Raw genomic sequence first — 144,179 nt, forward strand, 5'->3', positions numbered from 1 at the left:
CAGATTGATTAAAATGACAAAAAAGGAAAATAATAAATGTTGGAGAAGCTGTGGAAAAATTGGAACACTAATGCATTGTTGGTGGAGCTGTGAACTGATCCAACCATTCTGCAGAGCAATTTGGAACTATGTCCAAGGGGCTATAAATCTGTGCATACCCTTTGACCCAGCAGTACCACTATTAGGTCTTTTTCCCCAAAGAGATCATAAAAAAGGGAAAAGGACCCACATGTACAAAAATATTTATAGCTGCTCTTTTTGTGGTGGCAAGGAATTGGAAGTTATGGGGATGCCCATCAATTGGGCAATGGCCAAACAAGTGGTGGTATATGAATGTAATGGAATACTATTTTGCTGTAAGAAACTATGAGCAGGCAGATTTCAGAGAAACCTGGAAGGACTTACATGAACTGATGATGAGTGAGATGAGCAGAATCAGAAGAACATTGTACACAATATAAACAACATTGCGTGTTGATCAGCTGTGATGGATTTGACTCTTCTCAGCAATACAATGTTCCAAGATAGTTCCAAAGTACCCATGATGGAAAATGCTTTCCAAATCCACAAAAAAAAGAACTATGCAATCTAGATGCAGATTGAACCATACTATTCCTGTTCTTTTTTTCTTTTTTGAGGTTTCTCCTTTTTCTCTGATTCTTCTTTCACAGCATGACTAATGCAGAAATATACCTTTATCAGATTGCTTGTTGTCTTGGGGAGGGGGGAGGGGGGAGGGAGGAGAGTGAGGGAGAAAAATTTGAAACTAGAAATCTTATAAAAACAATATTGACAACTATTTCTACATGTAACTGGAAAATAATAAAATACTTTTATTAAAAAAAAAGAAAGAAAATGAAGTGGAGGTCTGGTTCTAGACAGAAAAATGCAAAATTTCAATTTATTGCAAGAGCCCATTATGTTTCTGGAGGGTGGTTCCAAATTTCTGGTGAGGAAGATATGGAGATGATGGTTAGAAGAAATGTGGAAGCTTGAATGGGAACATGGTAGGGCAAAAGTTCACCTACCAGAATCCAGTATAGGTTTTTGTTATTCTGATCACATCCCAGCCCTAGGACAAGGGCTTTCATCAATCACACACTCTCCAAGTCTGATCTCAGACTTAACCTACACTAGTTGTATTACAAGAACAATTACTTTGCACCACCAAGTTCTCTATAACATCTACATGGTGTTTCCTGTCTTTTCTTTGCATGTAGCAAAGTTTTAAGTGCCCTAGAGTATAACTGTTTTGTTCTCTGTCTTCTCTTACAGCATGTAGCCTATTAGAATGCATCCATAGTGTTATAGAAATAATAAATCAGAAGAATATGCTAGGCTTCATGGCCCCCTTTCAGCTTGTATGCTACATTCCCTGGAGCACTTTCAGAATTTTTATTAGAATATCAAATGATACCTACCATACATATATAGGTGTCTATAAATATGTACATATTAAAGACAAGTCATTCAATCTATTACAAAATAAGTGTTCATAGCCTTTTTTCTCCTTGTTACAGCTGAATCATTTAAGCAAAGAAGTCACAGAAAAGAAAAAAAACATAAGAAAGAAAAACCCAGCCCACCTCCACTCATTTCCCGTTCTCTTCTCCATCAGGATTGTAAACCCACAATAGACCTCAGTACCTTTGGTTGAACTTGGCTGGGGACAAAGCATGCTGAGCCAAAATAAAATGAAACACGGGTATAAACCCAGGGTTCCCTCTAAGAGCAGGGGATTTTTTCTTTTCAGGATCACTGAGACAATTCCTAAAAGTCACACCCAATTTCAAAATAAAGAAAATAGGGTCTGAGTTGGACAAGACCTTCTGGTCACCCAGAATCAGAGTTATCTTTGACTCTTCCCTCTCCCTCACACTTCATATCCAATCAATTGATTCTACCACCACACTATAGCTTACATATATTTCTCATGTTTTCTATTCACAGGGTCAACAGCCCAGTTAAGATTTTCATTACCTCTTACCTGGTCTATTGCAATAGCCTCCCAATTGTTTTTGCTTCAAGTCTCTTTCTTCTCCTATACGTCCTTATGACAGCTGCCAAAGTGATTTTCCCAAAGTCCTTCATTCCCTGCTCAAGAAACCCCAGTGGCTCTCAATTGCCTCTGGGAAAATAAAACAAAACAGGACAAAACAAAACAGAAAACCAAATTCCTGTTTCATATTTGGATATTTTCAGAATCTAACTCCAACCAAACTTCTAAGGTTTGTTGAAAATTATTTTCCTTCAAACTAGCTCACTTGCTGATCCATATATAGAACACTCTATCTCCCATCTCAGTGACTTTGTACAGTCTGTTCCCCCATGCCTGGAATACACTACACTTCAACCTCTGTCTCATAGAATTCCTTACTACTATTAAAGCTTATCTCAAGTTCCACTTCCTGTAGGAAACCTATTATCTCTCTCTCCCTTTGCTTTGACTTTTCCCCTTCCTCTGATATGTACATATATATATATATATATATATATGCATCTATCTATCTATCAATCTATCTTATTTATCTATCTCTATCTATCCATCCATCCATTCATCTATCTACACACAAATGTGTGTAGATATTATATATACACATATAATATACACATATATGTATTTATGTGTGTATGTACATATTTATGTGTACATATATTTTTAATATTTATCTGTCTTCATGTTGTTTGCCCCAATTAAATGTAAGCTACTTGAGTACTGGAACAATTTCTGTTTTGTCTTTGTATCTTTGTCATTGTATCTGTGGTGCATCACAGTACCTGGTGCATAATAAGAATTTAACAAATGAGTTTTGAATTAAAACAAACTGAATTTCAGAGCCACTGAGGGTAGTTCAATGAGGTTATGGCTACAATGTTTCATTATCATCTTTATGCATATATCTCTATCTATCGATATTGAGATTGAAATCAAGATCAAGATCGATCTCGATCTCAATCTCAGTATAGATATAGATTTTGATATATCCTTTACTTCTCAGGTCTGTCTCTGCCTTTTCTAGTTGCTTCATATTTCTCTTCATGCAAGCTCTCCATATGTGGCAATCTATCACCTAACTCCATGACCTCACAATGGTGGTTAGGTGTTCCCCAGTAGCTGAAATGCCCACCATCCTCATCCCTGCTTCTTGAAATCGTTAATTTCATCAGAAGCACAGTTCTCATGCTACCTCCTATACATGGCCTTCCTGATTCTCACTTGGTAAAGCTCTTTCCCTTACAGCCATTATTTTAGATTTTATATCCTTTTATACACACATTGTATTGATTTTCTCTTTATTTGTCATACTCCCTCTCAGCAGAATGGAAGTTCCTTGAGGAGGGAAGAAAGATTGTTTTGTTTCTGTAATGTGTTGCATCTTGGTAGTGTGCTTAATAAATTTTTGTTAAATTGAATTGAATTAAACTGAATTTTATTAAAGTCTCTGGCATATGAACTAGTACAGGACCCAAGGCAATGTTCTACTAGTAGTCAGGTTCCAGTGATTGAAGGTGCTGACTAACCAGCTAGAATATCATATAAGGCCTCTGTCCCTTAGGGGATGACCATATTAACTTAGGTTCCAGAGTGGAATATGTTAAAGCCATTTTATTATTGCAGAGTTCCTAAGACCTCTGAAAGAGAAAGTTCAGCACCCCACAAATCTAGTTAATGTCTTGTTGACATAAAACTGTCCAAGTAGCCCCGATGCTTCAGGGGATTCATGTAAGGAAGTGTCCATCTTCCACTAGAGATATTAAAAAAAAATATTATTGTTGTGGAATTAACAGAAGTTGGCAACTTGGGCAGGAGCAAATTTGGTTTGGAGGTACAAGATTTAAACTTAAACTATTATAAGATTTTTCTCCCAAAGGATAACATCAGCCTTAAGAATAAAGTTATCAATGCCTGGCTCTGTATTCAAAGGGGAGTCCTTATATAATAACACAGAAGGTTCTCCCTCTTGTTATCATTAAGTGGCAAAACAGAAATCCTCAGGGAAAAGACTGTTTATGCAACCATGGGAACCCAATGAGAAAAGAGCAGTACCTTATAGAGATCTCCCAATATAACTAACAGTTTACAGACTTTCTGGTCCTGGTATCACAACCAGGCATTCACTTTCCTAGACATTATATCTCAATAGATGGAAACAATACTTCTAAATTTAACTGATTGGGAAACAGGAAGAAACTTGGCCAAGTACATTGTATAAAGGGGCTGTAATCTATGAAAAGCACAAAAGAGCATTTTCTTATTGAATTCCTACAATGAATTGTTTAAAAGTATACACACTTAAGAATCCCACCTCCCCTCTCCACCCCAATGTCCAGCCAATTCTCTGAAATGGCAGTTTATAATGTTTATAAGTCTAAGACATAGACAGACTAGAAAGCTAGCAAGAGACAGAAATAGACGAGAGGGTCTCTATGAACATTCAGTCTGTTCAATAGAAGGAGGCCTGAACATCAAAGCTAAAGGCAATCACATGAACCCATGGGTTAGTAGAAGTGTAGGGGCAGTGACTGGGAAATAGAGAAGTTCCTGCACCAAGCAAAAGCTGGAGCCCTTCTAGTCCAGCATGCACATGAAGAATTCTCTCTATATGGTGCTCAACAAAAGGTTATCCAGCCTTCACTTAAAGCCTCTAGGGAGGAAGAACACATTACCTGTTGAGGAGCTCATTCCATGCTTGGATAGCTTTAATTGTTAGGATTTTTTCTTTATATCAGGCTTAAACTTGCCGCTGAACTATTTCCAAACATTGATCCAAGTTTTGCTCCTTAGGACCAAGAAGGACAAGTCTAACATGATAATAGAAAATAGCCTTATGCTCCCCAAGTCTTCTCTTCTCTAGGCTAAACATGCCTGGTTCTTTTCATTGATCTTCATACCACGTGATCTGAAGTTCCTTTATCATCTGGGTATCCATCTTTTGCATAATCTCCAGAATATCAATGTCATTCTCAAAATATGTCAACCAGAACTGAACATAACACTCTGTTGTAGTATACCAAGGAAGAGAAGGGTGTTATTATCACCTCCCCAGTCCTAGATGCCATATCTCTCCAAGTAACTATGTAGTCTGAACCACCCCACTCATTGTTTTCCATAATTTAAGACTTTGCCTCCTCATAGGAAATTCAGGGAAGAATGAGCAGGTGTAGAAGGTTTTTGGTTTGGTTTGGCTTATTTGTTTTTTTAATTAAATGGACCTTCCCTTTGCCTCTTAAATAAGACTATTCTTCTGGATGAAGGTGAACCTCTTTTGTTCTATTAGGTTGCCCTGAGGGGGAGGGCATTGGGTATATTGTTCATTAAAAAAAGTGGGTTCTTGAGTCAGGTGTCTCCATTCATCTTCCTTACCTCCTCTTCTTCCATACCTCTATCTTTGATATTCCCAGAAACCATAGATCCATACCTCTTCTCCCTCACAACCCACCCCCACCATGTGCAATCACCCTCTAGACTGGGAATCCCCCACAGTCAGCATGGTAGTACTACTGCTTTTCATGGGAGCAGAAAATTATTTAATCTCTTTGAGCCTCTACTTTCCCATCTGTAATGGGAAATATTGGAATGCCCATAGTTCTTTACTTCACAAGATTGATATAAGGATTAAATGAGATAATGTATATAAAATATTTTTTTCAAAACAAATTGTGACATAAATTTCACTTGCTATTATCATTGTCATTGTCAACATCATCCATCATCATCATAATGCAGCATAATGTTATGTACAAAATTATTTTTAAATCATAAAAGTATTTTATTATTTTCTAGTTACATGTAGAGATAGTTTTCAATATTTGTTTTTATAAGATTTCTAGTTTCAAATTTTTCTCTCTCCCTCCCTTCCCTCCTCCCCTCCTCCCTCCCCAAGAAGGAAGCAATCTCATATAGGTTTTATAAATATACACACACAAAATCACATTAAACATATTTCTGCATTAGTCATGCTGTGAAAGAAGAATCAGAACAAAAAGTAAAAACCTCAAAAAAGTAAAACAAAAAAGTAGAAACAGTGTGGTTCAATCTGCATCTAGATTCTACAGTTCTTTTTTTCTGGATTTAGAAAGCAATTTCCATCATGAGTCCTTTGGAATTATCTTGGACCATTGTATTGCTGAGAAGAGTCAAGTCTATCATAGTTGATCATTCTACAATGTTGTTGATACTGTGTACAATGTTCTCCTGGTCATACAGAATTCTTGATTTGGAATCAGAGTATCTGTTTCAATACTAGCTCCATCTGGTACAAGACAGTCTTTAAATCTCAATTTTCTTATCTGTAAAATGGGTGAAAAACATTGGATTAGAAGTTCTGTAAGGCCCCTTCCAGCTCAAAATGTAAAAGACTAAAAGAACTATACTGAACCTGGAAAACTGTCAGCATTCTTCTTCTTCTCCTTCTCCTTCTCCTTCTCCTTCTCCTCCTTCTTCTCCTTCTCCTTCTCCTCCTCCTCCTCCTCTTCCTCCTCCTCCTCCTCCTCCTCCTCCTCTTCCTCCTCCTTCTTCCTCCTCCTCTCCTTCTTCCTCTTCTTCTTCCTTCTTCAAATTTCTAGCTGGAAATTACTTGGAGATTATTTAGCTCAAAGGCATCAAGCATATGTTCCACCAGTGGCATCAACAGTCTCAAGTGCTACTCAAACCACATTAAAATGTAATTGGAAAACAATTTTAACTAATGAAATTTATTTTTATAAACATAAAATAAACCATAGATAATATTAATGTTAGTTTTCTGAGTAAATATGTAGCCCACAAGGATCCTCATGTAGGCTTTAGTTGTCTTCATTTCTAGTTGAGTTTGACATGACTGACCCAACTCAACCCTTTTATTTTATGGATGAGAAAACTGAGGTTCAGAAAGAGTAATTAATTTGGTCAAAGGCATATAAATAGTAAGTAGCAGTTTTAGCATTCAGGCCTAGGTGTTCTTATTTTAGGTCTACTTCTCTTTATACCTCATGACATGTACCATCATCATCATTATCAATATTCATACAGTGCTTTATGTATTACAAAACCCTTTACGAATATTATCTCATTTGACCCTCACAACAACCTTGGTAGGTAGGTCACATTATTACCTTCATTTTTATAGATGAAGAAACTGAGGCAGACAGATTAAATGACTTGCCCAGAGTCATATAGCCAGTAGGTGTCTAAGACTGAATTTTAACTCAGGTCTTCCTGGTTCCAGGCATAACAGTTGAGCCACTACACCATCTAGCTATTTGTTCCACACAACAAAGGCAAACCTAGAAACTTGGCTTAGCTATGTGAAAGTGATACTAATAATTGTCCAATTAGGTGAATTATTGCTCAGTACTCAATAAATTTGCTATATTGACTTGAATTTTACTTAGTTACCTTGCTACACAGGAATTCTTGTATATTATATATATATATATATATATATATATATATATATATATATATAAAATCACTTTCTAAATTTTAATGGATTACAACAGGAATTTCTGTATGTGTTTAGGTATTAAAATTTTGTTGATGAAATGTAATCTGTTTTAATCATTTAAAAATGAAAGGAAACACACATCCTCCAGCACTCCTAGAAGGTCCTGAATTTTTCTGTGGTTCCCTTTGTCCATGCCTCTTCTCTTCATATAGGGTATTGCAGGGGTGTATTGCAGAGTCATCCTGGAGAGTTCCAAGCACCCAGAAGACATTGTTACATTTTCAAGGTGAGCATTTATACCCTGGAAATCAGTGAAATACAAATCAAAGCTTGACTTTGTTTTGTTTTGTTTTGCTGACTGTCTAGACTTAAGAAAGTGATGGGGGAAATGTTAAAAATGCAAATCAAACTTAAACATGAATAATATAGACATTTTGGGAAGCCTGTTATTAAACATTTACCAGCACACCCTTGACTGCAAGCAAGACTCTTTGTATCCAGTATAATTCTACATAAGTACCCTCTATGTAGCAGGTACTTAATAAATATTTATTAATCATCTAAGAAGTATTTATTATTATGTACATAGTATGTGTCAAGTATAGTGCTAATGACTAATAATAATGCCTCTAAACTACTCATTTTGTGAATATGAAACATTTTTTCATGAGTACTGGAAAAATGAAAAATTCATCATCATAATAATTTATATTTATTATACTTATTATTTATTATTACTTCTAGAGTTATAAAGTATTCTACCTTAGTTATCTGATTTGATCCTCACAACCATGCTGGCAGATAGTGGTGTATCCATCTCCTCATTTGTATTGATTTCTTTTTTTTTTTTCTTTTGAAGGGCAATGAGGGTTATGTGACTTGCCCAGGGTCACACAGCTAGTGTCAAGTGTCTGAGGCCAGATTTGAACTCAGGTCCTTCTGAATCCAGGGCTGGTGCTTTATCTACTGTACCACCTAGCTGCCCGCCATCTCCTCATTTGTAAAATGAGGAAACTAAGGCCCACAAGGTATTATGACCTCTTCTATAGCTAAGTGGCAGAGGCAGAATTAGAACCCAAGTCTTCTGTAAAAAGCACAGTACTAGGAATCATTAGGCCTGGAAGTTTCAGTGCTGTCACTAAATATCTGTCCTGAACTTTGGACTTGTTTCCTCAACTGTGACACGAAAGGGTTAGACTAAATGATGTATGAATTTGCTTTCTCTAAAATCTTCCTCGGTCTTGGAACCATGTGAGTAATGGGGAGAGGGATAAAGGGGAGGATGGAGTGAGAAAGGCCCAACTTTATGCCCACCACAAGGTCAAACCCCACTTTGAGCTCTTAGAGGTATCCATCTTGTCACTCAGCCTTAAAGACATTTGTGCCGTTATGACAATAATCTGAATTCTCCTAAAGCTGAATGAGCTGCTTCAGGAAGAAGTGAGTTCTCCATCATCAGAGATCTTTAAACAGAAGCTCTATGAACTTTGCTTTTTAGTAAAGCTATATATGAGAATTCTGTTCAAGTACATGTTAGACTAAATGACCTCTGAGATCTGTTGACTTTGACTACAGATTATGGATTCCCCTCCCCTCCTTTCTCTATCTACTCTTCTCCCCCATTCCCACATGGTGCCAAATTCCCTCCAAATTTTAATTAATTAGCTTGGCTTCAACTAAGTCTTAGCTGACCTCAAGAATAGGGCTGATATTTAACACCTTTGTATCTGTGATAAAATAATGAGGATTTAGCAGATACTCAAAGACCCACCTGAAGATTAATCTAAACTGATTGAATTAAGTGAGAATGATTGACTGCTGATTAGCCTACTTCAAGTTAACTAGATTGTAAGCACACCTGGCTAGCCCTTAAGAAGGTATTGTTCTCAGAAGCTAGACTTTGAACTTAACTCAAGACCACCTTCAAGTCCAGTTGCCAATGGCTTTAGATGACAGCTTGAAGTAGTGTGTAAGGACCACCCATGCTCTGGACCTATAAAAAAGCTTCCACAATCAGTTTGCTGGAGAGTTCATGATTGAGGCAGGCTTATGGTGGAGGACTTGAGGAAGAACCAGACCAGTCTGGAACTCTAGGCTAGATAGGCATTTTCTTTTCCTTTCTTTTCTTTTCTTTTCTTTTCTTTTCTTTTCTTTTCTTTTCTTTTCTTTTCTTTTCTTTTCTTTTCTTTTCTTTTCTTTTCTTTTCTTTTCTTTTCTTTTCTTTTCTTTTCTTTTTTCTTTTCTTTTCTTTTCTTTTCTTTTCTTTTCTTTTCTTTTTATTTTTAGTGAGGCAATTGGGGTTAAGTGACTTGCCCAGGGTCACACAGCTAGTAAGTGTTAAGTGTCTGAGGCTGGATTTGAACTCAGGTCCTCCTGACTCAAGGGCCGGTGCTCTATTCACTGCACCACCTAGCTCCCCCTAGATAAGCCTTTTCTTAACTTTCTGGATTCCATGTGAATATCTGTATGCTTTAATAAATGTTTAATGCCCAAAGACTGGTGCTAAAGCTTCCAATTTAAGGCGATCACACAATTTAGATTTTAAACCTCACATATCATATAAAAAAATGAACTACTAACTTGGTTGTGGTGATATTAAAGTTTTGAATTGTTTCAGAGGAAGAGAAATCACAGAATCAAACATTTAGAACTAGAAAGGACCTTAGAGGTTATAAAATGCAACTTTCATTTTAAAGGTGAGGAAACTGAGTCCCATAGAAGTTAAGTGATTTGCCCAGAGGCATCATCATCACCACCACCACCACAACAAGCATCTAGCATTTATCTAGCATCTACTTTGTGCCAGACTCTTGATAAGTGCTTTACAAATATGTCATTTAACCTTCATAACAACCCTGGAAGGTAGGTGTTACTATGATAAACATTTTACTGTGGAGGAAACTGAGGCAAACGTAAGTTTAGAGTTGTCAAAGGCCATACAACTAGTAAAATAATCTGCAGTCAGATGTGAACTCTGTTCTTGCTGACTCCAGAAATAGAACTCCATCCAATGTGTCATCTAACTCTTAGATCTGAGATGGATTTTAAACAAAGTTCTTCCAAAGATCTTCTTGACTCCAAGTTCAGATAGATAGATAGATGGACGGATGGATATATAAAGATAGATGGATAGATAGATGATAGATAGATGGATAGATAGATAGATAGATAGATAGATGTGCATATATACATATAGATATATAGAGAGATCAGATGATATGAGATTCCCATTTTAGAGATGGAAAGACTAGTACTCAAAGTCATTAAGTAATCTACATGAGGTCACACTGACAACTAGCAGCAAAGACAGGTCTCAAATTCAGATCTATCTGGACTTTCAGGGCCAAAATTTTACTATCCCATATTCTTTACTTTAAAATGGTTTTGACCTGGAGAGACTTAAGTGGACTGATGCTGAGTGAAGTGAGCAGAACCAGAAGAACATTGTTCACAGTAACAGCAACATTGTGTGATGATCAAGTGTGATAGATTTGGCTCTTCTCAGCAGTGTGATGATCCAAGACAATTCCTTTAAAATTTTTTTTAATGTATGAGGTATTTTATTTTTTCTGTTACATGTAAAGATAGTTCTCAACTTTTGTTTATACATGCTTTACAATTTCAGATTTTTCTCCCTCCCTCCCCTCACTCCCCCCTCCCCTAGACAGCAGGTAATCTGATATAGGTTATATCTATATATCTCTATACATATACATATAGATATATATACACACACACACATATATATATACACATAATAACATTAATCCTATTTCTGCATTAATCCTGTTACAAGAGAAAGAATCAGAGCAGTGATGCAAAACCTCAAAATAGAAAAAAAAAACAACAGCACCCAAAACAAAAGAAATAATATGGTTCAATCAGCATCTATACTCCACAGTTCTTTCTTTCTTTTTTTTTTCTTGGATTTGGAGATCCTCTTCTATCATGAGTTCCCTGGAACTCTTCTGTACCATTGCATTGGTGAGAATATAGTCCATCACAGTAGGTCAACACTCATTGTTGATGATACTGTGTACAATGTTCTTCTGGTTCTGCTCATCTCACTCATCATCAGCTCATGTACGACCCTCCAGGTTTCTCTGAACTCTTCCTGCTCATAATTTCTTACAGCACAATAGTATTCCATTGTATTCATATACCACAACTTGTCCAGCCATTCCCCAATTGATGGGCACCCCCTCAACTTCCAATTCCTTGCTACCACGTAAAGAGCAGCTATAAATATTTTTGTACATGTGGGTCCCTTTCCCCCTTCCATGATTTCTTTGGGCAAAAGACCTAAAAGTGGGATTGCTGGGTCAAAGGGTATGCACAGCTTTATCGCCCTTTGGGCATAATTCCAAATTGCTCTCCAGAATGGTTGGATCAGCTCACAGCTCCACCAACAATGCATTAGTGTTCCAATTTTCCCACAGCCTCTCCAACATTTATTATCTTCCTTTTTTGTCATTTTAGCCAATCTGATAGGTGTCAGGTGGTACCTCAGAGTTGTTTTAATTTGCATCTCTCTAATCATTAGAGATTTAGAGCATTTTTTCATATGGGAATAGATAGCTTTGGTTTCTTCATCAGAAAACTGCCTGTTCATATCCTTTGACCATTTCTCAATTGGGGAATGACTGATCCAAGACAGTTCCAAAGAACTCATGATGGAAAATGTTCTTCACTTCCAGAAAAAAGAACCGTGGATTTTGAATGCAGATTGAACCACACTGTTTATACTTTTTGGTTGTTGTTTTTTCTCTTTTGAGGTGTTTCCCTTGTGTTATGATTCTTCTTTCACAAGATGACTAATACAGAAATTAAAAAAAAAAGAAAATGATTTTGAACATCTTCTATGAATGTGTCTTCTTTGACTTCTATTGTGTATTTTTAGTGCTTCTTCAAAAATGGAGAGCCTTATAGATACCAGATTTTAGTCAAACCCTCTATAAAGTTGGAATTACTTACACAGCCAAGGTAATGATGAAAATCACAAAATTAGCTTTTTATTTAAATTTACATAAGCAATCAGTCTAGGCCTATATCAAAGTTAATCTGTTACATTGCCTTAGAATGACAACTTTTCTTTTTCATAGGATCATAAATTTTGAGGCCATGTGATAGTCCAGTCCCCACATTTTATAGATGAAGAGACTAACTTTCAGAAAGGTTAAGTGACTTCTCAGGATCATTATTCTGGAGGTAGAAAGGACATTAGAAGCCATCAAGACCAACTTCCTCATTTTGCAAAAGAAACTGATACTCAGGAAAATGTCTGGACCAAGGTTACACAAGTCATCAATAGCTGAGCCAGAAATTGAACCCAGGTCCTCTGACTTCAGATCCAGCCCTGTTTTCATTCTGCTGCCTCCTCATAGACAAGTTCCACAGCTTTTCAAGTCAAAACAAAGTATGCCTGTTGTACTTTGATGTGGACATATTTTTGCCTGTCTATTTGCATGTGTACATGTGTACATCCTGGGAAAATGGGTTAGAGAACATAGATTAAGTCTAAATTCTATGATGTGGAGCAGTTTGTTGAACTCTAGTCTGAAATTCTCCTGGGAAGGATAGTTGTTTTAGCTGGAGTTCATCTTGGGTATTTTCTTAGAAATAAAATACATATATAGAAAAATGTCCTGACTTTAGAATTGTTCAGCTCTTGGTGTCTAGAGGGGAGTGGATTGGGATCTGTTCTCCATCTTGGATGAAAATGTCATATCATTCAATACTGGTGTTGCCCTAGAGCCAAATCCATTAAACCATGATAGTGCCATTCACAAATTAAAATGAGATAACACTGCCAAAGAGATAGCATCCATTTAATAACATCAATTAAAATAATTGGAAAGAACTTGAGGCCTGACTACAAACCCTTCCTTCATGCTCCCAAATTTCCTGTTTCATAGGAGATTCAAACACATCTGTTTTAACACATCTGGACCCCTACTATCTACCCTAACACCATCAGTCACAAAAGCTATAGGAACAATCTACCAACTAATAGGAGGTTTTTTGGGTTGCATATGGTATGAAATCATAAATCCAACATTATTTCAGATGAGCAGTGAAAATGGAAACCTTTAAAGTTTGTACTTTCCACAGGAAATCTCAATCCTCCCCTGAACAGATGATTTTGATTTTGAAGTCCACAGTGGGCTTTTAACTTCTACAGCTTTTGGGGGACGGTGAATTCCAAAACTCCTTCACTATCCTAAAGAAACAGCAATAAAACATGTTTCAGGATTCAATTCCTTCAGCTTTAGAGACTGAAATGGATGAACTAGTTTGGGGGAAATGAGACATGACCCAACCCTTCACCTAAGCTAAAACTGACTCCAAATCGAACTTCTCTGGAAGTTCAATAATATGGAAAAAGCTAAGTTACATGCTTCCTCCCTATATATATCATTTCATGCAATGTATAGTCTTTTTTCCAGTTGTGACTAGAAGTGAAAAAGAAAATGAATTAAAAGGAAGATTGGACTTCTTACATTTCAGAGGGTAACCATGCTATACACACAAATACATAACATACATACACAATATACGTACATGCATGCATGTATGTATATATATATATATATATACATATATATGCATGTATATGTGTGTTTGGTAAACAATACCAGAAACCTTGAAAAGATGGTTGGTATTGATATAATTCATTGTTCCATAATTGAAAACCAGTGGTCTTAGATGTGTAACTTCTTTTAGGTTGAGTGTCTTGCCAACTTGTTCAGCCCCATTCATTTTAGTAAAAGATCAATCTTCTTTATAGGTTAGTAGGCTTTGTCTAAATGAACATCATTATGTTTGGCAGAAAGACCTTTGGCCTGAATGCCAAAGGTTCTGGTTTCTTATAGCTCCTTCTACTATCTACCTCTATAGATTTGGTCACCACTTAAACCTCTATGGATCTCAGATTCTTTTCATATGAAAAATGAGATGTGTGTATCTGTGCATGCACATGCGCACAAAGAAGAGGTGAGCTAAATATTCTCTAACTTTTTATGGCACTAAAGTCGTATGATCATTTCCAATTAAGCTACATATTGATTAACGTAGGAAACTCTTATTGAGACTATAAATTGTCTACAAACTCCTTCATGCCATAAAGGTACAGATGGAGCCAAATGCTGCTTACACATAGAGGAGATTGATGTTCTTCATCACTTAGCCATTCCTGTAATTTTTAAAAAAATAATTGATGTGTTCATTGAGTTACTCATACTCTTTACTTGCAACCAATAGCAACAAATAGGTGTCCATAAAGCAGCTGCCTATACTTCTAGGTTACAATGTAAGCTCCTTAAAAGTAGAGGGTGTTGCTGTGGTATGTCATTGTAATGGGATATTATTGTGCTATAAGAAATGACAAGCAGGATGGTTTCAGAAAAACTTGAACTGATATGAACTGATGCAGAGTGAAGTGAATCGAACCAGGAGAACATTGTACAAAGTAACAGCAATATTGTTCAATGAAGGACAGTGAATAACAACTATTCTTAGTAATACAATGATGCAAGACAATTCTAAAGGACTCATGATGAAACACACTGTCTACCTCTAGAGAAAGAACTGATGTTGATTAAATATAGACTGAAGCATGCTATCTTTCACTTTTTTCATTTTTCTTTTATTTCAGTCTTCTTATACAAAATGACTAATATAGACATATTTTACATGATTGCACATGTATAACCTATATCTGATTGCTTACTGCCTCAGGGATGGGGGAAGAAAAGGAGGTAGAGAGAGATAGAATTTGGAACTTAAAACTTTAGACAATTTTTTAAAGAGTAGGGATTGGGGCAGCTAGTTGGCGTGGTGGATAAAGCACCAGCCCTGGATTCAGGAGGACCTGAGTTCAAATTTGGCCTCAGACACTTGACACTTACTAGCTGTGTGACCCTGGGCAAGTCACTTAACCCCAATTGCCTCACCAAAAAAAAAAAAGAGTAGGGATTGTTTCATTCACTGTTTTCATATCCCTTTTGCTTAGCACAGTGATAGGGGTGTAGCAAGTACTTAATAAGCAACTGTTGATTAATTGATTGATACCTGTTTCTTACATGGAGGAAACCTATTACATCTTCTCAGTTCAAGTATACAGTGGCCAATCCCTCTTAATCAACTTTCAAATGTTCATACCTTTGGAGCCCAAGACATGGAGACTCTAGTACACACAATGAATTCATTAATTCACAAAACCATTCATTAAATACTTGCTATATGCAATCTACTATGCTAATTCTTTTTTTTTTTTTTTTTAGTGAGGCAATTGGGGTTAAGTGACTTGCCCAGGGTCACACAGCTAGTAAGTGTTAAGTGTCTGAGGCCGGATTTGAACCCAGGTACTCCTGACTCCAGGGCCGGTGCTCTATCCACTGCGCCACCTAGCTGCCCCTACTATGCTAATTCTTAGAGTGGTGGTGATGATGATGAAGATGATGATAGCTAACATTTATACAATGCTGCAAAGCATTTCATATGTGTTATCTCATTTGGTCCTCACAATAATATTATGATAGGTGTTATTGTTAACCCAATTTACAGATGAGAAAACTGAGTCTGAGAGAGATTAAGTGACTTGTCATTCAGCTAGTAAGTGCCAGAGGCACTCCCTTTTCTTGGGAGGAACTTATCAATGAAAGGAGGAGACTGGCATGGCAGATGGATATTCTAGGTTGAGGAGGCCCCAAGCCATGTGACTGAGGTTCTGGAGTAAAACTCTGGCAGAAGCTTTGTGTTGCTAAATACATAAGAAAAGTATAAAGACCCTAAGATGGAAAAGAATGGAAGATGGAAGTTGGTCCATGGGAACGCAATACATAATATAGAAAGCAGAGGGACAGTGGTATAGAGCCAGATAGGGAACTCAAAGAGTATTCAATTTGGAGTTGTGGATATGGGTTCAAATGCCACTTCTACTACTTCTTGCCTAGGGGAACTTCAGCTAGTTATTGAACATTGCTGAGGCTTTATTTCCTAATCTATGAAATAAGGGGGTGGGGGTTATTTATTTATTTATTTTTTAGTGAGGCAATTGGGGTTAAGTGACTTGCCCAGGGTCACACAGCTAGTAAGTGTTAAGTGTCTGAGGCCGGGTTTGAACTCAGGTACTCCTGACTCCAGGGCCGGTGCTCTATCCACTGCGCCACCTAGCTGCCCCAAGGGGGAGGGGTTGACAAAATAATCATTTATCTTCCAGTCTTATCCTACTAAGAATGTGGTATAAGGAGGATTGATTTTGAGTGATTTTTCAGTTGCATCCAACCCTTTGTGACCCCATTTGGGGTTTTCTTGGAAAGATTTTGAAGTGGTTGTCCATTTCCTTCTCCATTTGACAGATGAGAAAACTGAGGTAAACAGGAGTAAGTGATTTGCCCCAGGTCACACAGCTAGAAAGTTTCTGAGGCCTGATTTGAACTAGAGAATAAAAAAATAAGAAGAGGAGTCTATCTGACTGCAGGCCCTGCACTCTATCCATTGTGCCACCTAGCTGCCCTGATAAGAGAGGAAAAGTGTGAGATAAAGCCAGAGTGATATTGAGGGAAGTGTTGAATGCTAAGCTAAGGAGACTGAAACTTCTTACCTCAGAAGTGGGGCACAAAAGTTTTTGAGCAGTGGAATGATGAGATTAGATCTCAGAATTAGGACGATTAATTTAAAAGCTGTTTGAAGGGCAGCTAGGTGGTGCAGTGGATAGAGTACCAGGCCTGGAATCAGGAGGACCTGAGTTCAAATCTAGCCTCAGACACTTAACACTTACTAGCTGTGTGACCCTGGGCAAGTCACTTAACCCCAATTGCCTCACTAAAAAAAAAGAAAGAAAGAAAGCAAAATTCAACAAAGCTAAAAAAAAAATAGTTGTTCGAACCATTCTAACCAGACACAGATGCAAACAAGGAAAAAGTTCTTCAACCATGTAATATATATTAAAGAAATATGTGAGTTTAGGTAAAAAAGAAGTCTTAATTCCCCTACCCACCCCCAGTCATTGTAAGTCCTCTGTTCTGTCTGCTTTTTGGCAAATGGAGAATGTAAAATCTGTTAAGGAATCACAGAGATAACCATTAAGAGAGATAGATGGGGTAAGGGTTGAGAGAGGAAGATTTTAGAAATGGACAGGCTCACCTAACTAACCCATAATGATACCTTTAAAATAGGGTTGAGGTATAGGAGAAATAGACTGGGGGAGGGGGAAGGGGAGAGATGGTCTGGGGGGAGGTTGTTCACATGAAGGAAACAAGAAAAAAGCTTATGGAGAGGAGGGGAAGAGGGGGAAGGAATTGGGGAGTGAGTGAACCTTAATATCATCAGAATTGACTCAAAGAAGGACTAACATACATACTCAAGTGGGCATAGTAATATATTTTTGCCCTGAGGGAGGAGAGGGAGATAAGGGTGGGGGGAAGGGAAGGAGGGAAGGGCAGATTGGGGGAGAGAGCAGTAAAAAGCAAAATACTTTCAAGGAAGGTAAAGATGTTCTGCATAACTGCACAAGTATGACATATTGAATTTCTTGATTTCATAGAGAGGGTTGAGGAGAAAGGGAGGAAGAAAATCTAGAACACAGAATTAGCTCAAAGACCTTAAACTCATCAGAGTTGGCTCATGGAGGGAATAACATTCACACCCAGTGGGGAGGAGTAATATATTTAACCCTACAGGAAAGTATATGGCGAAGAGGATAAGGAAGGAGGGGTGAAAAAAAAGGGAGTGCAGAATAGGGGAGGGGACAGTCAGAAGTAAAACATTTTTGAGGAGGAATAGTTTAAAAGAAGATAGAAAATAGAGTAAATATCATGGGAAGGGGATAGGAGGGAGGGATATATTTATGATGATTGAATATAATGGCAAAACATATGGTACCTACTTTGCTGGGCTAATGTGAAGAAAATTCTTTGTCAAGTTTAAGGTACTTTATTTAGGTTATGATGAACAAGATACTATCAGAAAAACCTGGAAAGACCTACATGAACTGAAGCAGAGTAAATGTACTGTATACAAAATAACAGCAATAGTGTAAGATGATCTGCTGGGAAGCATGTGGTTATTTTCAGCAAGGCAATGATCCAATATAACCCTGAAGGACTTATGAAAATGGCAACCCATCTACAGAGAAAGAAGTGATAGTATCTGAAAATAGATGGAAACACTTTTTTTTTTTTTTTTTTTTTTGGTGAGGCAGTTGGGATTGAATGGCTTGCCCAGGGTCATGCAGCTGGTGGGTGTTGGGTGTCTGGGGCCAGATTTGAACTCGGGTGCTCCTGGTTCCAGGGCCAGTGCTCTGTTAACTGTGCCACCTAGCTGCCCCTGGAAACACATTTTTAAATTTTTTTTTCCTCTTTGACAATTCCTCAATCTGAAGTTGTGTTTTTTTTGTTTTTTTTGTTTTTTACTGTTTTCTCTCACAACCTAGCTAATGTGGGAATGTTTTCCATGACTACTCATGTATAACTTATTTTGAAATGCTTGAGTTCTAGTGGGTGGGGGTGGGAATGGAGGAGGAAGAGAAGTTGGAACACAAATTTTTTAAAAAATTGATGTTAAAATTTGTTTTTACATATATTTTGGAAAATAAAATTCTATTCAATAAAAGAAATTAAAAGAAATGGACAGGCTCACTGCAATTAAGAACATTTAAATATATGTATAATATTCAGGGGGAGAATTCTAGAGAGTATATTGAGAGAATGAAGGAAAGGAAAGCTTAAAAATATGAATAAGTTGATAGGAGATTTTTTTTATATCTTCCTTTTATTATTTAAATATTTTATTATCTAAGTTTCCCATTAGTGAATAAATCTACAAAAATGGAATCCCCTGTATAAGAAACTGAGAGTTGGTAGTGAAGTAGTAGTTGTCCCATGTTTTTCCAAATATGTATCCAAAAGAATATTTTATTCAAAAACACTCAGGGAAGATGGTACAAATATAGTTTTTAGCACCAGAGTTCAAAGGCCCACACTCATTACTCCAGTTGAACATCTTTTTTTCTTCATTAAATACTTCCAAAGAAGTTGAGTCAGAAAGATGAAAGGTAATGTATTTTCTTTTGAATTCTTGCTTTGTTTCTTCATTTGTTTTTGCTGTTTTGGGTGAGGCAATTGGGGTTAAGTGACTTGCCCAGAGTCACACAGCTAGTAAGTGTGAAGTGTCTGAGGACCGATTTGAACTCAGGTCCTCCTGAATCCAGAGCCGGTGTTCTCTCCACTGTGCCACCTAGCCGCCCCCTGCTTTGTTTTTAAATAGTAATTTACAATATCTTCCTCATCCAGGAAAGGTTAAAGTCCTGCTGTCACTGGTTTTCCTATGGTGTTTTGACACCAAGTATTTCTTCTAACTTTATGGTGACTTCATCATTCACCTTATAAGTATCCTCATGGGAAAACTTTTATATTCTTAGGGAGGAGTAAGGAAGAGCTCGGGATGTATTTCCAGCTTAGCACAATGTCTGGAATACAGTGGGCACTTAGTAAATGTTTATTTACTGATGGATTATTTAAGTTCTATCAGCAGTGTTGATGCTTTTATTGTAAAGAAGGAGAGTATGAGAAAGGAGTGATACCTTCCTGTCAGAAGAAAATAGTATTTGGTGTGGGTAGGATAAAAAAAAAATGGGGAGGAGGAGGAGAGAGGCAAAGGGAAGGAATGAGCATTTGTGTAGTACTATGTGTCAGGCACTGTGCTAAGCACTTTACAATTATTATCTCATTTGATCCTTGCAACAACCCTGTGAGCTAGGTGCTACTATTATCCTCATTTTCCAGTTGAGTAAAATAAAAAAAGGCAAACAGAGGTTAAGTGACTTTCTCAGGGTTACACAGATCATTAGTGTCTGAGACTGGACTTGAATTCAGGTATTCCTAACTCAAGGCTTTCTATTTGTTCATCCACCTTGCTAGAAACCTAAAAGACAAAGACATACCACTAAACATTTGATTGATTTTGAAAAGAAAATCCTCAACTGAATTTCCTTGTTTCTTTCTTGAAGACCATATGAAGCCCCTACAAGAATTATAGGGCGGAGGAAGAAAGGAATTACATAACCCAAACCTCTCTGCTTTTTTTTATACCAATGTACACAGTTGGCTTTCCTCCCTTTGGAACCAACTAGAATGTACAGTAGAATTCTAGAGCCAGAACTGGAAAGTGACTTTGGATATAAAAATAGTTCACCTCTATATAGTGCTTTAAGATTTGCAAAGTGCATTGCAGACATTACCTCAACTGTGAAGGAGGGAAGTACTATAATGATGATATCGTCCCTTTTTTTTCCATTTGAGGCAAACAGGGTTAAGTGACTTGCCCAAAGTCATACAGGTAATAAATGTCTGAGGCCAGATTCAAACTCAGGTCCTTCTGACTCCAGGGGTGGTGCTCTATTCACTGAACCACCTGGCTACCTCTATTATTTTTGTTATTATCCTTCAGGGGAGAGAACTTAGAGAGGTTAAAGGATTTACCCAGATTCACAGAGTTAGTATACGTCTGAGGTAACATTTGAATCAGGTGTTGTTTTTTTCTGAATCCAAGTCCAACACTCCATTATGCCATGCTTCTGTCTTTGCATAAAGATGGAAAGAATGAGGCCTAGAGAATTGTCACAGAAGAGCTAAGTAGTAAAGTCAGGATTTGAACCCAGATTTTCATAGCTAGAAGTTCTGTGGTCTTTTCGCTTAGTAAAATCTGGGGGATTTTGATTAATGTGGAATTTATAGCTATGATAGAGGTGTTTATGATTTGCTGATCTATCCCACAGTTATTACTGTGAAACATGCAATATATGAAATTCTCCATCTTATACTATTTTTTCTCCTTGTATTTGCTTTAAAGCTTGAAAAAATAAAGAATATAACTTGTATGTATTTTATTTGGGATAATCTCAGAGATGAGAGGGACCCCAGAAGACATTTTATTGCCATAGTGCTTAAGCAGAAATCATACTTACAAAATACCAGCCCAAGGTCAACTGTTCTATGCTTGAAGACATGCACTGACTATGAACTCATTATCTCTCAAGCTACTCCATTTCATGTTTGTGTGATTGAAGTGTTAAGAATTTGCTTTTTTTCTTGAGCCAAAATCTGGCACTTCACAAGTTTCACAGGATTTAAAGCTGGAAAAGAGCTTAGACATCTCTCTGTAACTTTGACTCATTGCTGCCAGTTCTGATCCCTAGGTTCAAACAAAACAAATGTAGTCACTCTTCCATTTGACAAACCTTCAAATATTTAAAGTCAATTATCCCCATCTCCCTCGAGGTACCATCCAAGACTCCTGAAGGCAGCTAGGTGGACAGAACTCCGGGCAGGAAGACCAGAGTCCAAATTTGGCCTTAAACATTCATCAGTTATGTGATCCTAGGTAACTCATTTAACTGCTGTCTGCCACAGTTTTTTCAAATGTGAAATGGAAATAATAATAGCTTCCACTTCCTAGGGTTGTTGTGAGAATCAAATGAGACTGAACTTGTAGTGCTTAAATTAACATAGTGGCTGGAACATAGTAGTGGGCCCTTAAAGTTTCCTTCCTTCTTTCCTTCCTTGCTTCTTTCCTTCCTTCCCTTTTTTGTTTCACCCAACATCTTTGTCATCCTCTTCTGCAAATGCCACTATCTTGTCACCATCTTTCCATGTCTAGAACTGAACATTATATTGCACTTGTGATCGGACCAGGGCAAAAGACACTGGAGTTATCAACTTCCTGTCTGTCTATTGCTGTAACCTAAAGGTACATTAACTTTTTTGACTATTGACTTATATTGAACTTACAGTCCACTATGCCACATTCTCCTTCAAAAAGAAAGATAATATGTCATTTAGTCATAGGTTTGTCTATTCTGTATTCCTGTTGTTGATTTAAAAACAAAGAAGCATATAGTAGGGTACCTTTAACTATATTAAATTTTATCTTCTTAGGTTCAGTCTCTTATTAATGATACATTTCCAATTAGTTAACTCAAGAAATTCCTAAATGTATTTCCATTTTTAGAAAAAAAATACCTACAGTGGAAATCAGTTTTGTGCATGGGGAAACAGAAGAAAAGGCGTGACCTTAGCAGTTATTTTTTGGATGAAAAGCTGATGGATGTCAATTCTTAATCCGTACAGCCTTCGACACAAATTCTTTTTCTTTTCTTTTTTGAGCAGAGATTTTAGTTTAATTTATCTTTCTAATCAAAAACATTTACAGGTAGTGTGTTGGGTGATGACTCTAGCAAATAAAACAAACTTTTCCCCTGCCCTCTTGGGGACTGTTTTATTTAAATAGTTTAATCTTTCATTTCCTTTTGCCTAAGTAGATCTATACATGTCTTGCAGTCTATGGGAATATTTGAACTGGTATTTTCCAGATTATAAATGATTGATTGGGATATTTTGTCCTGGTTTTGAATCCAGTGAATTTTGTTGTTGTTATTTTCTTGTTTCTATAGAGAAAGTAGCAGTGAGATTGCTATTTCTTCTTATAACACTTATTAGAGAATAGAGAAATGACATCCATCATAAAAAGCCCATAATTTCCCAGGGGGTCTGCACAGAGATGATAAAAAGTCATCTCTGTCTGAACCTGATGTTTTTCTTTACTCAAAAGTGATCTGGGGACTTAAAGGGAATGCAGATGGTCAATGAAATTTTTAAAAAATTATACCCAAGATGCTCATCTTCTACTTCACCTTATTGTTTTGAACATTATAAATAAATCTTCATGTTGCCAGTTCCAAGAAGCATCTGTTTCTTGTGGATACAGCAGCTCTACAAACATGGTTAGCACATTTCAGTTTTAATGGAGAAAGTGTCAGCAATCTGCTGTGTTGAACTTCACACATATCTATTTCAAAAGAATCTAGCAGAGTCCAGGAATGGGATTAGAATTATATCTAAGATTTCTTTCAACTCTAAGATTGCATGAATCCTACATTATGGGTTATGTTGGTAAAGTAGTAACATCACCACCTTATTTAATTTTCATCTTGTCCTCTGTGATGTATTGATTGACTAGTTTTATGTGTTTTCAAAATGAGTGAGTAGTGTATTTGTAGTAGGAATTTTTCATCCACTTGGATTTTCCTGTGTGAATAGTTAAAATAAACTCTACAATCATTATAAATCTTAATCAGAAACCTATGAAATGTTCCCAGGTTTATAATCTACGCAAAGGTATCCCACAATAGGAGCATCCAGAGGACCTCATTCTCTGAGGGAAGTTCCTGGATGTAAGTGGCAAATATCATTAGTAAGCTTATGGTTTGTTTAATGCTGCCCTTGATATTAATATTCTGAGAATCACCAACTTAAGAGGAAAAGGAATTCATAGTCATAGCTATTCAATTGTGCATTCATAGTCTTTCTGTTTGAAAGGCAATGCATGTCTTCTTCTTTTTTTTTCTTTTATATTTTTAGCAAGTGATTTTTTTGGTTCTCTCATTTTTGACCAGACAGGTGACGGGATGTATTTCCTACTGGTATTATCATCAAAGTCATTTTACACTTTGATGCTTGGACCATGATTAGATGTTTTCTGGGTCAGTTCAATTTCTCTACTTTTTATATCCCACTGAATGGGTGGGGAAGTAGTCTGATGTATTCTAGTGAGACTCTACCCCTTTCTTTAAAAAAAAAGCACTTTGACCTTTTCCCCAGTGCTTAAGGAATGTATTTTATGAGAGATTGATCCATATATGCCTATGCCAGACTGGGGAAACATGAAAATAGCCCTTTTATAGCCTCTTGCATAGTTTTAACCTGCTCTGTTTTCAACCTGAGATCCTTCAGCTCAAGTGATCAACATTAAACCTCAATGGATGGTGCACTGAACCTGACATCAGGAAGATCTGAGTTCAAATCTAATCTTAGACACTAGATGTGGCAACTAGGGGAAATTACTTAACTTTTGTGTGTCTGCCTCATTTTCCTCAACTGTAAAAAGGGGATAATAATGTCACCCACCTCCCAGGGTTATTGTGAGTATGAAATGAGATATTTATAAAATGTAGATGCTTAATGAATGTTTGTTACTTTCATCCTCCCCCAACCTTCTGCAGTAGTAGGGATTACAGTTTTTTTTCCCCACCATTTCAGACACAGTAACTATGAGCTTTGATTGATTCTTTTATTCTCTTTTCCTAATTCTCCTCTTCATGCCACTGTAGCTGTCCTTGTAAACCCATTTCCTAGTGTGCGATAAAACACACCTGTAATAAAGGCTTTTTTAAAAATTGCTTTTTAATGTTATTGATTGCTTTGCTTTTTCTGTGGAGAACTCTATGTCCCCAAAGAATAGAAAGTACTATCTTAGTCTTTGCTAAGAAAAGCACAAAATTTGGGATTAAAGAAATCATGGGCCCATTATACTGTGCTCTGGTCTGACCACATATGAAATAGTGGGTTTAGTTTAGGAAAAACAATGATAAATTGGAGTACATTAAAAAAATGTTGAGCAGATTGAAAAAATTTCTTTAGACTGCTCCATATAAGAACTGATTGGTCCCCAATTGAGAAATGGTCAAAGCATATGAACAGGCAGTTTTCAGATAAAGAAATCAAAGTTATCTATTGCTATATGAAAAAGTGCTTTAAAACATGATTGATTAGAGAAATGCAAATTAAAATAACTCCAAGGTACTGCCTCACACCTATCAGATTGGTTAATATGGCAAAAAAGGAAAATAATAAATGTTGGAGAAGCTGTGGAAAAATTGGAACACTAATGCATTGTTGGTGGAGCTATGAACTGATCCAACCATTCTGGAGAGCAATTTGGAACTATGCCCAAAGGGCTATGGGACTGTTCATACCCTTTGACCCAGTGGTATCACTATTAGGTCTGTATCCCAAAGAGATCATAGAAGAAGGAAAAGGACCCACATGTACAAAAATATTTATAGCAGCTCTCTTTGTAGTGGCAAAGAATTGGATATTAAGGGAATGTCCATCAATTGGGAAAAGGCTAAACAAGCTGTGGTATATGAATATGATGTAAAGCTATTGTGCTATAAGAAATGATGAGCAAGAGGATTTCAAAGAAACCTGCAAGGACTTAAATGAACTGATCCTGACTGAGAGGAGCAAAACCAGGAGAACATTATACACAGTAACAGCAATATTGTATGATGAACAACTGTGATAGACTTGGCTCTTCTCAGCAGTGCAATGACCCAAAACAATTTCAAAGAACTCATGATAGAAAATGTTCTCAACTTCCAGAAAAAAAGATCTGTGCATTATGAATGCGGATTGATCCATATTGTTTATACTTTGGGGTTTTTTTCCCTTCTTATTTTGAGGTTTTTCCCTTGTGCTCTGAATCTTCTTTCACAATAAGATTAATGTAGAAATATGTTTAATGTTATTGTACATATACAACCTATAGCAGATTGCCATTGGTCTTGGGGAGGATGGAGGGAAAGGAAGGTAAGAGAAATTTTGGAACTAAAAATCCTATGAAAACAAATGTTGGAAACTAGCCTTATATGTAACTTGAAAATAATAAAATACTTTTATTAAAAGAAGAAAAAGGAGTCAGCCAGGTGGCACAGTGGGTAAAGCACCAGCCCTGGATTCAGGAGGACCTGAGTGTAAAACTGGCCTCAGATACTTGACACTTACTAGCTGTGTGACCCTGGGCAAGTCACTTAACCCTCAATGCCCCGCAAAAAAACCCCAAACAAAACAAAACAAAAACTGATTGAAGGAACTTGCTATATTTAACCCAGAAAAGAGAAGAAATAGTTGAATGGACATGGTGGCTGTCTTCAAGTAGTGGAAGGCTATCATACAGAAGAGTAACTAGATTTTTTTAACTTGGAATCATAGTACAGAACTTGGAGCAATGAATATCAATTGGAAAGAGGTGATGTGAAAACAAATTCTTTAACAGAGTTATTCAAAAATACAATGTGATACTTGAGGATAAAATAGCTTCTTCCTCACTATCATAAATCAGACAAAGACTGGATGACCACTTATTGGTTATGCTGTAAAACAGAGGTGTCAAACTATATCTTATTGGCCACAGTTGAAAAACTCTCAATAACTGAGGAACCAGATGAAAATCTAATTGGAAAATGTTTAACAGAAACAATAAGAAATATGTTAAAACATAGCTAATATTAATTTATGGTTTTCTAAGTCAATATACGGCCGTACAGGTTTCTATTTGAATTTGACACTTAAACTGTTGTAGAAGATTCCTATTCAGGTCCAAGTTGGCCTGAATGGGCTTTGAGATTCAGTGATTCTGTGATTTTTTTCCCAATCCCAGGCAAGCAGAAGAATTATTTTCAAGCAGGAGATTATTGTAGTTCCCTGGTAAGAGTTCTACTGTACTTGACCCTGGTCAGACTACATATAGAGTACTCTGTTCAGTTCTGGATATGACTTATTAAGAAAGACATTGATAAACTAGAGAGAATATGGAGGAAAATAACCAAGATGGAAAAAGTCCTAAACATCATTCTTTCTAAAGATATATTGAAAAAACTGGAACTGTTTATCTAACTTGACCCTAGAAGCATCCCTAAAGTAGTAAGATGCCTCCCCCCACCCCCGCAATGAAGTCTCAATTTTAGGGACCCTCTAAAATAAAATGTGCTTCAGAATATGGATACTTTGTTTTTAAAAGGTGACATCTTCATTGTTGGCAGTGGCACACAGAGGGTTAACTTCCTGTTCATTTTGCCTGCTCTTCCCTAGTTCAAGTAAGTGGGAAGGTTTGAGCCCTTAGAATAAAAAACTCTCTGTAAAAGAGAGAAGCTTAGCAAGGAGATTAGCTGGGGAACCTAAAGTGAGGCATGGAGCCAAACCAGAGTGATAAGAGTTCTGATTTCAATGGGGACACTTAAAAAAAATCCCTGTAAAACTTCCAGACCTAATGTAGCTAAAGGATTTAGGGGTGGGAGGTCTTCTTGGGAGTTATACAAATAACCTCCCTCTTGTAACTCCCAATCTTAACCTAAGATTAAGAAGAGTTGCAATTACTGTGGCGGGGTGGGTTCAAGCAACCTGGAGCCCATTTTCTTCTGGTTTCTCTCTCCCCATGATTCAGTGGATATTCACATTGGCATTGTTCCCAACAGTAAAAAGCCATTGGGGAAAAAAAGAAATCTCCCTGCCTGCAAACCTTAATCTTTAGTCTGGTGCTCTCCTCACCCTGGTTTATAATTCAGCTGTTAGTTGGATTCAAGGGGGTGGCATCTTGCATTTGATTTTTTCCCCCTCTTTGTGCTTGGGCCCTGATAAGAAGTGAGGCTGAGAGACTACAGTTCCCTTCTGCAGATGTAAATTCTGCCCCAAAGAGGGCAACTTCTAGAGATTGGCCGAGCACTAATCTACCCAGAGAGCTTTGCTGATTCCATCAAGATAGAAAACACTAGCACTCTTTTTCTCCCTAAATAAATGGACTCTAATTAAGGTTGAGAAAATAAAAAAGGAAGCTGTCAAGATAGGAAATAAACAATGAAGAAGGTAAAAGAAACCAAATCTAGCTGTTTAGTTATACTGTTTGTTTATTATTCTCATTCTCCTCCTGTCCTCTCCTCTCCATATAAACATACAATTCTCATGAACAATTATCACTTAAGAACTCCCTGCCCCCTGAAAAAAGCTTGGAGATCCATAAAATAAAAATTGCCCACTCTCTCTCTCAAACTACCTTGTATTTAAATTACTTTATATTTATTCTCTCTTTTTCTCTGTGTCTCTCTCTATATATGTGTGAATGTGTGTAGATAGATAGATAGTAATTATATATGTATATACTCACTGTCTCCACCATTAGAATGTAATCCCCTTCTAAGTAGAGATTATATCATTCATTGGTATTTGTTTCATTAGTACCTGGCACTTAGTAGGTATCTAATAAATACTTGTTTATTGATTGACTCAAAGGTCTGTAAAATACTTTAGATACATATTTTCATTCAGCCCTCACAATGATCCTGTGGGATGTTGTCAAGTCTTTTTTTCAGTCATGTCTGACTCTTTGTGACCCCATTTCTCGGAAAGATACTGCAGTGGTTTGCCATTTCCTTCTCTAGCTCATTTTACAGATGAGGACATAGAGGCAAACAGGGTTAAGTGACTTGTCATGGGTCACACCATTAGTAAATGTCTAAAGCCAGATTTGAACTCACGAAGATGCATTTTCCTAACTCCAGGCCATTACTCCATCCACCGTACCACCTAGCTGCCCAGATCCATTAGGATAGGTGCAATTATTCCTCCCATTTTGGAAATGAAGATCCTGAAGGTAACAGGTTGACTTGTTCAAGATCATATAAATAGTATGTATCTGAGGTAGGATTCAGACCCATTGATCTATCAATGAAAGGGACCCCATAGGTTATCTAGCCCAACCCCTCATTAAAAATGATGCCCAGGAAAAAAAAAAGAAAATGATGCCCAGGGAGATTGAGAAACTTGTCTAAGATCATAGACATAATTAGTATTAGAGTAAGAATGAGAATCTATATCCTCTGATTTCAGAGGTTCCACTTAGAAACCTGCCTTCTTCCTCTTAATCGCAGGTCCAGAACCTTGTACCCTGTCTCACAAAGGGTGACGTGTCTCCAGAAATGCATGGTGAGGTTTGGAAATAGCAGACCAGAGGTAGGGAAGAGGAGGGACAGTCCTTACAAAACTTTCCTTGGGGTTCAGTTTTTAAACATATCCTGTAGTAACAAAGAGCAAAGCCTGAACTACTACTGTGGAGAATGACCAAGAGCAGGACCTTCCTGATGGCATAAGCACCAGGTATAATAATAAACAATGAGTCTTTATGAATTCTTAGTGCATAGGAAAATCATAGATTTATTTTCACTTATACAGGAGTAAGAAAGATGCTCAAAGAAGGAGTAGGATTGATGGTTGTTAAAGATGAGATGATAATATGGGATGGTGGAAAGAAGGAAGATTTACTCATCTTGTCATTTTTATTCTGTTTTCTTTGCCAAAGAGAGTGACCCTTAGACTGGACATGACAGAATACAAATGGCTGATAGGGATTTAGTAACTAATGGTTCAAGAAGAATTAATTGTTCTTGATGAGCTCAAGTGGTTAGCAACAGACAAACTTGATTCCAGGGCACTGAGAGAACTGGCAGGTATGACTGCTGAGGTACCATTGTGATTTTTGAAAGATTATGATTGAAAATATACCCATAAGACCATAGAAGAGCAAATGTGCCAATTTTTATAAGGGAGACAGTGTGGAGTCTGGATCTCACTGGTCAGTAAGATTGATTTCCATGCCTTAAAAAAGTCTAGGATGCCTCATTAAAGAAATATTGGTGATCATATATAAAAGGAACTGGTGATCACATAGAACAAGTTATGCCAGGTTAAATTAATTTCATTTTTTTCACAACGTTACTATACTGATAAATCGTGGAAATTCTGTAGTTGTAGTTTACGCAGATTTTTCAAAGTATTTGATAGACAATCTGTCATTTTATTATTGTAAACAAAAAAAAATGTCATGATGCTAGGCCATAGGACAAATTGATTAAATTTAGTTGAACCAGGAAAGTCATTATTAGCATTATTAGCATTATTTTGGGATAATGTCTCTATCATTTGAAATTGAGTGCCTTGGAAAAGTTTACTTGTTCTTAGGCTATGTAACATTCTTTCAAATGACATGAAAACCATTGTGCATGGCAGGCTGATTAAATTTGTAGATATCACAAGACTGAAGGTTAGCAAAAAAAGATTGAATGATAGAGTTAGGGTCTGAAAATATTTCAATAGGTTAGTTGATAGGACAAGTCCACTAAAGGAAATTTAATAGGTATAAACATTTTTAAAAATCAATTTCATAAGTAAAATATGGAGCAAAGGTAAACAAACAACAGCTTACTGAGAGGTATTTGGGAGGTTTAATAGACTAATATCAAGATTAATATATGTCAGCATTATGATGTGGCAGCCAAAAAAATTAATGCAAACTGATTATATTAAGGATAGCAAAGTGTCTAGGGCAAGGGATGTGATTTAGATTCCCATTATATTCTACCTTTGTCAGAGTATATCTAGAGATTGTGTTCAATACTGGGAACATTTTAGGAAGGACATTGATAAGGACACAAATGTTCTGTCTGATGCTATATGATTGTGAATCTTAGAAAGTCACAATCACTGAGACTTCCAAGTCGTAGATAATCCAGAGGGCAATGGTGAGTTATTTGATGAGCATAGCAAACTATAACACATTTAGAATGATGACTTTTGCTCAAGAAATGGTATGAGAAGTATTATTAAGGAAATAAATGACCGGAAAAGAAGGACAAGAAGTCATGGGGCAAGAAAGAATAGGAAATAGACAAAATATTCAACTAGTACTCACAAAATATACAATGATCTAGAAGAAGGCCTCCATAGTGTTAGATTTGTTCTCTGTGAAAGATCTATGGAAGAAGAGAGATAAGAATCATGGAGAGCAAAAAGGCAATGATGGGCTGTGATGTGGATCCACTGAAGTATTTTTAAAATATTGCTAAGCTAGATTGCTTAGGAGGAGGACAAACAGGAGGGTGAAGGATTTCAAAATCCTAATGTTTGAAGATAAAGTGGACAGGACACCAGCTCAGGAGTCAGAGGACCCAGGTTCAAATCCCACCTCCAACATTGTGTATTAGGCAAATCACTTAAGCTCCCTGGGCTTCAGTTTCCACAACTAAAAAATGAGGGCATTGGATGTATGGTCACTTAACTTTTTTCCAGCTCTAGGTTTATGTACCTATGGGCCTATGAATTGGGGTATTTAGAGATGATTTTTACCTATCAAGACAGTTCTTCATGGGGGACTAAACTGGATTCATAGGAATTGTGACTGAGCTGAATTATTTATTTTGATAAATTGTTTGGGCTGGAGTATCACCAAGATGGTAATGGTCTTGTTGGATCATGGCAATCCCTAGACATACACCAATAATATAGTTTTTTCCCAGGAATTTTGGCTTGGGCCTGGACTGATGTTGGATTTTCATCTATCCAGAGCTGTAGTTAGAAACTTGGCTGCTTCATATTGCCATCACCCAAAATAAATAAAGCAAGAGAATTTATATATTTTACAAATATTTAGTAGCTATTGAGAAAATAATAGTGATTTCCTTTCCTGGATTAAGACTTTTCAATGGCTTGAGTGCACAAGAAAACATGGAAACAAACAGGGTCAAATCGGGCCTCAGACACAGGCAGAAGCTCAACTATAAAGTGGTACCATTAGAAAAATGTTAAAGTTATTTTTCTAGAGCAGCTGGTAAGCAGGTTGGGGCCCATAGTTTGCCCTTCCTACCTAGATTCTGCTTCCATTACAGGATTCTGTTGAAGTTAAATGATTTGCATAAAAGAAGGAAAATTGAGACAGGCAAAAACCTCCAGTACACTGATATAGCAACTGGGATTAAAATGTAACCCGATCCACAGTGAGTTTGTGCAAATAAGATGAAAGCTGCCATTTAAGGTTTTTCAATGGCACCAACTGGATTAGATCTGCTTTCAAGACAGGCATCTTTTGACAATCCCTGGGAACTGTGGCTGCTTATTGGAAGGCAAAGTTGATGCATGCAAAGTCAATTAAAAGACTAAATGCATAGCATTTAGCTAAGCATTTCCCAAAGCCCCCTGGCTTCATTTATCAGTATTTTAAACAGAAAAGTGACATAATGAACAGTGATTTGAGAGTGAAATTCTAAGACTCATGAATAAAAATAAGAGGCATTGCTTGTAAAAAACAACTCAGAACAGAGAAAATTTACTTAAATTTACCGGTTCATATGTGCTATGGATTCCTTTTTGGCTGGTGATTAAGTCTTCTGCAAGGAAATACACTGCAACAAAACAAATGAAATCCCTTATTCATGTATTTTCAACTTAAATTTTAACCTAAAATTTCTTTTCTTTTGCTCGTTAATAGGTTGTTTTAATAACATGCACATCAAAAATACTTTGTAAGCATCTCCATTTATGTGTGTGTGTGTGTGTGTGTGTGTGTGTGTGTGTGAACCTAACCCTGAAAAACAGATAACGGTTTCTATACATGTTTATTATTACCCATTTTAGTGATGCACAATTCTTTTATGGTCATCTCACTCATGACTCCCTGTGAAGGCAGTGAGTGCTCAAAGTCCTTGCTGACATTACTTACTGTTCCACGTAGAGAGAAGTGTCATAGTTTTACTGTTGAGAAGTCTGTCTTAGCTGCTTGGCATGAGGACAATCCAGAAAGACTGCATTTTATATCCTATGACTTATTATTTTTGTTGCTATTAAAGCAGAACAAGAAATATTCTGATTGATTTAAACAAATACCTCAATTCTACCTTCCTACTTAAAAAATTTTAAATTAATCCTCTCCAAAGAACCCAGATAGATAGATAGATAGATAGATAGATAGATAGATAGATAGATAGATAGATTGCAAACAAGGAATCAAATCTCACATGTAGGAAATCATATTTAACTAGAACTAAGTAAAACTCATAACAGCCTCCATTCTCAATGATTACTTTTTCTTTTGCTAGAGTGAGGTGATCATTGGTCAATGTTGACTCCTTACCAAAAAGTCTGCACTTTTTTTTGGGGGGGGGGCACTGAGGGTTAAGTGACTTGCCCAGGGTCATACAGCTAGTAAGTGTCAAGTGAGGCTAGATTGGAACTCAGGTCCTCCTGAATCCAGGGCCAGTATTTTATCCACTGTGCCACCTACTTGCCCCCAGAACTATTATTTTGTTTTGTTTTGTTTTGTTTTTGTGGGGCAATGAGGGTTAAGTGATTTGCCCAGGGTCACACAGCTAGTAAGTGTCAAGTGTCTGAGGCCAGATTTGAACTCAGGTCCTCCTGAATCCAGGGCCAGTGTTTTATCCACTGTGCCACCCAGCTGCCCCCTGCACTATTACTTTTTAGTAAAATTATAGCAACCAAATTTATGTAGCCCTTGAAAGTTTTAAAGGTATTTTGTATACATTATCTCATTTGAACCTCATCATAACCCTGTGAAGTAGCTTTATCCCCATCCTACAGATAAAGAAACCAAGGCTCAGAAAATTTAAGTCAGATGTACATGGTCATTTAACTAGGAAATGTCCAAAGATCTGATTTTAGATATAACACAATTATCAGACTCCCTTGCCTCTCTTGGTACATAGAAATCTGAAACAATGCAAAGGTTTCCCCAAAATTAGTTATTTATAGATAATAATTGGGAATCAAATAGGCAAGCTACCATTAAAAATATCCCCAGATTGACTACAAGTTCTCATAAACTTTTAAATACTTAAGATATTTTCATTCATTTGTTTCATCCATACAAACCAATGTTCAGTGATTACAACCATTAAGAAAACATTCAGGGGCAGCTATGTGGCACAGTGGATAGAGCACTGGTCCTGGAGTCAGGAGGACCTGAGTTAAAATCTGGCCTCAGACACTTAATACTTACTAGCTGTGTGACCCTAGGCAAGTCACTTAACCCCAATTGCCTCACCAAAAAAAAATAATTAAAAAAAAAAAGAAAACATTCAAATCTTGTTCCTTCTAGGCTGAGTGAGTTCTTTCTTTTTCAACCCCTCAGAGCAGATAATCAACTGGAAGACACAATTTTTAACCTTCTGAAGGCCCAGTACCATTTTGAAACTTTATGTACATTTTGAAATGTGATTTCTGTCCTTAAGAAGCATTCTCTAAAATTCTTTGGGCAATAGATACTTTGCTTAATGGCTCCAAGAAATGGTATTATTTGACCTGGAGAAGAGGGTGAGAAGAATAATGAATTTGAATTCAAAAAGGAGGAGGGACCAGTATTTATTAAATTCCTGCTATGTATCCCACACTATGTTACCGGCTTTACAAATATTATCTTTTTATAAATAATACCAAATATTTGATTTTCACAACACTCTGGTAAAGGTATTATCATTATTACTCCTTCTTTACAGTTGAAGAAACTGAGGCAGGTGGGGTTTAAGTGCTTTGTTCAGAGTCACACAGCAAGTAAGTTCTGAGGCTGGATTTGAACTCAGCTCTTTCTGATTCCAGACACAGCACTTTTTTCCCTAAATTCCAGGCAGTAAAATGAAATCTCTGTCATTCATAAGTCTTTTGAGAACATTACTGCACTGCTTAAATACTTGAGTTTGCATGTATATGTATGTGTATACACATACACACCTGCACACACACATATACACACATCTATATACATACACATATACAAAAATATATGTGTGTATGCAAATATGTATGTGTGTATACATATATGCATGTATATATACATATATTTGTGTTTAAAATATGAAAAAAGGAGTTTACAATACAGCAAGAATAAGAAGGGAAACCATCTACCAGAAAACAACAAAAACACCAACAAGTGTGCTTCAAACTTCTCTGATAAGGATTTTATATCTAAAATACATGAGGAATTAACACAAATGGCTAAGACTGAGAGCCTTTTCCCAATGGAAAAGTGATCAGAGTATTTTCACTGTTCATAAAAGAAAAATTATGAATGAATAATTATTATGTGAAAGATTTCTTCAAATCACTAGGATAATAGATCTAGAGGTCAAAATTCATATAGTCCAACTCCTTCATAATGATGAAGAAAATGAGATCAAAGAAGTATATACCCAAGGTCATATCAGTAGAGGGATTTGGACCCTTACTTGTAAGATATATTCAAATCAAAACATCTCATAAGTTTCACCTCAGACCCAACATACTGACAAAAATGACAAAAGATTGAAAGCCCATATAGTTGATTCCTTAGTATAAATATCTTACATAGATTCCACAAATGGATGGTAAGGTAAGCTCAAAATTTAATAAGAAAAGGAGCAACAACTCAATTGTTTTGAAGAAATTATGCAGTTCTTTGACTCTAAGCTTATCCTTGACACAAAGGCTAATCCTTTTAATAGCAATACTCTTCTGCTATGTTGTATGGCTGTATGTCTTAGAATACTACAGTGTACAAAGAATTGAAATTAATGATTGCTCAAAGGCCAATTTTAAAGCAAATAGTGGGTATAATCAGACTATAATACATTACAAATAAGGAGTTATTCAGAAGAATCATAAAGGATGTCACTAGAAAAATTTATCACTGTGGGGTGGGGGGAGATGCTAGTAACAAGGTAAGTGTGAGGGCTAACCAATGCACAGCCCATGTGCTTTGCAATTTTTGCATAATGGCAAGAAAATGAGAAGAATGCCAAGTATATTATGGAGATCCTTTATGCATCTTTACAGGAAGATAGAAGGAACAGTTATGTGGGATAGGCACATATGAATGGATTGCTTTCTACACGCTTAGAGAGATTACCCATACCAATGAGATCACAAATCCTTTGGAGTATTGTAATATCAGTCCACTGAAACTCCCAGGTATATTTCAGATAAACTGTTTCATAGCAACATCTTCCCCATATTTCACTTATGATGATAATTTTTTTAAAAAGCTTCAAATGTGGGGCTTTATGCTTATCCCTAGTAAATTTCTCCTTATTGGCTTTGATCCAATATTCTAGCCTGCCAAGTTCACTTTATATTCTCACTCTGTCATCCAACATTTTAGCCATTCCTCCTAGCTTTCAACATCTAGAAATAGCATAAATATGCCAATTTAAGCTTTATCCCAGTCAATTACACACACACACACACACACACACACACACTCACAATTTCCTAGGACTAAGCACAGATGCCTGGCATATCCCACTAGAAGGATCTTTCCAAATCAACAAATCGATGACTAAATACTTTTCTTTAGGTGAATTGATTCAATCAGTTATAATTCAGTCTAATTGTATTATAATATCTCACATTTATCTAAAATACTTCATAGGACCATAATAGAATTAAAAGGGACCTTTGAGGCTATTGAGTTGACCTCCCTCATGTTACCTGATGAGGAAACTGATACCCAAAAAGGTTATATGACTTGCCCAAAATCACACAACTATGTACGTGTCAGAGGAAGAATTTGAAGTTGGGCCTTCCTAGCTCCAAGTCCAGAACTCTATCTACTAGAATACCATCTAACCTCAGCAGTGGTCCTATTGCTTCTGTGATCTTCCTTTTCCCTTGGAAAAATAGTAGTAGCAGCAGCAGCAGCAGCAGCAGCAGCAATAAAACCTATTTTTTTTTTTTTGCCCTCAACCTCAGCTCTTTCTAACACTCCAGAATTAAAAAAAAAAAATTACAATGTCACACTTTTATATTATGCCTCTGTTATTCATCATTACTTCCATTTTCTTCAGGTATTTTTAAAAATCTAAATTGGCCAGTGGTTTCCTGTGTATCCATAGTAGTATCTTTACATAATTCCACCTTTGCCATCTCTCCCACTAGAATTCCATTTCTTAGAGTTTCCTATTTTGCCTGGAATGACTTCCCTTTAGGATTTTCATTCTTTGGATCCTATCTACTCCTTTTCTGGATACTTTTAAATCTTTTCAACTCAAATTTTGGGTGGATTTTAGAATACTCTAAGCTTTCCTCTATTCTCACAGACTTTGAAGATACAGTGGCTGATTTCTATAAAACTCCCCCTAGTTCCTACTTGTTGGTGAGAAGTACAGGAGTTCCATTTGTTCCTTCATATTTTGAAAAGTGAAATTATCATTTAAAAAGTCAAGAAAAGGCTCCCTCATCTCATTTTGACAGAGTAAGAATTTCAACAGATGTCTAAATAATTAAAGTCCTCATTTATTTTATTTTTTATTTATTTATTTTATTTTTTGAGGGGCAATGAGGGTTAAGTGACTTGCCCAGGGTCACACAGCTAGGACATGTCAAATGTTTGAGGCCAGATTTGAACTCCGGTCCTCATGAATCCAAGGTCGGTACTTTATCCCAGCATTCACTTCTATATAATATTTCTATGCCAAGCTTCTGATCTTTCCACCAAATTAATTTTTCTCCTTCTGTCCAGGTAGTTTATAGTAAATTTAGATGATAGCATTAGTTTTTGTTTCTATAAACATTAATCTTTACTCAAAAGTTCTCCACAATGTCCCCACTTTGATTTCTAGATTTCCTCAATGATAATATATATGTACACAATATGATATTGACACATATTTATATAACCCTACCCAGATTCCCAATCCTTTAATCTAATCTGTTTCTCTTGAACACATTATATCCTTACAGAGTATCCATTCAGTCATGGATTCCCTATCCGGTCAAATTTGCCTATCTACATTAATACTTCCTGTTTACTTTCCCTTTTGTGCAAACTTTCTGCATCTTTGTATAGGTGCCTGAGGCCATGGATTTTTTTTGTGACTCCCTTATTGAATTTTGCCTTCTGTGAATTATGAAACATTTCAACTGTCATTCTAATTGTAGCTACTTTATATAATCTATGTTGGTAGATATGTGTGGGCAATTTCTTCCTTATTTTTCTTTTTCAAATTAAATTTCTTTTCATAAGGCTTACAGGACTCTAGACATTCTTATGGTATTTGTTTGTTGGTTTGTTTATTTCTTTTGCATACATTGCATCCCTGGGGAGGAAAACAATGTTCTTATATTTTAAGGTATGGTTTAGAAATTCAATACCTATTCTGCATTATGATATTCATTAGTTATTCACTCCCCACATCTGTCTTTCTCTTCTGAAGCACTCACCTTTAATCAAAGGCAAAGATGACCTGTACATTTAAGATCTACAATTTCTACCCCAAGTCTTTATATTGTTTAATAATGTCTTCTAGTTCTAGTTGCTTGTTGGTAGTATCATTTGTGCATGTGTGAACAGTAGAAGTGGCTAGTAGTCAGCAGGTTTTTTAAATGTTAGAAGTCACTTCTTAAATATATAGCCATTATATCTAGTAGTCCTGGCCAATATTCCACATCTATCTATCACTGAGAACTTACCTTCCTTCATTCCAGTTGCTACCCCTTTCTCTCTATTTAGAATAGTAAGTTTGGGCCACATATTTTTTGTACTTCTACCCTAAACCTGAGCTGTCTTGATTAGTGAGCACATAGAAACTCACTTAACATGCCAAATCTAGCTAGTCCCAGGTAATGCATAATACTGAACCACCCTGTATATCACTATAAGCCTCACTGCTGTACATATACTACCTTTTCACATTGTTCCAATGTCCCCTGGGAACAGTTATGTAATCAGCACTATAATTGGTTTCCCAGCTGGTGTCACAGTAGATAGAGTGCTAAGCCTGGAGTCAGGAAAACCTGAGTTCAAATCTAGCCTCAGATACTTTACTAGATGTGTAACCTTGGGCAAGTCACTTAATCAGTTTGCCTCAGTTTCCACAACTGTAAAATGGGGACAATAATAGCATTTATTATGTATAGTTGTCATGAGGATCAACTGAGGCACTATTTATTAAAATGTACTTAGCACAGTACCTGGCACATGATGAGCACCATATAAATACTTATACCTTTCTCTGTCTCCTTCCCAATTATAAATTGCTTCAGGGAACTGCATCAAACTCAAATGACCTATAGTTCTATCTACCATTATGATAATTCTCCAGGCCAAAATTCCCTTCCTTAGCCACCCATCTTCCACAGGTGTTGTCTCCCCCATTACAATGTAAACTACTTGAGGGCAAAAACTGTCTCACTTTTGTATTTGTATGCCCAGGACCTCAAATATTACCTAGACGTATAGTCAATACTTAATGCTTTTCCATTCATGCACATTCTTTCATCTATGCATTTACTGATTCATATATGACCCCATGAAGAAAACATGTTTCTACTATTAATTACCTTTCTAATATTAAATGTCCATCATCTGGGAACTATTTGGTGATGAGCAACTTCCCATATGGATAGGCTAGTCCTTGGAAGATATGAATACTATCTTGTTAGGACCTGTCCCTTTTTAGCAGGTTAGGCTGATGAGTATTTGAATATGAATAACAGTCTTTAGGAATTCAGGGTCAGCTTTATACCATGATGAAGCACTGACTTTGGAATTTAACCAAGAGTAATGGTGGCAGCAGTGCTTGTGGTGGTGAAAATATATTAAAAATATGTGTGAGTATTTTGATAACATAAAAGTGTTATATAAATAAAAGGCACTATGACCTTTTATTGGAAATTTGGTTTTCTTATTTCTACAAGGGTATGTAAAGATGCTGATGCACATGAAATTTTGCAGTTGTCCATGTAATTGCATGTGGCTTGGAAAAGTGGAGGCTTAATGAGAAAAAAATTTGAAAGGTTTCCCAAACATATCTAGCAAACTGATAGAGTGTGAGGCTTAAAGTGTAACCCTAACCCATGTGAGTTGGCGAAAAGATGATGAAATTTGGTATTTAAAGTTTTCCCATTGGCACCAACTGGATTAAAGTAACTTGTCAGACAGGAGAGAGTTGTTGCCAGGAGTGGAGTCAGCCTCTGTCAAACAGGATGTGCAAATATGGAAGGTTTCATATATCAAGGGGAAACCAAAATAGGAGTAAATCAGACTATTTGTATAATATTCTTGATTGGCAACCCTGGAAACTGTAGCTCTCTATCCATTCACAAAAACAGTACAGGAACTGGTAGGTAGTGCAAACATCCTCCCGGAGCTGCCTCACCCAACCCAGGTGTCCTTGGCTAATGACTTACTTCTGATCTTGGCAGACACCAAACCAGGGGAAATAATACTGTCAATACACGTTATTTGGAAATGACTTACTTTACCTGCCTTTCTCTCTGTATCCCCAAGCATCCCAACTGGTTGAATACTATCTGGGACTCATAATCATTGATGAAAAACTTTACACATTAAATTTATATAACAGATTAATCTATTTTGAGTTAATGATATTTATCCCAGTTTTGCTTTACTGCCAGAACAGATGTCTATGATAAGATGTTGAACTAGTTTAGTTTCTCTGTCTCTCTTTTTCTTTATGTATCTCTCTGTGTGTGTCTCTGTATAGGGGTTGGAAGGTTGAAGAGGGAGGGACTGTAATCCAGTCCAAAGAAGGAATTGTAATTGAAAAGGAGTAGCATATTATGCTTCATGACATGGGTCCATATCATTTAAGTCAGGAGGACCTGAGTTCAAATCCAGCCTCAGACGCTCAACACTTACTAGCTGTGTGACCCTGGGCAAGTCACTTAACCCCAACTGCCTCACTAAAAAAAAAAAAAATGTTGCTATGCTTTTATCTAATCTAATAAAAACCTGTGGTTCAGCTATGACTTTGAGGTGTGCCATTCCTGGGATGGGTTGAAATGACCCTCAGCTAAATCATTAACCACAGAAGAAATGCCCTCAAACATGGCACAACCTGGAACATAAACTCACTGAAGTATCTCTGTTTTCCTCCTACATTCTTCTCCCCTCCCCTCCCTACAGTGGCTTTTCCTTTATTATAAGATGCTAAGAAATCTCTCAAGACGTGAGAAATGGGATCTGTTAGTTACTGGAGGCAGCAGTTGCAAGTTTTAATTTGGGAAATTATTTTCAGAAATTTTGAATAATCCTTTAGAGAGCTTTCAATAAGATACATTGGGACAGTAGGACAAGACCTGATTCAAGAATGACCATTTCATTGGGGTCATGATATCCTTTTAGAAACAAACATAAAGGTTTCTTTTTAAATTATTATTTTGACTGTAGGGAAGGGAAATATGGGGAAGATAAAGTACCAAAGCATGAATGGTATGTTTAAGAGGAAGCCCTGGAGGTTCTTCTGCTGTGGCATTGCCCATCTGAGAAGCTCCTAGAAGTAACCTCTACAATCAGACTGTAGTGATAATGTAATTTAATCTGGACAGAGATATACTGAGACCCACTGGATTCTAATCATATAATTTGAAAAGACATCAAATATTCCATAGCCAAAACCCCTCGTTTTACAATTGAGGAAGTTCAGATCCAGAGAGGGGAAAGGACTTCTCCAAGGTCATATACAAAAAGGTAGTGGCAGATTTGGGACCAGAATTTAGGAATTTAGTTTCTTATCCTACTGCCCTCTTACTACATCATGGATTCTTGGTCAACATATGACATAGAAATCCAGTCCTAAAGGATGTTCTTATTTAATGGTCCCCTATGCCCTATTGGATCAAATACAAATTCTATTTGTTATTTAAAGCTCTTCCCAAACTGGATACAATCTACCTTTCCAAGTATATTATATACAATTACCCCTAGCCTGGGTTATGGTCCAGTAAAATTGTCCTTCTTGCTTCTTCTCACAAAAAATTTTCCAATTTATGTCTCTATATCTTAACAGAGGATGCCCCCCCGACCTTGGCATGGCCTTCTTCCTCATTATTATCTCTTAAAATCCCTAGTTTCTTTCAAAGCTCAGGTCAGGGAACATTTTTTCATGAGGAATTTTCCTAAGTTTCCTCCATCTGCTAATGCTTTCTCCCTCCTACCCCACCACCAAAAAACAACAACAACAACAAAAAACAAACAAAGAAAACAAAAAAACCCTGGATTTATTTTGTATAAGTATAGATGTGTATGTGCTTTTTCCCTTGTTAATCCATAAACCCTCTGAGGGCAGGAGCTATTTTATTTTTCTTTCATTAAATCACAAGTACCTAGGACAATATATTGGCCAAGAGTAGGGGCTTGAAATATGCATGGTAATTGACTGATTATGTTTTTGCTCTAATTATTATTTTCACACAAAATAGGGAAATCAAACTTTTGTTGCCAAAATTTGCAAATAACAGGGAAAAGCAATTGTATCCATGTTCTGCAAATTCACTTTTTTTTTTTTGCCTATGCAAGTTTTAGAAAGGCAGCATTGTAAAATACAGGTTTGGCATCTGATGTTACTGAGCTGATAGCCCCTTGAGAAATGCTGAGCAGCAACTCATCTCTTACTTGCCTCAGTGTCTGGGACACTGAGAAATTAAATGACTTTCCCATGATCACACAACTAGTAAGTAATAGGACTTGAATCTTGATCTTCCTGACTCTGGACAACTCACCCCTCTAACCACAATGTCACACTGTCACTGTGTCAGCAAGTACAATAATGTATCTTTACTTTGAATGACTGACTTCCATTATATTCAAGGCTAGAATGAAGGAAGCAATGCAGCTTCTTCTGTAGGCTGAAAAGCAAGGTTTAAAGTTTGGGAGAGAGAGAGAGAGAGAGAGAGAGAGAGAGAGAGAGAGAGAAACTATTGGAGGCTCGGTAGCTTTGTTGGTCCCAAAGATCATCGTTCTCAGCATGACCAGTGTGAGGAGGTTCAAGGCCCTAATTCTGCTGTTATTTTTGGAGATGGCTTGAGTTTCTGCAGTTTTGGCTTTCACTGGGATCAGAGTCATGCTTTTCAGGCCTTCCTGCCAAACTAAACTTCTCCCTGGGTGTGAAAGCACGTGTTTACCCACGTGCAAACCCCAGCTACAGCATCTTGCTGTAATTGCATTTGTAAAACCTCTTCCTCAAATATTAGTTCTTCGCCTCTGTGGAAAAACAGCAAGGACAGCAAAAAGGACAACTGGGCAGAGGTTTCCACCACACCACTGGAGGGGTAGCATTTTAAAATGGAAGTGGCTTGTCTAACCTGCTTTTCTTTGGTTTTAAAATAACACATGGTATATATTTGCATTTGTTTTGAATTCTTGGCCCTATGACCTCTGCTCCTGTTTGACTTGATAAAATTCCATATCCCCATGCCATGGAATCCAATGCCTTTGCAAACAATTTATATTAAACTGGTTTTAGATAGATTTCCACGTTCCCTGGAAGGAGAAAGTTGCATTAAGCCAAAAAGGGTAAGGTAAGTAGAGGACAATGTGACAGCAACAGAGTCATTGTATTAGGGAATTTGATGGTTGAAAGAAATGCTTACCTTTGAATTCCCAGGGCCTGCTCCAGTTAAGCTACCTGTGTTATTGTTGCTGTTTGATAAGCATGGATGCTCATAGAGTGGGCAGTATAAAGAACAACCACTTGACACAATTCCTCTCTGGTCTCAGGAATAGTGGTTCCCAGGCTTTTTTGTTTTTCTGCCAATTTCTATGAAGAAAAAAGCTTGCAAACCATGTATCCCAACCACTTGCATTTTGCCACTGCACACACTCATACATAAAATCTCACCCAACTTAATGGAAAGAGTGGAGCTACAGTTGATGGGAGAGGCTAGTGAGGTGAAGGCATCCATGACAGAAACAATAGTATGCAAATGGACATCTTATAAAGATTTCTCATGAAACAGAGCAGTCTATGGAGAGGCTGGAAGAGCTCTGAAAATTACTGGGGGCCTTGGAAATTTATTTTGATAACTGCTACTCGAGGAACATAGACACAGAAAGTTTTACACATAATACAGCACAGGGCATAAAGTTTTCATTCAACAAACATTTAATCACCTACTGTGTATATTTAAAGGACTGAACTAGGTGCTCCAGAAATTAGACAAATAAAGAAGAAAATTATAGATAAAAAATCAATTACTTTTTTTTTTTTTTTGGTGAAGCAATTGGGTTTAAGTGACTTGCCCAGGGTCACACAGCCAGTACATGTTAAGTGTCTGAGGCCCGATTTGAATTCAGATCCTCCTGACTCCAGGGCCAGTGCTCTATCCACTGCACCACCTAGCTGCCCCGATTACTTTTTTTAATGGCGTATTCTTTCTTTTTTTTTAATTGTTCAGTATTTTATTATTTTCCAATTACATACATGTTTTTGTAGGAATTTTAGTTCCAAATTTTTCTCCCATCCTCCCTTCCCTCCCTCCTACCCAACACAGAAAGCAATCTGATATACATTATATATGTGCAATCATAATAAACATATTTCTGAATTAGTCATATTGTAAAAGAAGAGTCAGAGCACAAGGGAAAAACCTCAAAAAAAGAAGGGAAAAAACAGCCCAAAAGTAGAAACAGTATGGTTCAATCTGTATTCATAATCCACAGCTCTTTTTTCTGGATGTTGAGAACATTTTCTATTATGAAGTTCTTTGAAGTTGTTTTGGACCATTGCATTGCTTAAAAGAGCCAAATCTATCACCATTGTTCATCACACAATGTTGCTGTTATTGTATACAATATTCTCTTGGTTCTGCTCCTCTCAGTCAGCATCAGTTCATGCAAGTCCTTCCAGGTTTCTCTGAATTCCTCCCACTAATCATTATTTTTAATATTGATTTTTTAAAACTTTGTGTTCTAAATTTTCTTCCTCCCTCCCTCCTCATCCTTCCCTATGAAATCCAGCAATTCAATATAATTCATCCATGTGCAGTTATGCAAAACATCTTCTCATTAGTTAAGTTGTGAAGAAAATAGACAAAATACCTTTAGAAAGAGAAGCTAATAAATGCATTTATACTTCAATCTGTATTCAGATACCATCAGTTCTATCTTTGTTGATGGTTTGCATTTTTCATACATCCTTCTGATAGCATCCTGCTCATCATTTCTTTCCCAGTTTCTATTGTTAACTGTATTACCTTCCATCTTATTCCCTCCCCTTGATATTTACTCTATTTTCTATCATCCTACACCCTAACCCTCCTTCAAAGTATTTTGCTTTTTACTGTCCACTCCCCCAATCTGCCCTTCCTTCCATTGACTCCCTTATCTCAGTCCCCTCCCACTTTCCCACAGGGCAAGATATATTACTATACACTCTTGAGTGTGTATGTTATTCCCTCTTTGAGCCAATTCTGATGAGAGTAAGGTTCACTCACTCCTCTGCTCCTTCCTCATCTTCTCTCTACTCCATAAGCTTTTTCTTGTTTCTTTTATGTGAACTACTTTTTCCCAATCCACCTCTCCCTTTCCCTTTCTTCCAGTGCATTCCTCTTACCCTTTAACTTTATTTTGAAGATTTCATCATGGGTCAGCTAGGTGACACAGTGGACAAAGCACCAGCCAGTCGTGGACTCAGGAGACCTTGAGCCCCCATCTGGCCCCAAACATAAGCTACCCTACCCTGCCTGCCCCACAAAAAAGTATAAAAAAAATAAGTGCTTTACAGATATCATCCCTTAATATTAAATTCAGACCTGTGCCCTCTGTCTAAGTATATTCATTTTAGCTGCCCAAATACTGAGAAAGATCTTATGAGTTAGAAGTATTATCTTCCCATGTAGAAATGTAAACAGTTTAATCTTTTAATATCCCTCATGATTTCTTTTTCCTGTTTACCTTTTTTATGCTTATCTAGGGTCTTGTATTTGAAAGTCCATTTTTCTATTCAGTTCAGGTCTTTTCATCACAAATGCCTGAAAGTACTCTTTTTCATTGAAGTCCCATTTTTTTTCTCCTGAAATAATCAAAGCTACCTATAGCTATATGGAAAAAAAAATGTTCTAACTCACTATTCATTGGAGAGATGAAGGTCAAAAAAATTCTGTATACTACTTCATACCTATTACATTGGATAATTGGACAGCAGAGGAAAATGACAAATGTTATAGGGGATATGGAGAAAATGAGACATTAATACACTCTTGGTAAAGTTGTAAACTTATTCAAACATTCTGTAGAACAATTTGCAACTATGGCCAAAGTGCTATAAAACCATGTATACTTTTTGACCTAGTAATACCACTACTAGGTTTGTTATCCAAAAAGAGATTGAAAAAAAAACACCAAAATGGTGAATTTGAAATTGAGGAGATGTCCATCAATTGGGGGATTGGTTGAACAAATTGTGGGATGAGATTATGATGGAACACTATTGTGCTATAAGAAACGATGAGCAGGATACTATCAGAAAAACCTGGAAAGACTCACATGAACTGATGCAAAGTGAAATGTACTGTATACAAAATAACAGCAATATTGTAAGATTTTATAATATGAATGACTTAGCTGTTTTTCAGCAATGCAATGATCTAAGACAACTCTTAAGGACTTAGAAAAATGCACTCCATCTTCACAGAAAGAACTGATGGTGTCTGAATACAGATTGAAGCATAATTTTTAGTTCCATTTTCTAAAGTTTTTTTTTGTCTATTTTCTTTAACAACCTGACTAATGTGAAAATGTTTTGTATGACTACACATGTATAACTTATATTGAATTGTTTGAGTTCTTAAGGGGAATTGGGGAGGGAGGGAAAAAAATTTGGAACATAAAGTTTTTTGTTTTGTTTTTTTTTGGGGGGGGGTTTGCGGGTCAATGGGGGTTAAGTGATTTGCCCAGGGTCACAGAGCCAGTAAGTATCAAGTGTCTGAGGCCGGATTTGAACTCAGGAACTCCTGAATCCAGGGCCGGTGCTTTATCCACTGCTCGACCTAGCTGCCCCCAACATAAAGTTTTAAAAATTGACATTAAAATTTGTTTTTACATGTAATTTTGGAAAAAATTAAATTCCAAATAAACAAACAAAAAATCTAACTGAGTGCTCAATCATGACATTACCCTGATGCCATGGTTTACTTTGAGCATAAAGAACAAACAACAACAATTCTGATAAATTAATATATGCTTACCCCAAACTGGTGTCTATGGCTATAGCAATTAATTTTTAAAAATACACATTGTTTGCTCAGTTTTCCCATCTGTAAAATGAGATCAAGAAAGAGAGAACCACTCCAGCATGTTTACTAAAAAACAAAACAAAACACTAAGTGGGTTCATGAAAAGTCAGACATGACTAAACAACAAATCCTATGCAAAACTGTGTAAGAATTACTGATAAGGCATTCTAAAATACAACATTGTACCTTCCCTCAATAAGGTCTGCATACTAATAGGGGAGATCAAACATATTAAAACAACTATAATACAAAAGAGGTCATAAGTGCATTAAAAAAAAAAGCTTAGAGGTCAGCTAGGTGGCACAGTAGATAAAGCACCAGCCCTGGATTTAGGAAAACCTGAGTTCAAATCCGGCCTCAGACACTTGACATTTACTAATTGTGTGACCTTGGGCAAGTCACTTAACCCTCATTGCCCACAAAACAACCCCCCCCCCAAAAAACCCAACAACAACAACAAAAAGGCTGAGGCAAAGTTGGTTTAGAAGGTCAACAGGAGAGGACTGCTGTGCTGAGGTGGGAGTGGAGCCCAAACCCACTGTCATGATGACACGGATCCAGTCCTAGGCAGGCCTCACCAGAGAAAGAGACCCTCAGAGCCTCTCAAATATGAAATGTCTCCTTGAAAAAACAGCTGACCTGGAAAATAGATCCAGGAGAGATAATTTGAAAATTATTGGACTACCTGAAAACCATGATCAAGGAAAACATTTAGACATCATCTTCCTGAAAATTGTCAGGGAAAATTGATCTGATATTCTAGAAGAAGGTAAATTAGAAAGTGAAAGAATCCCCTGATGAACTCCTGAAAGAGATACCAAAATGAAAACTCCCAGGAATATTATAGCCAAACTTCAGAACTCCCAGGTCAAGGAGAAAATAGTGCAAGCAGCCAGAAAGAAACAATTCTAATACTGTGGAGCCACAGTAAGGATAGTACAAGATCTAGTAGCTTCTATATTAAAGGACCAGAGGGCATGGAATATAATATTCCAGAGGGTGAAGAAATAGGGATTACAACCAAGAATCACCTACCCAGCAAAACTGACAATAATATTTCAGGGGAAAAAGTAGGATTTCAATGAAAAAGCAGATTTTCAGGTATTTGTGATGAAAAGACCTGAACTGAATAGAAAATTTGACTTTCAAATACAAGACCCTAGAGAAGCTTTAAAAAGTAAACAGGAAAAAGAAATTAATAGGAAAATTAAAAGGTTAAACTGTTTACATTCCTACATGGGAAGATAGTACATCTAATTCAGAAGAACTTTCTCAGTATTAGGGCATATGATAGAAATAAATTTGGACAGAAGGCACAGGTGAAAATTGATTATGAAGTCATGATATGTTTAAAGAATTTATTTTTTTGTTTATCTTTTTATTGTGTGTGAGGTTGTTGGAGTCTGGTGACATGCCTTGGGTCATGCAATGGATAAGGGTTTTGTGTCTGAGGCTGGATTATGGCTCAGGTCCTCCTAGGTCCAAGGTGGGCGCTTTGTACACTGTGTCACCTAGCTGCTGCATAATAACATTTTTACGGTAAAATGAAGGGGTGAGAGGAATGTATTGGGGGAGGGGGAAGGGGGAGGTAGAATGGAGTGAAATCCCACATGAAAGAAACAGGAAAGAGCTTGTAGAGTGAGGGGAGTGATAGGGGAGGAGTAAGGCAGGGAATGAGACTTATACTCATCAGAATTTGGCTCCATGACCTTAATTTCATCAGAGTTGGCTCAAGGAAAGTATAACATATACTCAATTGGGTAGAATAATCTCTCTAACCCTGCAGGAAGTAGGAGGGGAAGGGGATAAGGAAGGAAGGGTGAATGAAAGGAGGGCAGATTGGGGGAGGGGGGAGTCAGAAGGAAATTCATGGATGCCCATCTATTGGGGAATGGCTGAAAAAGTGGTGGTATATGAATGTAATGGAAAACTATTGTTTTGTAAGAAACAATGAGCAGACAGATTTCAGGGAAAACTGGAAGGACATACATGAATTGATGGTGAGTGAGATGAGCAGAACCAGGAGAACATTGTACACAGTATCAATCAACAACATTTTGTGATGATCAACTGTGATAGACTTGACTCTTCTCAGCAATGAAATGATCCAAGATAATTCCAAAGGACTCATAATGGAAAATGCTCTCTATATCCAGAAAAAAGGACTGTGGAATCTAGATGCAGATTGAACCATGCTGTTTCTACTGTTTTTGTTTTTGTTTTTTTTCCCTTTTGATCTGATTCTTCTTTCACAGCATGACTAATGCAAAAATATGTTTAATGTGATTTTGTGTGTGTGTGTGTGTGTGTGTGTGTGTATATATACACATATATATACATACATACACACACACACACACACACACACACACACACACACACACATATATATATATATATAAAACCTATATCAGATTGCTTGCTGTCTTTGGGAGGGGGAGGGATTAGAGGGAATGAGAAAAATTTGGAACAAGAAATTTTATAAAAACAAATGTTGAAAACTATCTCTACATGTAACTAAAACTTTTTAAAAAGACTGAAAGTGCTATAGGTTCAGAAGAGGAACCATTCATTTACATCTTAGGACACCTGAGAAGATTCATTGTTGGAGGTAATATCTTAACTTAGTATTAAAAAATGTATAGATTCTCATCAGATAGAGAATGTAGTGGGGCAGATGTTCCAGGTTTAGGGAATATTAGGGGCAAGGAGACAGAAACTGGAAATTTCAAGATACAGACTAAGAAAGTAAATTGTTACACTTTGTATTGTTGTTATTTGTCCTTTGTTCTCGAAGAGGACCATGACATCAGGAGGTGTTTTCACAACTTGCACTGAATTGGATTTAAATTAAGGAGGGCTGTGTAAAGTTACCAGCCTTAGTCTCTCCTCCTGAGCCATCTGGGTCTAGTGGCAAGATATACATCATGATGGCTGTTCATGGTCCTGGATGTTTAAGGCAATCAGGTTAAGTGGTTTGCCCATGTTCACAGAGATAGCAGTGTCAAGTGTCTGAAGGTAGATTTGAACTGGCATCCTCCTGACTCCAGGAGGAAGTGATAGTGCACTATCCACTATACTACCTAGTTGCCCTTGCATAGTGTATGTGCTCAAAAAACATTTTTTTTTGTTAAATTAGTTAATGAATGAACTGTTTTACTCTATAAAATAGCCTTTGCCAACAAAGTATAGGTATATCATAGAGCCATGAGAAACCATAGAAGTGTTGTACAATATACCTCAAAAGGGGATTTGAGCCAGAGAGTGGAGGACATTGAATTCTACCCTAAGGTGTTTGGATCTTACTTAGTAGGTAGCACTGAATATAGTAGTTTACCAATGAATGAATAAATCAATCAATAAATTTATTAAACATCTGCTATGTGGCAGGCACTGTGCTAAGTACTGGGGATTTTTTTGGCAGTTAAGACATTTTATTCAGAACTATGTATTAGTAAACTGGTATTCGGGTATGGGCTGAATTAAAGGAGGTCATAGGAGGCCACACCTATAGTCCAGTAAGAAGGTAATGAACACCTTAACTCAAGGTGGTGGAATGGGAATGATATGGAGGATACAAATTTGAGAGATAGCATAGAGATAATCTTTGGAGTTGAGAGAAAATGGATGTGGGATGGTGGGGTGGGGGAGTCATAGAATCCCATATAGAGTTGGAAGAAACATTAGTTTCCATATCATTCAACACCCTCACTTTACAGATGCAGAAAATGAGTCACAAAAAGATTAAATGATTGCCCAATAGGTAGTAAAAGGCAGGGCTGAGATTTGAATGTAGGCTCCAAACCCCGCATTATTTTATTACATTAGAGTCCAAGATGACAAGGGGGTTATGAACATGGGAGACTAAGGAAATATTTGTGTCATTAGTAAAATGAGGAAAATTGGAAGAAGGAAGAAAGTTTTAGCAGATAATGAGTTTAGTTTGATTATCTTGAAGTACATTTAATGTGATAATTCAGTTGCTATACACAAATTTCAGGGAAATGGAGATATAATTCTTCTCATACTAAGTTGGTATGTTAGTGTGTAATTGGATTCTTAGGTTGGTCCATATGTGTATTCTCCATCATTTGATGGAACTGAAATTTGCCATGTATATATTCCAGAAGTACATATCTCAAACCATCCACTGCTTCTTATCTTGTGTAAATCTTATTATTTATTCCTATGAAACCTCCATAAAATAACTGCTGAACTTGGATACCAGTACAATACTTAGGTGATCCATTTGTTATCCCTATCTTATTAAGTGAACAGCCTACCTCCTTTACTAATCAGATATATCTTCATTTTTTGAATGAATTTGGGAATTTTTAGAAGTTTAAGGAACTTTCAGTGAAAGAACTCCCTCTGTCAAGGCAGCTAGGTGCTTGTACATTGCATAAAGTGCTGAACCTAGAGCCAAGAAAACCTGACTTCAACTCCAGTTTTATGATCTTGGATAAATCTATTAACCTCTCTATGTTCTAAAAATTGAGATTGTTGACAGAAGAAAAAGACCTATTTATTCAAAAATATTTATGGAAACTCTTTTTGTGGTGGCTAATAAGTGGAAATCAAAAGAATGTCCATCATTTGGGGAATGGCTAAACAAGCTGTGCTATATGATGTTGATGGATTATCGTGCTATAGCACAATACAATAGAAATTACAAGCAGAATGATTTCAGAAAGGCCTGGAAAGACTTATATGAACAGATGTATAGTGAAGTGAGCAGAACCAAGAGAACATTGTGCACAATGACAATAATATTATTTGATGAGAATGATAACTATTATCAGCAATACAATGATCCAAGACAATCCCAAAGGATTGATGAAACATATTGTCCACCTCCAAAGAAAGAACTGATATTGATTGAACATGGATTGAAGGATGCTACTTTTTAATTTTCTTTCTTCTTTTCTTTTATTTGAATTTTCTTATACAAAATTACTATGGGGGGGGCAGCTAGGTGGGACAATGGATAGAGTACCATCCCTGGATTCAGGAGGACCTGAGTTCAAATCCGACCTCAGACACTTGACACTTACTAGCTGTGTCACCCTGGGCGAGGCTCTTAACCCCAATTGCCTCACCAAAAACAAACAAACAAAAAATTAATATGGTAACATTTTACATAATTGATCATGTACTAACCTATATCCGATTGCTTATTGCCTTAGGGAGGGGGAGGAGGAGCAAAGGAGCTATAAAATTCTTAACTCAAAATTTTAAATAAAAATGTTTACTTTAAAAAAAATGAGTCTGTGTTTAGCCAGAGGATCAGTTCTTACTCTATTATATTGTATTATAAGCTAATCCACATCTGTCTTTTGCCGGATAATAATATGAGGTACTTTATCAAAAACTTTGACAAAAATCTAGGTAAACTATGTCTATAACATTTTTTTCATGTAGTAGGTTAGTAATCCTGTCAAAAAAATGAAATTAGGTTAGTCTCACATAACTTTAAGGAAGACAAACTCTTTGTAATTACTACTTCATTTTTTAGGAGCTTATCAACCCCCTCTTCAATTACCCATTCTAGAAATATCTAGCAAAAGAAGCCAATCAAATTCATGTCTATAATTTTCAGAGTCTCAATTCATTCCCTTTTTGAAAATGGGGATACAACTTCCCTTTTTGTAACTCCTGGTATCTCTTCTGTTTCCCATGATCTTTCAAATATTTCCCCCAATGTCTTAGCATTCACCTCTGCTAGTTCTTTCAGGACTCTAGGATATAGTTCTTCTTGACCAGGACAATTGAATACATTAATGACATCTGGGTATTTTCCTACTATTTTCTTACTCATGAATATCAGATTAACTGGTCAATTTTAACAAGTCATTTCCAGGGTAAAGGTTAGTCTTCACAGAAAAAAAGAGGCAAAATAAAAATTTATAAGCTCAGCATTCTCTCTGCTATGATAGTAGTATTCCATGCATCCTAATTAAAGGTCCTATTCCTTCTTTGACTCTCCTTTTTTCTCCTGATATATCTACTCCCTTTTTTATAGTATTCTTCATTCATTCTCTGCTCATTTGGAGCTTTTGCATTCCTGATATTATTTTCACAGCATCGTGCCAAAATATTATGTTCATCCTTTGTTATCTGGCTTTTCCTTTAATTGTCTCTTCTCCGTAAAATTTAAGTTGGTTGGTAAGTTCCTTATGTATCTATGCTAGATTCTTTCAATGAATCCCACTTTTCTTCCTCATTGGAATTGCTTCCCTTTGTGTCTTTTTTAAAAAATATATTTTATCTTATTTTTATGAAATAAACCAAGCATTTCCATAACATAGTAGAATAAAAGATGACTTCACATAAAATTGCAAATTTTTTATGTATAATATGCTTTAAAATATATAATAAAGTTATCATGTAAATTTCTTTTTTCTTCCCACACCCTAGAGATGGCTATCATTAGACACAAAAATGTGTGTGTGTGTGTGTGTGTGTGTGTGTGTAAAATCATTCTATATATCCTTTTTTTTTCAGGGCAATGAGGGTTAAGTGACTTGGCCAGGGCCACAAATCTAGTAAGTATCAAGTGTCTGAGGTTGGATTTGAACTCAGGTCCTCCTGAATCCAGGGCCAGTGTTTTATCCACTGGGCCACTTAGCTGCCCCCTATACTTCTTTTTATCAGTTTTAACTGGATACTAAGTTATGCCCTATTTAAAATAACTTTGTGTCTTTAGAATATCAATTCTGAGTATTCCTTCTGGGCTACCTTCCTCTGGAGCAACTTAATCCATGGGATCCTACCTATCTTTTCTTTGAAATTCATTTTCTCCAAATTTAGGGTGAACATCCGACTATGTCTAGAATCCTCCCTTTTTCCTCACCACTCCATAGCTAAAGCTATAGCCACCATCCCATTAAGAATGTACCAACATTGTGTTTATTTCATTAATTCACCCTACCCATTAATCCATTATATTAGTTTCCTTAATCTTCTAATTGTTTCACTTACCTTTTTAAAAAATTTACCTAGCCTAGTTTTCATTCTTATCTTTCCTGAGTCTGTTTATCAGACTCTCTAATCTTCCTTGATCCTTCATAATCATAAATATTCCATAAATGTACTTTATTGAGACTCCCTTACAATGGGGAAGTAGAATCTAGACTAGTATCTAGTCCTGGATATATCCTTGAAATTTTTATTATATTTCTCCTCCCCAAATTGAATCTCTGACCTATTTCTCTAGTCCATATGATTTTTCATCTCCTTATTTAGTTCAGAAGAAAAACATGAAAAGACACATATCTCCCCTTATTTGCAGTGGCAAGTGGGGGGGAATGTTGAATATAATGTCAGTCTTTTTGATACATTGATTAGTTTTGCCTGATACATAGCCACCCTTCTTTTGTTGTTGTCATGAAGAATAGCTTTCATGGAAAGGGAATGGAAGATATTTTGGGGTATATAGGTGTGTCAAGTCCTGAAATAAATTGTCACAGGGGAAATATGGGATGGAGTCCTTAGGTATTCCTTTTTAAAGAATTATAACATCTCTCACACAAATCCAATTACAATAAAATAGTCTTTTATTTAGGTGCTAGAGAAAGGGACCAAGAGAGAAGTTAAGTTAAAGACTTCTCTCTAAGGGAGAAAATGGCTTAGAGATCACTGATTCTCTGAGGCACATTTCTCCTCAAACAGAAGAAAGGCAAAAGCTTTTATAGACCATAGATGGGTTGACCACCACCTGACAATGGAAAGTTCCATTTGGGGATGGGGAAAGCTTTCTGAGAGTCAGAGGGATTTTCTTTTGGAATGATAGTTTTGACCTCTGGAGTTATCTGTCTCCTAGCTCAGGTAATAGCCATGCCTAACTGACTTTCTTGCTATAGAATTTAATCTTCCCTTACTTCTTAGGTGTGTCCATCCTGATAGCTAGTTGGCCAGTTTCCCAACCTCCATTTCATAAATCAAACTCTTAAGTGGAGAAATAAGGCATCTTTAATTGAAAAAATGGTAGCAAACCTGCCACCCTAGGAGTGTCCCACAAGTAGACTTACAGGAAATATTCTTATACTTTTAGGAGAAAAGGAGGAGGTCATAATAGGTAGTAAGGCTGGCCATGGGATGTAGCCAACTTCAGAAAACCAAGCAAGGAATAATGACACCAAAGTGCTAGAAGCAGAAAGTGTCCTGTTTTAGGAGAAGGAAGTATTCTACAAGGTAAAAAGTTTGTCTTAGGAAAAGAAGGTTGAGGACTGAGAAAAGGCCATTAGATTTAAATTGTTAGTAATCTTAAAGACACCTTTTTGATTTGAGTGATAGAGTTTGGAGCCAGATTGCTCCTGGGGCTGAGAAGTGAGTGGGAGGTGAGGAATTAGAGGCAATGAATTCAACAGCTATTTCTAGGAGTTTGGCTCTGAAAGGAACTGAGATATAGGATGATAGCTTGAGGGAAGGGCAGGTTCCAGTGAAGGATTTTAAGGACTGTGGGAGTTGATCTGGCCTCATTTGACAATGGGGTTGGAGCCAATGGATAAAGAGTTTGAAGATTATAAGAGAAAGGGGATGATTAAAGGCACGAACTCACTGAAGAGATGGGAAGGGATAATCTCTGACATGGAAGAAGAGTTGACTCCTTAAATTTTGTTTTCCCCAAATCCAGGGTACATGTTGGGCTGTGCCCATATCACAACTTCCTAATCTGTAAAATGCCCCAGTAGGACTAGATGCCTTTTCAAGTCCTTTCTAGTTCTGAATCTATAATCCTATGATTCTTTTCTGTATCCAGGAGAGGGATTTTATAAATGTACACACAGATATACAGAAATACATTAGTCTTCTCTGAGGTTTTGCCAAGCAGCTTAATGAGAGAGAGAGAGAGAGAGAGAGAGAGAGAGAGAGAGAGAGAGAGAGAGAGAGAGAGAGAGAGAGTTATCAGTAATTCAGACTATGTTTCATACCAGGTGTGATGACTGATTCCTTCTCCAAGGTGTCTGGCTATCTTAATCTGACAGGCTACCCTATTTGTTCTTCAGTTTATTCCCATGAGGCACATATCCAAATTAAGGGGAACAGACAAGATTATAATTATTATATTGATTACTTTCAAACTTAGTAAGTAGAGATCATGTATATATGTTGTAGTTGTTGAGTTGTTTCAGTCATGTCTGACTCTCCATGACTCCTTGACTCCATTTAACATTTTCTTGATAAAGTTACTGGTGGGGGCAGCTAGGTGGCACAGTGGATAAAGCATTGGCCCTGCATTCAGGAGCACCTGAGTTCAAATCCAGCCTCATACACTTAACACTTATTAGCTGTGTGACCCTGGGCAAGTCACTTAACTATCTTTGCCCCGCCCACCCACCCCACCTTTCCCCCCCCCCAAAAAAAAGACTTGATAAAGATATTGGAGTGGTTTGTTATTTCCTTCTCTAGCTCATTTTACAGATGAAGAAATTGAGGTAAAGGGGGTTGAGTGATTCACCTAGGGTGAGTTAGGCTAGTATGGTCTGAGGTCAGATTTGAACTCAGGTCTTCCTGACTTTGTACCTAGCACTCTATTATGTGCTGAGTCACCCAGCAACACAGTCACATAGGCAGTAGGTATTTGAGGCAGACTTTAAACTGAGTTCTCCTTATTGTAAATCTAATACTTTGCCTCTGAGCCAGTGAAGATTGTATTTCTAAGTAAAGAATGATAAGGGAAGGGACTCAAGGAAAGAAAAGCCAGTGGTTACAAAAATAAAGAATATTTGAATTGAAAGACATTTATTTTGAATGCCATAAACCTTTATAACACAAAAAAACCAGACATATTTACCTTTAACATGGAGATTTGGGGTATTTTTCAGTGTGTGTGTGTGTGTGTTTATATACACACATATACATATATATATACACACCAACTTTCAAAAGTTTCTCATTTTATACCAGAATAATGGCATGATAATAATAGCACCCACTTCCAGAATTATGGCAAGGATCAAATGTTCCTATAAATGTAATTTATATTCAGGTGTGATTTATATTAAAAGTAATATGGTAACTGAACAACGATGTGGCTATCCCATCAGAGTTGCATTCTTTGCAGTAGAGTTTGAAAGCCTGGCAGTTTAGCTGGAGAAAGGACCTCAGTGTCTGCTATCTCATATTGCCAGGTGATTTTCAGAATCTTCCCAAGACAATTCTAGTGGAAGCGATTTGGTTTCTTAGCATGACACTGGTAGACTGTCCAGATTTCATAGGCATATAACAATGAGGTCAGTACAACAGCTCTGTCTGTAGACCTTAAGTTTGGTAGGCAGTCTAATACCTCTTCTCTCCTATACTTTCCTTTGGAGCCTCCCAAACACCTCATCAGCTATGTGGACATCCCTGGAAAGTTTACTGCCAAGGTAAGTGAACTTATCCACAGCATTGAAAATTTCTCCATTTGCTGTAACTGATGGTTCCAGTATGAATGATGTAGTGCTGGCTAGTGGAGAATGTGTCTTTTCTTAGTGCTGATTTTTAGGCCAAAATGAGCACAAAGGGCAGAGAATTGATCCATAGTTCTTGCATATCAGTCTCAGAGGTTGCATTGACTGCACAATAATTTACAAACCAAAGGTCACACACAACCTCTTCTTCCACTTTAGTTTTACCTTATAGTTTTTTTTAAGGTAAATAATTTTAGCATTCATATGGAGGTCAGGAGAAGTGACACAAGGACAATTTCAAGGTCTCTCTGAAGAACTTTGAAATCAATTGTGTGACATGGGAGACACTGGCAAAGGACTGCCCAACATGGAATGCCCATGTCAAAGAAGGTGCTATGCTCTATGAGCAAAGCATAATTGCAGTAGCTCAAAATAAATGTGAATTGTACAAATTTGGACATCTCTCCTCTAAATGTTCATGTGGACTATTTGTGTCTGACCTATGGTAGAGCCTTCTGAACTCATATTGATCTGATAAGCCATAGTATCACACACTGTACCTTGATTCCAACATAGTGATGCAATTTTGGTCCTCTTCAAGAGCAGTTTCAACTCTTCAAGAGAGTTTTGCATGACTCAGTGGCAATACAAAAAATATATATAATTTTTGTCTTAGGAAGTATGTGAAAGATCAAAAATTGTTCTATGTTTTTTAGGATATGGCCAGAAATTAGAAATATTGTCTCTTTTCTCCTGTGACTAAATCAAATTAACCTAAGTTATAAAAATGCTTTATAAACTGTGATTACTAAGGCAGTTAGATGGGAAGCACTACTTCCTTGGACATTTTGTTCTGTAAGGTGAGAATAGAATTCATCAGCCCAAGTTAAAACTTACATTATCTCCCAGCTCAAGCTTCTTTCTGACCTTCATAAATGGGGGACCTGGAAGCTCTGGATTTTGTCTAATATTTCTCTTCCTTTTATACATATTCACCTCCCTTCATCTTTCCCCCCCCCCAATATTAATAGTATTTTATTTTTTCCAATTACGTGTAAAGATAGTCTTCAACATTTGTTTTTATACCATTTTGTGTGGCAAATTTTTCTTTCTCCCTCTCTTCCCTCCATCCTACACAACACAGAAAGAAATCTGATATAGATTATATATGTATAATCACATTAAACATATTTCAGCATTAGTCATGTTGTGAAAGAAGAATCAAAATAGGGAAAAAGACCTCAAAAAAGAAAAACAAAAAGCAGTAGAAATAATATAGTTCCATCTGCATTCAGATTTCACTGTTCTTTTCCGCTGGATGTGGAGAGCAGTTTTCATCATGAGTCCTTTGGAATTATTTTGGATCATTGTATTCCTTCCTGAGAAGACCTAAATCTAACACAGATGATTACCATACAATGTTGCTGTTACTGTGTATGATGTTCTCCTGGTTCTGCTCACCTCACTCAACATCAGTCCACTTAAGTCTTTCCAGGTTTTTCTGAAATCTGCCCGCTCACCTTTTCTTATAGCACAATAGTATTCCATTACATTCATATACAACAACTTGTTTTTTTTTTTGGGGGGGGGGTTTGCATTCATAAAAGTATTTTACTATTTTCCAGTTATACATAAAGATAGTTTTCAACATTTGTTTTCATGGGATTTTTTTGTTCCAAATTATTTCTCCCTCCCTTCCCTCCCCCCTCTTCAAGACAGAAAGCAATCTGATATAGGTTATATATGTACAATCACATTAACCATATTTCTGTGTTAGTCATATTTATATACCACAACTTTTTCAGCCATTCCCCAATTGATGGGCATTCCCTCAATTTCCAATTCTTTTCCACTACAAAGAGAGCTGCTATAAATATTTTTGTACATGTGGATCCTTTTCCCTTTTTTATGATCTCTTTGGGATACAGACTAGTAGTGGTATTACTGGGTCAAAGAGTAAGCACAGCCCCATAGCCCTTTGGGCATAATTCCCAATTGGTCCCCAGAATGGTTGGATCAGTTCACAACTCCACCAACAATGCATTAGTGTTTCAATTTTTCCAACACCTAGTCCAACATTTATTATTTTTGTTTTGTGTCATATTAGCCAATCTGATAGGTGTGAAGTGATACTTCAGAGTTGTGGTAATTTATATTTCTCTAATCAATAGTGATTTAGAGCATTTTTTCATATGGCAATAGTGAGCTTTGATTTCTTCATCTGAAAACTGCCTGTTCATATCCTTTGACCATTTCTCAATGACTTGTATTTTTATAAATTTGACTCAGTTCTCCATATATTTGAGAAATCAGGCCTTTATCATAGATACTTGTTTCAAAAATTCTTTCCCAGTTTTCTGCTTCCCTTATAATCTTGGCTGCATTGCTTCTGTTTGTACAAAATCTTTTTTATTTAATATAATCAAAATGATCCATTTTGCATTTCATAATATTCTCTATCCTTTACCTTTTATATTCAACAGAGCAGACAGAAATGAGGTAGAAAAAATAGTAAAATGTAACTGTTGTTTGTTGTTTGGGTATAAGAACTGGCAATTCTACTAAATAAACATCTACATTTATAAGTTTTATTCATTTTTAGAATATAGAAACCTTTGAAAATAGGGTAAAATTTTCGGTGTGGTCATTGAATAATATCATAATTTCTTCACTCAGTAAATAATTTTTATACAAGTTACTTCAAGCCTCTGTTTTATCACTTTAATATTATATTTTATTTTTATGGCATCATTTGACTCTTCAACTATAGAATGATGTTCTCTCTAGCATCTCCCAGAAATACTTTTGGGGTAGCTGAGTTTTCCCTTTTTCCAAATTTATAAACTGTAATTTTAAATTTTGTCACCTAATTCAATGAAAGAACTGTCTTTCTGAATGATATATCAGCAATTAATTTAATAAGCGTTCATTAAATGCTTACTATATACCAGGCAGAACACCATAACGAGCTCTGGGAATTACTAAGAAATATAAAAATATAGTCTCTAGCTTCAAATTAGCAGCTAGGTGGAACAGGGGACAGAGTGATAGGCTTGGAGTCAAGAAGATTCATCTCCCTTTCCCTGAGTTCAAATCAGGGCTCAGACACTTACTAGTTGTATGATCCTGGGCAAGTTAATTAACCCTGTTTGCCTCAGTTCCTCATCTGTAAAATGGACTGGAGAACAAAATGGCAAATCACTTCAGTATCTTTGCCAAGAAAACCCCAAATGGGATCATGAAAAGTAGAACACAACTGAACAACAATACTTTTAAATAGTTTAAATTCTGAGACATAAAGGGGGTTAGGAGGAATAGATCTTTATTTTTGGTAACATCTAACAGAAATTTAGCATTTCTTTAGTGACGTAAAAATACTATTTTGAGATGAGGTTCATAGATTTTACCAGAATGCCAAAGTGACCCACAACATGAAAACAATAAAGAACTCCTGTCCTTGAGTCAGAAAGACCTGGGTTCAAGACTTTTCACTAACATATGCTAGAAGTTTGATCCTGGGCTTACTATCTCAAGGCCCTAAACAGATTTAGGACTAAATCACAAATGAGTTGTTCATTTACAATGAGTATCCAGTGTAAATTCCTTATACCAATAAAATTACATGGTTTCATCAGCCAGTTAACAAGCATTTATTTAGTACTTATATATCAAACATTGGTAATATAAAGAAAAGGTGGGGAAACAGCCCCTGCTCTCAAAGAGCTCACAGTCTAATGGGGGAAATAACATAGCAAAACAACTATGAAAAAAGAAGTTGTATGCAGGATAAATTGGAGGTTGCGATAGAAAGAAGATGTTAAGATTAAATGAAATTGGAGAAAAAGCTTCTTATAGAAGGTAGGATTTTAGCTACGATTTGAAGGGAGTCAGGGAATCTAGGAAGCATAGACAAGGAGGGAGGGACAGTCAAGGAAAAGGAACAGATGGGATGTCTTGTTCCAGAAAAAGCAAAGAGGCCAACACCCACTAGATGGCAAATTATGTGAAGAAGAGTAAAGTAAAAGAAAACGGAAAGGTTCTAGGTTATTAAGGTCTTTAAAAACCAAAGAGGGGACAGCTAGGTGGCACAGTGGATAAAGCACTGGCCTTGGATTCAGGAGTACCTGAGTTCAAATCAAACCTCAGACACTTGACACTTACTAGCTGTGTGATCCTGGGCAAGTCACTTAATCCCCATTGCCTCACAAAAAACCAAAACAAACCAAAACAAAAAACCAAAGAGAGCCACCAGAATTTGTTCATTGGGGGTAATATGATCAGACTTTTGAAATTTGACAAATTTGACAGCTGAATAAAGGACAAAATGGGAAAGAGAGAGATTTGAGTCGGTAAGACCAACCAATGGTGGTTAAAATAATCTTGGTGTGAGGTGATGAAGGCCTGCATCATGTGGTGACAGTGTAGGAGGAGAAAAGGGAACATATTTGAGAAATATTATGAAAATATAATCAACAAGACTTGACTTGAAAATGGACAGGCATGATTAGACTCCGAATTCAAGGATGACACCTAGGTTATGAGCCAGGGTGACTGGAAGAATTGCAGTGTTCTTGACAGTAATAAAAAAGTTAGGAAGATGTGAAGCCTTGGGGCAAAAGGTAATGAATTAGTTTTAGATATGCTGAGTTTAAGATACAGAGGGTACTACATTCATATCATGAGCCAGGTAGATGCCTGGCATTTTGCTAGATGTCATGCAAATTGCTGGATTTCTTGAAATCAGGATAATAGAGGTAATCTTGGCCCCGTCTGCTCTGACTATATCATATCATAGGAACATGCAAAGAAAAGCAAAAGTCCCCTGGGATAATACCTACTTTGGCTCTGTAAAAGAGAGATTTCCCCTCTGGGATGATGCAGAAAACCATTATTAGTTGTTTGTTACCCATTTGGTGGAGGGTCAGGGGAGCAGATGCTCTATTAAAGGTAAAAATGAAGAGCTCACTCACTAGACTTTAAAAGTCCATTTTTAGATGATCTTCATAAATTTCTGCCCTATGGAAGCAGTCACCAGAGTAAAAACAGCAGACCCTAGTGTATGGGCCAAATTTAGTATGGGGAGAGTTAATTGGATGGCTCGCCGTGATATTGGGGTAAGAAAGGAGATTAATAGCCTCTTTTCCACAAACAAATCAGGTTTTATTAATTGGAACAAATCTATTGCACAGTTGAAGTTAATAGAGCCAGGGACAATGAGAAAGGGGATAGAGAAAGGGAAAGATACGACCCACTTCCCAGATGATTAGAATCTAAATCTTTAGGGCAAAAAGTCCCCACGCACCCTGAACAACCCCAGCTCGAACAAAAACTGACTCAAACCTTAAACTTGCCTCCAGCTCAGCTAGCCCAAAGAGCCAGCCTAGCTTCAACAACACAAACTCACCATCACCCAGAATCTGCAGTTCCAAGGAGAATCAGCTGCACAGTGTCCCCCAGCTCAGTCTGAAGGTCTACCACCAACTCCTCTATCTCCCTCTCCTGGGTGAAAAAGCCAGTGCTCTCTTCCTAGACTTCCTCCCAAAGCTTCCTATGAAACCAGAAATAGGACTGTCCACACACATAGCCCCAAGCTAAATGGCTGGCAACTTTGACTGATACGTCCCATGTGCAAACATCACTTCCTGATGCCAAAGCTGCCTGGCTTTCAAGATTACATCTTTTCAGTCTGACCATAATGAAGCAAAGATGTGGTCATGGAAACCCCAAATCACAATTAATTCCTTACACTAGAATTGTTGTTAGGTCACCTTTGTTCAGGGAAAGAAACACATGGCAGAGGAGGCAGCCAAGGATTTGATATCCAATATCAAGCTCACCTAGATGAGTTCATGTTCTTGATACCTTCTGCCAGCTGCTCATAAATATCATAGCTATGGGGGGTGGGAAAGGAGGGTCTCCTCTGTTTAGTTTCATTACTCCAATGTTTCCAAATTAAAAGAGTTCCTGACCTAAGAAGCTTACATCTTCAAAAGGATTACCAAGACATGAACTCATATTTTATAGATTCCCTATTAGTTGTTGGGTTTGTTTGTTTTTGGTCTAGTCTATGATTTCATTGGCTACAGAACCCCTCATGTGGCAACTACCTTTGCCAGTGTAGATGTACAACTTATAATATTGCCTGGAACACTGATAGGTTATATGATTTACCTGGAGTTGGAAAACCAGGCTCTCTCTCTATCACTGCCCCTCAATACCTTCTACATTATCATTAGGGTTTTGTACTTTTGGTATTGGGATAAGATTTTGACCTACCAGAAGGGCAATGCTGATTGTTTAGTTTGATTGTTTGATTGAATAGTGGATTGCTAGACTGGCAGACACAAAGACTTGGGTTACAGTTCTGCCTCAGACACTAATTAGCTGTGCAACCATAAGCAAGTCTGACTCTCATATTTCTTATTTGTTAAACAGGAATAATAACACTACCTAAGTCCGTGTTGTTGAATACCAAATGAGATAATGCACATACAATGCTTTACAAATCTTAAAGTACCCTATACATATGAGCTACTGTTACTAGTATCATTATTAATATTAAAACCTCTATTTCTGGCAATATTCATCACAACAATAATATATGCTATTGTTCATATTTTGAGTCCTTCAATGATTTAAAGATTCCAGTTTTAGAAGATCTTCATAAGTTGCTGGGGTCAAAAATGTATCATTTATTGGCCAGCCTTCTAGTGAAGAGACTCTTTTTCAGGCTGTTCTTTTGATGATCGCCATTCCTTCACAGTGCTGTACTTGAAGCCTTTCAACCTTGGTAGGACCTGTTAGGGCTTATAAACTTTTGGTGGAGTTCTCACAAATCTAGGATCATTTCTAAAGTACAATGAGGCATCAGATTAGAACATTTGCCAAGGCCCATCTTGAAAAGAAAAACTTCATTGAATGTGTTCCTCTTTCCCTTTCTTCCTTGCCTCATTTCAGGTCCCCTTCCCAATTCTGATGTGATTCTTCCTTCCTAATATTCGCCATGGCATGATGGAAGGGACCTTAGAAATGATCTAGTTTAACTTCTATTTTGCAAATAGGGACACTTTGATCCTTACTGAATTCTAATAATCTCCTGCCTACACACTTTACATTCAGCCAAAATGACCTTTTCTCTGTTCTTCACATAAGGGAATCTGTCTCATCTTTCTAAGCCTTTGCATTGATTGTCCCCCATGCCTGGAGTCCACTCTCCCTTCACTTTTACCTCACAGAATCCATCTCTTCCTTTGATATGTTTCTCAAGCACCACTCTGCACAGGAAGTCTTTTCTGATCCACCCAATTGCTAAAGTCTTCCTTCCCTAATTGCCTAGAATATATCTACCTTGTATTTATGTTATTTACATTTATTCTGTCTATATTACATGTAATATGTACATAAATACTGTAAATACATATACATATATGTATTTGTCTCCTTTTATAGAATGTAATTTTTTTTCAGACTAGGAATTATTCATTCTTTTTGTTTCTATCTCAAATACTTTTCATAGTTTCTGGCACAGTCAGCAGTTAATAAATGCTTGGTGATAGATAACCTTTAATTGACTCACAGAAGCCTTTCAGGATTGGAGACTAGTAAATCAGTAGCCAAGGCATAGTAGGGCTAATCAAACAGGTGGCAGATATTGGCAGTAATTGGGGAACCCACATTGGTCATAGTACAGGCAAGAGATGAAAGGTCCCAGAACCTCACTCCTGCAGCTATTAATTTGTCTCCAAGGAACATGTGACTTTATTCATACATAGTCAAATGGAAAATGCTCATACCTGGGTTGTACTTTAAAAGTTTCTGAGAAAATCATGAAAATCCAACTGGAAAATACCATACCACAAACTTGGTATTATGACAACTTTACAATCATTATAGCTATAAACTATTTAACCTGCTGCAATAAAACTCCAGAAAAGGCCCAAAAGCATGCAATTTTCTTTGGCCAATTTTTTTTTTTTAAAGGCCTGATTTAAACACAGCGAAAAAGGTTTGTATGGGTTCAGAAAGGGTGACAAAGACACTGTTTTTTGCTATCATTGGCCTGCTATCAACTCTTATGTGTCCAAAACAAATGAATCTGGATGGAAGTAGTTAAAAGGCTGAAGTGAAACAATCCAATTTTTTTTTTTAAGATATTATTGCTAGCAGTATCCTCCCCCATTAGAAATCTGTGTGGGGAGATAGAGACCCACTTCAACTCAATGAGTCACTTTTACTTCCTAGCCAGAACAATTAAACTTCTTGTATAAAACATGACCTGAAGCCTGCCCTTCACCACATCATCCCACCTCAAAAACTCCCAGAGGTCAACTCTGACATTTAACAGCTCGCAAATTCAATTTCTTAGCTGCCGAGGCCAACTTCATGCTTTTAAAAACGAAAATTAGGTTATGGGGAATTTTTCTCCTTCAACTTTTTGGGTAATACATAAAATGTGTTGTCAATTCAGCTGCCAGACCGCCCAACATTACACATGCCTCTTTATCATGGAGGAGATAGCATTTTACTACATTTGTGAAGCAGCTGCAGGGGGGAAGGGGAGGAGGGAGGAAAGCAAGAAAAAAAATACACCCCCACCCAAGAACACAGAGCTCACCATTGGAACCATGGTGCCTGCTGGCTGCCTAACAAAGACACTGCCCGACTAGGTCAAACCAACATCCCAATAAGCTACAGAAATGGTTAAGGCATTTTGCATCTTGGAGCTTTCCTTTATTGCTAACCATTCAGCAGTATAAAATGGGTAAGTATCTTTCCTTCCTTCCCTCCTCCCTCTCCTCCTCCCTTCCTTCCTTCCTTCTTTCCTTCTTTCCCTTTCCTTCTCTTTTCTTTTCCTCCCTTCCTCTTTCCTTCCTTCCTTCCTTTTCTCTTTCTTCTCTTTTCAAGTGTTATTGTTCTCCTACCATATTTTGCCTACAATCCCCTAACAACATTATCTCATTTCTACTCCAGTTTTTAAAATTAGCTCATGTGGGTTATGTACTTTGTTGTGTAGGTGTTGAGTGTTGACTACATCTTAATTTTCATTCTTAAAGGCATGATCCACTTTAACAGCTCTTTAATGAGCTTGATCTTCCTGGCCCAATGTTTTTCTCTGATTATTGGAAAGGATTTCCAGCTCTTCCTAGAGTATCTCTAGCTGGGTGGAGTTGTGTGGAAAGGGAGGGGAGGATTGTGGTTGTTTTATTTCTCAATTGAGCACAGCCACCCCCTTCCTAGAAATGATACTTACACAAGGAATCCAATAGCAGTCCTATTTCCACCCTTCCCACACAAGATTCTTGCCACCACTTTGGTTAAAAAAACAAACAACTTTTCTCTTGTTTTAAAATAATTTACAGTGGTTTGTACTTCATACAAGCAGATGGCCTATCTTTCTTCCTCATGATTCAAATCTCAGTTTCAAAGGTATATTTTCTTCAAAAATATCAAATGTAAAGATGTAGGAATATGTTCCCCCTTCTTTCCCCTTCCTAGGATCCTAGGAATACTACACACACACACATACATACATACACACACCCACATATCTCTGTGGGTGTATTATATTAAATGAATGATATTCGCAGCAGGTTACCTCCAATATTCTATCTGTGTAACTTTAGGCAAGTCAGTTAACCTTTCTAAGCCTCAGTTTCCTCATCTGTAAATTGAGAGAATTGGACTAGATGGCTTCTGAGGTCTCTTTCAGCTTAAGATCTTAGGTATTAATTTTACCCACATCATTCCAACTATAGATCCATAATTTGGTGAATATAAACAGAAAGATTTGAAAGTGCTAAGGGATATATACAGTGTCTTCCCTATCTTTGTATCTCTTCTCTAACTAACCCTCCATTTGGACAATTAAGACATTGACTTAGAGCTTCATAAATTTTCAGTTCAACAAAAATTATATCAAATGACTATGTATGAGGCATTGTGCCAGGGGACCAGGGATACAAAGGGATACAAAATATGAAATCATCCTTGCCCATGAAAAATTTATACTGTACTGAGGGAGGGGGTGTGGTACAATATGTAAACAAGCAATTATAAAGCATATTCAAAATAATTCAAAGTATTTTCAAGATTAAAAGAGTGCTAATAACTATAGGGGTAGGGTGGGGAGGATTGGGAATGTAGGCTCAATCATATGATCTTAGATCTCTAGAGCTGGAAGGGCCCTCAGAGGCCAACTAGTCCAAGCCCTCCAATTTACAGATGAGCAAATGGAGGTTCAGAGAGGTTAAGTGATTTGCTCAAGGCCACACAGGTAGTATGTAGATGGCAGCTATCAGAAAACAGACTGTGAATAGAAGGTATGTGGAATAAGACTAAACAGGTAGATGGGAGTCAGATTATGGAGATCTTTAGATGAATGCATGAAATTACATGTATTAAGCACTCACTATATTCCAGGCACTATTCAAAAGGCTATATATATATATACTCAAGGATGGAAAAGACAGTACAAAGATGGACCAAACATGGCAATGTTGGCCAGGAAAGGGAGCTTTGGTCTAGGAGGTCCTGGGAATAGCATATTAGTCAGGACACCTAACTGCTATACCCTTTCTAGAAGCATTTATAGTATTGATTCGATTACTGTGCCCAAAATAGGTTATAGAAAGGGAATGGGGGATAGGGGCAAGGCGGATGGGAAGATGGATCAGGGGTTAGCTTGAGGAGATGTGAAGCATGATCTATTCTGACACCAGCTAGATAGAGTGGATTAGGTGATTTTGTATTCTCTTCTTTATCAAGGAAGACAGCTCAGCCCTAGGGAAGGAATGATCAAATCTTTGTTTTATGATCAGTTTGATAGATATGTGGAGGATAGACTAGAGTGAGAAGAAACTAAGGTTAAGTAGTTATTCCAGTTGTTATTTAGTCATGATTGGGCATATTTGTACACTTACAAAAATTTGAATCTAAGGTAATTGAATTGTTATTAAGCCATTTCAGTTGTGTCAGACTCTTTGTGACCTTTTTTTGTTTGTTTGTTTTCTCAGCAGAGGTACTAGAGTAGTTTTCCATTTCCTTCTCCAGCTCATTTTACAAATGAGTAAACTGAGACAAACAGGGTTAAGTGACTTGTTCAGGGTCACATAGCTAGTAAGTGTCTGAGGCCCTACTTGAACTCAGAAAGATGAGTCTTACTGACTCCAGTCCCACTACCTCACTGCCTAATTATTCCATTAGTCCCGGTAAAAGGCAATAAGAACCTGGACTAGGGGAAAGCCTATGAGTGGAGAGAAGGGAACAAGACATTTGAGATAATGACAGGTAAGGTCTGTAAGACTTCGTGACCTGTTGTATAAAGAGATTGAAAGAAAAAAGTCAAAGATTTACTCTAAGGTTTTAAATGTTCATGGGAAGTTATTCATTCAGAAAAGGAGATTAAAAAGTAGCAGTCAGATGGGTAGGAGGTAAACCAAGAGGATGCAGGATCATTGAGGGAAAAGGAGGAGCTTCTAAGAGAAGGCAGTAGCTGAGCATCAATCACTTCAAAGAGGTCAAGAGCAATGAGGACTAAGAAAAGGCCAGGCTTGTTGAATTGAATTTGAAAAGGTCATTTGCCAACATGTGCAGGGTTTAGCCATCCCCAAGTTGTTGGGAGATTGTGAAATAATTAATCAGCAAGCATTTATTAAGCCTCGTTATGTGAGTGGGGAAATACAATACCAAAACTGAAGGAGTCCCTGTTCTCAAGGGAGAGAGACTTTCTATCAGGCCCAAACATCTTAACTGAACAACAACAATAACAACCTCTAAGGAATGAAAGTCTACATAAAAGACTTCTAGATAAAAATTCTCAGAGCTGGAAGTTATCTTAGAGATCATCTACTTCCACCCCACTGGATGTACAGCTTCTTTCTACAAACAACATCCTTCTTGAGGTCATGGCCTGTTTTAATTTTCTCTTTGTATCCTTAGTGTCTAGCAGAGGAAGGGTAGCCTAGTGGATATAGAGCCATCCTGGAAACCAGGAAGACTTAAGTGCAAGTCTAGTCCATGACACATAATGACTGTATGACCCTGACCAAATTGCTCAACTTCCTAGTACTGTGTTGCTTATCCTTCATTTTCGATTTTCCTTTTTTTTTTTTTTTGCAGGGCAATGAGAGTTAAGTGACTTGCCCAGGGTCACATAGCTAATAAGTATCAAGTGTCTGAGGCTGGATTTGAACTCAGGTCCTCCAAGAGGGCCAATGACATATTGAGGTAGTGTCTTGACTTGTAAATGAATTGGGTTTAAGCGAGGCAGAGTTGTATGGAGGTCTCAGCCTCACTCTCTCTTCCAGAGTCATTGAAGTCCAGTGGCAAGACAAAAGTCAAGACAACTGGTGATGGCCTGGGAAATAGTTGATGACCTTGTGGTCTTTGATGTTTGACCAAGCTCTAAGCATTCCATAGCACCTGCTTCAGCCTCCTTCATGGCCATGGAACAAATTGTTACCATCTCCCCATTCCACCAGGGTATGTCTTCACATGCTTGGGGTAGATACCCCCTTAACTTACTGAGGGGTTTAAGGCCCATCAGTCGAATGGCAAAAATATTCTAGAATCTTTGCCAAGAAAATCCCTTACCAGTATTGGTTTTCTATGGTCCATGTGGTCAGAAGTGTTGATCATGACTGAACAACAATCAGGCTATATAGTCCAAGGGAAAAGTCTCAGTACTATAGATGGCTCTTTCAAAAACTGCAAGTTGTAGATAAAATGTCAACCACGTTCATAGAGTTACTAGGAGAGTTGCCTATACCGATAAAATCACAGTTTTAGTCATTATCTCTTATCCCTATCTTCAGTGCCTAGCAAATGTTCAAAGTAATACTAGCTAGCATTTATATAGTGCTTTAACATCTGCAAAGTACTTTACATTTGTTATCTTATTTGATTCTCAACACAGCCCAGAGAATTATTTATATTATTACACCCATTTTATAGATGAAGAAAATGAAGCTAACGTGACTTGCCCAAGGCCACACCTCACAGTTAGTGTCTGACATAGGATTCAAACTCAAGTCTTCCTGTCTCAAGTCTAGCATTCTGCTTACTATGCCACCTAGTTACCAATTAAATTGAATGTTGTTCACACAGGTAATAGCCAATAAAAGAAATAGTGCTACTTAATTTCATGTTGCTGGATCACAAGTGTGCTTTATCTATTGGGTAGAGCTCTGGGCCAGGAGACTTTTGAGATATTCCCTACCTACTACACCCCAAACTCCCAACCCCTTTAAGAAAAACCTTCAGTAGGGAGACTGCATTAGTCTGTACATCAACAAAACCAAGCCAGAGGTAAGTGATCCATCCTACTCCCTGGGGTACTGTATATCTTTGGAGGACCTACAGTTCCTGATAGGAAAAGTTCTATTAGGTTACCTAGTTCCCTCCTTCCTTCTGTTCCTTATCTATATCAATTTGAATGGCCTGATAAAAGGATTTAGTATTTAATTAGCACAATCTTCTAGAAAGAAGAGAAAATCAGGAAAAGAGACAGTCTAGAAGCTGTCACAACCTTTCCTCGAAATGGCCAGAAAAGCTTTGGTTTTGCATGTGGGTGTTTGCATGCTTTTTTTTTTTTTCTCTGAGTTCCTCGACTTTTAGGTAATGTTCTATTTTTAATCTGTTTGTGAAAACTGCTGAAATCAGCCATTCCCCATCCTTCCCCAGTTTGTCCAGATTGAAAAAGGATAAAATGTCATTTGGTGCTCTCTGTTCATGCAACTGCAATTGCTTTATGATTTGTGATTCAGAGCTCACATCAGGTTGAGTGATGAAAAATAAATTAGCTATCAGGCCCGTCCCCTTTCCCCACACACATGTATTCAAAAGATTTTTTTTTTCACCCTCCCTCAGAGCAACAAAATGGGCTCTCTTATGCCTCCACTAGGGGACAATGTGATTTCTTTCATTTTTTCCCCCTGAGCATGATTGCATGCCTTTTAATTACAAAAGGTATCTCATTCCAGTGATGACAGTGAAAATTACATAATCGTAATAACAGATGATATCCACTAGATTTCTTATTGAGAGAACCTTTAACATTTCACTACAAAAGATAACAAAAACAATGTTGATTTGCCATATTTCTTGATGACAGGGCCTAGTGAGATGAAAATTTTAGCTGTATATTTTCCCCTTTCAAGAACTGTGGGTTAACCCTTAAGGAAAAATTCCACTTTGAGAGATAGCTAAAATTCAGACAAACCCATCTTTGAGAAGGATTAAGTTAAAGGCCAAGGCCTTGTGTTATAGAGAATTAAAGATTGAATCAAGAAAGAATCCAGTAACCATTAGGAGTGATGGCTGCTCTCCTGTCTTTCTAATCTCACTCTCCTTTCTGCAGCACAGTATGGGTCATGAGAAATGTAAATATTGAAGCAAAGTGTACCAAATGAAGGCTCAGCTCTATATTTGGTATCAAACAAAAACTTCAATTCCTTTTCTTTTGTGTTTCTTCTGGTACCCATTCCAGTCCCACTGCGCATAATAGACAGTGAATAAATATCTTCTGAATGAATGAATGAATATTAGGGTAATTCTACTGAGATATGATGGTGACAAATAATAACAGACAAAATAAAAACAAACCATGGCAAATTCAGCTGGGCAAAAATAATATTGTTTAATATTTGTATAATTTTCAAAATGTTTTTGGGCAAAATCTGATACTTTGTTGTTGTTGTTCAGTCATTTCAGTGGTGTCTGAATTTGAACCCAGTTCTTGATTCCAAGGCCAACTCTCTAACCACTATATCATTCTGGTTCTTGGGTTATTCTGAGCTGATTAATATATTGTGGTTGAGTCATTTTTAACTCATGTCCAACTCTTTGTGATGCCATTTGTAGTTTTCTTGGCAAATACACTGGAGTGACTTACCATTTCCTTCTCCAGTTCATTTTACAGTTGAGGAAACTGAATTTCCTAATCATATAGCTGAGTTATATGGTTAAGTGATTGGTTCAGGGTCACATAGCTAGTAAGTTTCTGAGACCAGATCTGAGCACAGGAAGATGAGGCACACACTGCATCACCTAGTTGTCTGACTAATATGTAGTTATTGCTATAATTACATTTTATTTCTATCTCTATTGAAGGAGTCCTTAACTGTTTCTTTGACAATCTAGTGAATCCCATTTACCCCTTCTCAGAAGAATGTTCTTGAATACATAATACAAAGGATTGAAAAGGAAAACAATTACATTAAAATATACTTATCAAAATAATTTTAAAAGTTCATGAACTCCTTGTCAAACCCCCCAGATTTAGAGTATTATTGATTAAAAAAATAGGTAACCATTTTAAAATAATCTAATTGTATTTTCTTGCATTATTCATTACATGCTTTGTGAATGAGAGAGGTAACAGTTAAATCTAAAGAAACATCATGTTTAAAGTTAATTCCACCCCCTTGAGATATTTAACAAATACAAGCATGCTTTAATGAATTCTTAATATCCCATAGCACTTAAAAATGTGTTGCCTGAGCACTGTATCCAAGTATGAAATGCAAATCCTCTAAAAATACAAAGGTATTTACCTACATTAAGTTTTCTGATTAATATGAAAGTTATTACTAAGCAGAATCAGTTAAATTGGGAATAGAAGCAAACTGATGTATGAAGCAGATTTTATTGATTGTTCTTGCTACCCTAAAGGCATGAGCTGCTTGGTCTTTAGTTATATAGATATAACCTGACACAGTTTTTAAATTAACAGATAGAAGGTAACCCTTAATGCAGTTTCATGTAGAATTATAGATTTGGGAGGTACTTTAAAAGTAATTTATATTATTCCCCTGTTTAATACAGTCATGAAATTTTAGTGATTTAAGAAACATCACTAATTGTCTAATTGACTATCTAAAATTAATATTTCAATTGAAATATATAATATTTATTTATATTATTACTATCTAAATCTTTGGTTGCTTTTGGAATTCTCCTCATAAATAAATACATACATATATACACATATATTATCCTATTAATATTAATTAAGATTAAATACATTGATTTTAATCTGATCATATATTCATCTAGGGCCTAGCTTAATTCCAGGCATATAGTTGGCAATTAATAAGTGTTTGGTGATTTGTTTCATTGATCTGGATCATATCCCCTTTATAGACAGATACAAAAATGCCAATGGCCGTTTTTTTATAGATCTTCTTTTCCCTGTATCATCGGGTAAAGTGTAGCTCATTGATGGAAAAGGTCTTTTATATAACAGCAATTTATTATTGCATAGATGCAAGTATACCAAGGGCCAGGGCACATCCCTTGAAATGTACAGAAAAAAGCTGAAATAAGCAAGTCTAGTTAAAACACAGTTGTTGTTACTGTACCAAAATACAAGTGTCCCAGATATTCCAGTGTCTTTATTCAAGTATCTCTGAGTAGTATACTAAATTTCTGCTTATTTGAATGGAGTGATTTTCATTTGCCTTATCATATGATTTTTTTTTCTCTCAGAGACTGGTTTCATTTTGCTTTAGAGTAATACACATTTTCTTGCTTTTGAACTACACCTGTTATTTTATTTTTTTCTGGAATATCACAAGAGGAAAATCCCTCCACTAACAAGAATTCGTACCCACTCTGCAACTTAGAGTCTTAGATGCCAGAGACCCTGAGCACTAAGTGACTTGTCTAGAGTCCAACAGCCAGTATGAATCAGAAACAAGGCCTAAGTCTTTCTGATTCTGAGGCTGACTCTAGTCACTACTCTACGCTACCTCCCATGCCCTATAAATGCCCTTAATGAGACTCCTTTGGCCAGTTCATCTCTGCCAAAACAAAGAACAAGATTGACTTCAAATTAGAGGAATGTGAACAGTGTAGACAGCTAATCTAGACATTTTTGGCCTCAAGTTTACTTCTCAGGAGACATCTTGAATTATGTAAAGCAGCTGCCTCCATTGCTCTGATTCACCAGAGAATTGTCACTGTTCCTTTTCCTTTATGTACATACCTGATTGCTATGTACAAGCAGAACTCCCTACTTAGTGACAAGATGGTAGCATGATATAGGAAGTCTGAGATTTTCTTTCTTTTTTGGGGGGGGAGGGGATGGGAATGGGAAAAAAAGTGCCTAAATATTCTAAGAGACATATGAGGCCCAACAAGTTGAATTTGGGAATTATTCCCTGTATGACTTGGATTTTCAAGAATTTTTGGAAATCTTGCCTTTCAGCTGCAGTTCCCCCTCTGCAATGCAAGTTATTTGCCAAATTCATTTCAAGCTCTTGAATTTACAGCTGAAAGAATGAAAAAAAAACCCTCTTTCATTTGTTCCTCAGCTGTTTGTTTTGCTTGTAAAGGCAATCATACCATCTACCCAATAAAAGTAGAAATGTATAAAAGTTAGAACTCCAGAAAAGTTAACTGCTGAAGTCTGAAATTTCCTTAAGGCAAGGCTATATATTGTTTGAATAAGTGAAGTTCTTTTCTGTCTTGGGAGGGCATAAGCAACACACTTTCTTCAGAAAACTGAGGCAGTTCTTCCTCCATCTCTCTCTAGAATTTTCCCTTTGAGCCAGGCTCACACCCAGTGCAGACTGTTGTTGTCCATCCTTCATTCTCAAGAGAACCATGACATCAGGAAGTGATGTCGTGACTTGCAGTGAATTGGATTTAAATGAGTCAGGCCTATGCAAGGTCACCAACCTCATTCTCTCCTCCAGAGCCATCTGGATCCAGTGGCAAGAAATACTGGAGATGGCCCCCGATTTTTGAGGCAATCAGGGTTAAGTGACTTACATAGGGTCACATAGCTAGTAAGTTTCAAATGTCTGAGACTGGATTTGAATTCAGATTTTCCTGACTCCAGGGCCAGCGCTCTATCCACTGTACCACCTAGTTGCCCCTCATTGCAGATTAGAAACAGTCTAAGTAGCCTAATATCTTAGTAGTACCCACAAGGTAATCTATATTCCACTGCTTTTTAATAGTATGGGGAAGCTGCTGGTGGGGAAAATAATGGTAACCCTGTCAAGTCCATGTGGAATAACAGGAAACAAAATGGTCTTTAAGACAGAAGAAGTAGGTTCAACTCCTAGGCTCATTTACTCCTCATGGGATCCTGGGCAAGATCATTTTGAGCTTCAGTTAACATTCAGTAAAGTTGGACATAAAATGTTGAGTATCTAACTTTTATGGATATTGAGATGAAACCATTTCATGAACATTAAAGCACTAAATTAAAAAAAAAAGTATAATTATTACTGCCAATGGGGAAAATGCCCAGTTATTTTACTGTGAATTAGGAGAAAATGTACTTTATCATTTTAGGACAGTGAGATTCAACCTGAATGTCTGAGGTTTGGAAACAATGATGGCACCCCTCCTTCTCACTTTCTGCTCCATTCCTATTCTATTTGCTCTGACTAATGGGATGGGAATGTGCCCAGGCCTGGCAAACAGGAGGAAGAGGAAGAGGAAGGAAAAAGCAGGAGGTGAAAGGAAATGAAGAGAGAAACGGAAATGCCTTACAATGCAGCAGGTATGAGGAGTTAAAGGAGTAGAGGGAGAAATAGATATGGGAAGAATCTCTATTCCAGAGTCATCCCTTGAATCCAATCCACTGCTTCAGGAGAGAAAAGCAAGTCACAAGGAACATTTGGGAGTCCCATATAACCAAAGGTGTGCTGGTAAATGTTTAACAACTGGCTTTGTGTGGGTGGGGGATGTTCCTACAACACACATCTAAGTTTAATCTGTGTTATTAACATATTCGCCACCACCTTAAGTCTAGACAATCAACAAAACAATAAATCAAGCCCTGATTTGTGGTAGTTGCCAAATTCCCGGGTATAAATGCTTACACTGAAAATTTAACAATATACTTTTATGAGCCAGTTTAAGTTGTCGATGGCCCTCCATTATAATATAACCCAGGCAAGGAATTATCTGTACCAGTAAAAGGACAGTATTGGGCATCTTCCTAACCACCAATAGAGACCTCTAGGTACTGCAATGGATAAAGCACTGGGCCTAGAGTCAGGAAGACTCATCTTCCTGAGTTAAAATCGGGTCTCAGATATTTACAATCTGTATGACCCTGGGCAAGTTACTTAACCCTATTTGCCTCGGTTTCCTTATCTGTCAAATGATCAGGAGACGGAAACAGCAGACCACTCTGATATCTTTCCCCAACAGGGTCAAGAAGAGTTGGAAATGACTGAAAAAATGACTAAACAACAACAAACCACCAATAGAGTGGTAAGCAAAGTGGCCCCAAGAAGAAATATTACTCCAGAATCCCTACTTCCCTCAACTGACTAGATGTTGAGCCTCTAGGAGGCCATGGAAGTAAGAGCTTTGGGAATGCTTGCTAGCTCCCCATGGAAAGAACTTAGGAGGAAGTCTGAGTCTAAGTAATAGAACTGTGTCTGGGAAATCCTGGGTTTGGGCCAAGCCCATAGACTGGTTTGGGGCAGCCTGGCTTTGAAGGAGCTATGCATGTGCAGCCCATGCAGTAGTTGTTTTAATATACTTGATTTTATTCCTTTTGCCTCTAGGAGTAAAGAACTATATGTCGTTAGAACATGTTTGTGTAACTGAATCCATTAAACTATCGTAGCATGATTCGGTTGAAACAGGGAATCCAGGGAAGAGGGCAGAGAGTAATCTAAATATCCAGCCACACAGAGAAGAACTTGAGACTAAAAAGACTAGCACAGTCACCCGCAAAAGGGATGGAGCTGGGGGATAGTGGGAACTCCTCTCTGGAGTCATGGAGAAGTTGGAGTTTCACCCCAAGTGTTCTTTGGTGTTGGAAGAAGCTTACAAACACAGCGAGTGAATTTTGAAGTACCATCCCTTGGCCCCCTGGTGGTTAAATAGTTAAACTAGGATGTTGCTGTGTGAGTCTTTCATTAAGCACAATCCCCACCCACCTGGGGTGATAGGCAGAGTAAGCAACAAGATCGTGACTGAAATAGGGGGAAACAGAGAAGCCAAATCTAAAAGGTGCATCATCTGATTTGTTCCAGTCCTACTAAGACCAGCTATGACCATATGGGTTCTTGTTTTGCAGAGAGGTTGGATACAAATCAAGGATTTTGTTTCTTTGGGTTTAAGGACTTTTCATCACTTTTTCCTTCTAGCATGAAAATACAACGCTAACTACTTTACCAGGAAAAGTGAAGGAGTTTCAAAAAATAATTTCACCCCATGCCAGCATCTGCTATTGAGATCAGTGTCGGTCCCAATTCAATCCCAGCTCTCATAGAGTTATATTCATTTTCGTAGAGAATCTTTTTTTGTTACATGGGTACCTAAGATCAAGAATACAATTAATCAAGAAGCAAATGAATGAGTGAAAGAATGAGGCTGTGTTCTTTAGAGTTTGCCCTTCACATTGGTCTACCTAACATCCTCATTTGGATAATTCACTTCTCTCACTGGATGACACTCAGCAGAAGGCAGCCTACAGGCCAGTGGCTGTTGGGCCCTGCCATGGGGTGGAGACCATACTTTTGGCTTTGTCGTGAAATAACACGCATTGGGCACATTCTTTTCATCTATAAAACACTGCTTTAGGTTTTCACTCCTTAATTCTCCTTGTGGGGTAGATCCTTAATATTATTCACCCAACCCTCTCATTCCCAACCTCTCTTACTACCTACAATTTACTTAAATTGAGGCATCAAGCTCATTAACATCCAAAGCCAAGGGGAAGTGTCTGTGAGACCTTTCATAGCTGCGGTTCCGGACTTCCATGAGAGAAGGATCAAATTTTGTGGAGGGGGGGAGGGCAGGGATCTGCCTTTCTTTTTACTCATTGGTGCAGAGTGCCCCTCTTACAAGACAGCAGCTGCTCAGGCATTAGAGGGAAGCTAATTTGGAGAAAAGGGATGGATTTTGTGTCACATGGTTCTTGGGGAAAGTTTCTGTAGGGGGTTGACTGAATTGTATCCTTAAATTCAGTGCTGTGGCTTCAGTCATATTGAACATCTATGAACTGAGCAAAATTCCCTTGGATACCTCAGGCTGCTGTGACCACTGACAAGGATTGGAACCAAATATGGATTTTATGTACAGGACTCAGTCCAATTAGTGAGCAATTATTAAGCACTATGCTAGCCTATGTGTATAACATTACAATAGGTGTTAGATTGAAAAATGTTTTATGCTTTCTCAAATTTTCCAAGAATACTTCGTCTGGATTCCCCTTTGATCTAATCACATTTTCCTCCTCTATCTATTCCTCTTCCTCTTCCTCTTCCTCTTCTTCTTCTTCTTCTTCTTCTTCTTCTTCTTCTTCTTCTTCTTCTTCTTCTCTACTTCCCTTTTTTTCTTTTGACATATGACTCATCCACAAGGGAGAGACTTAGTAGAAAATGAAAAGGAGGGCCCCACTAACAACTAGAGCTATCTAACAATGCAACAGGATGCTTTGGGAACTACTGTTTGCCATCATCCAAGGCCTTTAAAGGGATGCTCCATGACCACTTGTCAGAAATATTTTAAAGTGCTGAGAATAAAAAAGAAAGGATAGTCAAGGAATTCAGATTCTAATAGGGGAAAGAATGGTGAACAGAGTGGGGCAAGAACACACCACCACATGTCAATAAATAGGTCTATGCAAAATAAAAAATAAATGATCAGTAGCTTTAGTAATTGGGTAGGTGGGTAGGGTACCAGGAAAGGCCTTCAGAAGGTGGTGGAATTGGTTGAGTCTTAAAGGAAGCCAGAGATTCTAAATGGAGGTGAAGAGGTAGAATATTTTAGGCATCGAAAACAGCCAATGCAGAGATGGGAAATGGAGTGGTAGTGAGAAATAGCAAGAGGCCAGTAGAGCTGTGCCGTAGCATGTGTGGAGAGGAGTAAAAGGTAAAAAGACTGTATTGATACATAAATCAATATTTATTAAGTGCCTACTATGTGCCAGACACTGTGTTAAGCCCTGGAGAGACAAAGAAAAGCAAAAGACAGTCCTTTCTCCAAAGGAGGTAACAGTCTAAGGTTATGAATAGTTTTAAATACCAAACAAATAACTTTATAGTTGCTCCTAGGATGGAGGGAGGATAGGAATATAAAGAGTAGTAGTTGGTGTTAATATGGTCAGATTTGAAAATCACTTTTGCAGATGGAGGAAAGAAGGATATGGTGAAAAATTTGAGTAAAGGAGACCAATTAGAAAGCCATCGCAACATTCAGTCTAGAGGTTATAAAGGTTATGCAGCATCTTCTTGAAGACCTCCAAAGGTGAAGAAACCTACCACCTCTCCAAATAACCAATTTTACTTGTAGACAGCTCTGATTCTTAAGAAAATTTTTCTGACCTCAAGCCCAAATTTGCCTCATTGCACCTTCTACATATTGTCTCTATCTCCATCCTCTGGGGTCAAATAGAACCAATGTAATTTCCCTTCCATATGAAATCCTACAAATATTTGAAGGCACCCATCATTGGACTGATTCCTTTCAGTCCTAAATTAATAATCTTACGATTTTATGTTCAGCACAAAGATTCTATTAGATGCCAAGGAATTATAGAAAGCCACTACTAGTAATTGTTTACAACCATAGAATTCTTAAAAGGCTTACAATGCCTACAAAGGCTTAGAAAGTACTGTAAAGTGAAGAGTATAAGTATTGGTATCATCTCCATTTTACAAATGAGAAATCTGAGGTTACATGAGGTTAAGGGTTTGTCAAGGATCACACTGTGTGGGTCACAGTTCAGTAACTGGAATTCAGATCTTTAGATCTCAAGAGCAGTGTGGAAGTATGGCCCCATGCTGCCTCCTCAGGAAGGGGACTTCGAGGGAACACCTTCATTAAAGTGTTGGGGGGAAAGAGGCAGAAAAATATCATGAGAATTTTTTAAAAAAACAATCAGGGTTAAGTCCAGGATCACACAGCTAGTGAGAGTCTGAGGATGGATTTGAACTGAGGTCCTCAGGACTCCAAGGCTAGTGCTCTATCCACTGCACCACCTAGCTCCCCAACATGAGATTTAAATAACCTTTCAATATAACATGGAAGGCAGTACAAGGTGAACTGACAACAAGTGCTACAGCAATTTGGGAAATAGTGAAGAAAAAAATATGTCATCAGGAAAAGGAGCTGGGACTCCATCCTTTAAGCAATGAGGAGGTTTTAAAGCAGTGGAATGAGATGATCCACGTGATGATTTTGGAAAATAATAATAACTGACTTGCCTAAAGCACTTAATGCATAATTTGTCCTCCTAACTATTATAAATCACAAAATACTTATTTAGCTCCTATGAAATGCCCTTTTTGTTTAGTAATTGTTGTTTTTTTCCCAATAATGTCCAACTCTTTGTGACCCCATTGGGGTTTTCTTGGCAAAGATCCTGGACTTGTTTGCCATTTCCTTCTCCAGCTCATTTTATGGATGAAGAAATTGAGGTCAACAGGGTTAAATGACTTGCTCAGGGTCACATAGGTAGTAGGTATCAGAGGCTAGATTTGAACTCAGGTCCTCCTGCCTAACTCCATGCCTGGGACTCTATCCATTGTGCCACCTAACTGCCCACAAAGTAGCTGGATCAGTGGAGAATTCAACTTGAGCCTCCCATGCAGAAGTCCAGAATTCTACCACTAAACCACCAATGCAAGTGGTGTGGGTACAAAGAAAGAGAAAAGACAATCCTTGCCCTTAAACAGTTCACAGTCTCCTAATACTGTTATTGTTATCCCATTTTACAAATGGATAAATCAAATCAGTAGAAGTTATATGACTTGCCCACGTTTTCTACATCTAGTAAGGATCAGAGGTCAAAATGAACCCAGCTCTTCCTGACCCCAAGTCCTTATCCAGTAGGATCAATTGTAGGGGAAAGAGATGCAAGGAAGATCTATTGTTAGAATACCAGACCAGTGGTAGCACAAGGCCTGAACTAATGTGGTCAACAGGGCATGGAGAGGAGGGCATTTGCTAACCATATCTAATACCACCTTTTTTACTTAGTTGACTTTTCTGAAGTTGTTATTGGGAAATTATGAACAAGATGTGCATTCTTTTTATGGGTGGGACTTTGCTAAAGGTCAACTGTGTTAGGGAATTCCCAGTTGGTGTGATATGATGAAATCTCTCTTTCCTTTTCACATGATTAACTTTCTACACTCTTTGGTAAGTGAAGCAATAATCATTTGCCTTGGCCAATCCAATTCTGTCTCATTCTCCAGTCATTCATTTTACTTCACAGAAGGCAACTGGGAGGGACCTTAGAGTTTACCTAGTCTGGCCTCTTCAATTTATAGATGAGGAGCTGAGGTCCACAAGGGTTAAGTGGCTTGTCCATGGTTACATAGGCAGACTGTAGATTAACCGAGTTTCAAACTCAGATCCTCTCATCCTCTGTGTCCAGGACTCTTTCAACAGTACTACATCTTGCCTTTGTTTTCATGAAAGTTCAAGCAATAGGGTTATTTCAACAAATCTTAAGCAGTCATCATTAAATGATAGTTCCAAGAAGCAAGGATTAGAATCAAAGAGGAGAAAATGGAGGTCACATATGGTCCAGCTTGGTTATAAGAAGTTCACATATTGCTTAGTAGAAGGATAGAGGCTTTCATTAGAGCAACTGTTGGGCTGTGATGTTGTTGTCACTGATGCTGCCATGGAAAGCCAGCATGTCATTATAAAGGAATGTGGCAGCCATGTGTGCCTATAAGAAATAGGACATTCCCTCTATAGAAGACAACCACAGGCTGAGTCAAAGACTTTTTTCAAGTTAATACCTAACAGCTAGTTCCTAGTTTGTGCTATGCTTGCTCTTTATCAAATGAATAGTTTCTCTTTGTTCCCCTTTTATCAGTTAGATAATCCATGAATGCCATTCTTAGCCTTTGGCTAAGTCTGCAGTCAACAATGAAGGCTGGAGTTCTAAAGAACTGCCACTTTGTCATGAAATTCCAGTTTCTTTTCCCTAACATGGTACCATATTTTTCTTTTCCATTTCTCCAAACTCCTAGCTGTCTTCATTGGGAGGCATGACTAAATCTAGGTTAACCAGTAAGTTCAAAGAAAGTATAGAAAAACCCTTATTAGGATACCTGCATCAGAAAGAGGACTCCAGCAAGTCACCAAAGGGTATTACTGTTCTGTGGTCATATTAAGGGTACCAGTAACGACCCCATCTAGTGTTAGAAGGGTCACCAATCTCCTTCTGACTCATGTCAAGGTTCTCCAGGGCCATCATCACCTGAGCTCCTGGCTTTGTTTACTTAGAAAGGCCTGTTTGAGTGAATGCCAGTTCAGTGAAATAAGGGGTTTGGTGGATTTTGAGGGATTTTGCTCACTGAACTGACTGAACTGGCACCTTTGCTTAGAGTTGTATGGACAAGCCATAGTCATCACAAGGGGCCAGCCCTAGGTCAAATGTTGAAAGAGGCTAAGTTTGTCTTCAATAGTTGCCTTCTATTTTTACCAGCATCTCTTTCATTCTCCAAGGCATCCAGTATCTCACACTGCCCACTAGCTGAATAGAAGCTCCTTTTACAGCTGCCCTTGCTGGGCAGTGTTCCAAACTGAGGACCTTTCAATTACTTCTCTGTCTTGTGTGCCGTGCTTTCCCCATCAGAACTAAGTTATCTTGTGCCTGTCCCTTAGTCAGAGCCCTACTTGGCTCTTTTTTCCCCATCATAGACTTTTTTGGCAGGTTGTTGAAGCCTATGGACCCTTTCTCAGAAAAATATTTATAAAGGAACAAAGTAAAATATATAGGATTACAAAGGAAACCAAGTATATTGAAATATAATTATCAAAATATTTTTTAAAAGACATAAGTTCACAGACCCCAGGTTAAGATCTCCTGCTCTAATGAAAGGCATTTCAAATGAGATATATTTTGGGGGGCAGGGGAACTTTTGATGAGTTTAAAATCGCAACATTTGGGTTATAGTCTATTTCAATTATACGTAAGGCAAATCATGTAGATAAAAAGCATGAAGAAACTAAAAAAATTGATGGGCCAATGAAAGGTACATCTGCCATTCTCCATCATAAAAAAAGTTATCATAAGCCAACATGGGCATGGGCACAGGTAAGACGTTAGGCAACATGATGTAGGGGAGGTGTCTCCTTTTCTGACACTTTATTAGCTGTGTTACCATAGGCAAATAACTTAAGCTCCCCCACCCTTACTGTCTTGATTGGCAAAATGCGAAAAAGAATTTTTTCTATACTTGCTTCACCGAGTTGTTGTGAGGGAAGTTTTCTGTACATTTCAAAATGCTCATTTAGTATGAGTTGTTCTTATTCTTATTTAATTGAATGACTTTATTCTTATTCTGACTGCCTCCTGTGGATTTTGTGAATCTCAGATGATTTATGAATGAATGAATGAATAAAACAGCATATCAAGGACTACATGCTAAGCACTGGAGATAGAAATATAAAAGGCAAGCTAGTCCTTGCCCTTACATAGTTTATATTATTTTTTTTGTTTTGTTTTGGTTTTGGTTTTGGTTTTGGTTTTGGTTTTTTGCAGGGCAATGAGCATTAAGTGACTTGCCCAGGGTCACACAGCTAGTAAGTGTCAAGTGTCTGAGGCCAGATTTGAACTCAGGTGCTCCTGAATCCAGGGCTGGTGCTTTATGCACTGTGCCACATAGCTGCCCTGGTAGTTTATATTCTAATAAGAAAATACAATATTTACATGAGAGTGGTGGCCAAGGAGGAAGAGGTGTTTTGGTCAGAGAAGTCTGATTCCTTAATGTAGTTGAGTCAAAAGCTTCATTTTGTCACTTCCATCATTAGGACCACCTCATGATATTTGTTGCTTTATTATTGTTGTTTAGCCATTTCAGTTGTGTCTGACACTGCATGACTCCATTTGGGGTTTCCTGGGTATAAATACTGGAGTGGTTTGCCATTTACTTTGCCAGCTCTTTTTACAGATGAGGAAACTGAGGTAAACAAGGTTAAATGGCTTGCCCAGGGTCACACAACTAGTCCCTGAGGCCAGATATGAACTCAGGAAGATGAGTCTTCCTGACTCCAGGCCAGGCACTCTACCCATTCTGCCATTTGGCTGCTCCATTATATACATATACTATTAAAAGTTTTGAAGGTGCATATATTTAGCACTTTCTGACCCTAGAAATATAACCCAGAAGAATATTTAGTATTGGCAGGAGAGAGTATGAAAGAACCATATTTGGAATTTCAATTCATCCACATTTTTCTATAGAGAGAATGTTTAAGTAGGCCTACTAAAGGTTTTTGTTAAGGTTGAACTCAGGTACCACCTCCCACAAGTAACTTGTTGTTGTTTAGTCATTTCAATCATGTCTGACTCTTCATGGCCCCATTGGGGTTTTCTTGGCAGAGATACTGAAGTGGTTTGCCATTTCCTTCTTCAGCTCCTTTTACAAAGCAGGAAACTAAGGCAAACAGGATTAAGTGATTTCTGAGGGTCACACAACTAGAAAATATTTGAAGCCAGATTTAAGCTCAGGAAGTTATTTTCCTGACTCCATTCCTGGCACTCTATCCACAGTGCCACCTAGCTGTCCCCACCCCCAAATATTTTCTTTATATATATATATTTAACATTTAGTGTTCTATGTACATGTTGTTTGCCCCTAATCAAAAGCAAAGGGGCAGCAAGATGGCATTGTGACAAAATGCTAGACTTGGAGTCAGGAAGACCTGAGTTCCAATAATGACTCAGATACTTACTAGCTATATGCCTTGGACAACCCACTTGATTTCCGTTAACTTTTGTTTTCTCAATTGGAAAATGGGGATAATAATAGTCCTGATCCCACAATATTGTTGTCAGGCACAAATGATATAATATATGCAAAGACCTTTTCAAACTTTGATATGTTATAAATATTTTTGCTAAAAATTAGAATGTAAGAGAGACCCTTGTTTGGGACTTTGTATCTCCAATACGTAGCATAGTGCCAAGCACATAGTAGGTGCATAATAAGAACCTGTTAAAGGAATAAATGAAAATCCTTGAGGAGATAGTGCAGTGTAGTAGAAAGAGCACTGGATTTAGAGATAAAGGACCTAGATTCAAATCCTGGCTCTGTTAATTATTACCCATGTGACCTTGGGCAAATCTCTTAATTTCAATGGGCCTCAGTTTCCTAATATGCCGGGGGGGTGGGGGGGTGGGAAGAGTGAGATTAGATGGCCTGTAATATACCTTCCACCTCTAAATCTATAATCCTATGAATTTGTTCAAGAATAATTTATAAGAAACTAAAGAACAGAAAAGCAACATTCTTAGCCATATATATGTAATAAAAGAAATACAAATGCCACCATGCTTATTTTTTCCCCTTAACAGTATGGCAATCTAATTTCATTAAGAAAACAGAAGGGGCAGCTAGGTGGTGCAGTTGATAGAGCATTGGCCCTGGATTCAGGAGGACCTGAATTCAAATCTGGCCTCAGACACTTGACACTTACTAGCTGTGTGACCCTGGGCAAGTCACTTAACCCCAACTGCCTCACCAAAAAAAAAAAAAAAAAAAAGAAGGGTATGACAGATGAAAGATGGAAGGAAGGGAGAAAGGAAAGGAAGGAGGGAAAGAAGGAAGGAAAGGAAGGAGGGAGGGAGGAAGGAAGGAAAGAAAGGAAGGAAACAGAGGGAAGAGAGAAGAAATAAAGGAAAGAAGGAAGGAAGCAAGGAAGGAAGAAGGAAGGAAGGAAAGAAGGAAAGAAGGAGGAAGAAAGGAAAGATACATAAAAAACTAAAGGAGGAAGGAAAGGTAAAGAAAGAAAGGAATGAAAGCTGGGGGGAGAAAATGAAATGAGAGAAGAGTAGTGAAAACAGGAGAGGCATGGAAAGAGGGAGAGTAGGAAGATAAAACCATTAGTGAGCTGGATCTGCCCTTTTTTCCACGTGGATTGTGGTATTGCATGTTCTCTCATTCCTTTTTGGATTATTCACTTATAATCCCATTTAGGATAAAAGAAAGAAAATATAAAAAATGTGTCCCATAAGAATGGTTTTTCTTTTTCTCTCCCTTGAGAACTAGGAAAACCATGACTCAAGTGAACTTGACTGTGACTGTGCCAAGCAGGAATTATTATTACAAGGCCCTTGGCTGTTAGCATGATAAAGTGGGTTTAGCCCAAAGCAGCTCTTAATGGGGAAAACCACACCCTACTAAGGCTCTGAATTTAAGGGATAGAGAGAAGTTGTGATAAGACAGACCACACAGCTTCCTACTGACTGAGGAGATCCTAAGGCTTAATAAATAAGAACATTCCAGAACAGCAAATCCCACAGATAGTTCAAATAAGCAAAACATAATTTCAATGATTATTTTGTCAACTTATTAACATTGTGTCAGAGAATTTAGATAACCGCAGGATGAGCAAAACCCACACTTTCCTGTTAAAATGTGTAATATAAATTAAAAGATTATTTTACTTAATTTTGTTTGAATGAGCATGTAGTTTCCTTGACAAATCATCCACTCCATCCATCCATCCATCCATCCATCCATCCATCCATCCATCCATCCATCCATTCATTCCTGAAGATTTTATTAAATGACCACTATGTTCAGAATGATTCACTAGGTATTAGAATAGGAAAAAAAAAAAGTTTTCTCCATGCTCTCATGGAACTTTCAATGAAGGGGAGGAATGGGGAGATAAGATGCAAGCCCCAATGACATTTAATGTTATATAAGCATCTTAGAGAGAATTGCAAAACCAAGTGCTGCGAAGTCTAAAGGGTAAAGTCATTACTGACTGGAGCGAGGATAAGAGGAAAGTTCCTGAGGAGCTCACATTTGAGTGAAGCTTCAAAAGATGAATAGGAATTCAATGGTTGAAAATATATGTTATCTTCTCTCATTAGATTGTAAGCTCCTTGAGGTAAGCAAATACCTTTATTTTTCATATTTGTATCCCCAGTGCTTAGCACAATGCCTAGTACATAGTAGTTACTTAACAAATGTTAATTGAATTGAATTGTAGACTTTCAAGGTAGGGAGAACAATATGAACACAGACATGGAGGGGGGAAAGGACAGGGCATTTTTCATGGCCAAAGGCTAGTTCAGTTTGGCTGGTGCATAGAATGCATTTTGTTGTTCAGTTGTTTCAGTGGTGTCTAACTCTTCATGACCTCATTTGGGGTTTTCTTGGCAAATGTACTGCAGTGATATACCATTTCCTTCTCCAGCTCATTTTACAGATGAGAAAACTGAGTCAAACAGGGTTAAGTGACTTGCCCAGGGTCACACAGCTAGTAATTGTCTGAGGCCAGAGTTGAACTCAGGAAGATGAGTCTTCCTGACTCCAGGCCCAGCCCTCTAGTCACTGTACCGCTTAGCTGCCCCACAAAATTCATAGAGCCAAGTAAACTAACAAAAGGCTGGAAACAGCATAGTACCATACTGTGAAAGGTTTTTAATGTCAAGCAAAGATATTTGAATTTTACTTGAGAGGAAATAAGGAGACCTTTAAGACTTTTGAGCAGAAGAGTGACTTAATCAGATCTATGCTTAAGGAAGATAAGCCTAGAAATATTGTGAACCATGTTTTAGACAAAGGAGATTTACTGGAAGAGCAGTCTAGGCAGATGGTAAAGAGGGCTTGTGCTACAGTGATGGCAATGAGAATAGGCATGAGAATATGAAAACTGGAGCTATGGAGGAAGTTGAATTGACATGACTTAATTAAATGATTAGCTATGGGAGGAAAGAGAGGTAGAAAAGTCAACAATTACCTCAAAGTTACAAATATGGGAGATAAGGTGAATAGTAATACCCCATTAGGAGGACGTCTAAATGAAAACATAACAAATTTGGTTTGGACCTGTTATTGAAGGTGCCAAAGCTACATGTAGATGGAGATGTCATGGCTGTGGTTGGGGATGGAAGACTAGAACATGTCTTCTATGTGGACATTTTGTGTTGGTTATCACATGGTTGGGAGCAGCTTTTTCTATGTAACCATATATGTAGTAAGAATGGTTAACATTTTTAAAGCAGTCTGACTCACAAATGAGAGGTTTTTTTATTTCATTTAATTTTTGCAGCATCCACATCTGAGGATGAAAGACTCCTTCACTCCTTCCATATGATAAGGCAGAAAGGCCTGAAGGCTGCCTCCTTCCCCCTCCCATCCCCTGACACCTCCCATGTCTCCCTCCTCACCTCCCACCCTCTCCCTGTTGACCCCCACCCTTGAGCAATGTGGCACTGAGAAATGGGTCCAAGTCTATAGCCTTTTCATTCCTTCTTTTTCTTCTAGGTACAGTGAGGGGAGTCTCCAATCTGGCCTGGGAGCATAAGCCGTGAGTTCAGCAATCCAAGCTGAATGATACAGCCATCTCAGCAGAGATATACCAAGAACCATGGATCAGGCCAAAGCTAGCACTTAAGGCTTTGAACTTGAACTTGAACTTGGTGGGACCAATGCCACATTGAGCTAAACTGTGAGCTTAATTCCTGTCCCCACCCCTACCCCCACTGAGATGATATACAAAACATTGTGATCCTGAGATTTTGGGGGGGAGTGTTTGTACTTTGTACTTGCTATATCTTTAAAGCAAATATTCCTTTATAAAAATTAAACTGAGGCTAACTATTAAGTTGAACTGTGACTAGTCCCTGGGCCCCTAAAATGGGAACTTAATCAAATAGCAGAATAGAGAGACTTTCCCCTTGCACCTTCCTCAGCATACTAGAGAATGCTCCTTTGGAGGAGGGGGAGAGGTTGGCAGTAGCAGGTCTGAGCCTGAGAGAGTAGGGCCAGAGTCATCCAAATTTTATACATATCAGTGCAACTGGGATTATGTATCATATGTATTTTAGAAGTGAAGGGAACAGTTGCAGAATCACAGAATATCAGAGTTTCAAGGAACCTCAAAAGGCATCTAGTCCAAGCTACTGCTGTTGACTTGTCTAGGCAATGTTCTAGACAAGGAGCTGAAGATGTAAGTGTGGAACCCAAAACATAACGCAGGAATGGTTATGGAGATTTGGGAATGAATGGCTCGCAGTCCACTAAAAGCCCACGTCAAACTAACGAAGAGGTCTAAAGCACTCACTCGATGGGAGGCACAGACTGTGTTAAGCATAGAGAATACGAAGAAAGATAAAAATGTGGCCCTTGTCCTCAAGAAGCTTACTTTCTAATGTGATAGTCAACATGTAAGCTACTCTGAACATACAGGATATATGTGTGTGTGTGTGTGTGTGTGTGTGTATGTGAGGTACAGCACTAGCCACAACAGAAAAGGAGAGGAAACTGGAAAGGGCCTCTTGCAGAAGGGACTCCATATATTTTTTGGATGAACTGTTGGTTAGCCATGCTTTCTCCAATCTTAGGAAGTTAATTTTTTTTTCTTTAAACCCAAGTATAGACATTAGGGAAAGCTAGATGGCTCGATGAAGAGTGCTTGGCCTGGAGTCAGGAAGACATGAATTCAAATCTGACCTCAGACACTAGCTGTGTGACCCTGGGCAAGTCATTTAACCTCTGGAGAAGGAAATAACAAACCACTTGAGTATCTTTGCCAAGAAAACCTCATCAATAGGATGTTCTGGGGAGTCATGAAGAGCCCAACATGACTGACCAGCAGCATAAGACTTTACATTTTTTGAGGAGGGAGGTGAGAGTACAGATATGTGATTTTTATCTGTGTAAGGAACTCCCAGTGCGGACAATCATTCTACCAATGCAAATAGGCAACTCGTCTGTAACAGGTGGTCTTATGGTATTTTCTGGGACACTGAGATGTGAAGAGATTCACCCACAGTCACACAGTTAGCATGTGTAAGAGGCAGGGATTGAACTCTATATTCATACCTATTAAATTTCATCTTTTTAGATTTTAGCTCTGTCTGGTAAGATCTTTTCTTTGTTGACTCTGTCATTCAGTGTGATAATTTCCTTTCCTAGCTTTCTGTGACTTCCTCCAGAAGCTCTAAATAACTACAGTGGAAAAATGGGATGGATGGTGAAATTAGCCAGGCTTTTGGTCTTGAAGGTGGAAGACAGCGCAAAATCAGAGGTGGAAAATGGATTCCTATTTGGAAGTTAGTGAGAGAGGAAAAGGATACTGTAAAATTCATCTTTTCACACATTCTATTATAATTAGCATACTACCAATCTTTCATCATAGAAAGTTTGGTAAACTTTAAAAAGACCTTTAAAATAATACAACCATATTTTAAAAACTGGTACAGCTCATTTTGTTATCATTCTTTATGAAGTAGCTGTTAACAAGGAACCTATATGCTGAGAAACCTGGGTCTGGCAGACTTGGAAGTGAAAACAAATACTGGCCAATTTTCCCCTTTGTGTCTGGAACATATATGTATATGTGTGTGTGTGTATACACACATGTACATATGCATATATATGGATATATATTTTGGGTTACAAAGCACCAAAAACTCCAAACTAAACCAAACTACAATAACACAAGAAATAACCTCCTTCTCTCCTATATCTTTCTCCCAAATTCTCTTTGAACCCATGATCAAGTGTTTCAGTCATGTTCCTACAGAATCATAGACTCTGGAAGGGACCTTAAAAGTCATCTATCCCAACCTTTTACATTCAAGTGAAAAGCTGCCCAGCTGGAACCAGTAATCTCCCCTGCTGAGAGAAAACAGTTTCATGTGCATAAGGTGACCATATGTCCGAGATTTTCCAGGACAGCGCTGGTTTCAAGAAATGAAAGTGAACTCCTAGGAAGCCTTTGCATAAAGGCTATCCTATTCTGTCAGCCCATGTGTCCCAAATTTTGGTTTAGAAAATGTGGCCTCTGTGCCAGTCCCTTACAGAAGTTTCTTTAAGAAAAACAAACGCGGAGACTATAATGTCATAAGTAAAATACCTATCTCCAGGGTGAGACTCCCTCAGGAGGTAACTGATCTTTTGGTTAATCAATATCTTATCATTTCAACTAGATGGTAAACTGCATAAGGGCAAGCACTGAGTCGAGTCATATAGTTTTATATACTGTATAGCTTCTAATATAGTCCTTGTATAGAGTAGGTTCTCATTAAGATTTTACAGAATAAATTTAAAAAAACACACATGTAATTGTAATGCTTTTTTCCACAGGGTAATGGGACCATAGTGTTATACTACCTATGGAAATCCTGGACAAAGTCATGGCATTATGAGAATTTATTCAAGTGCCTTGATGAAGGTCTTTCAACCTTGGCCTGTTGCTGTCTCCATTACTCCTCTTTTTCTGACCAGGCTGACCACACAACCAGACTCAAATGGATCCCAGGGCCAGCACACATGCATTGTGGTCAGGTTCTGTATCAAACCCTATGTACATAGGCATAAACCCAGGATAAAGCCACTAAGACATTTCCATGGTTGGCTTTAAGAAGCTACTCTCAACACTAAAGGGTCATAGAATCAGGCTTATGTAATTCCTTATTTGGTTGTGATGATATTTCAGAAAATGAGTGTTGACTGGAAAAATAATCAATGGCTTTTGTTTCTTTGTGAAAATTGAAATTGGACTTTGAAGGCCCTTGGCACCTGAGTTGGCATAATACCAAACAATTGGGCTTCAGTCTTGGCCCATGAGAAGCTTCTGGTTTTCCATGTGGGACAAACTTTTTGGAGAATATGGAAAAATTCCCAGGCTAAAAATGTCAATGGACCATCCTATCCAGTTTGGAAAATTCATCTTAATATGATAGAACTGATAGAAATGTGCTTTTACAGGCGTCTTTTATTTGATTGATTGTGCTTGGATGAAGTTTGAGGGTTTTTTCCCCCATGATGGAAAAGTAAAGCATTATTTATATTTAAATTTGAACCCCTACTTTAAAAAAAAAGTACATTGAAAAAACAACAATTTGAATAGGATATATGTGTTTATTTGTTTACTGGAGAAAAGATAGGGAAGCAGTAGGAATGCTTAATTTTGTTTTAATTTTTGATATTAGTTGATACAACTTTGTTGATGCAGCTATGACTTCCATCTAAAAAATTCAAACACCCACCTCCAGAACTTCTTATTTTAAAAAAGTAAAGTTTAAGTAAAACTTGTCTAATCAAATCATTGAAATTTTATGTATAAACCCTGCGTTTTTACAGTTCACTATTTCTTTTTATTTCTTTTGGGGGGGGGGGCGGGGCAGGGCAATAAGGGTTAAGTGACTTGCCCAGGGTCACACAGCCAGTACATGTCAAGTGTCTGAGGCCGGATTTAAACTCAGGTCCTCCTGAATCAAGGGCCAGTGCTTTATCCACTGTGCCACCTAGCTGCCCAACTATTTCTTAATATAAGGGAACAAAATATATATTTAATCCTGGACATCTAGAAAACAACATCAACCCAAATTCTGTTGTTGTCTTCACTTTCATTATTGTCTATCTACATTTCCCTCCTTTTTGTTGTTCTGTATCAGTTCATATACGTCTTTCCATGTCTCTGAATTCTTCATATTCATCCTTACTTAAGATGCAATGAAAGCTCATGGCATTCATAAGCCACAGTTGATGAACTCTTCATTTCAGTTGGAATCACAATGAATTGCTAAGATCGACATGCCTCTAAGAATGTCATTTCTCTGCTTCAATACTATGGTCTCACTGATGTGAGTCTCATGATGTTGCAGGGCCCACATGGAACATATAGAAAAACTTTCTTGCCTATTCAGACACACTTTTAGCTCTGTTGAACTAAAAGTGGCACATTACCCACTATTTTTGCATTTCAACTGTCTTATGCACATTGTAAGTTGCGTATTGGCTAAGAACTTCAATGGTAATCGAATTAGGATTTAGTTATGTCTCACATCTGTGATAACGATTTGAGAATTGGAAATTCGTGAGTAAACTACTTGGGCATCAGGGTACATGAAAGGTAATTTGGAAACAGATTGCTAAGCCTTTCAAATATCAAACTATGGGGAGAAGATTTCATTCTGTAGCAATATTTATTCTAGGCATTTGTTGAATAAGAAAACAATCAATATTTAAATCAAGCTGGGACTGAATCTACCAATATGGAGACAGAAGCAATACAGAGCTATTTCTTTCCCCCTGTGCTTAAATAAGAAACAACCCACTACTTCTACCACCCAAGCAACCAATTCCACATTTGGACAGCTAGAATTGTTACAAAGTTAGTTCATAACTCTTCCTCTTTTTGACTTCTACCCAGTGCTCTTATTTCAATTCTATGGGAACAAGTAGATCAAATACAAATCCTCTTCCACATGATAGTCCCTCAGATGCTTGAAGGAAAGCAAATATCACACATCCCCTCTGCTTTCTCTTCTTAAGAGTAAATGTCACTAGTTTCCTCAAATGATCCTCATGGGGTATGGCTTCTAATCCTTTCATTGTTCTTATTTTTTTTTTTTTTTTTTTAGTGAGGCAATTGGGGTTAAGTGACTTGCCCAGGGTCACACAGCTAGTAAGTGTTAAGTGTCTGAGGCCGGATTTGAACTCAGGTACTCCTGACTCCAGGACCAGTGCTCTATCCACTGTGCCACCTAGCTGCCCCTTTCATTATTCTTCTTGCTCTTCTCAGAACACTCTCTGGATTAACAATGTCATTGTAAAACTTTAGTACTAGGAACTGAACACAATTCTCCAGATATGGTCTGACCAAGGAAGAATATATTGGGACTATCATATAAACTGGGACCCCCCCCCCACTTTTAGAAAAGACCCTAAGTTATGACATACTAGGTAAATTGCATTCTGATTCAATTCAGAAAGTTTATTCTTTCTTGAGTAGAGTGCGGACCGATTTTTAATTGGAGAGTGTTAGCTAAGTGGCTCACCGCAATATTGGGGCAAGGAAGGAGACAGCCTCCCTCAAAACAGAGCTGGATTTATTTAACAAGAACGAACTTTAAAAAACACAAATAGAATCAGTAGGATCAAGGGAAAAGAAATAAAATGGGGAAAGGGAAATTATACAACCTGAACAACACTACCGCCCAGGAATCAGTTGAGAACACATAGCAGGGTCCTGTCACCTTCCAGCTTCAAGCTAGAATGGCGACTTCCCAGCAGACCCCAGACTGACCACACACACAGCCCCCAGCCAATTGTCTGGCCGCTCTGACAGTCACACGACTGCCCTCACTGGGCTTCCAATCATTATAATTTTGCCAGGCCCATGTAGGCATCAGTGAGTGGTGATGACATGAGGTGTCAGTGCCACGGTGATGGCTACAACCGGTGGGTGGAGTACCGTGCCATTTGTGGAGCCCCAGAGGCCAGTGCGTGCACCAAGGGTTGTTTTTTTTTAATTCTAGCCAAAAGATGGGGTCAAAAAAACCTCAAATAACAATTAATTCTTTACAGTAGAAAGTCATGAAGATCACACATATGAGAAGGAGGGGTCATTTTTTGTGTCTGTCAATATGCTACTACTCTTGGATATATTGAAGACCTGTCACCAACCAGGAGGAAGTAGGATATGTTCATTATTTTTTGGTCTTGTATTTTTTAAATTATTGTAATCTATCTAAGAATTAATTTGGTACATTCTTTTGATTATCATAAGTATTATCATAAGTAAAATTTTTTTGAAGTCCTATCATGCATGATATTTCAGTAGAATATAAGGGACTTTTTCCTTTTTGCTTTTCTTTTGAACTACCTGTGATAGTAGGGCAGCTAGATGACATAGTAGATAGATTATGAGTCCTGGAGTCAGTAAGACTCATTTCCATGAGTTTAAATCTGGCTTCAGACGCTTACTATCTGTGTGACCCTGTTAAAGTCACTTAACCCTGCCTGCCTCCGATTTTCATCCATAAAATGAGCTGGAGAAGGAAATAGCAAATCACCAATATCTTTGCCAAGAAAACCTCACATAGGGTCATGAAGAGTCAGACATAACTTAAATGACTAGACAACAGCAACCATAGTGCCTGGAACACAGAACCCCCAGGCCTTTTGGGTACAAGACTCCAGATTAAAATATAATTGGGAAATATTTAACAAAAAATACAAACATAGATAATGTCAGTATGTAGTTTTTTAAGCCAATATGTGTCAGCAACCAACTTAATATAAGGTTTAGTGGCCCCTTCCCATTTGATTTTGACACCAGTATGGTATACAATTGGCATTTGATAAATGTTTCTTGAACTGAACTGAACTAATTGTGGCTTAGAGATGATTTTAGATTCTTGAAGATTATATAAATTAGTATAAGATCTGCAAGGCCCCAGCCAAGCTTTAAGTGTAGGCCTGGCAACAAAAAATTGCGTGTATTTTTCTCCCCACCTCCCTAGCTATGATTAGCAAGGCTTATTGTCAAAAGATTGGCCACCAGATAAAATCTTTGGCCACAGCAAATCATGAAGAATACCCACTATGGAGTGGAGGTTTGGGATCTATGTTGGTGATGAAATCATGGATCTTTTCAATGACTTAAGGGGGAAGTATTAGGAAGACTCCCTGGTTTATTTTACAAAGATATAGTAAATCTGATATTTCATACTTGCTTATACGTGATTATAAGATAAGTTGAGGCTTCAAGGAAGCTAGGGGTTCTGAATGATGGAGAAAAGGAAGGGATAGAAGGCTAGTGCAAAGGTATAGAAGAAAACAGTCAGTAGGTCTGTTTGGACTGTGAATCACATGGTAGGGAATAGCATGGTAGGGAAGTCTAGAAAGATAGGTTGAAAGACAGATTGTGGCATAGTGTATAGAGCTCAGCCTGAATTCAAATCCTGCTTCAGGCACTTACTGGCTGTGCAACCCTGAGCAAGTCACATACCCCTATTTCAAATTTCAAATTTTTTTTTTAAATTGTTTCTTAACAAACATTTATTTTATTTTCCATTTACATGTAAGGGTAGTTTTCAACATTTATTTTCATAAGATTAAGAGTTCCAAATTTTTCTCTCTCCCTCCCTCCCTTTCCTCCCCCCTCCACAAGATCACAATCAGGTTATAAATGTACAATCCACAAGTGTTCTTTTTATCAGTTCTTTCTATAGGGGTGCATAGTATGCTTCCTCATTAGTTCTTTGGGATTGTCTTGGATCATTGTACTGCTGAGAATAGTTAAGTCATTCACAACTATTCATTGACAATACTGCTGTCACCTCGCACAATGTCCTCTCAGCTCTGCTCATTTCACTATACATCGATGTTCATTAGTCTTTCAAGGTTTTTCAGGGATCATCCTGTTTGTCATTTCCTGTAGCACAAGTCCATTCCACTACAATCATATAACACAGCTTTTTTCCATCATTCCTCAATTGATGGACATTCCCTTGATTCTCAATTCTTAGCCTCCACCAAGAGTTGCTATAAATAATTTTTGTACAATTTCCCCCCCTTTTCTCTTTTTCATGATTACTATTGTTAACTGTTTCCCTTCCATCCTATTCCCTTCCCCATATTTATTCTATTATCCATCTTCTTTCATCCTTTTACTCTTCAAAAGGGATTTGCTTCTGTCTGTCCCCTCCCCCACTCTGCCCTTCCTTCTTTTGCCCCTCTCTCTTTATCCCTTTCCCCTCCTATTTTCCTGCAGGGTTATAGAGATTACTCCACCCAATTGAGTGTGTACTTTATTCCCTCCTTGAGCCAATTCTAATGAGATTGAGGTCTTTGAGACAATTGTGATGAGTGTTAGGCTCATTTACTGCCCAGATTAAATAGATTACTCTACCCAGTTGGGTGTGTCAAGGAGGTTAGTCCCTCCTTGAGGCAGCTCTGATGAGTTTAAGATCTTTGAGCCTTTTCTGATGAGTGTAAAATTTATTTACTGCCCTGCTCCTCTCCCATCTCTTTCCCCACTCCATCAGCCTTTTCCTGTTACTTTCATGTAGGATTTCGCTTCTGCCCTTCCCCCTCCCCCAATGAATTCCCTTCACCCCTCAATTTAACCCTAAAGATGTTATCAACTAGCTAAGTGACACTGGACAAATCATCACCCCTGGACCCAGGGGGATCCCAGCCTAAACCTGGCCTCAGACACAAGACAGTCGCCCACTGTACTACCCCAGGTATGTCCCCCAGCTCCATTTTTTTTTTTTATGGTTCTCTAGGGTCTTGTATTTGAAAGTAAAATTTGCCATTCAGTTCAGGTCTTTTCATCACAAATAACTGAAAGTCTTCTTTTAATTAAAGTCCCATTTTTTCCGCTGAAAGATAATGCTGAGTTTTGCTGGGTAGGTGATTCTTAGTTGTAATCCCATTTCCTTTGCCCTTTGGAATATCATATTCCATGCCCTCCAGTCCTTTAAAGTAGAAGCTGCTAGATCTTGTGCTACCCTGACTGGGGCTCCACAGTACTTGAATTCTTTCTTTTTGGCAGCTTGCAATATTTTCTCCTTGACCTGAGAGCTCTGGAATTTGGCTGTAATATTCCTAGGAGTTTTCTCTTTGGGATCTCTTTCTGGAGGTGATTGGTGGATTCTTTCAATTTCTATTTTAGCTTCTTTTTCTAGAATTTCAGGGCAATTTTCCCTGAGAATATCTTGGAAGATGGTGTCTAAGCTCTTTCCTTGATCATGGTTTCAGGCAGATGAATAATTTTCAAATTATCTCTCCTGGATTTATTTTCCAGGTAGGCAGTTTCTCCCAGAAGATTTTCACATTGCCCTCTATTTTTTAAATTTATTTGGATTTGCTTTATTGTGTCTTGGTTTCTCATAAAGTCACTGGCTTCCATTTGTTCGATCCTAATTCTTAGGCAATTGTTTTCATCAGAGAGCTTTTGTACCTCCTTTTCCATTTGACTTTTCAAGATGTTGACTTTTTCTCATGTCTTTCCTGCATCATCCTAATTTCTCTTTCCATTTTTTCCTCTACCTCTCTAATTTTATCTTCAAGTCCTTTTTGAGCACCTCTATGGCCTGAGATCAATTCGTATTTTTCTTGGAAGCTTTAGATATAGGGGCCCTGATGTTGATATCTTCCTCTGAGGGTGCCTCTTGGTCTTCCTGTTATTGAAGAAACTTTCTATGGTCCTACCTTTCTCTGTAGGCTCATCTTGCCTTTCTTTTACTAGACTTTTAGCTCCTTCAAGTGGGTCACTGTTTCCAGGCTGCAGTATCCCGAGCTTAAGAAGTGCCAGGTGGTATGATTTAAGGAGAATCAGGTTCTTCCCTCACCTGGCCTGTTTCCTGGTCCTAGATGACCCCAGACCAACTTGCCAATCAACCAGCTTTGTGTATTGTGGTTGCTAGCTCTGATGAGCCTGTGCCCCTACCCGACCTGGGCCACTTCTACTTGAGCCTACCTCCTGGTTCTCAGTAGGGGTGTAAAATCCAAGTTCTGCCTTAGCACCAGCATAGACCCCTGTAGTCTCTCCCCTGCCCAGGGCTCAGCCCACTCACCAGACTGTGAGCTTAGTTCCAGACGACACTAGCGCTTCAGCTGATTCAGAGGCTCTGGGGGTCTCCTTCTCTGGTGAGGACTTCCTGAGACTGGATCTGTGTCAGGGTGACTGTGGGGTTGGGCCTGACTCCTGTATCAGCACAGCAGCTCCCTCCTTCTGACCTTCCAAGCCGTTCTTGGTTAGAAGATGATTTCAGCATATTCTTCTGTGAGTTTTGCTGCTCCAGGCATTTTCCTATGACCTTATTTGGATGTTTTTTGGAGTGATTGTGTCATGAGATTGGGAGCTCACTGGCTTTCCTCTACCATCTTGGCTCTGCCCCCCATACCCTATTTCAGCCTCATTCTTTTCTGGTCTTTGGTAACATAGTATTGGAGATGGAACAGACACTGTTATGACCTTGTGAACTTCTAAATGTTGGAAGGACCATCAACCAGAGGTAGAGAAGCTGAAATCCATATTGGATGTTTCCTGACATCCAAATCCAATGAAGAGTGCAATCCCAAGACCAATAGTGGATCAATGTGGCATTGAAAGCAATACTTGAAAGAAGGACTATTTATTGACCATGTTACATTTAGAAGTGAACTTGATAAAGTGATAGCTTGTTAGCAATTGCTTTAAGTTTGAGCCCACTCACCCTAGGAACCAAGGTGGTGGAAGAGGAAGTGTGCTCCTATCCATACAAAAAGTTAATTGATGTTAACTATCTAAATTGATATCGGAGTGCAAATTACTTGTGTCAATAATATAAAGGAGTGAACACACTGGAATTAGTGCTCAAACTGAAAGAATTAGAGGGACACCTTGACCGTACAAGGAGTACCTTTAGAATCCTGAGGAACAGGGTGTAGCTAGCCTTGTTCTAGGGATCTGACGGGCTAGAGTATTTGTGGGTTTGGGAAAGTTAAGTCCAGATTCTCACTATATATATATATATATATATGTATGTATGTATGTATTAAGGTTTTGTTCATGCTCTTTTCTTCTTTCTTCATTCCTTCATTCCTTCTTTCTTCCCTCTCTCCCTCTGTGTCCCTTGCTCCATCCATTTCCCTCCCTCCCTTCTTTCCTTACTTCCTTTCTTCAGTTAATCACCTTATTAATGAACGAAGTTAGTTAAAATAGAAAGATACTATATAATCCATGGTGGGCTCCTCACTCAATCCCTATACTTCTCTATGCCTATATGTGTCCTCCAAGTTGTTTTCTTGCATTGGTGTCATGGATGCTCTATCTCTCCCTGTTCCCAATCTCAGGAAGACATCTCTTGAACTTTACTCTCCAACTTAGAGTACCTTCTGTTTCATTTATATTGGGTAAAATTTATGGTAATTACTACATGTTAAAAAAAAATCAATTTTAGTGTTCTGATTTTGGTTGGGATGGTCCAAAGAAAGCTTTGTAGAAGTAGATGACAATTCTGGAAATGGGGATTATTTCAATAGCAATGATGAATAGATGGCATTTCTGACATAGAGCAAAGATGTATAATTAGTGTTAGATATGGCTAGAAAGAGTGGTTGGAATCAAATTGTGGGGTATTTAGATATCTAGCTAAGTTGTTAGGAATTTATATTAAAGATAATGTGATTTATTGAGAAGTGATAAACCTAGTGTCAGGATAGATCTGAGTTTGAATCTTTCCTCTTACGTTTTTTAGCTGTGGTTTTCATAAAGGTAAATATCTAGAGTCCCATTTTCCTCTTATGTAAAATGATGATGATGAGATATGTAGGACATATCTCGCAGGGTTATTGGGGTGATTAGATCAAAAAGCACCTGTTAAAAAACCTGACACTGCAAAACTTAAAGTGTTCTGTCAAGTCAAGACATTGTAACAATTGAATGATGCTACCTGCTGGAGACTTACTATAGGAAAGCTCCGCCATGAGGTGAAGGCACCTTAGGGCAAGACGTGGCTTTTCCTTGGCATCAGGAAGTGACATTTGCTTGTGGAGGAAAAAGGGCCAGGCTGGTACTCTCACTCTCTTTCTTTTTTTTTTTTTTTTTAAAGTGAGGCAATTGGGGTTAAGTGACTTGCTCAGGGTCACACAGCTAGTAAGTGTTAAGTGTCTGAGGCCGGATTTGAACTCAGGTACTCCTGACTCCAGGGCCGGTGCTCTATCCACTGCGCCACCTAGCTGCCCCCTCTCACTCTCTTTCACCAGAACTCTCATGGAGAGCAGAGCAGAACTATAGCTCCCTGAGATAGATAACTGAATCTAGGCCTCTTTCTCTCTCTCTTCACAAAATTCTTATTCTCCTTAATAAATGCATAAAAGTCTAAACTCTTGCTAAAGTTTATAATTTATTGGCAACCACTCATTAAATATTTTAGACAGACTAGCTAGAATTTTAGCCCCTTACAGCATTATTATTTATTTATTAAGCAATAAGAGCCATTGGATTGAGCAGAGCAACAATATTATAAGCATGAATATTAGGAATGAATAGTAGTAGGGATTTATGGGATGTATTGAAAGAAAAAAAAAAGACTACAGTGGTTAGAACAGCCATCTTGATTGTTGATGCCACTGATACCTATCTGCCCTTTAAGTTGTGACTTTCCTACCTATATTCTTAATCTCCTACTTGAGTTTGACATCTCATAAGCATATGCTCTTTTCCTCTTGCCTTCACAACCCACAGATCTGACCTATAATCTACTCTGACCTTGAGTAGACATATTTCCCTTACCTCTCAGCCTGCCTCTTCTAATAAGGCCCAACTGACTGGCAAGCTTGACTCTGGATTTTTCCATATGCCAAGTGTTATGACTGATCCTTCAGACAGAACAATTTTGGGGAAGGTTCTTTCATTTTCCAACCAGTTGGGTTAATGTTGTATAGGCAGAGCAAATCTATGTGTGTGAAAAAACAATACTAAAAAACAAAGCCCCAGTATCTTGAACTTGAACTCAGACTAACAACCAGAGAGAACTTAGAGTGGTTTGTGAGCTCATCAGAACCCAAAAAATGCATGCTTAGTTTTATTTGAAGTTTGGTGTACTGTGTGCTATACATTTGCTGGAAATCATGAGACTTAATAAGGATAGAGTATTTTTATTAAAATCATACACAAAATTGGCTGCCTTCCCTGCTTAATTTATACTTTTTTTTTTTAAAGAAGGCATCAGAGGCATGATTCAAAAGTTTAAATTACTGTTTGATCAGTTCCCTGTCCAGTGGTTGAATTCTGACAAGGAAGGAAACTCAGCAAATTACTACACAGGTGACTTTGCACATCTGCATAATATCATTTTTAAAAGTGTAGTAATTATAGTCATGTCCCGTCAGCTGTGATCTTTCCCAGTCTTTCCAAACTTTGTCATTTGGGCTGGGTCCCTGAACCACTTGAATCTTGTTGCTTTGTAAGATGTAGCATTTTTTTTCTTTCTTTCTTTCTTTCTTTCCTTCCTTCCTTCTTCTTTCTTTCTTTCTTTCTTTCTTTCTTTCTTCTTCTTTCTTTCTTTCTTTCTTTCTTTCTTTCTTTCTTTCTTTCTTTCTTTCTTTCTTTCTTTCCTTCTTCTTCCTTCTTCCTTCCTTCCTTTCCTTCCTTCCTTCCTTCCTTCCCTTCCTTCCTTCCTTCCTTCCTTCCTTCCTTCCTTCCTTCCTTCCTTCCTTCTTCCTTCCTTCTTCCTTCCTTCCTTTCTTTCTTCTTTCTTTTCTTTCTTTCTTTCTTTCTTTCTTTCTTTCTTTCTTTCTTGTGGGGCAATGAGGGTTAAGTGACTTGCCCAGGGTCACGCAGTTAGTAAGTGTCAAGTGTCTGAGGTCACATTTGAACTCAGGTCCTCCCGAATCCAGGGCTGGTGCTTTATCCACTGTGACACCTAGCTACCCAGGTAGTAGTATCTTCAATTAAATATTTGCCATTTTTCTTCTTAATAGTTAGATTGGTGCCACAGGGCAACACATTAATGTAAAAGGGATAGTAATAATGGACCTGTATGATCAGCCTTTGCAGCTATCATGGACCAATGGTTTTTTACTCTAGGGTGTATCAGCATGACTAGGGACATCTGGCCCATTCTTTATGGATATCCATGGCTATGTATCATCTTATTATAATTTATGAGCACTCATCTTCCTGAGTTTAAATCTGGTCTCAGATAACACTTACTAGCTGTATGACCCTGGGCAAGTCACTTAACCCTGTTTATCTCAGTTTCCTCATCTGTAAAATGAGCTGGAGAATGAAATAACAACCCACTCCAATACCTCTGCCAAGAAAACCCCAAATGGGGACAGGAAGAGTCAGACTTGCTACTATAACTTAACAGGGGGCAGCTAGGTGGTACAGTGGATAAAAGCACCAGCCTTGGATTCAGGAGGACCTGAGTTCAAATCTGGCCTCAGACAATTGACACTTCCTATCTGTGTGACCTTGGGAAAGTCACTTAACTCTTATCGCCCCATAAAAAAAAAAGAGAAAAAAGAAGAAAATAACTGAACAGCAAATCCAGGTTACTATACAAGTAGGTTATCCTAGCATCTCTTTACTTAAATGGAAATACTCATCATTCCATATAATTATCCTGGGTACTTTCTACTCTGTGCACTTCACTTTTACTCATACTGTTTCTTCTGCTGGGAATGCCACTTTCACCATCTCCACCCACTAAAAGTCAATCCATACTTCTGGACCAAGCACAAATGTCATGTCTGTGAGAACTTCCTTGATCCAACTAGTCGGATATCTCATAGGATCATAGATTTAGAGATGGAAAGGACTTTCAAAGTTATCTTTTCCAAAACCCTCATTCTGCAATTAAAGAAACAGAGGCCCACAAAGATTGTGATTTTTCTAGATTGACATATGGATTAAGTGGTAAAGCCAGAATGTGAACCCAGGTCCTCTCACTCAAAACCCAATAATCTTTCCACTATACCCTATTTTCTTTACAATTTTACTTATGTCTCTATTATACTCTTGCCATGTTTTCTTTTATATTATAATTACTTGTGTATATCTTATTTCTCTTACTTGAAAATACACTCCTTGAAAACAATGATAGTCTTATTTACCTTCATCTCTCCCTCAGCCCTTTTCCCCATGTTTTCCATACGATAAGAACTCCATAAATATTTGTTGAATGAGTGAATGAATGAATGTTTTAACACATTTCCTGTTTCATAGTTTGGGATGATGGACCAAAATGGACAGCAATTTATAGAGATGCTAAAGTACACATTTGGCAAAAACAATAAGAAAGACAAAATTAGCACAAATTAAAATGATTCCAGAGTCTAAAAGCCTCCTTTCCCCAAAAAAACCAAATACATAAATAATAAAACAATAACTCAAGTCTATGGGGTTATCTAGTTACTATTCTCCTCTCCTAATATTATTTTTTTGTTTTGTTTTGTTTTGTTTTAAGTGATGCAATTGGGGTTAAGTGACTTGCCCAGGGTCACACAGCTAGTAAGTGTTAAGTGTCTGAGGCCAGATTTGAACTCAGGTACTCCTGACTCCAGGGCCGGTGCTCTATCCACTGTGCCACCTAGCTGCCCCTCTCTCCTAATATTATTGTTGTTGTTTGTCCTTCATTGTCTAAGAGGACCATGACATTGGGAGGTGATGTCATGACTTGCAGTGAATTAAATTTGATTAAGGGAAGGCTGTGCAAAAGTCACCAGTCTCACTTTCTTCTCCTGAACCATCTGGGTGAGGAGATATACATCAGGACTAGAGATATTTTGGGGCAATCATAGTTAAGTGACTGGCCAAGGATCACACAGTTAGCAAATTTCAAGTGTCTTAGGCCAGACTTGAACTCAGTTCCTGCTGACTCCAGAATCAGAACTCCATCCACTGTGCCACCTAGTCATTCCCTGTCCTGAGAAGATTGCCTTTAGAGGGTATAGCTATAGCTGAAATCCTAGTACTGAACTATAAGCAATTTCTGAGCTTAAATAAAGGCTCTTCTTTGATAAGCTGTTGCAGCTGCAGTTGGCTTGGCTGTTTGTGACTTCCTATTGGAGTTAACAGTTGCTTGAAGTCTTTGTTCAAAGGCACTTCCTCTCCACCCACCTATCACATGCCTCATTACTATTCTCAGAGCTATAACTAGGAAATTTTGTACCTGGGGTTGGAGGCATCTTTAGCTATTGAAGGGAAGGAAACAAATGAGAAAAAAGAAAGACAAGAGACCATGGGACACTGGCAGTAGGTGGGCAGAGAAACTTTCCCCTTTAGATCATTTGGAAGTTTCTAATCCAATTCAGCAAGCATTTATGAAGCCTTTGCTATTTTTAAGGCACTTTCCTAGACAATAGGGATACAAGAACAAAAAGAAAATAGCAGTAGCATACAAGGTATATTACATTGTACTGGGGAAGACAATGGAAAATAAATGCATGGATGGTAATTTTTTTCATTTTATATTTAGAACTTTATTTTCCCAAATTACATGTAAAATGCATTTTTTTTGTTTTTGTTTTGTTTTTAGTGAGGCAATTGGGGTTAAGTGACTAGCCCAGGGTCACACAGCTAGTAAGTATTAAGTGTCTGAGGCTGGATTTGAACTCAGGTACTCCTGACTCCAGGGCTGGTGTTCTATCCACTGTGCCACCTAGCTGTCCCCAAAATACAAATTTTGACATCAATATTTAAAAAAACTTTGTGTTCCAGATTCTCTTCCTTCCTCCCTCCCCGCCTCCCCCCACAAAGAACAAGCAATTCAATATAAGCTATACATGAGCAGTCATGCAAAATATTTCCACATTAGTCAGGTTGTGAAAGAAAACAGACAAAAACAAAATTTTAGATAAAGGAACTAACAAAAAACTATACTTTTTGTTTTGTTTTTAGACTTTTATTTTCCAAATTATATGTAAAAGCAAATTTGACATCAATTTAAAAAAAAAAGCTTTGTGTTCCAACTTCTCTTTGTTAAGGCTAGTTAGTCTAGCTAGTCTGTCTAAAATATCTAATGAGTGGTTGCCAATAAATTATAAGCTTTAGCACGAGTTAGACTTTTAAGCATTTATTAAGGAGAATAAGAATTTGGTAAAGAGAGAAAGAAAGGCCTACATTCATCTATCTATTAAAGGGAGAGAGCATTCCTAGCTCTGCTCTCCGCCAGAGTCCACAGGAAAGAGCCCGAGTCAGAGCGCCAGGCTCCCCCTTCTTCCTCCCACAAGCAAACATCACTTCCTGATGCCAAAGAAAAGACACATAGTCTTGCCCTCAGAGACGTTCACCTCATGGCGGAGCTTTTCTAAAGGACAACATAATCTCAAAGAGAACTTTTTTTTTTTTAAAGAAAACTTTTACAAATGTTCCCCTCTTTTTTTTTTTTGGAATATGCTTATCAAAAATCATACTTCTAGAATCAATTGGGAAATGCTTTAAAGAGTTTGATCAAATAATCAGTTGAGAGAAAAAAATAACAAAAACAAACAACTCAGAATATGGGGGAGCAAAATACTCCTAGAATTAACATTGTATTATGAAATCAAAACCATCTTGCAACGTTTCAAAATTAGATAGATGAATGAATAGAAGAAAATACACCTGGAACAATAAAAGACAATGAAATTCAAACTAGGGAAATCTAAAGGGATATGAACTTAATATTAATAAGAGTATTATAAAACATAAACTTGATCGCATGACTATAAAAGCTTTTACCAATATTCTTTTTTTAACTAAGTATAAAACACAATCTCAAAAGCACGAAAATCTCTGAAAATAAACCCATACCATTAATTTCAAAATGTAGATGTAATAAAATCCTATGTAACCTCTGAACTAATACTATTACTCTGAGTGAATTTAGAACACTTTTGATTCTGATATCTAAAATCCCCAATACTCATATCAATACCTTGCTGCTTACTTCTATATTTCTGTAAAATATGTACCCTTCCATGACAAACGAAGTGGAGTCTTGAACTATGATTATAGCCAATTTTATTCAGCTTAAGTTTTTCTTCTTTAACCCCTCTATATTGTCTGTCAGCCCTTTCACCATACAAATGCTTTATAAGGTTACTAATTAAAGACAAAAGCAGATTAGCAAAATTATGAACAAAACGAGCATATCTGAAATTTAAAGGGCTTTCTAGGGTTGAGTTAGAAGCACAGCCAGGCTGGGGAAGGGCTGAGCCTGAAGCTGCAAATGCAGGTAGAGAAAGCTGCACATGCGTATTAAATCTTGGACTTCCCAGGCAGGGGAATCAAGGGGCTTGGCCAAGGGAGGGGTAAAAGGTGGGATCTGGAGAGGAGGGGAGGGACCAGGGCAATTTGAATCAGACTTGATTTTGAACTCAGTCCTGGGTTCCCCTTCCCCTACTTTGCCTCCAGGCCCTAGGGGATTAAAAGCTTCTAGAGGTTGGGTCATTGCCTCCAGGCATGCAAAATTAGAGCAACAATTAGTGTTAGAACTTGGAAAAGCTGCAGGAATCAGAGGTTTCTCTGAAAAAGCATGGCTGGGAGAGAGGGGCATATTTATAGTCCCTTGTGTGAGCACCTTGCTGGCTCTTCTAACAAAAATAAAAATAAAAATAGAAAATCCGCAAAAACAAAGCATTAACATCATCTTATCTCCCATTTGTCTGGTTAAACAGACTAAACTCAAAAATAGGGTAATTAGGGAGTTTAAAAGGTCCATTTGAAAATTTAAAGGTACTTAGCAGTATAAAGTGACAGGGTAGGGGAAATTTCTTACCCAACAGGAAGATCAGAAGATGGAGGTTTCAGCTTTCCTCTTCGTGGTCAACCATCTGTTAAAGCTAAAAGTCTAGCTAGTCTGTCTAAAATATCCAACGAGTGGTTGCCAATAAATTATAAGCTTTAGCAAGAGTTAGACTTTTAAGCATTTATTAAGGAGAATAAGAATTGGTAAAGAGAGAAAGAAAGGCCTATATTCATCTATCTATTAAAGGAAGAGAGCATTCCTAGCTCTGCTCTCCACCAGAGTCCACAGGAAAGAGCCCAGGTCAGAGCACCAGGCTCCCCCTTCTTCCTCCCACAAGCAAATGTCACTTCCTGGATGCCAAAGAAAAGATGCATGGTCTTGCCCTCAGAGACGTTCACCTCGTGGCAAAGCTTTTCTACAGTAAGTCAGTAACAGGTAAACAGGTAAAAACAAAACTTCAGATTAAGGAACTGTCAAAAAAATGTGTTTCAGTCTGTTTCAGATACCATCAGTTCTTTCTCTGTAGATGGACTGCAATTTTCATAAGTTCTTCAGAGTTATATTGAATCATTGCCTTGCTGAAAATACCCACGTGCTTCCCAGAAGATCATCTTACACTAATGCTGTTATTTTGTATACAGTACATTTCTCTCTGCTTCAGTTCATGTGGGTCTTTCCAAGTTTTCCTGATAGCATCCTGTTCATCATAATTTTTATATAGTACCTTGAACTTGACAGAGAATTTTCTTCACAATAGCCCAGCAGAGTAGGTACCATACTTTTTGACATTGTAGTCAATCATCATAACTATTTCCCTCCATCCCATTCCCTTCCAATGATATTTACTCTATTATCTATCTTATTTTGCCCTAATCTTCCTCAAAAGTGTTTTGCTACTGACTTCCCCTTCCCCTGCTCTACCCTCTCTTCATTCACCCTTCCCTCCTTATCCTCTTCCCCTCCTAATTTCCTGTAGGGTTAAATAGATTACTCTTCCAATTGGGGTGTGTGTTATTCCCTTCTTGAGCCCACTCTGATGAGGTTAAGGCCTTGAGCTAACCCTGTTTTTTAAATTTTTCTTCCTGCCTCCCTCTCAATTCTCCCTATGAAATCAAGCAATTCCAATATATGTCATACATGTGGTGTTATGCAGAATATCTTCACCTTCCTCTAAAGTATTTTGCTTTTTATAACTCCCTCCCACAAACTTCCCTTTCCTCCTTCCCTCTTTTCCCCCACCCCACCACCATCTCCTTCTCCTCCCCACTTTCCTCAGGGCAAAAATATATTACTATAACCACTTGAGTATGTATGTTATTTCCCTCTTTGAGCCAATTCTGATGATATTGAGGTTCACTCACTCCCCCTCGTCCTTACCCCTCTTCCCCTCCCCTCCATAGGCTTTTTTCTTGTTTCCTTCATGTGAGCTACCTCTCCCCATTCCACCTCTCCCCTTCCCCTTCCCCCAGTCTATTTCTCCTAGCCATCACCCCTATTTTAAAGATGTCATCATGGGTTAGCTAGGTGGCACAGTGGACAAAGCACCAGCTTAAGCCCAGGAGGCCCACAGCCCCAAATCCAGCCCCAGACACCAGACAACCCACCTTGTTTGCTCCACAGAGGATAAGGATACACAAAAAATAAATGCTTTACAAATACCATCCCTTCATATTCAGTTCTGACCTATGTCCTCTGTGTATTCCTTACTGAAAAAGTTCTTATGAGTTGGAAGTATTAGTTTTTCATGTATGACTGTAAACAATTTAATCTTTTTTGTTTGTTTGTGGGACAATGAGGGTTCAGTGACTTGCCCAGAGTCACACAGCTAGTAAGTGTTAAGTGTCTGAGGCTGGATTTGAACTCAGGTCCTCCTGACTCCAGGGCTGGTGCTCTATGCACTGCGCCACTTAGATGCCCTCAAATTTAATTTTTTTAATGTCCCTCATGATTTCTTTTTCCTGTTTACTTTTTTATGATTTTCCAGGGTCTTGTATTTGAAAGTCAAAATTTCTATTCAGTTCAGGTCTTTTCATCACAAATGCCTGAAATTCCTCTTTTTTCATTGAAGTCCAAAATTTCCTTTGAAAGATTATACTCAGTTTGCGTTGGTACGTGATTTTGGCTGTAGTCCCAGTTCCTTTGCCCTCTAGAATATCATATTTCATGCCCTCCGTTCCTTTAATATAGAAGCTGCTAGATCTTGCTTTATCCTTATTGGAGCTCCACAGTATTTGAATTGCTTTCTTCTAGCTGCTTGCAATATTTTCTCCTTGACCTGGGTGTTTCTGGAATTTGGCTATAATATTCCGGGAGGTTTTCCTTTTGGGATCTCTTTCAGGAGGTGATGAGTGGATTCTTTCAATTTCTATTTTAGCTTCTGCTTCTCGAATATCAGGCAATTTTCCCTCACAATCTCTTGGGAGGATGGTGTGTAAGCTCTTGTTTTGGTCATGGTTTTCAGGTAGTCCAGTGATTTTCAAATGATCTCTACTGGGTTATTTTCCAGGTCAGCTGTTTTTCCACGGAGATATTTCTCTTTGCCCTCTATTTTTCATTCAATTGGATTTGCTTTACTGTGTCTTGGTTTCTCATAAGGTCACTAGCTTCCATTTGTTCAGGGTCCTAATTCTTAGATTATTATTTTCATCTGACAGCTTTTGTTTAATCTCCTTTTCCATTTGGCTTTTCAACCATTGACTTTTTTCTTATGACTCTGCTGCATCACCTCATTTCTCTTTCCATTCTTCCTTCCTCTCCCTACATCTTCCTTCTATCTCTCCTACTTTCTCTTCAAAGTCCCTTTTGAGAGCTTCCATGGCCTGAGATCAGTTCATATTTTAATTGGAAGCTTTGGATGTAGGGGCCCTGTTGGTTGATTTCCTCATCTGGTGGTGACTCTTGATCTTCCTTGTCACTGAAGAAGCTTTCTATAATTCTGAACTTTCTTTGTTTGCTCATCTTTTACTTGAATTTAAACTCTCCACTGGGGCCCTGCTTTTGGTTCCACTACTGCCTCCCAGCTTCAGAGGGTCCCAGGTGTTTTGGTTTGAGGAATGCAGGTTTTACTCTTGCCTCACCTATTCTCTGGTCTCAAGATAACCTCAAAGCCTACTTACTAAACAATCAACCAGCAAAGCTTTCTGTAGTGTGGTTCTTAGCTTCAATGAGCCTGTGCCACTCCACCACCTGGACCTCCTGCTGCTCAGGATTACTTCCTTGTTCCCCCGCTGGGGTGGGACAGCCAAATTCCTCCTTAGGTCCCTCTGATACCCCTGCACTTTTCCCCTGGCCAGCCATTCAGCCCTCTTACCTGACCTCACACTCAGTTCTAGAAGACATTGGTGCTGTAGCTGATTCAGAGGCTCGGGGTAAATTCCTTTTATGATGTGGATGGGGTCTCTGTCCAAAAAAACTATACTTCAATCTGTATTCGGATCCCATCAGTTCCCTCTCTGTAGATGGACTGCATTTTTCATAAGACATTCAGAATTGTCTTGGATCATTGCATTGTGGAAAATAATCAAGTCATTCACAGCAGATCATCTCACAACATTGCTGTTATTTTGTCTACATTTCACTTTACATCAGCTCATGCAGGTCCTCCTAGGTCTTTCTGATAACATCCTGCTCATCATTTTTTTATAGTAAACTACATTCATATAGTACTGTAAAGAGAGATTTCCTTGATTATTGCAACATCAGTAACAGATAACATTTATATAGTACCTTATAGCTGACAAAGAATTTTCTTCACAGCAGCCCAGTAAAGTAAGTACCATACATTTTGTCATCATCATTAATCAGTCATCATCCATCAATCCTCATCATCATTCATTAATCATCATCATCACCTCAATCAGTCTTGTCATAATCATCATTCAGTACTCTTCATCAGCCCTAAACATCAATTAGTCTTCATCAATCAGTCCTCATCTTCCTACAATAATCATCAATCCATCAATCAATCCTCATTGTCAAAATCATCATCATTTTACATTACTCTTGCCTCTGCTTCAAAATTTTTTTCATAGGTTACTATTGTAACTGTTTCCCTCCAACCTATTCCCTCCCAATGATATTTACCTCTATTTTCTATCTTCTTTTGTCCCTATCCCTCCTCAAAAGTATTTTGCTTCTGACTGTCCCCTGCCCCACTCTACCCTCCATTCTTTCACACCCCTCCCTCTTTATCCCCTTCCCCTCCTACTTTCCTGCAGCGTTAGATAGATTACTCCACCCAAATGAATGTGTATGTAATTCCCTCTTTGTGCAACTCAGTTGAGAGTAAGATCTCTGAGCCAATTCTGATAAGTGTAAGGCTCATGCACTGCTCTACTCCTCTCCCATCTCTCTACCCACTCTATAAGTCCTTTCTGCTTTCTTTTTTTTTTCCTCTTTTTTTTTTTGGCGGGCAACGGGGGTTAAGTGACTTGCCCAGGGTCACACAGCTAGTAAGTGTCAAGTGTCCTGAGGCCAGATTTGAACTCAGGTACTCCTGAATCAGGGCCGGTGCTCTATCCAATGCGCCACCTAGCTGCCCCTGCTTCTTTTTATTTATTTAATTATTTATCTATCTATCTATCTACTTATTTATTTTATTATTTTTTATTTTCCAGTTACATATTACATTTAAGGATAGTTTTCAACATTTGTTTACACTGGATTTTTTTCTTCCCCCTCCCTTCCCTCCCTCCTCCCCAAGATGGAAAGCACTCTGATATAGGTTGTATATGTACAATCACCTTAAACATATTTCTACATTAGTCATATTGTGAAAGAAGAATCAGAGAACAAAGGAAAAACCTCAAAAAAGAAGGAAAAAAACAGTCTAAAAAGTAGAAACAGTATGGTTCAATCTGCATTCATAATTCACAGTTCTTTTTTTCTGGATGTTGAGAACATTTTCTACCATGAGTTCTTTGAAACAGTTTTAGATCATTGCACTGCTGAGAGGAGCCAAGTCTATCCCCATTGTTCATCACACAATGTTGATGTTACTGTGTACAATGTTCTGATTCTACTCATCTCAGTCAGCCAATAGTACAGCACAATAGTATTCCATTACAGTCATATACCACAACATTTTTAGCTATTCCCCTATTGATGGGCATTACCTCAATTTCCAATTCTTTGCCACCACAAAGAGAGTTGCTATAATTTTTTTTTTTTGTACATGTGGGTACTTTTCCCTTTTCTATTGCCTCTTTGGGATACAGACCTAGCAGTGGTACCACTGGGTCAAAGGGTATTGAACAGTCCCATAGCCCTTTGGGCATAGTTCCAAATTGCTCTTTTCCTGCTTCTGTCATGTGAGATTTCACACCATTTTACCTTTTCCCTTCACCTGCCCGAGTGCAATCCTCTCCCTCCTCAATTTTACCCTAAAGATGTCCATTATGGGCAGCTAGGTTACATAGTGGACAAAGCCACCTGCCCTGGACCCAGGAATACCTGAGCCCAAATCTGACCCCCGACACAAGACCCTCACCCAACTCATGACCCCAGGCATGCCCACTCAACCCTGACTGCCCCACAAAAAATAATTATAGACAAAAAATAAATCCTTTACAGATATTATCTCTTCATAATCAATTCTCATCTGTGTCCTCTTTCTAAATTTACTCTTATCATCTGCCCTAATACTGAAAAAGTTCTTATGAGTTAGAAGTATCATCTTCCCATACAGGAATGTAAACAATTTAAACTTTTAATATCCTTCATGATTTCTTTTTTCCATTTACCTTTTTATGTTTCTCTAGGGTCTTGTATTTTAAAGTCAAATTTTTACTATTCAGTTCAGGTCTTTTCATCACAAATACCTGAAAGCCTATTTTTCATTGAAGTCTCATTTTTTCCCCTGAAAGATTATACTCAGTTTTTCTGGGTAGTTGATTCTTGGTTGTAATCCAAATTCCTTTGCCTTCCAGAATATCATATTCCATGCCCACTGATCTTTAATGTAGAAGCTGCTAGGTCTTGTGTTATCCTGACTGTGACTCCATAGTACTTGAATTATTTTTTATTGCTGCTTGCAAATATTTTCTCCTTGATCTGGGAGCTCTGGAATTTGGCTATAATATTCTGGAAGTTTTCATTTTGGGATCTCTTTCAGGAGGTGATCAGTGGATTCTTTAGATTTCTTTTTACCACCTGCTTCTAGAATATCAGGGCATTTTCCCCTGACAATCTCTTGGAAGATGATGTATAAGCTTTTATTTTAAACATGGTTTTCAGGTGGTCCAATAATTTTCAAATTATCTCTCCTGGATCTATTTTTTCAGGTCAGCTTTTTTTCCAAGAAGATATTTCACATTGCCCTCTATTTTTTAAAATTCATTTGGATTTGCTTTATTGTGTCTTGGTTTCTCATAAAGTCACTAGCTTCCATTTGTTCAATCCTAATTCTTAGGCAATTATTTTCTTCGGAGAGCTTTTCCATTTGTCTTTTCAAGATGGTGACTTTTTTTCATGACTTTCCTGTATCACTCTCATTTTTTCCTCTCCCTCTCTTGCTTTATCTTCAAAGTCCTTTTTGAGCACTTCTATAGCTTGGAGACCAATTCATATTTTTTTTCTTGGAAGCTTTGGATATAGGAGTCCTGATGTTGCTATCCTCTTCTGAGTGTGTACCTTGATCTTCCTTGTCACCAAAGAAACTATCTATTGTTCTCACCTTTTTCTGCCTACTCATCTTGTCAGCTTATTTCTTGACTTTTGACTCCTTCTTGAAGTGGGGACACTGCTTCCTGGATGCACTCTCCCTGCGCTTCAGGAGTCCAAGATAGTATTATTCCTTGTTAAAGTGGGACACTGCCTCCAGGATACACTATCCCAAGCTTCAGGGGGCCCAGGTGGTAAGATTTAAGGAGAGGCACATTCTCAGCTCTTCTGGCTGCTTGCTCTTTAACTCAGAAACAAATCTGGTTCATTTCGGTTGCAAGCCCAGGCATGCCTGCACCCCTCCCTGACCTGGGGCTGCCACCCAAGATTGTGTCCTGTATATGAATCCAGGAAATATGTCAGAGTTCCATCTCAGTGCCTGCAGATACCCCTATAATGTCCCCCCAGCCAACTGCTAGACCCTCTCACCAGACTGTGAAGCTGAGTTAGCCACAGCTGCAGCCATTCAGAGGCTATGGACGTCTCTTTCTTTGGTGCAGCTTGGGGCTGGATGTGTGTCAGCATGGCCATGGAGTTGGGCTCCACTCCCAACTTGGCACAGCAGACCCCTCCTGCCAAACTTCTACCCTTTCTTTGGCTGGAAAATGTCTTAGCCTGTCCTTTTGTGGGTTCTGGTGCTCTGGGAATTGTCTTAAGGCATTAGTTAGAGTTTTGGGAGTGAGTCTGTCAGGAGCTCTGAGAGCTTACAGCTTTTTCTCCACCATCTTGGCTCCACCCTCCTTCTGGATGGTAATTTAAAGAAGGAAAGTATACTCAAAGCTAGGGGATTAGGCATGTTTTTTTTTCTTTTTTTGTAGGTAGCATATGAGCCAAACTTTGAAGTGTGATAATGCTTCTAAAAGGCTAAAGAGAGGAAGTGATAGATTATAGGCACAGAGGTGGAAAATAGAATCCCAATTTTCAGGTACATCAAGCAGATAATTTTGACAAGTATATTGGAAAGTTGAGGATGAGAATATGTAATAAGATCTAAAATTAAGTTGCAAATTGTGAAGGGCTTTAATCAGGAAATAAAGAAGCATTTATTAAGGAACCTACTATGTTCCAGATACTTTACAATATTATTTCCTTTTATCTTCAGAACAACCCTGGGAAGTAGGTACTATTCCTACTGAAGCACTACCACTAGTAGTAGGTCTGTACCCAAAAGAGATTAAGCTGACTTGCTCAGAGTCACACAGCTGGTAAATAATTATTAGGAGCCAAAGTTGAACTTAGGTATTCCTGAGTCCATGCCCAGGCTTTTCTCAATCATCCCACCTAGCTCTATTAAGTTGTCCATATTTTATCCTACAGACAACAACAACAAAGACCTCTAAATGTTGTTGAGCAAAGGTGAAACATAGTCAGGCCTGAACTTTTGGAAGATTATTTCACAGCTATGTGGAGAGGAAACCCAGGAGGGCAATTAGGAGGCTGTTGGTCATAGTCCAGATGGAAAGTAATAAGGACCAGGACTATGATGATGGTGAGTGAAAATAAAAGGACAGATGTCAAAGGTGTTGTTAAAATAGAAGCCTTAAGACTTGGCAACTGACTGGATAATGGATTGAGACAGAGGCAAGAGTTGAGGCTGAGACCGAACTTTCAAAACCCATGATTCAATAGACATTTAAAAAATGAAATTAAAATGGTTTTATATGAACAAAACCAATGTGGCCAAAAATAATAAGAAAAATAGGAAAACTGACAAAAAATATAGAAAGTTTCTCTGATAAAGGCCCCATTTCTCAAATATATTAGGACTGAGCCAAATATATGAAAATAAGAGCCATTACTCAATTATTAAATGGTTAAAAGATATTAACAGGAAGTTCTCACAGAAAAATTCAAAGCTATAAATAGTCACATGAAAAAAATGCTTTAACGCGATAATGATTAGAAAAATTTCAATGAAAACAACTCTGAGATACCACCTCACACCTATCAGATTTGCTAATGTGACAGAAAAGGGAAATTATAAATGCTTGAGTGGATATGGAAAAATAGTCACATTAATTCATTGTTGACAGAGTTGTGAACTGGTCCAATTCTTCTTTTGAACAATTTGGAACTATGCCCAAAGGGTAAAACTGTGTATATACTTTGACCCAACAATACCACTAGTAGGTCTGTACCCAAAAGAGATCAAAGAAAAGGGTAAAAGACTATCCTATATTATCATTTTGTGTAATTTAAAATTCTAAATGTGGGTTCTAATCTGTTCCCCCAGTTTTGGGGGAAACTGACTAAAATCACTGATAAGATGAGTTTAGGTTTTTAAGGGTTTATTGAAAGATGGAAAGAGAAAGATTGAGAACAGAATTCCAACAGCCTGGCAAACCTATCTTTCCTCAATTTTCCTGTGAAGTCCTCTGGAGTCTCTCTCTCTCTCTCTCTCTCTCTCTCTCTCTCTCTCTCTCTCTCTCTCTCTCTCTCTCTCTCTCTCTCTCTCTTCCACCAAAGTGAAGTCAGGAACCAAAAAGAGAGAGAGCTCTCTGTGTAGGCCCTCCTTCCTCCTTCCTGTCCCCTCCCAGAAAATGGGAGGCTCCTCAAGTTGATTGGCTGGTAGCCTTGATAGACAGTACCCATGAGCAAACCTCACTTCCTGACGCCAAGGAAAAGCCTCATGGCCTTGCCCTCAGAGGCATTCTCCTCATGGTGGAGCTTTCCTATAGTAAGTCTCCAGTAGGTGGCGCCATTCAAATCATTACAATATCCTATCATATATAACACAATATCATATACCATATCATATCATATTATGCCATTCAATGCCATTTCATATCATATCAACCATATTATATCATATCATATCATATCTACTATCATTTATATTACATTTTGTCTATATTTATAGTAGCTCTTTTTGTGGTAGCATAGAATTGGAAATTATGGGGATGCTCATCAGTTGGGGAATGGCTGAACAAGTTGTTCATTGTGGTGGAATACTATTGTAGCATAAGAAATGATGATGTTTAAAAATCCCTGGGAAGACTTACATAAACTGATGCAAGGTGAAGTGAGCACAACCAGGAAAACATTGTACACAGTAACAGCAATATTGTAATGATGATCAATTCTGAAAGACTTAGCTACTCTGATCAATACATTGATCCAAGACAACTCCAAGGGATCCATGATGAAAAATACTTTCCACCTGAAGAGAGAAATCTGATGAGCTCTGTGTGCAGATTGGAACATATTTTTTCACTTTCGTTATTTTTCTTGTTTTATTTTTTCCCAACATGGCTAATATAAAAATACGTTCTGCATGATTTCACAAGTATAATTGCTATCATATTGCTTACCTTCTCAGTGGATAGGGGGAAATGAGAGAGAAGGAGAGAATTTGGACCTCAAAATTTAAAAAGAATGGATGTTTCAAATAAATAAATGTTTTGAAAAAAATCTTATTCTTTCCCTTTTTCCCTATCTCCCCTCCATCTATCCTGCAACCTTTTCTTTTTCTTGAAAAAGACAAAGGGCCTGATTCTGCCACCCATTTGACTACGCTGTGCCTCAATTTCTTTACCTTTAAAGTGTTGTGTTGAACTAGATTTTATATATATATATATATGTGTGTGTGTGTGTGTGTGTGTATGTATATGTAGATATATGTATGTATATGTGTGTATGTATATATGGGTAAGTTCATGATCCAATGATACTGACTCCTTAGTCCCTTATCAGATATATATATGTGTGTGTGTGTATGTATATATGTGTATGTATACACATATATATATGTATATGTATATGTATGTGTGTGTATATATATATACATACATATATATATATATATATATATATATATATATATATATATATATATATATATATATATATATATATATATATAGCTTTGATCTACCTGAAGGACATCCTTGATACTTTCCATAATGAATCTGAATATATGGCCAGTGTTATATTCCTTTTTAAAAATTATTATATATATATTTTTGGAGGCAACTGAGGTTAAGTGACTCACCCAGGCTAATAAGTGTCTGAGGCCAGACTTGAACTCAGATCCTGATTCCAGGGCTGGTGCTCTATCCACTGTGCCACCCAACTGTCCCTTATATCCCCCCTCTTTTCACATCCCATTTTTTCCACTAAAGCAAATGTATTGAGTGGAATATTTGTTAAAATTTAAATATTAGAAAACAATGCACCAGAATCAACTTCATATGTTTCCTTTTCTCTAGATAAACATAAGTTCCCCTGGAACATTTGGAATTTCCTCACTTTAGGTCCAAGTCATCATATTTTCACACATTCTTTCTTTTTAGTGCTCAAGCTGAGACATTCTTTCTAATTTGACTTGTGCCTACTTGTAAAATTCTTAGGAATTCCCAACAAACAGGAACTTCGGTTTTCCCATGCAGATGATTTGTGGTAATAAGAGAATCCGAGGTGTTATGATTGAAAAAAACAAAACAAAACACAGGGCTTTAGCTGGAGCTTTTGCTTTCACTGTTTAGCTATATGCATGATTTGAACTCAAAGTTCAAGGAAGACTCGAGGTAGGAAGCGAACACCTGAAAGGTTTGTGCTGAATTGTTTAAAGCAGGTTTTCTATAATTCAGGAAGTGTTCCAAAGTCTCAGTTATTTCAAAGAGAACATGAATATGGATGGACTGTCCAAGATAAATTTAAGGCTTAAATTTTTTCTTCCTTTTCTAAAAATTTCCAAATCTTCCATTGTAAAGTAGCGGTTGTGGTTGGCTTGGATATAGCTCTATTAAAAGTACTAAACCTGTGATTTCATGGGTATCGAGAGCTCCTGGTGAGGAAATTTCCTTTACTAATCAGTCAATCAAGAAATATTTAATTAAGCATATACTGTGTTCCCGAGATTGTTCTAGGTTTGGGGCATGTGAATTGAAAAGTGAGGCTGTCATAGCTCTCAAGAAGCTTACAGTGTACCAGAAGAAGATAACATATTCACAATAATACTGGATATGAATGAAATATGCATGTTGTTAATTAGGTTGAGGACATTATAAGTGATGGGAATCAGAAAAATGCCTCTTCTAGAAGGTTGCACTTAAGATAAGCCTTAAAGGGAGCTAGGGGTTCCAAAAGGCAGAAGTAAGGGTCACATGGCTGGTAAGTGTGTGAGACCAGATTTCAGTTCAGGAAGATGAGTCTTCCTGAATACAGCCCCAGTATTCTATCATCTGTGCCATCTAACTGTTAGAAATATAGTATTTTCCAAAAAGTACTTAATGATTTAAGAATATAAACTTAGGAGACAGCAAGAGCACCATCAGAATAGCATTAATTTCCAGTACTATGTCTTTAAAAGAATTTCATTGTTTTTTAAATGGATTAACCACTCTGAGCTTGCGAGACACCCTAGTCAAAGGCAAGAAGGTAGGAGATGGAATGCCATGTACAGTGAATAAAAATAGTCCACTTTGGCTAGAGAATTCAATGTGATAAGAGAAGTCACAAATAATTGACCTGGGAAGAGAAGCTGTAACCAGATTTATTAATTGCCAAACCGAGGAATTTGTATTTTTACCTAAAGGCAAGCTTCTTGAGCAGAAAAATGACATAGATCAATCCTTTAATCCTTTGGTAATATCAGTTTGTTCATTCATTGAGAGGATGAGCTGAAGAAAGCAGAGCATGGGATGAATTAAAGGAATATTGTGATGGTTCAGTAGAAAAGTAATGAATGTGTGAGATGCACCTAGGTGGTATGCTGGATAGAATGCTAGACTTGGAGTCAGGAAGACTCAATGTCATGAGTTCAAATCAGGCCTCAGACACTTACTAGATGTGTGACCCTGGGCAAGTCACTTAACCCTATTTGCCTTAGTTTCTTCATTTGTAAAAAGAACTGGAGAAGGAAATAAACTGCTCCAGGATCTTTGCCAAGAAAACTGCAAAAGGTGTCATGAAGAGTCAGACAGAACTAAAATGACTGAACAATATTAAAATGTTTTTATGAGATTTGGGTGATGAGAAGGGGATGGATTCTAAGTGTTAAAGAGTTGAAATCAATAAGACTTGGTAACTGGTTAGATTTATGGAGGGAATGAGAAGCATAGCTGGAGATGACTCTGTGATTGTGAATCTGGGTGATAGGAAGAATATCCTTGAGAGAAGTAGGGAGGGAAGTTAGGAAGAGGGGTAAATTTAGGGTCAAAAATAACAAGTTCAATTTCAAACACGTTTAAAATAAAACACCTATGTCATATTTAGGGAGAGAAATCCAACAAGTATTTGGAAATTCAGGACTAGAGTTTGGGAGAGGAATGAGAGCTGGCAAGATCTTGGAGTCATATGTACAGAAATGGTAGTTATACCAGATAGGTTCATCAAGATAAACAGCATTAACTGGAGGAGAAACTCTAGGATGGAGCCCTTCACTACTCAAATGTATGTGGGTGGGCTATGGATAATAAACCTGAAAAGAAGACCAAGATTGGCATAAAATATAGGAAAAGTTCCAAGGAGGGTAGTACAATGAGATCCTTGGGAGAAAATGATCAATAGAATTGTCCCCCCCTGCCAAAAGTCTCTTAAGAGACTTTTTTTTTTTTTTTGGTGAGGCAATTGGGGTTAAGTGACTTGCCCAGGGTCACACAGCTAGTAAGTATCAAGTGTCTGAGGCCAGATTTGAACTCAGGTCCTCCTGAATCCAGGACTCCTGCTTTATCCACTGTACCACCTAGCTGCCCCCTTTTTGTGTGTGTGTGTGTGGGGGGGAAGGAGACTTTTTAAAGTCATGTATTCCTTTGGCAATCTGGTGAAATCTATGAATCACTTCTTATGATAATTTTTAAAAATTCATAATTGAAAGAAATGCTGTTTCCATTACAAATGATAATAAAAGTGGCAGCTAGGTGGCACAGTGGATAAAGCACTGGTCCTGGATTCAGGAGTACCTGAGTTCAAATCTGGCCTCAGACACTTGACACTTACTAGCTGTGTGACCCTGGGCAAGTCACTTAACCACCATTGCCCTGCAAAAACAAAACAAAACAAAACAAAACAAAACAAAATGATAATAAAATTATCATTTTTCCAATTAAGTTCAAAGTTCCCTTAAAATCTATTCATGCCTTGCTTTGGTGGATCAATAAACCCCACATTAAAAACCCTGAGATAGAATAAGCATCTGATCAACTGTGTCAAGAGACACTTCAAAGAGATCAAGAATGATGAGGAGTGTGAAATGAGCAGTAAAGTTAATCAATAAGGAGATCTTTGGTGACCATGCTGAAAATAATTTCCATTGAGTGGTAAGAATAGATGTGAGATCATCAAGGATTGAGAAACACATAAAAGGTGAGAAAGTGGAGTCAGTGGACATGGACAACTTTTTCTTGGACTTTGGCTGTGATAAGGAAAAGAGATATAGGATGATAGCTTGAGTAGATGGTAGGTAAAGTGGAGGGGTTTTTTTTCCAGGTTGGGGAGATCTGAGCATACTAGTAGGTCTCAAAGAAGTAGCCATAGGATAAAGAAAGGATGAAAATCAGAGAGAGACAGATGTGGTTGAAGGGCAGAGCTGCCAGAGGAGATGGGAAGGGACAAAAGGCACAACTTAAGGAGGTGGCATGGACAAAGACATCTTTCTCTGAGACTGGAACAAAGATTTCATATTGACAACTGATTTGTGATTGTTTTAGAATGTTGCCTGGGACACCAGAAGGATAGGGCTTGCTTGGGATCACACATCCATTATATGTCAGAGATGGGACTTCAATCCAGATCCTCAACTCCAAAGGCAGCTTTCTAATCACTACTCTTCACTGATTCTCTTACGTTACTGACTTAAATAAATGTGTAATTTGAACCTTTAAGGGTTTCTGGATTTTATATATGTATTTTCTCCTCTGAGGTAGTTAGTTACCTCTCCAAGACAACTGTGTGATTCTTGTCTGTCTTTTTTTCAGTTTTTACTCACCAGAATATTAACCATTTTACACTGGTCCTTCCTCTGACTCTTTTTTCTTTTCTGTCCTTTTTCTTTTCTTTTCTTTTTTCTTTCTTTTTCTTTTCTTTCCTTTTTCTTTTGTTTTGTTTTCCTTTTGTTTTGGTTTTCTCATCTGTTCTTTTCTTGTCTCTTCTTTTCCTTTCTTTTTTCTTTCCTTTTTTTTGAGTGGATACTCATTCTTCATTCATGTTGCCCATCTGCTCTCATACTCTCATTTACATGACCAACCTACTTCCTGTTCTGTTCAAAAATGTCCTCTGTGGTACATTTTATGCTACTTCTTAGTGTAAGCCACCATCAGTAATTTGCTCTTGTCTCCTTAAACCAAACTATATGTCTTTCATTTTCCTTTGGATCACCTGAAATTATCTGATTATTTAGTTTTTAAAATAATTGAATCAACTACTATTCATAACACAATTGACCTAACTATTGAATGAAGGCTACTTTTCCTTGAAGTATGGTAAATACTATCAAGAATAACTTTCATCCTGAATTTTCTTTCCTTAGCTATTAGTTTGTAATAGTTAATTCCAAACTATGATTATGCGAAAACATTCCTTTAGTAATGGCTTGAATAAGTATAGCAAAGATGGTTCGGAAAAGATAGCACAACAGCATAATGTAGTTGACAAAAAAAGCTAATGCAATCTTTTTGTTTTGTTTTTTTTGTTTTGTGGGGCAATGAGGGTTAAGTGACTTGCCCAGGGTCACACAGCTAAGTGTCAAGTGTCTGAGGTCGTATTTGAACTCAGGTCCTCCTGACTCTAGGGCCAGTGCTCTATCCACTGCGCCACCTAGCTGCCCCCAGCTAATGCAATCTTAAACCACACTAATCACAGCATAATGGTTACTATGTGGAAAGTGATCATTTACTTTGTATTATTTATACCATATCTTAGGCATTGATTGAGCTCAAGTCTGGGTACCAAAATTTAAGAAGGTCCCTGTCAAACTTAGATTACATCAAGAAGAAGGCAACCAGAGTAGTTGAAATGGACATTTAAGGTATTATCAAATTCAACGAGGGTAATAATTATCAACCTGATGATTCCTATCCCAATTACCTTGCATTCATTTAGTATATATTTTGTATGTATCTATATACATATACATCGTATCTCCCATGATAGAATATAAATTACTTGAGAGCAGCCATTACTTAATTTTTTTGTCTTTTTATCCCCAGTGCCTTAGTACAGTGCCCTAGACCATAGTAGGCACTTAATCAATACTTATTGATCAAATAATTGCTTTAGGAATATTTGTTGTTCATTCATTTTCAGTCTAGGTCTATTTGAAGTTTTCTTGGCAGAGATAGTGGAGTGGCTTGCCATTTCCTTTGCAAGTTAGTTATGGGTGATGAACAAAAACAGGGTTACGTGACTTTCCAGGGGCCACATAGATAATAAGTGTCTGATGGCCAGATTTGAACTCAGGAAGAGAGTCTTCCTGACTCCAGACACAGGAATTCTCTCAACTGTGTCATCTAGCCACCCTGTTAGAAATATAGTATTTTCCAAAAAGTACTTACTAATTTCAGAATATAACTTCGGAGACCGCTAGAGCACCATCAAAATGTATTGCTTTTTAGTACTGTGTCTTTGAAAGAACTTAATTGTTTTGGAAATTATTAAGATTAGAATGGGACTAATAATAAAAGATTTGGAAAATATTAACCATGTTTGGAAATAACAAGTGTTTACTTTTTCCTTTGGGAAAAAACAGTGAATAATTATTTGGGGAATTGAATGGGAATGGAATGATTTAAATCATGATAAATAAAAATTTCTTCTGATCAGACATGGGGGGGGGCAGCCAGGTGGCACAGTGGTTAAAGCACCAGCCTTGGGTTCAGGAGTACCCGACTTCAAATCCTGCCTCAGACATTTTACATTTACTAGCTGTGTGACCCTGGGCAAGTCACTTAACCCCCATTGCCCCCCCCCAAATAAAAAGAAATGGATGAGCACATCAAAGTTAATCTCTAGAGATTAGTGGGTTAAATGGAAGAGCAATTATACCCATCTTCTGCCTAGATCATGTAAAATAACTTCTGGATCACCTTTGGTTTTGGGTTTTGGGTTTTGGGGGGGCAATGGGGGTTAAGTGACTTGCCCAGGGTCACACAGCTAGCAAGTGTCAAGTGTTGGAGGCCGGATTTGAACTCAGGTACTCCCGAATCCAGGGCCGGTGCTCCATCCACTGCGCCACCTACCTGCCCCGCTCTGGATCACCTTTGGAATACATCAAGGGACAAGTGCTACTCAACAATAACCAAAATTAAAAATATAATGAGCCAGAGGCCTCTGGATACATCTTTTGACCCTTTGCTGTGTTGAGTATTGAGTCTCTGAAGGGAACCTTGGTCAAAGGAGAAATTCTTTTATGGAGCTAAAGGCATTTAAAATGAAAGATAAACAATTTTTTTTTTAAGTCCATTAGAGTGTAAGGTGATTCATGGAAACCATCAAATTGACTGATTAATGGATGTCTAGTTTCTGGCTAAAGCAAGATAAAGTAATTCAGTTAAAACATTTGAAATCACTTTCAAAGCCACCTCTCCCCCACCCCCATATACAGTTATATGTATAATTATTATATATATAATAGTTATTTGACCTTAAAAATGTCTAATCTCTCTCTTCCCACCCCCTTGACTTACCCACAGGGACACATGAAATGTTGGTATTTATAGCTAACATTTCTGCACAAAAGGGAAATACCATAGAGACCAAAATATTATGTTACTAGGTTAATGATATGCTATCTCAGACAATTTCTTGTAATTGATATCTGTGACAAGTTGGCTACAGATCAAACAGTGCCCAGGATAAATCTCAAGTCTGGGTTTTGGCTCTGATTCTTTAACCTACTAACTATTCCATAGCTATGGACCTACTTGACCCAAAGCACAGATTTATTGCCATGTTTTGTACTGGATTTTCATTTGCCATTTAGAGAGGCTCCTGGCTGACTGCTGAGTGTCAATTATAATCTCTAGGCATGTTCTGAGAAATCTATATCTTATACTTTCACATCAATTTGCAGACATCATGGTTGCAATGGAAAGATCACTAGGTTTAAGGTCAAGGAACCTGTGTTCAAATTTTACCTCTGATACCTATTGTTTGTATGAAATTGGGCAAAATGCTTAATCTTCCTCATATGGTAAATGAATCCCTTCCAGGTTTAGAGCTGTGTCTCTCCTAGTATATAGCCGTCTAGGTCCTCTCTCTAGTTGTGATGGTAAGGAAATTTTTTAAAATGTTTTTTTCCCATTGTTCACAGTATTATGTTGACCATTTTTTTCAGATGAAGAAGTTGGGAAACTTGCAAAAGACAACATCACTCAATTATATAATACTTCACTCTTTGACAAAGCACATTTGCCTCAGTTATCTTGTTTGAACCTTGTGGAAATAGTAACAGTTTTTATTAGACAGTGTTTTATCAGAAGTCTATGGGATGTAGGAAAAAAAGTTATCTAAATCACTATGGTCTCTCTCCCCATTTCCCTGAGCAGTAGGGATCCAGAAATGCCACAGGAATTAGCTTGGGCAAGTGGCAGTAAGTAGGTCATTCAGCTACATGCAACTTTGGCTGTCGTCTTATGGATCACAGATTTTCATGTGGGATCCATAGGACTATAAGGACTATCCAAGGCCGCAGTATACTCAATATCCATGAGATAATACATAAGATAACTCTAAGCATATATAAAGCATAGTGGAATAACTGGTCTGATACAAAGATTCAATGGATTCAATTGAAAAATGGATTCAATAGATATGTCACACAGTCATAGACATGACTGAGGATCTGGATTTCTGCCCCTGGCAAAACTTTGTTGTGTGAGACAAACATCTAAAAGAAGAGAAAAGACCTATTTGTACAAAAATATTTATTACAGCTCTTTTTTGTAGTGGCTAAGAATTGGGAAAATAGAAAGAATGCCCTCAATTGGGGAATGGCTAAATAACTGTTGGTATATGATGGTGATGGAATATTATTGTGCTATAAGAAATGGCAAATGGGATGATTTCAGAAAGGCCTGGAAAGACTTGTTTGAACTTATACAGTATAGTGAAGTGAGAAGAACCAAGGAAACATTAGGCACAGTGACAGAAATATTGTTTGATGAAGAACTGTGAATAACTTAACTATTCTCAGCAATACAATGATCCAAGACAATCCCAAAGGACTAATGATGAAGCATACTATCCAGCTCCAAAGAAAGAACTGATATTGATTGAACACAGACTGAGGCATGCTATTTTTACTCTTTCATTTTTCTTTTATTCAAGTTTTCTTAAATAAAATACTAATATGGTAATCTTTTACATACTTGCACATGTATAACCTATATCTGATTGCTTACTGCCTTAGGGAGAGATAGGGAGGGAAAGAAGGAAGGATAATATTTGGAACTGAAAACTTTAAATAAAAATATTTATTATTTTAAAAAATTAAACAAAATAAAAGGAGGGAAAAAAGAGCAAGTAAAACTTAGTTGGCTTTTTCCTAAACAGGCAGAAGTCCCAATTCTGTCGATTATTATCTATGGAAGCCTGAACAAGTCACATAACCTCTTGATGATTCAGTTTCTTCAACTGTACAATGGAAAGGATAATATTGTCACTGACTGACAAACAGAGTTGTTATGTAGGAAGTACTTTATGATCTCCCAGGTTGACAGAAATGTGAACTACTTACTTACTATTGGACTGGGTTTTCCTATAACATTACTTACACAGCCAATTTATAAAAGAATCAACGAATGAATGAAAAAGCATCCATCAAGTACTTACTATATGCAAACCAAAACAATGAAAATACATATAAAAAACCAAAAGAGTTCTTTCTCTGAAAGTGTTAAGGGAGAGCTAACACATGTGGGTTTGCCAGAGGAGGAATCCCAAATATACTTAACTCTATTACCTATATCACAATCTGTACGTGACATACATGTTGAATCTACTGTCTCTTAAGAGTAACCTCTGCTCCTAAGGCACTTGTATTTATTAGTATTAATTACTATTATTGTTGTTGGAATTATTTAATTTATGAAATAAAATAAGCATTTCTATAATAGTATAATAAAAAGGATTATTGCACATGAAACTACAAATCTATTATTTACAGATTGCTATTCCTTTTAAATACATAATAAAGTCATCTTGCAAATTTTTCCTTCCCTCCAGCCCTACAGATGGCTATCATTAAATAAAATTATGTGTGTATGTATATACAGATACATAGACATATATGTAAAATATGTCTATGTATGTGTGTATATTACATATATTTGTTTTTTTTGTTTTTGTTTTTGTTTTAGTGAGGCAGTTGGGGTTAAGTGACTTGCCCAGGGACACACAGCTAGTAAGTGTTAAGTGTCTGAGGCTGGATTTGAACTCAGGTACTCCTGACTCCAGGGCCAGTGCTCTATCCACTGCACCACCTAGGCTGCCCCGACTATACATATATTTGTAAACTTATTCTTTACATATGAGGAACTTGTATTCTAATGGGACTCACATTCCCAACATATATGGAAGATGGAAGTCAGTGGAATGGTCGCGTGATCTTAGGCACATTGGCAAAGAAGAGGATAATGCTTTTTCTCTACTGTGATTTCCATCAATAAAATACAATTTCTTTTCTGATGTTAAACCAATTGACAGTGTTATGGAGTTAAGTGGTAAGAATTTTCTTTTTCTTGTGTCCAGGACATGTGGATGCTGAGGAGCAGAGACTGCTAAACTAGTTGCCAGGTAAAATTTCTATAAGGGTTGATTGTGTGAATGCTCACTGTGAGGGTTGGATCGATGGTCCAGTGCTATCTCTGGGTTCTTGTACATAGTATTGGGCTATCTCCATGGTCTGAAGGATTTGGAGGTTGAGATGGTGGCATTGGTTTGACATATCTCCTTTCTCTCCTCTCAGGATGCTTTGCTGCTTCAGCAGCTTAGCCTGCCTTGTGAGTAGTGGGGGATAGCCATTGGAGGATATGATTAGCCCATTTTCCATAGGCATTGTTTCCCTGGATGATAGCTGTGGGGATTGTGCCTGAGAACTGAGCTAGTGGTCTGGAACTGCACTGCTCTTCTAGGGATTCTTGAGTTTATCTTATGGTGGTGGCATGTGGTCAGCTGTTGGTATGGTGATGGTGAGGTATATTGGTCCTTTCTCCACAAGAGTTACTCCCCTTAATGATAAGCTGTGGGACACTATGTAAATAGTAGTTGTATCCCCAGTATTTATTTCAGAAGTAGAGGCTAGAGCTCCTATTGACATCTTCACTAGAGCTCAGCCACATGGCCATAGTAATTAAGGCCTCGGGGCTATTCCATGATGTTCGATTGAAAATGATCCCAAATGGCACATTGGGGTAAGGCAAATAAGGAGAGTTGTCAAAATCGCCAAGTTTTTCTTTCTGACTGTTTTCCATGGGATAGAGAATTAAACTGGAGTCCAAGAGATAATGGTTATTTTTACCTTGGCTCCATCATAATCTTGATTTCTGATCTTTAGTTAATTACCTCCCTCTCTGTGAGTCTCAGTTCCCTTTCCTATAAATTGGGGAGGTCTAGCTGATTTCCTGGGTCCCCTTAAAATTAGTATGCTCACAATAATTGGCTATGGGACCCTTTGATGCGCATAAATGAGTTTAAGATTAAGCCTGTACTGCAAAACATCTGTTTGTGCCAACCAAAACTCTAGTTGGCATCCAGATGTTTTCCTGTACACAAAACAAAATGACTGGTTTGATTGTATTATTGACATAATGAGCTGGTTGTGAATTGATCTTCTGGCAATGCATAGATACTGAATTCCTAGGATCCTCTTTGTTCTTCATGCATCAGCTGCAGCCCTATGACTCAAACATTCTTTTTTGCGGGGCAATTGGGGTTAAGTGACTTGCCCAGGGTCACACAGCTAGTAAGTGTTAAGTGTCTGAGGCCGGATTTGCACTCAAGTACTCCTGAATCAGGGGCCAGTGCTCTCATCTACTGCACCCCATCTAGCTGCCTCCTCAAACATTCTTCATCTGGCTGGACACATGTCCAGTGAGGCACAGGAGTGAGACAGAGGCAATCTGTTCTGCCTTCTAGGCTAAAATCTAGCGCTTTCTTATAATGATGGGCAAATAGAATATAGACCACATTCCCATTCACCAAAACTGTGTTTATATGGTACAGAATCCACTGTTGGAAAAATAGAACATTAGGCCAAACCAGTTATTTGGCATTATTCAGAAAAAAATATTTAGTTGCCTTAATTCAAACAATATTTGTTAGAAGCTACCTGTGGTCATCTGGTCAAATAATCTTTTTATACAGGCTCTGTTTTTTGATTTTGTCTCCTGTGAACTTCCTGAATGTCTCAGATGCTATTATCCTGACAGTGAAGATAATTTTATAGTCTTTTGCTTAGTGAATATATGTAGTCAGTTTTTTATTCCTCTTAGCTTTTCAATTAAAGTCCTTTGAGTTATATTTGGAAGACAATGAGAAATACATTCTATATCATGTTAGTTACACTCCATCCCTGGCGAGGAATCTGTCATTCCTCTATTTTAAGCCAAGGCCTAGAAACCTAAATCTCATTTTGAGAAGCCATCTTCTTGGCCAGTTATTAACTTCTAAAATGAGGGTTTTTTTTTTTTGCTTTATTTTGTTTTTTGCATCCTTGGACTTCAATGTATAGCAAGGATTAAAATATTACCTGTGTGGGGCAGCTAGATGGCACAGTGGATAGAGCACCGGCCTGGAATCAGGAGGACCTGAGTTCAATATGGCCTCAGACACTTGACACTTACTAGCTGTGTGACCCTGGGCAAGTCACTTAGCCCCCATTGCCTGCAAAAAACAAAACAAAACAAACAAAAACAAAATATTACCTGTGACATTATCATTTTATGTTTCTTGCCTAACAGTTAATCTTAGGTATACTTTATAAGTTCCTTATGGCAGTGTCATTGTGCCCATATGAATAATTAGTAGTGGGTAATAGTTATTTTCTTTGCTTAGTCTATAATAATACATCTGTAAAATGTCAATCATAAGTCTTGCACTCCAGTTCTCATAGGAGACAGATGCATGAAAGTACTTTGTAAACTTCATGGTGCTATAGAACTATGAGATATTATTACTCCATAACCTCTATCATTCAGAAACAAAGTGTAACTATAGAGTAATGAGACTTTATACAACAATGCTGTTATTTCTGTAAACATATTTGAAAGTCTTATTTTGAACATACCTCATGGCCAGTTAATGAGATATGTAAGAATACAAGTCTCATAGGAGGCAGCATGGATTCAGTTGAAACAATTATTGGATTTGGAATCAGAGTATCTAACTAGACTCAACACTAGCTTGGTGTAACCTTCAACAACCTTTCTGGTACCCAGCTTCCTTATCTATAAAGTAAGGGAGAAGGATGAGATAAATGTACTAGGCCCCTTCTAGCTCTAAGTCTATGTTCCTAAGATCTTAGTCACAGGTTTTTTTTGACCAAAAGTGATATCACATACTCTGATCATTTTTCTCATTCACCAGATTGAAATCTAATGCCTTTTGGCTGTTCTTATACAACAAACCTATCCTTAAGAATGAAGTCTGATCATCAATGCATACCTTCAAAAGAAATGATAAAGGCTTTTAAGATAGTTTTTAAAAAAAGGTCTCTAAAAGTATGTGAAGCAAGGGGGGGCAAAAAATGCATAGCCTCTCACAGGGACTATTTTGAAGGTATGTATCTCATTTGCATGTAAAAGTTCAGCTGTATTTCTCTTTTCAAATCAGTGCCATAATTTATAGTCATTCCTCCTTGCATAAATCTGCTCCCTACTAAAGAGTCCTATTCCTAATGAGCTTCACATCACCTTCTGTTCACCTGAGTCTGCTAACAATCAGTATTTTTCACTGATGGATTTCTCAGAAATGGCTCAAGCTCAAAGGTTCAGAATTCTATTTCTGAATTCTCTAGAGAAGAGCAGAGAGAGAATTTGAAAATGCTAGGGACTTTCTTCATTAATTAAAATCTGTCAAGCAGTTGGCAGCTGAAAGGGGGAGCTGGAGGTAGGGGAATCCCTGTGGTTCACACTACATTCCTAAAATTCATAAGCACATATGGGATATTTCACTGTAGGTCCGCCAGAAATGAAACTAGGCTTGGGAAAGAAAGGAAGGAGCTGTTTGGAGGTGGCAGAAATATCAGAGGGGAAGCAAAAGAATCCAGAGATTCAAATGTAGGAAAATTTTAATATTGAGAATGAGGCAATTTTTCAAGATTCGTTCCCTTTAAAGGATCATTTTTTAAAGTCATGTTTCATTTGAACTCAGGCCTTCCTGACTCAAGCACAGAGCTCTATTCACTGTTCCACCTAGATGCCTTCATACTGGTCCTCAGACAAAAAAGTATACCATCCATACTAGTTTCACATTAAAAATCCTTTCAGCTGGGTAGGGCCTCTACTAGAACTTTTACTTCCATGGCAAAGCCTATAGAGCATCCAGTGTTACTGCCATACTATCACAAGGTATAGGAAAAGGAACTTTCATGAATGCAAATCACCATTAAAAGTAATGCAAAGGGGGCAGCTAGATGGCGCAGTGGATAGAGCACGGTCCTGGAAGTCAGGAGTACCTGAGTTCAAATCCGGCCTCAGACACTTAACACTTATGGCTGTGTGACCCTGGGCAAGTCACTTAACCCAATTGCCTCACCAAAAAAAAAAAAAAAAAGTAATGCAAGTAGCACTGGTCTAAGAGCCCACGAGTCCAAAGAAATCATGCAGGGCTAAATGAAAATCAATCAATAGATTTAATTACCTTCTGACTATTCTCCCTTTAACTAAGGTTATAATGAGTCTATAACAACCAGTTGAAAGTGAGAAACAATTAATCAATCATTTTTCCCTCTACACCATTTTAACATAGTAAACCTATAAATATACTATTTCACTTAATCTAATACTTTAAAAATTCCTTTACTGATTTGACTTATTTTGCCTTTTTATAGATAGTTTTAATCTCTTTGACTGATGTTTCTTCTTGCTTATTAAAAAACAACAACAACAACATTGAGTCTTGTGATTATTTCAATAGTTTTCCATTGTTTTCCCTGCCCTCCTTTCCTCCTCACTCCAATTCAACCTCCACTCAGCTGCCAACGTGAATTGTTAAAAGCACAGGTGTGGACAGTGTTACTCTCCTGTTCAATAAACCCCAGTGACTTCCTATAGCCTCTAGAGTAAAAACAAACACAGAAAGGCCTTCTTTCTTTGGCATCTTAAGCTTCTTCACAACCTGGCTCCATCTGTCTTTACATATTACTCCTCTCTATATTCTTCAGGCATACAGACCCTTTGCTAATCCTCAACATGACATTCTCATCTCTAAGCCTTTGTTTACCCTCCTCACCTTTGTTCTTATCATTCTTGGATTTCTTCAAGACTTGGCTTAAATTCTGCCTTCATCATGAAATTTCTCCTGTCTACCTTACTGTAACTGTCAAAGTAATCTTATATTGGTTTTGTAAATGTTTTGTAAATACTTATGTAGTACTTCCTACATAATAACTACAAATATAACTGGGTCCTGCCAATAAATCAGTGTTAGTAGAAAGAGTGAGTACAAACTTTAGCATACAATCGTTAGTAAGGCACACAAAGTGGGAAAGGGAATTCATTCCTCTTGTACTGTAAGGTCTCAATATCCTTTCTCTCTAATGGTGTCTAACAGTGCTTTCTCCCTTGCAGGCAGCTCAGAAAACCTGATTCTGTTCCTCTCCTACAGGTAAGCACCAATGATGATTAGGATTGATTCCTGAATCCACAAGTGACTCTTTTCTCTGCTCGCAGATTGCATCCTCTTTGATGTTGCTTCCTGCTCCCAACTCACTATATTGTATATCCTCTCTATTCTCTGAAAGATTAATTGTTTCATGCTGAGGTGAACAATTATTATTATTATTATTATTATTATTATTTTAGTGAGGCAATTGTGGTTAAGTGACTTGCCCAGGGTCACACAGCTAGTAAGTGTGTTAAGTGTCTGAGGCTGGATTTGAACTCAGGTACTCCTGACTCCAAGGCCAGTGCTCTATCCACTGCACCATCTAGCTGTCCTCCTGAGTGAACAATTATGATAGAAAACACTATAGACAATAGGGATGTGATGAGGTAAAAAATTCCTTCCTCCCACCCCTACCCTTGATAGAAGTACAGGGATCACACTCCCCAAAGTTGCAGCTTATCTCTGTCCGCAGCGCTAGCAAACTTCATTTTTTAAAGGCTGTCAAGGTGTGGCCAGTTTTCAGTCAACAAATGCCAATTTCCACTGTAAAAGGATAACATGGCATAGAAATTGCTTTGGGCTTGTTAGCACATTAGTACTTGCTTTCCTCTGTTAACTATCTCTTATTTTCTATGATTACATGGTGAAGAGTAAGGAGGTTTGATGGCTGGGAACAAACCCTTTTCCACTCTATTCACAATAACTGAATCCCCTTGAAATGGTAGCTTTATTCAAACTTATACCTGGTTGACATTTTAATTATATGTAAAATATGGTATTATGTTCCAACCGAATGGAATTATGCAATGAAAATTCAAATAATTTGACCATTTCATGGGATTTGCTATTCATGCTAATTGAGATCCAGCTATAGGTAGTATAAGTATTATTTTCCCCATTATGGAGATGAAGAAAATGAGTCTCAGAGAGCCTGAGTGGATTGTCTGCAATCACATGATTGGTGAATATTAGAATTAGGACTAAAGCCTGTGAAATTTGATTCTGACCTCCAGTGCTTTTTCCAACTACCATTAAAATGTTTTGGAGAGGGAAATAAAATGTAAGATATTGTTCCTTCAAGGAGATTAGTTGGCTCAGATAATTACCACCATTATCTACTTGGCCCTGGATTCTGTGTAGGGTCTTTAGGTTCATACTGAACTTTCTCGCAATGCTTCCTTCCAAGTCACTGGTTATACAAGGTAATGAACCACACTGTCTACTTTGATACAGCCTCTTTCAAGACAATCTGGCTTGCTTTTGCCTCTTCCACTATTTCCCATCATTGGATAGTATTTTGCCCATTACACATTTGCCCTCAATTCCTGCTTATTGAGTTTCTTTCTTTCTTGCTTCCTATGCCATTGGTGGGTGAAATCATGACACCCATTTACTTCACCCTTTAATCTGAAGGTTTTCTCTTCCCAGCTGAATATCCTTTAAGTCATTACATACAGGATATAAAACAAAACCCAAAATGAAATCTTGTGAAATATAATAGACACAACACACCCATCAGAGCAGTCTGTTGTTCGTTTTTGTGATGTCTTCATTTGTACTTGAATGAATTTAAGTGAAGCAGAGCATGCAAATCATCAGCCTCACTCTCTCCTTCAGTCACAGAAGTCCAATTTTACATGACACTGAAAGTTATTTGAAAAAGATTGCTTTTCACCCAGGTAAGTCATAACAAAACTGTTTCCATGTATGGAATCATGACCAAAAGCTCTTTGACAACGCTTTGTGATAAGCCAGAAATAAAACTGAAGACATGACTGGGGATGGTGGGGGTGTGGGTGGGGAGTTCTTCCTAGGAAAAACTTGGAAGACAGAGCAAAAGGACATGTTTGAGAGGCATAGCTGGAGGTATCATACCCTTTTCCTCTCACCTAGATCCTTTCCTTTTTATTTCTTTTGTTGAAATAGAAAGTGGGAGAAAGAGTGCATTATGACATTGAGATTTGATTACTAGTTTATAATTTCCTGGATCTGAGTCCTTAGGACAACCCCAAATGAAACCTGGACTGAGATGACCCCAGATACAAGAAAAGAACTGTGTCCAGATCTTTTATAGGGCTAGTTCTTCAATGATAAAGACATAGAGAAAAGCAAAGATCTGAGGCTATGTGTCAAGGTATAGAATGGAAAGGACACTGAATTGGGATTCAAATCGGCTACTTCTTACTTATGTGACCTTGAAGAAAGGATTTTACTCCTCTAGGCCTCATTTCCTAATCTGAAAAATGCTGAATTTCATAGGATTATAGATCCCAAACTGGAAAAGACTTCAGAAGCCATCTAACACAGGTGGTGTTACATGGAGTATTTGAATCCAGGACTTCTAAGTTCTTTCAAAATTTAATATTGAATTCCCAAATCCTTTTTCCATTTATACTACTGGACACATGAAAGGCTTGGCCTTTCCCAGAAGCATTAAAAAGGTCCTTTGGGACATCCTGGCAAACTGTCCAGTCCCAAAATCTGAAAAAGGACTTAAGCCAAGGCATAATTATGGAAACTCAAGGACCAGATATATCTGTCTATGAGCAGATTCATTACCCAGAATTCCCCAAGTGTAACTCTTCTTGGAAGGGGTGAGCTATAAAAATAGAGACAGAGATAGGACAGCAAGAGAGGTAGAGATAAAAATGATGGAGATGGAGATAGAGATTACATATATAAATATATATATATATACATATACATATACATATACAGAGAGAGAGAGCTAGAAATAGGTACACACATATGTAGACATATATATGTAGATATGGATATTGTGGACTAAATAAGATATCATTATGGTACTTCTCAAGTGAGAATTCCAAAAGCTATATAAATATAGTATTAACTTGTCTGCACACAGCTTGAAGTTACATGGATTTTATATTTTATGGATCAAACTCCACCCCTGAAAACTACAGTTCTACACATAAAAACAAACTTGGTCTGCAGGTTTGTTTGACAGGGGTTCTTAACGATTTTTGTGCAAGGAATCACTGATAATCAACTGAAGTCTATGAACCCTTTCTACGAATATTTTTTAAAACACAAAATTAAATAGAAAAGATTACAAGGGGAATTGGTTGTATTAAATTGGCTAACTGTATTTGGAAATTGTAGTCATTGAACTGTATTTGGAATGTTTTTAAAAGCCTAGTTCATTGACGTTGGGTTAAAAACCTTAGCCTATAAAGAAAAGTCCTGATCACTGATAGCACCACCTAAAGTGATATGATTCTACACTTGCATGAAAGAAACATTAGGCCTGGTCAAAAAACAACAACTAGATGTATTTTCAGTGAAAAGGTTCAGTATCTGCACTCTACATTTCCCCCTCACATCCAATAAAAGGGCAGCTCTTTGAGGGCAGAGACCGTTTATTTTCTGTCTTCACTTCTTAGTGCAGTAACTGGTATATAATACATGCTCAATGGATGCTTATTGAATTGAAGACTAAATGTGGATTAAAGGGGAAAATATCATTCCAGCTAATACTTCTTTTTTTACAGGGCAATGAGGGTTAAGTGACTTGCCCAGGGTCACACAGCTAGTAAATGCCAAGTGTCTGAGGCCAGATTTGAACTCAGGTACTCCTGAATCCAGGGCTGGTGCTTTATCCACTGTGCCACCTAGCTGCCCCCAGCTAATACTTTGAGGAAATGAAAAAAATACTGAATCTTCAAGCAGGGGCTAGATGACCTGTAATAGGACAGATTCCTTTGGTATATAGGCTGGACAAGATGGCTGCTGAATTACCCTCTAACTCCTAAATTGTGGAATTCTGACAGTTCAAAAAAAAATGTCATCCTCACCTTCTTCTGATATCTTTGTTGATACTAGTTACATCATCCTCAAACAGTCATTATCCTATCTTTATTACCAACATACACTTCTGAGAGATAGTCAGCATAGCTCTACTTGTGTGGCCTGGGGTGGATGAATATTTTTCAGCCAAAGGTGTTATGCAATTGAGCATCGTGGCGATAGCTGTGGTTTAAGCTAAACTGAAAAGCTGCCAGAAGTCAAAATGACCACTCTCTAGCTCTATAACTAACCTTGTTTAAAATTATTTATTGACTTGTGGATCCTTCTCTTCTATTAGAAAGGAAAGTGGAATAACATAAAACAATCAGGTAATAATAACAATATTAACAATAATAAATAACAACAATAATAAACTACCATTTATAGCATTTTTGTCTGCTAATATATTGCATATTATTTATTGGCATAAATTTACATATGTGTATACATACGAATAGACATGTATGTATACATACATGCACATATATGTAACTATAGGTAGACTGTGTATTTGTTGATGTAACATACATGGGTATAGATGTATGCATGTGTATGCATATATACATATGCATGTGACTTGATCTTCACAACAACCCTGTGAAATAGCTATTATTATAAATCTCTTTTTATAGATGAGGAAACTGAGACTGGGGAGAGATAAAGTTATTTTGCCTAGTTAACTGCTAGTTAAGTGTTATCAGCAGGATTTGAATTGTGGTCTTCCTGACTCAAAGGCTGACACTAATCACCACAGTTGGAAAATGGTAAGATAAAATCAGAACCACATTCAAAAACACCAATGAGAGGGAGTGTGGCATAGTAGATAGAAGGCTAGCATTCAGATCAGGAAGACCTAAGCTCAAGTTTTGCCTTGGCTACATATTAACTATGTGACTGCAGCTCTAGGCAATTACCTAAGTCTATGAATCTTGGACCCACATTAATGGAGTAAGTGTCCACATCCCAAGTTAACACAAGAATAAAATCAGAGCTTGGGATCATTTTTTTTGAAGTAAAAGCATATAAATAATAGCTAACTTTACTTAGCAATTAAAGTTTTGTCAAGTGTTTTATATTTAAACCTCATTTGAGTCTCTGAAGAACACTGTGGAATAGATAATAGAGATATGGAGTGGAGAGGGAGTTGTCTGGCCAATCTGGTGAGTTTTCAGAGAAATATGCCCTTATTTGGGATTTTTGAGAGCATCTCCCTATACATACTATAAGCATGTCAATTGGCACTCTTTTGAGAATGCTAAGAACATCTTCTGATTTAGTTACAGGAACTATGGTAAAGGGTTATGGGCACTGGTGTTCTCAGAAATTCTTAACAACTAGATTGCCATACACATACACATATGTAATATGGTATACTTTAACATTTAATTTGCATTATTATAATTTTCTCCACTATTTCCTTATTGGCTAGCCAATCAACAAAACAGTAAATCAAGTCCTTATTTGCATTGCTTGTCAGTTTCCAAGGCATTCACGCTGAAAATTTAACCATCAACTCTCATAAGCTGGCGCCAGCATACTACTGGTTACATTTTTTTTTATGGTACCCATTCTACAGATGAGAAAACTGATGCTCCAAGTGGATGGATAACTTCTCATTTTTCCACAGCTTGTAAGGAGCAGAAGCAGAAATTGAGCCCAAGTCTTTCTGATGCCAAATCCCAGAACTCAATTAACTATTGCTTACTGAAATGGCATTTAGATTTGGAAGAGGATTCTATGAGTCAACATCTATAAAGTATTTTGATATCTCCAGATGGGATTTTTTTCAAGCATGACATGCTACTCTATAAGCAACTAATAACATAATTATAATCCTTAAGTACTTCAAAAGACCTGGATTCCCTTCACTGATACATATTGCAGCTTTTCCATACATTAGTAGATAGATTGTTCTTCCTGATTTACTACGTTGAAAAAAAAAAGTCTATTCCCTTGTGGCCACCCTTCTCATAACAAGCTACTTTAACTTAGTTGGTTTGGTTTTCATTCTTCTGATAATAAACCTCCCTAAAGTAAGTTGGTTTGGTCCTCATCTAGTAGATACATGTCTAGTCATTATCCTTGTCCTTGAAGCCTTCCCCATTTGTCAGAGTTTGTGCTACAATGAGTTTAACTTTCAAGAATCTGGGGTCACATCTAAATCACAATAAGGCATCTGGGAAGGACTTTAATGAGGTGTGTTGAATGGAATGTAGCAAAAAGCAATCAATGCTCTTGCTGCATTCAGTCTGCACAAATCTTGCTGATCTCAGGGGTTGTACTGGAGTCAACTTGAATAACTCCTGAGAGCCAATTGTTAAATTTCTAGTGTAAGCATTTATACCTTGGAAATTGGCAAATGCTATAAATCAGGGCTTGATTTGTTGTTTTGTTGACTGTCTAGATTTAAGAAAGTGTCAACAATTCAGATTAAACTTAAAAGTCAATATATAAACACCACATATACATACACATACATATACATATATGTGTGTGTGTATATATATTATCCCCCAAGAGATTGGTTGTTAAACATTTATCAGAACACTTCTAGATGAGCTCCATTAAAATGGAATGATATTTAAGTACCACGATTATGCAGCTATTTTTTTTGAAAGAAGAAGAAATTGTGGGCAAAGGAAAATAGAAAATATACCAGCTTCTACTTTTCCACAATTTCAAACAAACACCTCTAGACAGTGGAAGGTGCTGGAAATATTTCACAGAAAAATGTCTTAATGTCTAAACCATCTCACTCACCCTTTAGCTTTACAATTTTCTGGAACTGCCTGTATAGTACTATTTGTTTTTAAAAAGACATTTTACTTTCTGATTAGACACTAAACAACTTGGCAAATTCTCTCTTTTCCCTCTCAATTGTTCAGTGCTCACCAAATTATCCCAATCCTACATGACAGAAAGATATAGTTATTATCAGTGCCTTAAAACAAGCAGCTAATGTATATTATTACATCATTTATTAATATTATAATTTTAAAACTAATTTTTAATATTAAAAAACCTAATATTGAACATCAATCTAACCACCTAAACATTTTAAAGTAGCCATTTGTTAAATTATTATTTTTTTTTTAGCGAGGCAATTGGGGTTGAGTGACTTGCCAGGGTCACACAGCTAGTAAGTGTTAAGTGTCTGAGGCTAGATTTGAACTCAGGTACTCCTGACTCCAGGGGCCGGTGCTCTATCCACTGCACCACCTAGCTGCCCCTGTTAAATTAATTTCTTATTGTCCTTGTTGTTAAATTAATTTCAATGATTTTTTTCTTTTTACCTATAATTATTACTAACCAGCAATCTACCTTCCCCTCCACCACTATCCCCAAGTAGTCCTTTTATAGCAAAATAAATCAACATATTATATCTGAGAATGAATGTTCACACCAATGCCTTTAGTCTATCACTTGTCTTCCTATAGGCAGAGGAGGGTATGTTTCATTATCAGCTTTTTGAAGTCATGATTGGTCACTGTTTTGGCCAGAGTTCTAAGGTCTTTCATCGTTGTTTCTGTGAAAGGAATTTACTGACAAAAAGCTTTCTACAGTGATGAAATCACAGGTGTGGTCTTCCCAATGCCTCTTCCAAACTTCCTCCCCCATATGACATGTTAGGAAAATAAAAATTTCAAACTTTGAAGTTAACCATTGAGTTTTAACTGAGGCATTTTTAGAAATAGTTCGTATGGCTTGAAGTTTGTAAGGAATTCTGTATATAGATTGTATAGGGGGTAATTACATTTTAGGCCTTAGAGTTATGAGAATATTAGTTTAAAGCCCACCTCTGATATTTATTAACTATATGGCCATGGGCAAGTGCCTTTAACCTCTGAGCTTCAGGCTATACATAGGCTGCAACAAACATTATTATGTGGCCCATGACTGTGAAAGAGATAGCCACCTTCACTTTTTCCTTTGCTACTTTTCTCTATTACAAATTCCCACTATATGAATTTTCTTTGTAATTTTGGAAAAAAGAACTGAAATACCACTTTAGCAGATTCCCCACATTAGTCATTGGGTACAAAAAACCCCCCATAGAATTTCATATACTTGTTTTTTTTTTACCATTTTCATTTTTCCTTCTTGGAATTGTTAGGTATCTTACACCTCTAATTTTCACCAATTTGTAAAGAAATTAATGCAAACTATATGCATGAGTTACATGTGAAAAAATGATGCAAACTGAAAATGCAGAATTTCCAGATTGCTGGTCATGCATATAAACACATGTAATATATATGACTGAATTATATTTTAGTTGACAAGAAAATCCAGTTATTTTGTAAAATGGAATTTGTATTTTCCATTTTGGACACACATACAAAAATGCACTTAAATTACTTTCTGTTTTTATCATCAAAATGATGGGAATATCCCTAAATACCAGAGAAAGACTATTCTTCATGGGTGGTCTGAAACTTCTCTTTTTTTCCCTATAGCAGCAAAGGAAAATCAATATCAGGTATTTTTTTGTGATAGGACGAAAAGCATGGATATAAGATCAGATAATTACTGGAAGGTTTATATTATTAAGTCCATTAATCCTGGTATTTAAGGTTCAAATGCTTAAGAACTTTTAGTAAGTAATTTGGTATTTAGAAAAAAGAAAAATAAGTGGGTGGCCAGTTAATTTATTAGTATGCACTTCAAAATCAGTTTTTAATGTATACTCTACTGCTACTGTAAAGTTCCAAGGAAGTAGCATAGTTTATTTTAAACTGGCAACAAAGGTCAGTAGTATCCTTCCTACTGAATTTTTTCAGTTGGATCTCCAAGGTAGAAAGAATAAAAAACAAATTGGAAATCATATGCTAACCTTCAAAACAGGAAAAAAATAGGTGGACAATTCATTGGCAATATATTCAGCCGAAGTGCCAAAGTGAAATGTAGCCAACTTTTTTTTTTAACCAGTTGTCAGAACTGTCTCAAACTATTAGTTTGATAGGAGAACACTGTATAGAGTAACAGCAATAATTATAATGGCAATCAATTCTGAAAGACAGCAACTATGATCAATACAATGATCCATGATAATTCCAAAGGACTCATGATGAAAACTTATGTATAGAGAGGACTAAGGAAGTCTGAGTACAGATTGAAGCTTATTTTCTTTTACTTTTAAAATTTTTCTTGCTTTATCTATTTTACAACATGGCTAAAACATGTTTTTAATACATGAAACACATTTTACATGACTTCATTTGTATAATAGATATTGTAATTCTGGCCTTCTCAATGGGTAGAAGAGATATGGGAGGGAGAGAGAATTTGGAACTGAAAACAAAAATTTAGATTAATTTAATTTAATTTTTAAAAACTAAATATTAATTGAAAATCTATTCTACTAAATATCCTACAAATCTTTTTTTCTCCCCTGAATAAGGTACAAGGCAACTGACTCCTTGACACCCCCCCCATTTTTTAAAGCATTATTTCATTAAGGATATGTTATAGTAAGGGTTAATAATGTTTAGTAATTATTTGTATCATGATTTCTTATTCATTTTAGAGTGTTAACACTATAAATCTGGAACTCACATGGAGAAAACTAACAAGTTCTTCTGTCAAAATTCCATATATTGGTAGGAAGAGAGGTCTGAATCATTGATTTCATCAATGTGAGTAATTTCTAGTGGGGAAAATTTCCACACAGATACAAATAGAAAACTCATGCTTTTAGAGAACTATTTGAAGGCATGGAAACCTTAAGTGACTTGTCCTGTTCCAAGGCTGACCTACTATGTTCAATGTCATACCACCTCTCTAATAATGCATATGTACACAAAAATGGTAGCTCCTATACTTGGAACTTGGTGCCTATGCTTGGGTTGCTTGATCCTTCATTTTCATTGTTATTTTATTTTCCAAACCATTCCACTAGAACCATTCAAATGTTTTCTGAAACTCCTCCTATCCCAGAAAACCCTCATTTATGATACAGATGGTGCTTCACTGGACATGAGATGCTAATAATTGGAGTTTCAGTGCCTTTATAACCCATTATTTTGCTTTCCATATATTCAACTCTTTTTGTTCTCCATACCAAAGTGAAGATGCTGTGTACATACTTTATGTTAATAATTTACTACCTAGTCATGAATATATAAATTCTTCTCTTGTTCTCCATGTAAACTTTATTGGTTTTTTATATTTTTGATGTTTAGACAACAGTCTAAATAGTCTCCAGTCAATTCTGGAGATATAAAGAACTCCTCTTCAAGAGGGAAAAGAGGAGGAGGAGAAAGAAAAGGAGAAGAGGAGGAGGAAAAGAAAAAGATGAGGAAGAGGAAGAAGCAGAAGCAGAAGGAGCAAAAGGAGCAGCAGGAAGAGGAAAAGAAAAAGATGAGGAAGAGGAAGAAGCAGAAGCAGAAGGAGCAAAAGGAGCAGCAGGAAGAGGAGAAGAAGAAGAAGGAGAAGGAGAAGGAGAAGGAGAAGGAGAAGGAGAAGGAGAAGGAGAAAGAGAAGTAAAAGGAGAAGGAAAGAAAGAAGAAGAAATACCTGCTTGAAAATTTTTAGTATTTTTCCGAATGTCTTTACTTTTTACCAGGCATAGTGGTGCATAATTGTAATCCCAATTATTAGAGAGGCTGAAACTGGTGGATCTAAAGCACTGAATCACAACCATGGATGGGAATAAAATTAATTAAAAACTCACATAAAGGAGACATGGGTTGTCATCCTGGTTTTCTACTATGTGACTTTTGGCAAGTCACCTCACCTCTTTACTCTCAGTTTTTTCATCTTTCACATGAAAGGGTTGAATTAATTATCTCTAAGATCCTTTCCAGTTATGTTTTCTTTTTGCAGGACAATAAAGGTTAATTGACTTGCCCAGGGTAAATGTCAAGTGTCTGAGGTTGGATTTGAACTCAGGTCCTCCTGAATCCAGTGCTGTTGCTGTATACACTATGCCACAGGGCTAAATGAAAAACTTGAGCTTTATTGAGTAAAACATCTTAACAAATATATAGGGGAGGCATGGTGACATAGCAGTTGGTTTGAGAAAGACCTTAGTGGACTAGTGGACTACAAACTTAAAATATAAGCAGCAAGATATAGAAGCCATAAAATGCTAATGTGATCTTGGGTTACATTAGGAGAGGCCTCATCTCAGAAATAAGAAGATATCAGTCCTTATGTAGTCTTCACTCATCAGAATATAGTGCTCAGTTTAGGGTACTAAAATTTAGAAAGAATATTGCTAAGATGGAGATGATCCAGAGAAGGTCCTTCAGAATGATGAAGGGCCTCAATTTCATGTGATATGAGGTTTTGTCTAAAAAAATAAAGATGCTTACATTTCAGAAGAGAAAACAGCATACTAGCTATGTTAAATTATTTGAAGGTAGAGTCACTGACGACCCTCTAATAAGTGTTGATTTTTCCTCAGTTCTAGGAACATAGTCCCATAATTTTGTCCTCTCAGGGTACCCATTAAAATGTTTTCTTTAGAACTCTATTTACATTTGATGAAAAGATAAGCTCTCTCAGAAAATCAATCCTCATAGTCATTTTCTTTTGTCTTCTTTCCCATCATCACAGTTAACAGTCTCTCCATAATAATTTAACTCTCATTCTCTTCCCAAACTCCCTGAAGAATAAGAGTTAAAATGGAACTGTCTAATATACTATTGTTTCTTAAAGATTCTATAACAGTATCTTTAGTCCCCGGAGAAGAGACTATTGAAGTTGTCTTTAAAAAGTCTTTATGAGAAGCTGGATGATC

This window comes from Dromiciops gliroides, chromosome 4 (genome assembly GCF_019393635.1).
Source record: "Dromiciops gliroides isolate mDroGli1 chromosome 4, mDroGli1.pri, whole genome shotgun sequence".
NCBI lineage: Eukaryota > Metazoa > Chordata > Mammalia > Microbiotheria > Microbiotheriidae > Dromiciops > Dromiciops gliroides.